This window comes from Odocoileus virginianus, chromosome 1, assembly GCF_023699985.2.
Source record: "Odocoileus virginianus isolate 20LAN1187 ecotype Illinois chromosome 1, Ovbor_1.2, whole genome shotgun sequence".
In the NCBI taxonomy this organism is placed as follows: domain Eukaryota; kingdom Metazoa; phylum Chordata; class Mammalia; order Artiodactyla; family Cervidae; genus Odocoileus; species Odocoileus virginianus.
Window position 1 is genome coordinate 42225462 of NC_069674.1, and position 121896 is coordinate 42347357.

General features: G+C 40.0%; 2 protein-coding genes across 15 annotated transcripts; both read right to left on the reverse strand.

The window, feature by feature from the left end:
* Positions 1 to 59260: 59260 nt before the first annotated feature.
* Positions 59261 to 75879, reverse strand: HUS1 (HUS1 checkpoint clamp component). Of its 5 annotated transcripts, none has more exons than XR_002318115.2 (9): positions 75628 to 75879; positions 74921 to 75048; positions 74638 to 74814; positions 72857 to 72964; positions 71634 to 71708; positions 67647 to 67746; positions 65822 to 65941; positions 60158 to 60246; positions 59261 to 59512 (listed from the first exon to the last, which is right to left on the reverse strand). XR_002318115.2 is itself a non-coding variant. In XM_020914998.2 (9 exons), exons 3-9 carry the CDS (start codon positions 75035 to 75037, stop codon positions 63724 to 63726), a joined length of 780 nt encoding a protein of 259 aa, XP_020770657.1. In that variant the 5' UTR covers positions 75038 to 75048; positions 75185 to 75230; positions 75628 to 75866; the 3' UTR covers positions 62986 to 63723. The 5 variants fall into 5 exon arrangements, 4 of the variants coding, with proteins under 4 accessions (XP_020770656.1, XP_020770657.1, XP_020770655.1 ...); XM_020914998.2 differs by lacking the exons at positions 59261 to 59512; positions 60158 to 60246 and adding exons at positions 62986 to 63806; positions 75185 to 75230 and having other exon boundaries at positions 75628 to 75866; XM_020914997.2 differs by having other exon boundaries at positions 59261 to 60246.
* Positions 75880 to 77426: 1547 nt separating this feature from the next.
* Positions 77427 to 114600, reverse strand: GTPBP10 (GTP binding protein 10). 10 transcript variants are annotated; one of them, XR_011487641.1, is made up of 11 exons: positions 114496 to 114600; positions 111157 to 111350; positions 107205 to 107296; positions 106405 to 106549; positions 98544 to 98617; positions 96492 to 96544; positions 94109 to 94216; positions 93504 to 93581; positions 91216 to 91339; positions 86006 to 86191; positions 77427 to 82630 (listed from the first exon to the last, which is right to left on the reverse strand). XR_011487641.1 is itself a non-coding variant. In XM_070467318.1 (11 exons), the coding sequence occupies exons 1-10, from the start codon at positions 114526 to 114528 to the stop codon at positions 89439 to 89441; spliced, it is 972 nt and encodes a 323-aa protein (XP_070323419.1). In that variant the 5' UTR covers positions 114529 to 114600; the 3' UTR covers positions 88017 to 88100; positions 89422 to 89438. The 10 variants fall into 10 exon arrangements, 9 of the variants coding, with proteins under 9 accessions (XP_020770654.2, XP_020770648.1, XP_070323419.1 ...); XM_070467318.1 differs by lacking the exons at positions 77427 to 82630; positions 86006 to 86191 and adding exons at positions 88017 to 88100; positions 89422 to 89509; XM_020914995.2 differs by having other exon boundaries at positions 77427 to 86191.
* Positions 114601 to 121896: the final 7296 nt, after the last annotated feature.

Below are 121896 nucleotides of genomic sequence, written 5' to 3' on the forward strand. Positions count from 1 at the left end.
GTGTGTGTGTGTGTGTGTGTACACTACATCTTCTTTATCCATTCATCTGTCAATGGACATTTATGCTGTTTCCATGTCTTGGCTACTGTAAATAGTGATGTTATGAACATTGGGGGGCATGTATGTTTTCAAATTATAGTTTTGTCTGGGTATATGCCCAGGAGTGAGATTTCTGAATCATAGAGCAACTCTATTTTTAGTGTTTGATGAATCTCTATATTGTTTTCATTATGACTCTACTAACTTACATTCGCACCGACAGTGTAAGAGGGTTCCCTTTTTCCCACAGCTTCTCCAGCATTTGCTATTTATAGATTTTTTAATGATAGCTATTCTGACTAGTACAAGGTGATAAATCTCATTGTAGCTTTGATTTGAATTGCTCTAATAATTAGTGATGTCAAGCATCTTTTCATGTGCCTATTTGCCATCTGTATGTCTTCTTTGGAGAAATATCTATTTAGGTCTTCTGACCATTTTCTGATTGAGTTGTTTGGGGTTTTTTTTTAATTGAGTTTTAAGAGCTGTTTGTGTATTTTGGAAATTAAGCCCATGCCAGCTGCTTAATTTGCAAATATTTTCTCTGAGTCCAGAGACTGCCTTTCCATTTTGTTTATGGTTTCCTTGCTGTGCAAAAGCTTGTAAGTTTGATTTGATCCCCCCTTTTTGGTTTTTGCTTATATTTGTATTGCTTTGAGAGACTGACCTAAGAAAGCATTGGTATGATTTATGTCAGAGAATGTTTTGTCTCTGTTCTCTTTTAGGAGTCTGTGTCAAGTCTTATATTCATCTCTAAGTCACTTTTGGTTTGTGTTTGTATACGGCGTAAAGGTGTGTTCTCACTTCATTGATTCACATGTAGCTGTCCAGCTTTTCCAACACCACTTGCTGAAGAGACTGTCTTTTTCCCCATTGTATATTCTTGCCTCCTTTGTGGAAGATTAATTGTCCATTGGTGTGTGGGTTTATCTCTGGGCTCTCTATTTTGTTCCATTGATTCATAGGTCTGTTTTTGTGCCAGTACTATTGTATTTTGGTAACTGTAGCTTGTAGTGTTGTCTGAAGTCTTGGAGGATTATTCCTCCTGTTTTGTCTTCTTTTCCTAAGGATTGCTTTGGCAATTAACATATATTTCTTGTTTTGTTGTTGTTCAGTCACTAAGTTGTGTCCGACTCTTTGCGACTCCATGGACTGCAGCATGCCAGGCTTCCCTGTCCTTCACCATCTCCCGGGATTTGCTCAGACTAACGTCCATCAAATCGGTTATTCTATCCAACTATCTCATCCTCTGTTGCCCTCTTTTCCTCCTGCCCTTAATCTTTTCCAGTATCAAGGCCTTTTCCAATAAGTCAGTTCTTCACATCAGGTGGCCAAAGTAATGGAGCTTCAGCCTTAACATCAGTCCTTTCAATGAATATTCAGGGTTGATTTCCTTTAGGATTGACTGATTTGATCTCCTTGCTGTCCAAAGGACTCCCAAGAGTCTTCTCCAGCGGCACAATTTGAAAGCATCAATTCTTCAGTGCTCAGTCTTCTTTATGATCCAACTCTCACATCCATACTTGACTACTGGAAAAACCATAGCTTTGACTATACGGACCTTTCTCAGCAAAGTGATATCTCTGCTTTTTAATATGCTGTCTAGGTTTTTCATAGCTTTCCTTCCAAGGAGTAAGCATCTTTTAATTTCATGGCTACAGACACTGTCCACAGTGATTTTGCAGCCCAAGAAAATAAAATCTGTCTCTGTTTCCACTTTCCCCCTTCTATTTGCTATGAAGTTATGGGATCAGATGCCATGCTCTTAGTTTTTTGAATATTGGGTTGTAAGCCAGCTTTTACACTCTCCTCTTTCTTCCTCATCAAGAGGCTCAGAAAATAGCAAAGAGAGACAAGAAAGCCTTTTTAAGTGACTAATGCAAAGAAATAGAGGAAAACAACTGAATGGGAAAGACTAGAGATCTCTTCAAGAAAACTGGAGATATCAAGGGAACATTTCAATCAGGATGGGCACAATAAAGGACAGAAACAGTAAGAACCTAACAGAAGCAGAAGAGATTAAGAAGAGGTGGCAAGAATACACACAAGCACTAAACAAGAAAGGTCTTAATGATCTGGATAACCACGATGGTGTGGTCACTCACCTAGAGCCAGACATCCTGGAGTGGGAAATCAAGTCAGCCTTAGGAAGCATTACTATAAACAAAGCTAGTTTCTAGCTTTGAATTCTAGCTGAGCTATTTCAAATCTTAAAAGATGATGCTGTTAAAGTGCTGCATTCAATGTGTGAGCAAATTTGGAAAACTCAGCAGTGGCCATAGGACTGGAAAAGCTCAGTTTTCACTCCAATCCCAAAGAAGGGCAACGAGAAGAATGTTCAAACTGTTGCACAGTTGCACTCAGTTCACATAGTAGTAAGGTAATGCTCAAAATCCTTCAAGCCAGGCTTTAGCAGTACGTGAACCGAGAACTTCCAGATGTACAAGCTGGATTTAGACAAGGTAGAGGAAGCAGAGAAATTGGTTCCAACATTGGTTCCAAATTGCCAACATTCATTGGATCCTAGAGAAAGCAGGGGAATTCCAGAAAAACTTCTGCTTTGTTGACTATGCTAACACCTTTGGCCACCTGATGTGAAGAATTGACTCATTGGAAAAGACCCTGATGCTGGGAAAGATTGAAAACGGGAGAAGAAGGGGACAACAGAGGATGAGATGGTTGGATGGCAGCACTGACTCAATGGACATAAGTTTGAGCAAGCTCTGGGAGTTGGTGATGGACAGGGATGCCTGACGTGCTGCAGTCCGTGGGGTCACAAAGAGTCAGACACCACTGAGTGATTGAATGGAACACCTTTGACTGTGTGGGTCACAACCAACTGTGGAAATTCTTAAAAAGTGATGGGAATACCAGACCACCTTACCTGTCTCCTGAGAAACCTGTATGTGGGTCAAGAAGCAACATATACCTATAACTGTATATAGTTAACACATATTTGTAGAAGTATAATCAATAAGCAGTTTAAGTTTTGATATAATCTATAAAGTTCTGACCTCACCCTTGGTCTTGTACACCATGACTTCTGCCTGGATTCACTTTTGTTCTCACTGATCTGCAACTTTTCATGATTCTTTTAGTGTGTTTCTGTGGGTAGGAAACTGGACTAGTTCTCATATGTCCTAAATGTCTTCCTCTTTACTGCATCCTAGATGCTAGCTTATGTGGCATAGGATCCTAGGTAATCAAAATTTTCCCTTGGCACTTTGAAAATATCACTCCAGTGCCTCTGGCCTCTATTTTTCCCGATGAGAAGTCCTCTGTTGTCTGGTTGACATCTGTTGTACATTGTCTTTTCTCATCTCTCCAGTAGCTTTCAGCGTTTCTCTTTACCCGTGACACGTGAAGCTTCTGTACCAGGTTTCACCATGTGGACTTCCAGTCATGCAGCCTGCTTGATGCTTACAACACTTTTGATCTGAGGGCCTGTGAGCTTCTTCAGTGCTTAAAATTTCTCAGTTGTTTTATTTTCAAGGTAGATTTACTTCCATTTTCTCCCTTCCTTTTTTTGGCAGGTGGGAAATCTACAATCTGTCCCTGGGACCTCTTGTTGATATGTTTTAATTTTTTTTGCTAAATCTGCTAGACCCTGGAGAAATGATAGCATTCAATTTACCATTTTGTCTTCAACTGAATCTAATCTAGAGTTTAACTTTCTTGTTTTTATTTTACTGTCAGTGCTATACTTTTAATTTCTTAAATTTCTAAGCTTTTAATCATTTGTATTTTATATATGACAGTTCTATTTCATAATTCCTTATTTTTCAAACATGTTTTATATTTACATATATAAGTTCCTGTATTGAGTGTTGATTTTATTCCCTTTCTTTAGCTGCAGATGGCTTCAGGCGTTTTGAATTTTTAATACCATCTGATTATGAGTGGAAGTTTTTTTGTTGATATTTTGTTTCGTTTATTCTTCCTTTCTCTTAGCTACTTCTCTCTTTCTGGTGATTTTGGGGATCCCAGGCAAGGCAGAACCAGTTCTTTTCTCGCTGCTTTGGGGGTGCTGCACTCAGGGGCACTGCAGGGATCTCAGACTCAGCCTCTTCGTTAACCATGGATCTTGGTGGTGCAGCCCCTGTTCTCTGTAGGCCCACAGGAATGTACTGCTACATTCTGCCTCCTTCCTGGAGGGGGCTGGAGCTGTGGGGCTCCAGGCTCCATCTCTCGGGTTGCACTATGTCTAGTGTCCTATGGGAGCTGGCCTGCTCCAGGACTAGATGCCCAGCAAGTCTGCTCTTCTTCTGCCCTTCAGATTCCCAGCTGGTCCTGCCCATTCGGTTTACTCAGCTTGCACTTATCTTCTGTCAGTGCCCTGTGTCCGGAACAGAGGTGGATGCACCCAAGGACCCACATGCCCCGTGTCCTTCTGAATAAAAGAGCAAGAACACCTACCAAAAATGTTTGGCACATGAGGCCCTGTCCTTCACTGGGGGTGGGGGGGCATCTCAGGAAGCCATGCAGGCACTGAAGCCAAGAAAGTATGCACTGTCCATTGTCAACTACAGTTGACAGGACAAGTCGAGTGATGGTCCATGTGTCCTCAGAGCTGCTTCCACAAGGTTCCACCCAGGGAACTTCAAATCAGTGCTGGAGGAGTGTTTCCTGCTGAAAGATATTTCAATAGAGTTTCCTCTTCATCATGGCCAAAAGCAGCTGGATTTCAGTGATTTATTTTCCTCCTGGATGTCATTTGCTTTCTCCTCTATGACTTTTCACTTCCAAATCTAGTTTCTTAATTACCTTATAGTGCTTACAGTTTTCTTTATACACCATCTCAACATTTCTTTTTATGGAGAGAAGCAAGTATTAATAGAAAAGAAAAAATAGAACTCACTCCCTTTAGCAGTATTAAGTGTTGACATTTTTTTCTATAATTGAAGTTAATTTGTTGAGAAATAATGGACATGATACATTATATTAGTTTCAAGTGTATGACATATGATTTGATATTTGTATATACTGCAAAATGGTCACCACAATAAGTCTATTTAACATCCATCACCTCACATAGACATAATTTTTTTCTATAATGAGAATTTTTAAGATGACTTAGCAACTTTCAAATTTACAGTAAGTATTGTTAATGTCATTATGCTGAACATTATATTCCCATGACTGACATATTTAATATTTAATAACTGGTAATTTGTAGTTTTTGACCATCTTCACCCATTTTGACTACCCCCTCCCCTATTCCCTGTCTCTGGCAACCACCAGTCTGTTCGCTATAATTTCTTTCTTAAAGACTCCACATAGAAGTATAATCATAGAGTATTTGTCTTTGTCTGACCCACTTCACTTAAAAGCGTTTCAATAAAAACAAAAAGTAAACCTGTAAGCTGTTTTTCCAGTTTTCTCACATGTGACTACACTGTCAGATTCACAGAAAATGCCGTTTCCCTATTCCCTTCTGGCCAACTGCTGACACTGCTGTCAGAGTCCCAGCCTGTGACATGGAAAAGGATCCCAGGTTAAGGGACAATGGCTGTCAGGGTGCATATTAAGCCTGGAGGTGAGAGTAACCAATTAGCCTTGCCAAGCAATACCCTGGCAGGGACCCCATAGCTGGGAGTTCAGTGAGAAAATAATTAGATATTCAGGATGGGAAGAAATGAAAGGCTCTTTTGAGGAAAAGAACACTGTTTCTCAGAGAAGTAGGGAAACGCCTGTGGGAATAGCACTTTCAGAGGGGCCGGGGGACAGAGAGAACTTCAGAGGGTCTGTGCATCTGGCCCTGAGGCCACTCCCCTGCCCTCCCAGCTGGCTCTGAACTGCAAGGAACCTTGGGACCACAACAGCTTTGTGGAAAAACACAACAGTTGCATATGCAGCATTTCATCAGCATCAAATCACTATTCTACCAACAAGGTCACAAATCCTTCTCCAGCACCCTGTGAGAACATTTTCACTGTGTTTGTCCTACAGAGAAGTTGCAGACCAGCTCACACTTCTCTAGGGCCAACTGTGAACCAGAAATTCAACAAAAACAATGGATTCAGCTTCCTCTGCCAGCAGGGGAGGGAGGAGAGGTGTCCACATTTTATGAACGAGGAAATCACATCTCCTAGAAACTTGGAGTTATTCAAAACTGACACAATGGGGAGGAAAGGCTCTGAACTTGGCCTCTGACCCCACAGCCTCTGCACCTTCCACCCCTATGCAATGCTACCTGCCAAAAACGTGCCCTATTCCAAAGTTCTAAAACTGCCAGCTGAACCAATTATTTACAACCATCACTAAAAACTACTGGGACCAGTAGGGGTAGATGTAGCTCGTTGGTGTAATAACATGGATGCTTCTCAAGATTGTGTTGGGAAGCTCCTTTTACATCTCCCCCAGTGATTGGTTCCTGGTAAATTTTCCCAAACAGATCTTTCTCCCATATGCACTTGCCCAGGGGCTCTGACAACACTTTGAATTTCTGCCTAGTGAGACCCCTTTCAGACTTCTGGCCTTCAGAACTGTGAGATAATAAATTTGTCTTTTTAAGCCACTTAGTTTGCAGTGATTTGTTACAGCAGCAATAAGAGATTAATGTACTCACACAAAGTGCCTAGCAGGGGCCTTGTTGAGAAAAAGCTTCCATGCATGGCACTGTCATCTTTTCTATTATCACACCTTTGTGGGCTTAGGTAACCAGAAGTCAAAGTGGAGCATTCTTAATTTTAAGACCACCTCGATCCCCACACATATATCACCCTCCTCTTCCATGCTATGCAGAGCATCAAGGAAGAGCCAGCAGTGAACCTCCAGCACACGCTTATCTGCACTCACCTGGGCCACACATTGCGGCCAAGGTGACAGTCTGTCTATCTTTCCTGTTCTGGGGCTGGGCCTGCCCTGCCTCATCCTGAAGGTGTCTGTTGGTTTCTTGTTTCCCCTGCTAGAATAGGTATCTTTGAAAAGTGGTCATGTGTCTTACCATGCTTGTTTCTTTCACAGATGTTTGCACACAGTGGGGCTCAACAAATAGTTTTGGAACAAATAAATCAGTGAAGAAAGTCTATCAACTCCTACCCATGGAATGAAACAAAGCATCATTCGGTGAAGATATGTTTCACAGAATCTTGAGACTCCACCGGGGGAGGGAGGACTGTTCTCCAGTGACGGGCAGACTTCTTACCTGCCACACTCCAGGCAACACAGCTTATGCAGGGGTCTCCCACGTCTGGATACCCTTTCATAGTTCATACGTGTAAAAGTGGGATGACTTGGTGACTGAACAACAACAATCATGAATTTTATTGTTGGAGGAGACCTCTGATTCTCAAACATGTAAATGCACACAGAGAATAACAAATGAGCTTCAATCAGCAGCACTGCCATTTGCCATCGGGCACTGTGCTGTATGCTTTACATGCATTATCAAGGATTCTCATAAAATTCTTTGAGGCAGGTTTCACTTTCCTCCCATTTTGCACATAAGGTAATTGTACTGTAATGTGCTCATGCGCCTTGCCCAGGGTTCTGGGCAATAAGTGACGACGCTGAAAATCTCCCAGCTCTGCCTGAATCCAGCCTCTCCCAGTCTGCAGCCCTGTCTCCTTGGACCCACAGCATGGAATGCGTTTCCCTGGATGCCAGGGGCATGTTCCACACAATCCATCTGCTCCCTCCCAAACCCATTTTGAATTAAAAAATAGGAGCACACACTCTAAATTCCATAATCTTAGTAAATTCTTCTCTGAGCATATAAGTTTTTTAATGGATTTAAAACAGCAGCCCAGCTGACTTCAAAGGTTTAGTTTGAATAACCATTTTTCATGGAATTATTAACTTGGGAAGATGAGTTATTAATTTTGCAAGATCCAATTTTTAACTTTACAAAATGAGGGCTTTATTTTCTTAAAAAAACTCTTTAAATATCAGAACTCTACCCTGGTCCACTGAATTGCATTTATTCTATTTAAGTGATCTCTTACAGAAATAGAATGGATAGACTAGAAATTCCACAAAATAAAATTTGGTCTTTTGATACTCAGGCCAATTCAGTAAAACTAATAAACAAATATAACAATACATAGCTCAAGGACAACTGGCAAATGAAGCATTTGGAAAAACTGTAGAGTTGGAATCCTATCTCCACTGTCAGAATGGTGATTTTGAGTAATGAAATGGTGACTCTGAGTAACAGTCTGATGACTGATAAATCTTGATTTTAACCCGTTTCCCATTGATTTATTATGTGAACTGGAACAATTAACAACTTCCTGGAAACTTATGTTTTCTCATGTGTATGACCAGGAGGTCTGCTAAAATTGGTTATTGTATGGCTTAAGTAAATTAGTGTTTGTAAGTACCCTAGCACAACACCAAGCCACCGTAAGTCCTCAATGACTGATGGCTAATAAGAAAAAAAAAAAAATTCTTGGACCTAAACAAATTCCAAATCAATGTGATATAAATAGAAGAAGGAAAAATAAATCAGTGTCATGCTACTGGGATGAAAAGGCTCCGTAAAGTACAACCCCCAAAGGGAAGCAAGTTTGAGACCTCTGGATGTCTAAGGTTCTCCCCTGGGAGGCGGGATTGCATATTGGTTAAACACTGCCCAGGTAAACATATTAGCTTCACCACCTCCTAGTTGTGTGACCCAGGACAAGTTAATAATAAAACATACTTCACATGGCTGTGTGATGATTAACTACTTAATATTTGTAAATAACTTAGTGCCTGGCATGTGGCAAGCAATAAAAAAATAGGTTCTTAGTATTAGCTATCAACAGAAATAAATTTAGAAGGCAAAAAATGGACTAGATAGAATACTTAAAATTCTGACAAACATGGGCTCAGGATTTATATGTTGGGGATTAAGGTAAAATGAGGTCATCTGGGTGGGACCCTAATTCAGTCTGACTGGTGTTCTTACATGAAGAGATCAGGACTCAGACACACACAGAGGGAAGATGACATGAGGATGCAGGGAGAAGACAACTGTCTACAAACCAAGGAGAGAGGCCTCAGGAGAAACTAACCCTAATGACACCTTGATCTCTGACTTCTAGCCTCCAGCATTGTGAGAAAATAAACTTCTGTCAGTTAAGGCACCTTATCTGTTGTACTTAGTAATAGCACCCATAGCAGGCTGTGAGTGCTCAGCTGCTTCAGGGGTGTCCGACTCTTTGCAACCCTATGGACTGAGTGTGACAGGCTCCTCTGTCCATAGGATTCTCTAGGCAAGAATACTGGAGGGGTTGCCATGCCCTCCCCCGGGGACCTTCTGGATCCAGGGATTGAACCTGCATTTCCTGTATCTCCTGCATTGCAGGTGGATTCTTTACCTGCTGAGCCATGGGGGAAGCTCCTTAGCAGCTTAATACACCAATTAAAGATCTCTTAAAATCAGACCAAAAGGCAAATATTGCAAATACATGAACAATCAATATACTAAAGGGAAAAAAAAGGTCAACAAAACAAAAATAAAAAAAATGTTAAATGTCACTAATAATCAAGGCAATGTGAATTCCAGCAATGAGCTACTAGTTATCACATAAAACTGAACAAGATATAGAGGATAATCCCCAATACAGATCACCATTGAAAAGAAGGGTAAACTCTCTCATTGCTGGTGGGAAAATAAATTGGAAAAATCTTTATGGAGGGCAATTCAGCAGTAAGTTATCCAACTTTTATCTACAAAATGCATTCTATCTGATCTTGCAAGTTTTTATTTAGGGGGAAAAAAAAAGGCCACAAATAACCAGCACAGAACATTGTTTTTTCTAATCATCCCATCCTGGACCCTTTTTTACATTCTAGGAGACACAAGGAATACAAACAGGAGAATCAAAAATGGTCACACCAAGCAGGTGAAGCAACTCAAAGAAAAGTCAAATGAGGATATTGAGAAGGGGCATGTATGGGATGGGGGGGCAACATCCTGTAAGGATGATGGGGGTGGGGACACTGTCATGTGGGGACCATGGAGGATGACATAATACAGGGATGGTGGAGGCAGAGGCATGGTTATATGGGCTGTCATAGATGACTGTTGTCCTTGACATGGCATGTTATGGAGGCTGGGACCTAGACCTCCTACTAACTTCAGTGGCAACTCTGCTCTTAAATCAGATCTGCTTGGAATGCAAAGCTAGATTGTTTATTTTGGAAGGGATTTTGCCCATGGAATAAACAGGTGTGATGATATCTTTTTCAAAAATGAGACTGAGTTATGTTGTTGTTGTTGTTTAGTCATTAAGTTGTGTCCAACTCTTGTGACCCTATGGACTGTAGCCTACCAGGCTCCTCTGTCCATGGGATTTCCCAGGCAAGAATACTGGAGTGGGTTGCCATTTCCTTCTTGAGGGGATCTTCCTGACCCAGGGATCAGACTTGAATCTCCTGCATTGATAGTCTGATTCTTTACCAATGAGACACCAGGGAAGTGATCGACTGAGGTAACAGGTTGTTATATTTATAACTAACTTAAGACATTTTGTCCTGTAGAGAGAGAATCTCGATAGTCCTGGAAGTATATTCTTTCATAGCCTTACCTCAATTCAATAAGTTGTCTGGTCTCAAAAATGCCAGAATTAGCCCTGCTCAGCACACAAAATTTTCCTTTTGTTTTTCAGGCTAGGGCAGCAAACCTGGATCCAGAGGGAGAAGAAATTAGACACTGCTGACTGCAGATGTCCTGCCAGTAAGTCAGGGAACTACACATTCCATCAGCCAACCCTGTCAAGAGGTCAAATTATAAGTGGTGCACATGGACAGCATGATTCCTTGGTCCTTGGCAGACTCCATTTCCTTGGTCAATTTCAGTCTGGGATATGCTGCTGTTCAAATGCTGGTGAGCCTTTCGTAGCTAAAATATGCCTAACTGTGATGATGTTTAAAGGAGCAAGTTGCCAGATAGCTGGGATATAATGTCAAGAGGGTGGTCCTTGCCTCTGGCAGAGCTTCTGAATCTCTCCCACTTGGCTTGATTTTCTGATCTTTCTTCCACCCCCATTTCCTGCTGGTGTTCTCTCTGGAGATGTTTGGTTATTGACACAAACATATTACCTTGATCCCAGATAAATACAGAATTTTTAAGCTTCCAAGAATTACTCTACAGAATCTACTATGGTACAGAATCTCCCCTCTCTGGTACACAAGAAAGTAGAAACAGATGGTGTGGGGCCCAAGACAGGGCTGGATCTCATTAGGGAGAAAATCAGAACAACTCAGGGTGTCCACCTGCTAGAGGATCTTAGATGCTTTCATGCTCTGGAACTTTTACCCTTAAAAGATAATTGGGGAAAAGGATATCATGGGCCTGGTTAGAGAAAGGAGGTGTGAGGAAGTAGCTCATATTTTTAATTTTGCATGTTACAACACCTTATGTGCGTGCTACGTGCTAAGTCACTTCAGTCTAGCCTGACTCTTAGCAACCCCATGGACTGTAGCCTGCCAGGATCTTCTGTCTATGGGATTTCTCAGGCAAGAATACTAGAGTGGGTTTCTACGCCCTCCTTCAGGGGACCTTCCCAACCCAGGGATCGAACTGTGTCTCCTGCATTGGCAGGTGGGTACTTAACCACTAACCCCATGTGTGAAGCCCCAAAACAACCTTAAATTATTTTTAGATTAAAATTTTTACTTTAAGATAACTGGAGTTTTTAAAAAGTATATACCACATACGCTTTACCCAGATTTCCTCAGTGGTAACATATTGCACAACAACAATAAGACAATATCTCAACCTTTGATATGGCCAAGATCCAGAGTGCTCCATCACAAAGATCCCTCCTGCTGCCCTATTGTAGCTGCACCCTAATCTCCTAATTAGCTCCTCCACTAATCTCTCCATCTCTATAATTTTGTCATTTCAAGAATGTTACATAAACACCATCATATGGTATGTAATAACCTTTTGAGCTAGACTTTTGCCCTCAGCATCTCTCTCTAGAGACTCACCCAGGTTGTTCCCTGTATCAGTAGTCCTGCATAGTGTTCCATGGTGTGAAGGTTCTGCAGTTTGTTTAACTGTTCAATCAGTAAAAGATACTGGGGAGGTTTCCAGCTTAGGAGTATCACAGATAAAGCTGCTAGGAACATTCATGCACAGGTTTTTGTATGAACATGTCTCCATTTCTTTGGGATAAGTGATCAAAGGTATTTTTGAGACCTATATTTTCCTGTTTTACTTTATAAAAAATTGCCAAAGCATTTCCCAGAGTGGCCGTACCATTTTACATCCTCACCAGCGGGGGATGAGTGATCCAGTCTCAGGATCCTTGCTGGCATTCGGTGACACTATTTTATCTCAGCTAGTTCTATGAGTATGTAGTGATATACCATTGTGGTCTTACCTTGCGTTTCCTTAGATTGCTAGCGATGTTCACATCCATTCATGTGTTTATTTGTTCTTCACATTCTCTTCAGTGAAATGTCTATTTTCATTTTGAGGTTCAGTTTCTAACTGGATTATTTGCATTTTTACTGTTGAATTCTGAGAGTTCTTTATACATGTTAAACACTAGTTCTTTGTTGAATATATGGTTGGCACATGTTTCTTTTCAGACTGTAGACTGTACTCTCAACCTCTTAATAAGGTCATTTGCAGCACAAAGTTTTAAATTTTTATGAGATTCAATTTAACCATTCTTTCTTTTATGTGAAAGTGAAGTCACTCAGTCATGTCCGATTCTTTGCTACCCCATGGACTGTAGCCCACCAGGCTCCTCCGTCCATGGGATTTTCCAGGCAAGAGTACTGGAGTGTGTTGCCATTTCCTTTTCCAACTATGGATCATGCTAATTTTTTCCTTTTGTTTTTCTTTTTTTCAAAAATGTTATCATTTTACATTTTTTCTTTTAAGTCTGTGATCCATTCAATTAATTTTTATATAAGGTGTGAAGTGTAGGCTGAAGTTCTTTCTTTCTTTTTGTTCTGGATGTCCAACTGTGCCAGTATCATTGTTGAAAAGGCTATTCTTTCTCCACTGAGTTACTACTGCACCTTTGTTAAAAATCAGCTTGGCCTATTTGAGCTGGGTCTATTTCTGGTGTCTCTCCCTCTGCCCCTACCATACTGTCCTAACCACTGTCACTACTGCTGCCTTCTCCACTAGTATCAAGTCTCTCCCCTTTGCACAAGAAACCAGCTACCTGTGAGAATTACGAATCTTTGTCCACAGCATTTGAAGAAAAATGCTCACCCTCTGCAGGGCACTGGTGTTATTGAGGTCTTTCAAAGGTCAGCTCACATTCCTGAACTTTGACAATCAAGTTTCCTTGCTGCTTGCCTGACAACAGTGGCCAAGGAGATGGTTAAAAAAAAAATGCAGTAACTTACGAAAGTAGAGACTCCAAGAAAGAGGCCATGGCAAGCACAAATCTCTGGAAAATGATTCAACTCAAGCCAACTGCAGAGAAAGCTTTTCTAAGGTCTTTAGTTGTTTGAGGCCAAGGGCTAGTATTTTAGTGCTATTTGAACTATGGCATTGGAGAAGACTCTTCAGAGTCCCTTGGACTGCATGGAGATCAAAACAGTCAACCCTAAAGGAAATCAGTCCTGAATATTCATTGGAAGGACTGATGCTGAAGCTGAAGCTCCATACTTTGGCCACCTGATGTGAAGAACTGACTCATTAGAAAAGACCCTGATGCTGGGAAAGACTGAAGGCAGGAGGAAAAGGACAGAGGACAAGATGGTTGGATGGTATCACAGACTCGATGGACATGATTTTGAGCAAGCTCCAGGAGTTGGGGTGATGGACAGGGAAGTCTGGCGTGCTGTAGTCTATGGGATCACAAAGAGTCGGACACGACTGAGCAACTGAACTGAACTGAACCAATTCCACTCTACAGAAACTTAATAGTGAGAGAACCCAAGAGAAGAAGGTCCACCCTGGAATGGGTTCCCCTAGTCCTGAAGATTTTCATAACTTATTCTACATTGACTTGAATTCTGACAATCTGATCAAATAAATCTCCACACAGAGCAGCGGATGGTAACCTTCCTGGCTGTGGCAAACACATGGGTGCTAGCTGTGATTTGGACTCTTTGTCTTCCACCCAGAAAGAGCAAGTGGGGTACCAGGAAAGGGCACGTGGGTTCTGACCAAGAGCCAGCCTCCTGCATCTGCTCCTCTCTTCCCCTTGGTCTCACTTAAAACTATTGAATGGCCAAACCCACCAATTCCATGATTTCTGATGAGTTACTGGGGACAACACAAGTGGCAGCACCCATTTATGAACTGTTGCTTTAGAATTTACCCAAGACAGACACTCATGTCCAAGCCGCCAGGAAAAAGGATTCAATTTTTACTCAATTCAATTTTACATTTTCAAAATATTGTCTGGTGACATGGATCCAGAGTGTCCCTATGGGATTCTAACATGATCTTACTCCTCAGGGATGAGTTGCTCACCTGAGGAGGACGTAGTGAGGAGTTCTGACCTCAGAGGCCTCCTGTATCACTATGTTCTGTCTCTTAGGAGCACATAGTGGTTTTAGGGGAGGTCCAATTATGCACCTATTTAAAAATTCTGTTTAAAATAGCTTGCATATACATGGAATCTAGAAAAATGGTACTGATGAACTTATTTGCAGAGTAGGAATAGATGCAGATGTAGAGAACAGACTTGAGGACAAAGAAAGGGAAGGAGAGGGTTGAATGAATAGAAAGAGTAGCATTGACATATATACACTACCATGTGTAAAACAGATAGTTAGTGGGAAACTGCTGTATAGCATAGGGAACTCAGTTTGGTGCTCTGTGATGACCTCGAGGGGTGGGATGGGAAGGAGGCTCAAGAGGGAGGGATACATGTATACAGATAGCTGATTCACACTGTTGTATGGCAGAAACCAACACAACAATATAAAGTAATTATCCTCCAATTAAAAATGAACAAACAAACAAAATAATTCATTTCTGGTTTTTAACTGACCTTTCTCAAAGAACTCAGATGATCTATTGGTTTTATAAATTTTATGATAAGCAACTTGTGCCTGCATGATCAGTCACTAACTTGTGCCTGACTGTTCGCAACCCCATAGACTGTAGCCCACCAAGCTCCCCTGTCCATGGGATTTTCCAGTCAAGAATACTGGAGGGGGTTGCCATTTCCTCCTCCAGGGATCTTCCCAACCTAGGGATCAAACTGGCTTCTCCAGCATCTCCTGCATTGGCAGGTGGATTCTTTACTATTATTGCCACCTGAGAAGCCCAAGCAACATGTACTAAGATGCTAATAAAGCCTCCTTAAATGAAGATCTACACAGGGTAAAATACAAAATTTGTATAAAATACAATATAAAGTTTGAAATTATTTGAGCATTTTCTTTTACTTTGATCAGATCTGTGGAATTAAATTTCTCAAAAAGTTAGAGTTAATTAAAAACTATATAGCCTATATCTTCAACTATCTACAGTAGCATAAATGTCTTTGTTGTGGGTTGAATTATGTCTCTCCCCAAGATACTGATGTACTAATCCCAGTACCTGTGTGTGTGTGACATATTTTATAGATGATCAAATTAAGGTGAGGTCACGAGAGTGAGCTCTAACCCAAGGCAAGAGCATCCCTACAAAAAAAGGGCAATTTGGACACAGGTGTGCACACAAGGACATCATGTAAAAATTGGAGTTATGCTGCCACAAGCCAAGAAGATGTGGGAAGTGAGGAGAGAGGCCAGGAACTGACCATTCCTGAGTGCCTCAGGGGCCCTGGCCCTGCCTTACCACCATCTTGTACTTGGAAACTCCACAACAGGAAGACAGCACAAGTCTGTGGGATGTTGTTACAATAGACCTAGCAAATTAATATTGTATTTCATCTGGGGAAATAATTATAGTTGGTAAGACTCCAAGCTGAAACAGAAATTTCTTCAAAAAGAAGTCAGCTGAGAATGCAGCTTAGACTTTGAGAATTGAACTTTTTTGGCCCTCACTATAAGGTAATTTGGTTCTAGTAAATAAATTATGCCTTCGTAGTAACACAGAAGTGCTGGTTTATATCCATAGGGCCTCAAGTGCTCTTCTAGCACACATCTAAATAAAAAGAGATTAACAGTAATATTTCAACTTTGTTGGTGCTCTGTCTGCCAAGAAGAAATGAATCAGCAGCCACAAAAATGTTCCTTCTTGTGAAATTATCACAGGCAGACTTAATACAATCCATGAAAGCAGAGAAAATTTATCTCAGAAGGCTGTCTGTTTCAACATTTCTGTCTGGTGCTATTTCCAATTCTAATTTATTAAATATTTATAAATCATATATAATTAATTCTATTAAATTTAATTAGCATTTCTTGTAACATCCATCATGGGAACAAGTCCAAGATATACTTAGATGTATAGAGTAGCTCAGAAAAACAACAAGAACCATTAAAATTAATCATATCCTACAACTCTGATTCTATTAGTCATCTTTCTACTTGAATAACATAATAGCTTCTTTTATAAAACTTCTCATTGGAAATAATTTCACATGATTTCAAAGATCACTCAGAATCACCTGTTAATATTCTGCTGTTTTCACTTTATTATTTGATTTCTTTCTATCCATATGCATAGTCCAGTGGTTTCTTCCTGCTCAGTACTCAATTTATACTCCATATTTACTGAGTACCAAGCTCTGTGGAAAGCACTATGGTGAAGAGATGAGACAGAACTCAGGTAGCAAGGGCAGACCAGGATCAGACCCACCTGATCATTTTTAGTAAAATCCAGGACTAATCTGGTTCTTACATATTGAGAAAATCTTGGGAATTATGGTGTACGTTCTTCCTAGGTACCCTCACTTTAATTCAATGTTTTCATCATTAATGGCTCCACTCAGTTTCCCATGAAGATTCACACTGTCCTGCAAATCCAAATGGGCAAAAAAAGATGCCCACAACTTTGCCCATGACCCAGAAATCAATATTTCCCAACTTCCAGGAAAATGGTGTCTTCTTGGTGGACATATTTTCAAACCCTTGAGTCCCTGCCCCTCGGATTGTGTCTGGCACAAAAATACTTGGAGTGACTGAATCTTGAAATTCAGTTTGGATAATCATGTGTTAAACCCATAGAGAACACTTACTGCATGCAGGTGCTGACATTTACTTCTCTCAGAGGCCCTTGGGAGAGTCTGCACTAGTACCCTCCTTTCACAGAGGAGGGCATTAAGATGTGGAGAGGTCAATCACTTGTCACAGTCTACCTAGACAGTGTTGAAAACTGAATCTCACTGAGCAGGTGTTTGACCAGCAGACCTGCCAGCCTCTTAGGGAATCCATCATTTCTGCATGTTTAGGCTAAATTGATATCTCCTTGAATAAATCCTAATGAGCGTGTTTTCTCCTCAAAGATTTAAGTTTAGTGTATTCAGATATCTTGCATCATCAATTAGAAAATACTGTGAGGCACTGCAGATTCAGTAAGTTGGGTAGACAGAACCCAGCTATAATTACAGAAACTCCTGGATATGAGGGGAAATGTGCCAAATTTCCCTGACGGGCAGTTTCTCTGACCTAGGCTGTTTTATTGCATTAGAAAGCCAAGTCTGGGCTTCCCTGGTGGCTCAGTGGTAAAGAATCCACCTGCCAATTCAGGGGACACAGGTTTGATCCCTGGTCTGGGAAGATCCCACATGCTGAGAAGCAAGTAAGCCCATGTGCCACAACTACTGAGCCTGTATTCTAAAGCCCAGGAGCCGCAACTACTGAGCCCATGCACCTAAAGCCCGTGCTCTGCAACAAGAGAAGACACCTCCATGAGAAACCCACACACCACAACTAGACAGTAGCCCCTACTTGCTGCAACTAGAGAAAAGCCCTCGTAGCAATGAAAACCCAGCACAGTCATAAATAAATAAATAAAATTATGTATAAAAAAGCTAAGTCTTCTAAAATCTTCTTCAAGATATCCCTCAAGCTGGAGAAGTTAAGAGAAGAGATGGAAAGGAAACCCACCTTCCTGATGACTTCCTTTATCATGAATATCACTGGCCCACAGGGCTCACAACACAAGCCTTTCTGAAGTTAGGAATTATGGACATTGAATGAGCCAGCCCTCTCTGTAAACCCACACTGGTTGTCACAAGGACCCCAGATGTGGAAAGTGAACATAGATCTTCCAAAGCTAGACAAAAGTTCCCAACTTCCCTCCCTGCCCACCTCGGCAGGAGGGTGCTAAGAAATTACATTTAAAAAAAAAAAAGGACCAAAAATCACTCAGGCAGACTGTAGAACTTGAGGTCAGAATGTTCTTGACCTTCTGGATCTTCCTGCCTTACTCAATCATACAACTGAGTCATAAAAGTAAATCAAGAGGGAAAGAGGTGGGGGAAAACCTCTGGCATCTCTAACATACTGCCATTCTCAGGGGCCTAGCCAGTTCCTACAAAGCAGTAAGTCCCAGAGAGCCTGGAGAGTGATTTTGAGACGTGAGCATCAAGGATTTGGGAAGCAGTTGCCCAGGCAACAAAGTTCTTCTGCTTAGTAAGAAATGCGGACTGGTGTGGAACTTCTTTCCTGAGCTAGACTGTCACAGCTAGAAAGAGCCGGGGACCCTTTCAGGGAGCCAGGCTAGTGAGGAGCAGGCCAGTGGATCCTGGTGGAGGCTGATAGCCCCACAGCATTTCACTGCAATGAGTCACTCAGACAACACAAAGAACAATGTGATCTGTAGGCGGTTATCGATAGCTCCAGGCATCCAATCCTTCTAGTCTATAAAGATACAAATCTTAATTATTAATGGTTAAGATGAAAAAATTACTGCCCTCAAGTTAGGAAATTCAAACAGATTGTTTCCTCAGATCGCACCATACAAAAGAGGGTCTGTTCTGTGAAGTCCAGCCTGTTTGGCTTGTTCCAATGCCAAGTACATTCCCAGTTTTATCCCATTCAAGGCCAGTTAAACTCATGTTGCACAAACTTGAGTTCCCAAGACATAGATACACCTGGGAGCCAGGTGAGAGATGCCTGGCCCTGGAAATACTGCCTTTTGTGAAAATACTTTGATGTCTCTCGTAGCAATAGGTCCAGAAATAATTGTGTTTTTTTGATGGTACAAAATGTAGATTAGTAATTGCATTGCTGCTGAAAATATCCCACGTCAAGAACAGTATGTTGAAAGGGCAAAGACACAACCACTGCAAACCTCCATCATCATTTGAGTGAAACTACTTTCCAAGCTTTAGAAAATTAGTCTAAAAGACTATAGGTTATGATTATAGTAGGACTCACAACAGTCTGTACTGTGTACATAAAAGACTACAACCAATTTATACATTTAAATTGAAGTTCCCTCCAGTTGAAAGGGTTATTAAGTCTATAAACAAGTTAAGTATGTTTACAGTAATGAGATAATGAATCCCTTTTAAGGAATGCATGCTTATGTGCTTAGTCATGTACAGACTCTTTGCGACCCCACAGACTGTAGCCCATCACGCTCCTCTGTCCATGGAATTTTCCAGGCAAGAAAAGTGGAGCAGGTTGCTATTTCCTACTTCAGGGGATCTTCCTGACCCAGGGACCAAACCTATATCTCCTGTGTCTCCTGCATTGGCAGGCATATTCTTTATCACCGTGCCACCTTTGCCAAGCCCTTTTAAGGAATGAGCACTTTAAAAGTACTATTATGGGACTTTTGAACTGACAATCTCTCCTGGTCCTTAACTTGGTGGCAATGGACATGAGTTTGAGCAAACTCTGGGAGATGGTAAAGAACAGGGAAGGCTGGCATGCTGCAGTCCATTGCATGTAAAGAGTCAGATATGATGGAGTGATTGAACAACAACAAAACTGTAAGACAGAGCACTGACTTTTAACTTATTTTTAAAAATTATATCAATTCCTTTTATATTAAGAGTATGTTTTAAAAGTTGTGAATGAATATTAAATTTTATCAAATATAGTCATGAAGAAAATCAAATGACAGCTTTGTCCATTTTTGATGAAGGGGCTTAATATATGTTCTGATATTATAACATTTCTGTTGCCGGTTTAAAACTTATATGATCGTATGACAAAAACCACTACAATATTGTGAAGTAAATAGCCTCCAACTAATAAAAAAAATTAATAAAGATTATGAGAAAAAAATAAAAATAAAAAAATAAAACTTATATGATCATGACAATGATGCTGGACTCCATTTGCCTATATTTTATTTAGAATTTTTGTTATCAAAATGAGTAATATTGTTATGCAGTTATTTTCTGTTTTTAAATTTGGGATACTTTTGTCCTTTTTTTTTTAATAATATATTGCTCTACCTCATAAAAACACACATGGAAGATTTTTCTGACTCTACTGTGGAACAGTTTATAGAGTATTTTTAAATTTTATGTTTATAGAGTATTTTTAAATTCTATGTTTATAAATAATTTCAGATATTTCACCTGTGAAATCATCTGGGCAGAGGTGCATTTGGAGGGACAGAACTTTGAATACTGTTTAAAATTTCTATCTCTAACTAAAAGCAGTTTGGTATATAGGAGTATTGACACTGTTCTCTTTCCAAATTTTTTATGATTCATTTACTTTCCTTAAAGGTTTTTCTCTTTCTCATTTTTATTTTGTATATTACTATATTTGCTTTTCCATGTGTCTATGCTTAGTCACTTAGTCATGTCCAACTCTTTGAGACCTCATGGACTGTAGCCTGCCAGGCTTCTTGGTCCATGGGATTTTCCAGGCAAGAATATTGGGGTGAGTTGCCATTACCTTCTCATATATATAGAGAGAGCTAACCTATACATTCAGTTCAGTTTAGTCACTCAGCTGTGTCTGACTCTATGATCCCATAGACTGCAGCACAACAGGCTTCCCTGTCCATCATCAGCTCCTGGAGCCTACTCAAACTCATGTCCATCACACAGGTGATGCCATCAAACCATCTCATCCTCTGTCATCCCTGTCTCTTCCCACCTTCAGTTTTTCCTAGAATCAATGGGATTTCAAATGAGTCGGTTCTTTGCATCAGGTGGCCAAAGTACTGGAGTTTCAGCTTCAGCATCAGTCCTTCCAATGAATATTCAGGACTGATTTCCTTCAGGATGGACAGGTTGGGTCTCCGTGTAGTCCAAGGGACTCTCAAGAGTCTTCCCCAACACCATAGTTCAAAAGTATCAATCCTTCAGTGCTCAGCTTTCTTTATAGTCCAACTCTCACATCCATACATGACTACCGGAAAAACCATAGCTTTGACTAGATGGACCTTTGTTGGCAAAGTAATGTCCCTGCTTTTTAATATGCTATCTTGGTTTGTCATAGCTTTTCTTCTAAGGAGCAAGCTAATATAGGTTAGCTAATAGTGCCAAAGACTTGATGCGTTTGAACTGTGGTGCTGGAGGAGACTCTTGAGAGTTGCTTGGACTGCAAGGAGATCAAACTACTCAACCCTAAAGGAAATCAACCCTGAATATTCCCTGGAAGGACTGATGCTGACGTTGAAGCTCCAATACTTTGGCCATCTGATGCAAACAGCCAACTCATTGGAAAAGACCCCGATGGTGGGAAAGTTTGAAGGCAGTAGAAGAAGGGGATGACAGAGGACAAGATAGTTGGATGGTATCACTGACTCGATGGACATGAGTTTGGGCAAACTCCAGTAAACAGTGAAGGACAGGGAAGCCTGGCATGCTCCAGTTCATGGAATCAAAAAGAGTAGGACAAGACTGAGCAACTGAACAACTATCTATTTAATTGTTAAAAGAATCATCTCTTGGATTAATTCATTTATGCTGTTTATATAATTAAATTATGTTTTCAATTTTAAAAAGTTTTTATTTTACATTGGAGTATAGTTGATTAACAGTGTTGTGCTAGTTTCAGGTGAAAAGTAAAGTGATTCAGTTATATATGTATGTGTGTGTGTGTGTGTGTGTATCCTTTTTCAAATTCTTTTCTTATATAAGTTACTACAGAATATTGAGCAGAGGTCCCTGTGCTGTGCAGTAGGCCCTTATTGGTTATCTGTTTTAAACATAGTATGTACATGTCAATCCCAAACTCCCAATCTATCCCTCTCCCCTGCCCTTACCCCCTGGTAACCATAAGTTCATTCTCTAAGTCTGTGAGTCTATTTATTTTTTGTAAATAAGTTCATTTGTATAATTTTTTAAATATTCTGCTATAAGTGATATTTTATGATATTTGTCTTTCTCTGACTTAACTTCACTTAGTATGATAATCTTCGGGTCCATACATGTTGCTGTAAATGGCATTATTTCATTCTTTTTAAAGGCTAAGTAATATTCCATTGTATATATGTATCATATCATCTTTATTCATCTGTGGATGCGCATTTAGGTTGCTTCCATGTCTTGGCTATTGTAAACAGTGCTGCAATGAACACTGGGGTGCATGTATATTTTTGAACCAAGTTTTTCTACAGATATATGCCCAGGAGTGGGATTGCAGGGTCATATGTTGGCTCTGGTTTCCGTGGCTTAGTGGTAAAGAATCTGACTGCCAATGTAGGAGATGCAGTTTCAATCCCTGGGTTGGAAAGGTCCCCTGGAGTAGGAAATGGCAACCCATTCCAGGATTGCCTGGGAAATCCCATGGACAGAGGAGGCTGGCAGGCTACAGTCCATGAGGCTGCAAAGAGTAGGACACGACTGAGTCACTGGGCATGCACACAGGCATGGTAGCTTTATTTTTAGTTTTTTAAGAAATCTCCAAACTGTTCTCTTTAGCAGCTGCACCAATTTATTGATGCCTTCCCACCAACAGTGTAGGAGGGTTCCCATTTCTCCTCACCCTCTCCAGCATTTAGAGTTTGTAGGTTTTTTGATGATGGCCATACTGACCAGTATGAAGTAATATTTCATTGCAGTTTTGATTTGCCATTCTCTAATAATTAGCAATGTTTAACATCTTTTCATGTGCCTCTTGGCCTTGAGGCCAAGTATGTCTTCTTTGGCAGAATATCTATTTAGGCCTTCTGCCCAGTTTTTGATTGGGTTGCTTCATTTTTTTTTTTTTTTTTTGAGTTGTATGAGCTGTTTGTAACTGGAAATTAATCCTTGTCCCTCACATCATTTGCAAATATTTTCTCTTATTTCAAAGGTTGTCTGTTCATTTTGTTTATGGTTTCCTTTGCAATTCAAAGCTTTTCAGTTTAATTAGGTTCTATTTGTTTATTTTGTTTTTATTTTCATTATTCTGGGAGATGGCAACTATATGCCAATAAAGTGGACAATCTGGATGAAATGGCCAAATTCTTACAAAGGTACAATCTCTCAAGACTGAACCAGGAAGAAACAGAAAATATGAACAGACCAGTCACAAATACTGAAACTGAAAGCATGATCAAAACTCTCCAAACAAATGATAATCCAAGACCAGATGGCTTTACCAGCAAATTCTATCAAACATTTATTTTTTTATTGTTGCTTATGAGCATATATATATGTGTATATATATATATATATTTACCATTTATTTTTATTAGTTGGAGGCTAATTACAATATTGTAGTGGTTTTTGCCATACATTGACATGAATCAGCCATGGATTTACATGTATTCCCCATCCCGATCCCCCCCTCCCACCTCCCTCCCCACCCCATCCCTCTGGGTCTTCCCAATACAGTGCTGCGATGAACATTGGGGTGCACGTGTCTCTTTCAGATCTGGTTTCCTTGGTGTGTATGCCCAGAAGTGGTATTGCTGGGTCATATGGCAGTTCTATTTCCAGTTTTTTAAGAAATCTCCACACTGTTCTCCATAGTGGCTGTACTAGTTTGCATTCCCACCAACAGTGTAAGAGGGTTCCCTTTTCTCCACACCCTCTCCAGCATGTATTGCTTGTAGACTTTTGGATAGCAGCCATCCTGACTGGTGTGTAATGGTATTTCATTGTGGTTTTGATTTGCATTTCTCTGATAATGAGTGATGTTGAGCATCTTTTCATGTGTTTGTTAGCCATGTGTATGTCTTCTTTGGAGAAATGTCTGTTTAGATCTTTGGCCCATTTTTTTGATTGGGTCATTTATTTTTCTGGAATTGAGCTGCAGGAGTTGCTTGTATATTTCTGAGATTAACCCTTTGTTGCTTCGTTTGCTATTATTTTCTCCCATTCTGGAGGCTGTCTTTTCACCTTGCTTATAGTTTCCTTTGTGGTGCAAAAGCTTCTAAGTTTCATTAGGTCCCATTTGTTTATTTTTGCTTTTATTTCCTATATTCTGGGAGGTGGGTCATAGAGGATCCTGCTGTGATTTATGTTGGAGAGTGTTTTGCCTATGTTCTCCTCTAGGAGTTTCATAGTTTCTGGTCTTACATTGAGATCTTTAATCCATTTTTGGTTTATTTTTGTGTATGGTGTTAGAAAGTCTTTTAGTTTCATTCTTTTACAAGTGGTTGACCAGTTTTCCCAGCACCACTTGTTAAAGAGGTTGTCTTTTTTTCCATTGTATATCCTTATCTTTTGTCAAAGATAAGGTGTCCATAGGTACATGGATTTATCTCTGGGCTTTCTATTGTGTTCCACTGATATATATTTCTGTCTTTGTGCCAGTACCATACTGTCTTGATGACTGTGTCTTTGTAATAGAGCCTGAAGTCAGGCAGGTTGATTCCTCCAGGTCCATTCTTCTTTCTCAAGATTGTTTTGGCTATTTGAGGTTTTTTGTATTTCCATACAAATTGTGAAATTATTTGTTCTAGTTCTGTGAAGAATACCATTGGTAGCTTGATAGGGATTGCATTGAATCTATAGATTGCTTTGGGTAGTATACTCATTTTGACAATATTGATTCTTCCAATCCATGAACATGGTATATTTCTCCATCTGTTTGTGTCTTCTTTGATTTCTTTCATCAGTGTTTTATAGTTTTCTATGTATAGGTCTTTTGTTTCTTTAGGTAGATATACTCCTAAGTATTTTATTCTTTTTGTTGCAATGGTGAATGGTATTGTTTACTTAATTTCTCTTTCTGTTTTCTCACTGTTAGTGTATAGGAATGCAAGGGATTTCTGTGTGTTAATTTTATATCCTACAACTTTACTATATTCATTGATTATCTATCAAACATTTAGATAAGAATTAATATCTATTCTTCTGAAACTATTACAAGGAAGGAATATTACAGAGGAAGGAATACTCCCAAACTCATTCTATAAAGCCACCATCACCCAGAAAGTAAAACCAGACATATCACAAAAAAAGAAAAAAATTATAGGCCAATATCACTGATGAACGCAAAAATTCTCAACAATAAACTAGCAATCTGACTCCAACAACACATTAAAAGGACCATATACTATGATCCAGCGGCTTCATCCTGGGATGCAAGGATTTTGCAATATCTGCAAACCAACCAGTATGATACACCACATCAACAAATTGAAGAATAAAAGCCATGTGATCATCTCAATAGATGCAGAAAAGTTTTTGACAAAATTCAGCACCCATATATGATAAAAACCCTCCAGAAAGTAGGCACAGAAGGAACATATCTCAATATAATAAAGGTCATATATGACAAACCTATAGCTAACATCCAGATGTTCCACTGAGAACTTCCAGATGTTCAAGCTGGATTTAGAAAAGGCGAGGAACCAGAGATCAAATTGGCAACATCTGTTGGATCATAGGAAATGCAAGAGAATTCCAGAAAAACATCTACTTCTGCTTCATTGAACATGCTAAAGCCTTTGACTGTGGTTCACAATAAACTCTGGAAAGTTTTTCAAGAGATGGGAATACCAGACCACCCTACCTGCCTTCTGGGAAATCTGTACGTAGGTCAAGAAACAACAGTTAGAACTGGACGTGGAACAACAGACTGGTTCCAAATTGGGAAAGGAGTACGTCAAGGCTATATAATGTCACCCTGCTTATTTAACTTATATGCAGAGTACTTCATGCAAAATGCCAGCTGGATGAATCACAAGCTGAAATCAAGCCTTCTGGGAGAAATAACAATAATTTCAAATATGCAGATGACACCACCCTTATGGCAGAAAGTGAAGAGGAATTAAACAGCCTCTTAATGAAGGTGAAAGAGGAGAGTAAAAAAGCTGGCTTAAAATTCAACATTCAAAAAACTAAGATCATGGCATGATTACATGAAACTAAGATCATGGCAAGATCACTTCATGGCAAATAGATGGGGAAACTATGGAAACAGTGACAGACTTTATTTTCTTGGGCTCCAAAATCACTGCAGATGGTGACCATAGCCATGAAATTAAAAGACACTTGCTCCTTCAAAGAAATCTATGACAAACATAGACAACATGTTAAAAAGTAGAGATATTACTTTGTAGACAATGGTCCATTTAGTCAAAGCTATGGTTCTTCCAGTAGTCATGTATGGATGTGAGGGTTGGACCATAAAGAAAGCTGAGCACCAAAGAATTGATGCTTTTGAACCATGGTGCTGGAGAAGACTCTTGAGAGTCCCTTGGACTGCAAGGAGATCAAACTAGTCAATCCTAAAAGAAATCAACCCTGAATATTCATTGGAAGGACTGATGTTGACGCTAAAGCGCCAATATTTTAACCACCTGATGCGAAGAACTGACTCACTGGAAGTGACCCTGATGCTGGGAAAGACTGAAGGCGGAAGGAGAAGAGGACAACAGAGGATGAGATGGTTGGATGGCATCACCAACTCAATGGACATGGGTTTGAGCAAGCTCTGGGAGTTGGTGATGGACAGGGAAGCCTGGTGTGCTGCAGTCCATGGGGTTGCAAAGAGTCAGACACAACTGAGTGACTGAACTGAACTGATAGGTAACATCATACTCAACAGATAGGTAACATCATACTATACAGTGAAAAGCTGAGATCATTTTCCCTAACATCAGGAACAATTCAAGGATGTCCACTCACCACTTTTAGTCAACATAGTTGTGGAAGTCCTAGTCACAGCAATCAGGGAAGAATAAAGAAATAAAAGGAATCCAGATTGGAAAAGAAGAAGTAAAACTGTCATTGTTTGTAGATGAAATGATACTATACATAGAAAACCCTAAAGATGCTACCAGAAAACTTATAGAGCTCATCAATGAATTTGGTAATATGGCAGGATACAGAATTAATACACAAAATCTGTGCATTTCTATACATTAACAATGAAAGATCAGAAAGAGAAATTAAAGAAATAATCCCATTTACCATTACCTCAAAGAGTAAAGGACCTAGAAATAAATCTACCTAAGGAGGCAAAAGACCCACACTCTGAAAACTATAAGATGATGATGAAAGAAATTGAAGATGACACACACAGATGGAATGATGTACCATGTTTTTGGAAAGGCAGAATTAATATTGTCAAAAGGCAATCTACAGATTGAATGTAATCCCTATCAAATTACCAATGGCATTTCCCACAGAACTAGAGCAAAAAAAATCTCAAAATTTGTATGAGACACAAAAGACACCCCAATAGCCAAAGCAATCTTGAGAAAGAAAAATGGAGCTGGAGAAATCAGGCTTCGTGAGTTCAGACTATACTACAAAGCTACATTCATCCAAACAGTATGGTAATAGTATAAAGACAGAAATATAAATATAAATATAAATCAATGGAATAGGATCGAACAGCAAGAGATGAATCCATGAACATTGGTTCAATTAATCTATGACACAGGAGGCAAAATCATACGATGGAGGGAGAACAGTCTCTTCAATAAATGATGCTAGGAAAACTAGACAGCTACATGTAAAAAATAAAGTTAGAACATCCTTTAACACCATACATGAAAATATACTTTCAGTTTTACACAGCCCTTCCCACTGTTTTACCCAGTTTGAGTGTGTGCATGTGCATGTGTATATTTTTTCCTGCCTATTTCAGTTGAGTACATACTTAGTTTACTTTCATTAGTTGCTGTTCCATAACAGAGCCATAGATTTTCCTCTAAACACCATTTTGCAGTATACATGTTGTCCTTTGTTTTAATCCTATAATCCAGAAATAATAATATCAACCTCATACTGTGAAGATAAATGCATAATAATCATCCTTCTAAATTAAAAAAGGTTTTTATTATTTTACAAAGTACTGGTTATTTTTTGGGCTCCAAACTCACTGTAGATGGTGATTGCAGCCATGAAATTAAAATCCACTTACTCCTTGGAAGGAAAGCTATGACCAACCTAGATAGCATATTAAAAAGCAGACAGACTACTTTGCCAACAAAGGTCCATCTGGTCAAGGCTATGGTTTTTCTAGTGGTCATGTATGGATGTGAGAATTGGACTGTGAAGAAAGTTGAGCACTGAAAAATTGATGCTTTTCAATTGTGGTGTTGGAGAAGACTCTTGAGAGTCCCTTGGACTGCAAGGAGATCCAACCAGTCCATCCTAGAGGAGATCAGTCCTGGGTGTTCATTAGAAGGAATGATGCTGAAGCTGAAACTCCAATACTTTGGCCACCTCATGTGAAGAGTTGACTCATTGGAAAAGTCCTTGATGTTGGGAGAGATTGGGGGCAGGAGGAGAAGGGGATGACAGAGGATGAGATGGCTGGATGGCATCACCGACTCAATGGACATGAGTTTGAGTAAGCTCTGGGAGCTGGTGGTGGACAGGGAGGCCTGGTGTGCTGTGATTCATGGGGTTGCAAAGAGTCACACATGACTGAGCAACTGAACTGAACTGAAGTGATACTTACCTTGTATTTTTTTCTTCTAATTTCTTTTAAACAATTATACATTAGGTTTTTCATTCTATGAAACTTATGTTTCTCCTATGATTTACCCAATTTTCTATGGATTGCACATTTAAACAGTTTATAATTATTTAACTAATAATTAATTAAAAACTCATAAATAACTTAATTTTTAATCACTTTGAAGTAACTTGAGTTTTGGGGAAAGGGGAGGAATCTAGATGTCAACAGAACTTTTTTTAAGTCCAGTAATTTATTAGGATTTGTTCTGTTTCCCTCCCCTGCCCCCCTTGCAGGAAAGCAAGGATTTATTATTTCTTACAATAAGTAAGGAGAACCCTAGGGATCTTTCCAAAAGCAGTGTATCCCCAACAGCAAAAGTGGGGAATTTTTACGCCAAGGATATATGCATGTTCACAAAGGGGCTTGAGCAGAGGTGAATTCAGAATAGAATTGGGGTATATATCAACAGAGTCCAAGCTTTAATTGATTGAAGTCAGGAGAGTCAACCTCATTCCATCCTCCACCTGGTGGGGGGGTCTTAGTTCCTGCAGATTTTAATCATTTGACCAACAAGACAAATTCAGGATTCAGTTCAGACTATAGTTATCATGCTGTCTGGGTAAAGCACTGCTGCTGTTTTGCCCCTGGCCCACTGCCGTGAGCTCATCAGCAGTCAACTTGTCAGTACTGCTGGAGGGCCTGCAGGCAGCCCAATGCCCACCTGGCAATACTACTGTGAGGCAGTGGCTGACCATGAGGGTTACCTCAACTTCTTCAAGATGGTGGAGGGTCTCTTTGGCCTCAGTGCTAACATCATGGAGGACAAGCTGATAGAGGATCTCAAGACCTAGGAGAGTGAGGAGCAGAAGCAAAACTTTGGGTGTGTGATATCTCGCAGATCATCAAGCCCTGCAACTATGTGCTGAGACTGTCCTTCTCCATATGGTAGAACAACAGCTCCTGGGAGATCATTGAGAGCTACCGTGTCCAGCACAATCCATATTTTTTCTGTTTTTTATAGGTTTGAATCCATTTCTTCCCTTGGATAAAATACCTTTTAAAATATATAGATCTATAGCTTTATTTCAGGAAAGTCTTCTTAAATTATATCTTTAAATATTTTTTTCTTTAAAGATTCTGGACTTTTTCTTGGGGGTAGAGCAAAATATTACCCTTTCTTTTCCTTTGTATTAATCATATTCTTTTTTGTCTGATTTCCATGTGTATTATTTTCCCTAAAATCAATTTGAACACTTTCAAAAAATCTAATTTTGCTGATCAGTCTCAAGCTTGTCATTCATATTCTTAACTCTCTTTACAGTGAATCTCTCTCTCCTATTTTTCTAGCATTTTTTAGTCTTTCTTTTCTTCCCTTTCTCCATTTCTTTTCTCAACTCTGTTAACTTATTCTTTGTCTTTTCTTTCATTTTTTAGCTCTTTCATCTAGGCTTTGCAGTCTTATTTCAAAGAACTCTTTTTTTTTTCTCATGAATTCATGTGTGTGAACATCTTAATTATAACTTGACCATGTGACAACAATTTTCAAAGGTCTGATCGTCATCTACTTCTCTTTGTGTCATTTTTAATTACTGCTTTTCCCTATAGTATGTTTGCACAGATCCAACAGTGATTGGTGTTGAATGTGACAGAAATCCTACATGAAGGAATTCATCTTTTCATGAGGGAGCCCTTCCCCAGTGATTATTCATTAGGGCTAGGCAGGGGATGGGGATGAGCCTGAGAAGCAGACTACCCTGGTTCCCACCTTTGCCACGGAACACTTTCAGTGCCACTTGGCCATGTGACAATGACTGCTCTGAGCTGCAGAATCTCTCTCCTGATCTCTGGGAATCCCATGCACTTTTCACTGGAGCACCAAATTCATCTTCCCTTTTCACTGTGCACTTAGCTCCATTGTGAATCTGTGTGGCTCCAAGTCTGTAAGCCACCAACATTCAGGCAACGGTGAAACAAACATAGTAAGATATGATCCACAGTCCATACAGGAAGATATGCATATAAATAAAGAATTATATCAACTTCTATGTTTTTGGCACATTCCCTTTATTGGATATGTGATTTGTAAATATTTTTTCCCATTCTGTCTTTGTCCTTTCCTCCTCTTAATTCATTGAGCTATAAAAAGCAGTCACCACAGAGGAGGACGTGGAAAATTCTCAGTGCCTGTTGACTCTCTCCCCTCCCTTTGTACGCACAGAAGAGGCTACAGGTTAACAACTCTTTCCATACACAATTTTTTTAACTTAATCGTCATAAAACCAGAAGCACTCCTAATTAAATTGTATCCATGGAGTCTGTGGCTCAGATAAACGAGACAATCAAACAGAACCTGCCTTGCAGGAGAAATAGCAGATGCAGTCCGCCCACAGCCTCTTGTCTTCACATCCATTCCTACCATGCTCAGCCACCTCATCAGGGATTTCTACAAGACTGCTCACCTTTCTACAAGTAAGTCCATTATAAAAGCACTTTTGGGTGTATACTCTCATCTTTTCTCACCAAGATTATAAGTCAAAGAGAAAGAAAATGAAATCTGGATGTTTTAAAATCTACATGGGCAAAGGATCAAGGTTTTGTCTATGTTTTGTTTCCTAATTAATTAGTGCAGGGTCAACAATGGCCTCTGACAACTAAACCCAGAGGAGCTATCTCTGTTGGTCAACACTGGTTCCCTGCAGAGTGTATGGCACAGATTAGCCTGGGGAAAACAGTGGGACAGGTTCTAGCTAGACAGACCAAGATAAATACCATTCACGCTTCACATCATCCAAACCCTGGAGTGTGAACATCATACAGCTGCCCATCAGGTCTCCTGACCTTCATGCCAGCCCCTCCCAGTGTTTTCTGAAGATGCTCAATAGAATGTTTTCATACATTTGTGAAATATATGAAATATAAGATATATATTATGTTTCCTTAGCCAAGTAAAAACCTTTAAAATCTCCTATATGAGGAATTTCTTCCAAGTTCTATTTATGGTTATCTTGCCATTGATGAGCTACTCGTTCATCCATGCCTTTATGTATTAATGCATTCATTCATTCAGAAGAAAAAGAGGAGGAGGAGGATGCTCACTAACATTGGGAAATAACTTCTTTGAGACAAAATCAGCCTCGCAGAACTCCTGTGGATCCTCTGAGTTGACACTTTCAAGCTAAAAAATCCTCTTTTGGGGGTTCTTCCTTTCCTCCCCCTGGGGAGTATTGCTGGCATATACTAATATTCATTTCAAAACAAAGAAAGAGTGTGCATGCAGTGAGTGCCAACAGGTATCAGGTACCATGTCCCTGTGACTGGAACCAGACAGTAGTCACTGCTCCACAGAAGACGGACTGAAAGGAGACAGCATGTGTGAAAGCATTCTGTGGACCACAGCCAGAAGGTGAACACTAATCTTAGATTACTGCAGACAACCTTCCTGCCTGCCTGCACCTCACCTTCCTGTCTCTGTACCCTCAGCTCATTACAAAGTGCTTTGTGGCTCTCAGAGAGTTACACACCCAAACTCAGATTAGGTCATGAACTTTTTTGGAGATGAAGCACATAGGAGGTGCTGTACGCATTCTTTCCTGTCTTCTTTTGGAGTCATATGCACTGTGCCCTGTGGGCCCACTATCAGAAGCTGCAAATGTAATCAGACAAAAGTTCACCTGGGGTGGTAAATGTGAAGGTATTAGAAGCAGTGCTGTGCTAAGCCACAATGTAGTCTGACACAAAAGGAAAAATCAGTAGCACTGATCCTGTCTTGGTTTAAAATTTTGATGTTTTGTCCATTGTGAAGTTTTTGCATGAATTTTGAATTTTTAATATAGCACTAGAATATCCCTTATCTTGATGAACAGTTTTGGTGCCCGAGGTGAGTGTATCACCTAGGAAGAGGCCCTTCTCCTGTTTTTCCCCTCCCTTGTGTTCATGCACATGCACAGCTCTGAGGCTCCATTCACGACCCCAACATGGATTGTATTATTCAACTATCTCTAGAGCCTGAAAAACCTAAAGGAAATCAACCCTGAATATTCACTGGACTGATGCTGAAGCTGAAGAACCAATACTTTGGCCCCCTGATGTGAAGAGCCAACTCATTGGAAAAGACCCTGATGGTGGGAAAGATTGAGGTCAGGAGAAGGGGGCAACAGATGATGAGATGGTTGGATGGCATCACCGATTCAATGGACATGAACTTGAGCAAACTGGCAGATGGTAAGGGACAGAGAGGCCTGGCATGCTGCAGTCCATGGGGTTGCAAAGAATCAGACAGAACTTAATGACTGAACAACAACAAAGCCTGAAACCTCCCAGCATTTCTCCTCTTCACTTTCAAGGCAAAACACACTTGACCTGTAGTGTCAGCTGGTCTTAGATCTTCATAGCAGAAAATTGAAATATAGACCAAAGGTAGTCCATCTTACCAAGACTCACTGTGTTAAAGGTGTGTATCCCCACCCCCCTCAACTCATATAGTCCCCAGAATGGCTGTTTCTGGAGATAGGCCCTCGCAGGAAGTTACCAAGGTCAAATGGGTTCATAAGAGTGAGGTCCAAGTGATTCCATTAGTGTTCTTCTAAGAGGAAGAGACACCAAAGACCCCTGTCTCCACCACATGAGGACACAAGAAGGTGGCCATCTGTAAGCCAGGAGGGGAGCTCTCATGAGCACCGTGATCTCAGACCTCCAGAACTGTGGGAAATCAGTGTTTGCCGCTTAAGTCCCCCAGATCATGGCATTTCATTATGGAAGCCTGAGCTAGGACCCAGCTGCAGGTAGTCACAAAGCCTGTCTGGGGGAGGGTGCCTAGCCCCGGGTGAAGCCCCTGTGTCCCATGAGAGGCCCAAGTGTCCAGTGAACTCATCTCTGGAAGCAGGAACTGAGTCACAGAAGATAGCGACTGCCTCCACCGGGGGTGAGGCTCCCAGTGGGGAGCATCTCAGCACTCAGGGACACACTTGAGAAGAGCTGGGTTGGACAGCTGCAGAGGTTAAAGGACGTGGACACAGCCCTGGTGCTCTGGTCTATACAACCACTGGCTCAGGGGCCAGTGAGGGCCGCACGTGCTATGGGCATGAAAGTGCTACAAAGTGGTGCAAGTCAGAGAGGCCCTAGCAGCATCCAGCCCCAGGCCCCAGGCCCCACACACATACCCTGGATGCAACTCCTGAGCTCACAAGGCTGGACAGACGGCCCTTCTGTGTCTTCCCACCCCTCCAACAGTTCAGTCCCTCTCTGCCTGCCCGGACCCCATACAGAGGGAATCTTGGAGAAAGGAGGCCTTCCATGTGCCACAGGTACAACTTGGGGAGAGATACCCCATCTCTAGACACAAGGACTCTAAAATGTTCGTTTTGTTTTTGGCAAGGGACTCCAGTGTTAGAAAGCTACCTTCTATCCATCCGTACTTGAGTGAGTGAGTGAGTGAAGTCACTCAGTCATGTCTGACTCTTTGCGACCCCACGGACTGTAGCCATGGGATGGCTCCTCCATCCATGGGATTCTCCAGGCAAGAATATTGGAGTGGGTTGCCATTTCCTTCTCCAGGGGATCTTCCCGACTCAGGGGTTGAACCTGGGTCTCCCGCATTGCAGGCAGATGCTTTAACCTCTGAGCCACCGGAAAAGCATTAGTGCCACTCAGAGGCAGGCATTACTGTAACTGCCACAGAGCTCCCTGTCAGTCTCGCACAATCGTTACCACTGGTGTTAGCATAATATCAGGGAGGTGGTGACAGGGACAGTGAGCCAGGTGGGATGGGCCAGGTTGGCCAATCGCAGTCTGAGACTGCACCGTGGGTGGTAATTCATGCTTGAGCCTCTGTTCCTCATCTGCACAATGGATGACAGAGGTGGGGTTAGCCCTACTTCATAGAGGCACTTGAGGACAAAATGTGGCTGTGCAAACAACCCTGCTTGGCACAGAACAAGTGTCCTTTAGGTTCTGTTAACTTCCAGACTTTCCAGCTATCTGGAAGGAACTTCTGGCATGTGCTTTCTCATACACTTAGAGATGGCAGGTCTGAGTTCTCATTCTATTTTCGTCATGGCCTAACCGCATGGCCCTGGGGAAGTGACTGTCATTTCATGTCATTTCACCTTGTTCTGGCCCTGGGAAGCTGCTTTCCAGGCAAACCTGCTACATTCAGGCAGCCATGCTCAAGTGGACAAGTGTGGACAAAACTGACCCTCTGAATCACACTGACCTCATGTTGCCCAGGCTGAGCTCTGCACCTGGGAGTCCCTGGGGCCACTGGAGGTCACTCTTTGGATCTCTGGATCCATCACAGGGAGGATTTCAGGGTCTTCATCTTTAGGGCTACATATAGAGAAAGTCTTCAACAAGCGCTGAAAATGGGCTGGGAAGGTGAGGAAAAACCACTAATTAAAAAGAAGAATTAGGGAGAGAACAAGATGGTGGAAGAGTAGGTGGATGTGGAGCACATCTCTCTCCACGGATACATCAGGAATACACCTTCAGACACAGAAGTGCATGCAGAACACCAGCTGAGAGCGGACAGGAGTACATGACCAGCAGAAAAGAATTTATAGAACCACGCAAAACTGGGTAAGAGGAAGGAACTAGGGGGAAAAACAGGAGTCTTAGTAGGACTGGACGTGCCCTCGGCGGGTCGGGGAACTGAAGCAGGGGTCTGATCCCCACATCGGGGCAACTGTCTGAGTCAGAGGAGAAACATTTAAGGCTGAGAGTGAAACAGCTGATCTGTGGCAGCCTAAATGGAATGAGAATCAGACAGTCCTTGCCGCAGCCATACATACCCAGGACAGGCACGCAGGTCCCCTGAAGGGGCAGCGACTAGAAGCTGGAGTTTAGGGATTGTGGAGCAATCCCAAGGCGAGGGCTACTGTTGACTGTAGAGAGACGGATCGAGGGGATGTGAGGGAGGAGCCTATGATGGGAAATGCTCGTGGAGGAAAGCTGGGCAGCCATGGAAGCAAGGCAATACTGCTGAGTCACTCGTGGTGGGTGGAGCCATCATCATAGTCTCTCTCTCCCCACATGCCAGCATCAGCAGCTGAACAATAGAGAGGCTGGCCCATTGAACACCTGATGCACTGAACTACATAGTAGGACCCCACCCAGGGTGCTCCTTTAAGTGACTGATCCATCGACCTACCCAGTAGGACCCCAGTCAGGGGGGTCCCTTTATGTGCCTGATGCCCCAATAACAGAGGACCCCAGGCAACAGAGCCCTCTAAGTGCCTGAATGGGTGGAGGTATGGAGAAAGGCTGGCCAAAGCGGCCTTCTGATCACCAGCTACAAGAGACTCAAAAAAAGACTCTGCTAGGGCCACAATTCCTGTGGTGGTGGCAGTCTGTGTCCCTGCACACTTGGCACCGCAAGCCAAGCAGCTGCGCCACCTTCATGCTCAATTCTCACTGGGGCAGAGCTGCCACAGGCAAAAAAAGTCTTGTGTCTGTGTGCACAGGGGGGCTCCGGTAGTGTCCAGCTCTTTGCAATCCTGTAGACTGTGGCCTGCCAGGCTTCTCTGTCAGAGAAGGGGGTTCTCCAGGCAAGAATATTGGAGCGTATTGGCCAATACTGGTTGCCATACCTTTCTAGAGCACTATATTTCCTGCTGCCCTAGCCTCCAACTCCCCTGAGTATCTGATGCAGCCAGAACCCCTGTGACCCAAGCAGCTGCACCACCTCCCCCCATGGCCCTCACAGGGGCAAACCCAAGTCCTCCAGGGCAGCCTCAGGAGCAAACCCCAGTGGACGACCACATGCAGAGGTGGAAGTAAAACCACAATTGAAACCCAGGGGCAGTGTGGCTAAGGAAGAAGACCCAAAACCTTCCCACCAGCTGTACAAGCTGCAGACTAAATCCACATGATCAACTGGGCAGACTCTGTGCCTATGGAATATATAAAAGGCCACTGAGAGCTCCCACAAAAGAAAACTCACTAGTTCTGACAGCTTTGGACACTGGAGGCAAGAACACACGGGAGTAGGACCAGACTAGAATCTGAGCTGCCCCCACAGCAGGCCCAGAGATCAGCACAGTGCTGGAGGGCATCCTAGGGAGGTGAGGTGGACGGTGACTCCCAGCGAGGAAAAGGACTCTGACAGCAGTGACTCAGGAAAAACATCTATTATTATGTTTTGGCTTGTTCTGCAGATTCTTTTGGATTTTTTTTCTTTTTTTCCCCCTTTACCCCCACTCTGTCGTAGTTGTCGATTTTATTGGCACTATGAAATCTAATTAAGTTTTCGAGCTTTTTTTTCCCTCTGTCACATTTGTTTATTGTTATAAACCTCTGCCTCTACGTTGGGCTTTTGCAGTTCTGTGAGGTTTTCTTTTTTTTTTTTTCTTTTCTCTTTTTTTTTAACTCTAATTTTTAATTTTTTAAACCTATTACTTTTCTACATTTATTCCTTTGTTTGCTTTTTCTACTGTTCTCTTCCCCTTGTAGTTACTCTTTAATGTATATCAATCTTCATCTACCTCTATTTAACTTTGCATATCTGTTCTTTCTTTCTTTTCTTTCCTTCCTTTCCTCTCAACATATGTGTTAGCTTTGCTTTCATTGCTTTATTCCCCACTTGACACCTTGCTTTAGCTTTGTTGTCCAGTTTGTGCTTTAGTTAATTTTGTTCTTAACTGGTAAATATAATTTTTTATTTCCTTTGCTTGCCAGGTCAATCCAGTGTACTTTATTTTTGTTGGACTGTTTTGACTTTGCTCATAGGTGTATATGTATATGTGTATATTCCATTATTTTAATTCTTATTTGCCTGATTTTGTAACTTCCATTTGTCTGGGGTTCATCTTTGATTTCTCATTTTTGCATATTTGTTTTAATCCCACTTAATGCCATAACAAAACACTTGTGGAATCTTTGTTCTTGACCAGAGGTCAAGCCCTGAGCCTTTGGAGTGGGAGCACTGACTCCAAGACCCTAGACACCAGAGAACTAACCCTAGGGGGTATCAGATAGTGCGAACTCACACAGAGGAAACCGTCTGATACAAGACCCAACCACCAGTAGCACCCTGTGCAGGACGCCTCATCTGAGCAACAAATAAAACAAAAGTAAAAACCCAATCATCATCAGACAGAATTACCACCTCACTCAGACTTGCCCTTAGAGGAAAAACAAACAAACAAAAACTCAGCACAAATCTCACCCTATACACAAACTTACAAAAACCACTGGACCAACCTCAGGAGGGCAGAAACCAAAAGGAAGAAAGAATTCAACCTTGAAGTCTGGGAAGAGGAGACCTCAAACACAGTAAGTTTTTTAAAAAGTAATGAAAAGTTAGAGAAATACTACACAAATGAAGGAACAAACTAGAAATACAGAAGTCCAAATAAATGAAGAGGAAATAGGCAAACTACCTGAAAAAGAATTCCAAATATTGATCGTAAAGATGATCAAAAACCTTGAAAACAAAATGGGGAAAATGCAAGAATCAATTAACAGAAACCTAGAAGAATTAAAGATAAACATACAGAGACAAACAATACAATTACTGAAATTAAAAAATATTCTAGAAGGAATCAATAGCAGAATATCTGAAACAGAAGAATGAATCAGTGAGCTGGAAAATAAAATGGTGGAAATAACTTCTGAAGAGCAGAATAAAGTAAAAAGAATGAGAAGAACTGAGGATCATCTTAGAGACCTCTGGGACAATATCAAATGCACCAACATTCGTATTGTAGGGGTCCCAGAAGAAAAAGAGAAAAAGAAAGGGTAGAGAAAATTTTTGAAGAGATTATGGTTGAAAATTTCTCCAACATGAAAAAGGAAATAGTCAATCAAGTCCAAGAGGCACGAAGAATCCCATACAGGATAAACCTAAGGAGAAAAACACCAAGACACATACTAATCAAACTAACAAAGACTAAATGCAAAGAAAGAATATTAAAAGCAGCGAAGGAGAAGCAACAGGTAACATACAAGGGAAACCCCATACGCTTAACAGCTAATCTTTCAGCAGAAACTCTGCAGGCTGGAAGTGAATGGCAGGATATATTTAAAGTACTAAAAGGGAAAATCTACAACCAAGACTACTGTACCTGGCAAGGATCTCATTCAAAATTGATGGGGAAATTTAAAACTTTTCAGACAAGCAAAAGTTAAGAGAATTCATTACCACCAAACCAGCTTTACAACAAATATTAAAGGGACTTACATAGTCAAGAAATATAAGAGAAGAAAAAAACTACAAAATCAACCCCCCAAAATTAAGAAAATGGCAATAGGAACATATATATCAATAATTACTTTAAATCTAAATTGATTAAATGCTCCAACAAAAGGTACAGACTGGCTGAATGGATACAAAAACAAGACCCATATATATGTTGTCTATAAGAAACCCACTTCAGACCTCAAGACACCTATCAACTAAAAGTGAGAGGATGGTAAAATATATTCCATGCAAATGGGAAGCAAAAGAAAGCTGGAGTAGCAATGCTCATATCAGAAAAAACAGACCTTAAAATAAAGAAGATTACAAGAGATAAGGAAGGACACTACATAATGATCAAGGGATCAGTCAAAGAGGAAGACATAACAACTGTAAATATCTATGTAACCAAAATAGGAGCTCCTCAATACATAAGGCAAACACTAACAGACATAAAAGGAGAAACTGACAGTAACACAATAATAGTATAAGACTTTAACACCCTACTCACACCAATGGACAGATCATCAAAACAGAAAATTAGTAAGGAAATACAAGTCTTGAATGATACATTAGATGAGATGGATCTCATTTATATCATCAGGACATTCCATCCAAATGCAGAAGAATACACCTTATTCTCAAGTGCACATGGAACATTTTCCAGGATAGACCATCACTTGGGTCACAGATCAAACCTCAGTAAATTTAAGAAAACTGAAACCATATCAAGCATCTTCTCCAGCTACAATGCTACGAGACTAGATATCAATTACAAGAAAAAAACTAAGAAACACAGACACATGGAGATTAAAAAACATGTTTCTAAATAACCAACGGGTTACTGAAGAAATCAAAAAGTTTTTAGAAACAAATGACAATGAAAATATGACAGCTCAAAACCTACGGGATGCAGCAAAAGTAGTTCTAAGAGGGAAGTTTATAGCAATACAATCCTACCTCAAGAAACAAGAAAAACATTGAATAGACAACCTAACTTTACACCTAAACCAACTTATAAAAAAAGAACAAAAACCCCCCAAAATTAGTAGAAAGAAAGAAATCATAAAGATCTGAGCAGAAATAAATGAAAAAGAAATCAAAGAAACAATAGTAAAGATTAATAAAACTGAAAGCTATTTCTCTGAGAAGATAAACAAAATTGCTAAACCTTTAGTCAGACTCATCAAGGAAAAAAGAAAGAAGAATCAACAAAATTAGAAATGAAAAAGGAGAGGTTACAACAGACAATGAAGAAATACAAAGAATTATAAGAGACTTTTATGAACAACTATATGGCAATAAAATGAATAACCTGGAAGAAATGGACAGATTTTTAGAAAAGTTCAATCTTCCAAGCCTGAACCAGGAAGAAATGGAAATTATGAACAGCACAATTACAAGCACTGAAATTGAAGCTGTGATCAAAACTCTCCCAAAAAAACAAAGCCTGGGACCAGATGGCTTCACAGGAGAATTCTATCAAATATTTAGAGAAGAGCTAGTGCATATCCTTCTAAAACTCTTTCAAAAAACTGCAGGGGAAGGAACACTTCCAAACTCATTTGATAAGGCCACCATCATCCTGAAACCAAAACCAGACAAAGACAACACAGAAAAGACCAGTATCACAACTACAGGACAGTATCACAACTACAGGCTAGTATCACCTATGAACATAGATGCAAAAATCATTAACAAAATTTTAGCAAACAGAATTCAGCAACACATTAAAAAGCTCATATACCATGATCAAGTTGGGTTTATTCTAGGGATGTAAGAATTCTTCAATATATGCAAGTCAATCACTGTGATACACCATATCAACAAATTGAAAGATAAAAACCATATGATAATCTCAAGAGATGCAGAAAAAACCTTTGACAAAATTCAGCACCCATTTATGATTAAAACTCTTCAAAAAAGTGGGCACAGAAAGAGCCTACCTCAACATAGTAAAGACCATGTGTGATAAGCCTACAGCAAACATTATTCTCAGTGGTGAGAAACTGAAAGCATTCCCCCTAAGATCAGGAAAAAGACAAGGGTGTCCACTTTCACCACTATTACTCAACATAGTTCTGGAAGTCCTAGCTACAGCAATCAGAGAAGAAAAAGAAATAAAGGGAATCCAGATTGGAAAAGAAGAAGTAAAGTTTGCAGATGACGTGATACTGTACATAGAAAATCCTAAAGATACTATAGAAAATTACTAGAGCTAATCAGTGAATTTAGCAAAGTTGCAGAATACAAAATCAACACACAGAAATCACTTGCATTTCTATATACTAACAATGAAAAATCAGAAAGCGAAATTAAGGAATCAATCCCATTCACCATTGCAACAGAGAGAATTAATATCTAGGGATAAACTTACCTAAGGAGACAAAAGAACTGTACACAGAAAATTATAAGACATTGATGAAAGAAATCAAAGATGACATAAACAGATGAGAGAAATTCCACGTTCCTGAGTAGGAAGAATGATTATTGTGAAAATGACTATACTACCAAATTCAATCTACAGATTCAATGTGATCCCTATCAAATTACCAATGGCATTTTTCACAGAACTAGAACAAAAAATTTCACACTTCACAAAGAGCCAAAGCAGTCTTGAGAGAGAAGAATGGAGCTGGAGGAATCAACCTTCCTGACTTCAGACTATACTACAAAGCTACAGTCATCAAGACAGCATGGTACTGGCATAAAAACAGAAATCCGACCAATGGAACAAGATAGAAAGCCTAGAAATAAACCCATGCACCTATGGGTACCTTAGTTTTGACAAAGGAGGCAGAATATACAATGGGGCAAAGACAGCCTCTTCAATAAATGGTGCTGGGAAAACTGGACAGCTCCATGTAAAAAATGAAATTAGAACACTTCCTAACACCATACACAAAGATAAACTCAAAATGGATTAAAGACCTAAATATAAGACCAGAAGCTATAAACCTTTTAGAGGAAAACATAGGCAGAACACTCGACATAAATCAAAGCAAGATCTTCTATGACCCACTTCCTAGAGTAATGGAAATAAAACAAAAGTAAACAAGTCGAACCTTATTAAACTTAAAAGCTTGTGCACAGCAAAGGAAACTATAAGTAAGGTGAAAAGACAAACCTCAGAATAAGAGAAAATAATAGCAAATGAAACAACTAACAAAGGATTAATTTCCAAAATATACAAGCAGTTCATACAACTCAATACCAGAAAACAAACAATCCAGTCAAAGAGTGGGGTAAAGACCCAGACAGACATTTCTCCAAAGAAGACATACAGATGGCTAACAAACACATGAATAGATGCTCAACATCGCTCATCTTAGAGCAATGCAAATCAAAACTACAATGAGATATCACCTCATGCTGGTCAAAATGCCCATCATCAAAAAGTCTACAAACAAATGCTGGAGACGGTGTGGAGAAAAGGGAAGCTCTTGCACTGTTGGTGGGAATGTAAACTGAGACAGCCACTATGGAAGACAGTATGGAGATTCCTTAAAACACTAGGAATATGGCGCAAGATTTATACGGTCTGAAGAGAAACCTCTAACAAACACATGAAAAGATGCTCAACATCACTCATTATCAGAGAAATGCTAATCAAAACCACAATGAGGTACCACTACACACCAGTCAGGATGGCTGCTATCCAAAAGTCTACAAGCAATAAATGCTGGAGAGAGTGTGGAGAAAAGGGAACCCTCTTACACTGTTGGTGGGAATGCAAACTAGTACAGCCGCTATGGAGAACAGTGTGGAGATTTCTTAAAAAACTGGAAATAGAACTGCCATATGACCCAGCAATCCCACTTCTGGGCATACCCACTGAGGAAACCAGATCTGAAAGAGACATGTGCACCCCAATGTTCATCGCAGCACTGTTTATAATAGCCAGGACAAGGAAGCAACCTAGATGCCCATCAGCAGACAAATGGATAAGAAAGCTGTGGTACATATACACAATGGAATATTGCTCAGCCATTAAAAAGAATTCATTTGAATCAGTTCTAATGAGATGGATGAAACTGGAGTCCATTATACAGAGTGAAGTAAGCCAGAACGATAAAGACCAATACAGTATACTAACGCATATATATGGAATTTAGAAAGATGGTAATGATAACCCTATATGCAAAACAGAAAAAGAGACACAGATGTACAGAATAGACTTTTGGACTCTGTGGGAGAAGGCAAGGGTAGGATGTTTTGAGAGAACACCATCGAAACATGTATATTATCTAGGGTGAAACAGATCACCAGCCCAGGTTGGATGCATGAGACAAGTGCTCGGGCCTGGTGCACTGGGAAGACCCAGAGGGATCGGGTAGAGAGGGAGGTGGGAGGGGGGATCGGGATGGGGAATACATGTAAATCCATGGCTAATTCATTTCAATGTATGACAAAAACCACTGCAATGTTGTAAAGTAATTAGCCTCCAACTAATAAAAATAAATGGGAAAAAATAAAAAAAAACTAGGAATAAAACCACCATATGACCCAGCAATCCCACTCCTAGGCATATACTCTGAGGAAACCAAATTGAAAAAGGCACATGTATCCCATTGTTCACTGCAGCACTATTTACAATAGCTAGAACATGGAAGCAACCTAATGTCTATTGAAAGATGAATGGATAAAGACATTGTGGTACATATACACAATGGAGTATCACTCAGCCACAGAAAGGAATGCATTTGAGTTAGTTCTGATGAGGTGAATGAACCTAGAACCATTATACAGAGTGACGTGAGAAAGAGAAAAATAAAAATAGTATTCTAACACATATATACAGAATCTAGAAAAATGCTACTGAAGAATTTATTTACAGGGCAGCAGTGGAGAAATGGACATAGAGAATGGACTTATGGACATCGGGAGAGAGGAGGAGAGGGTGAGATGTATGGAAAGAGTAACATGGAAACGTACATTACCATATGTAAAATAGATAGCCAACGGGAATTTGCTGTATGGTTCAGGAAATTCAAACAGGGGCTCTGTATCGACCTAGAGAGGTGGGATGGGGAGGGAGACGGGAGGGAGGTTCAAAAGGGAGGGATATATGTTTACCTATAGCTCACTCATGTTGAGGTTTGACAGAAAACAACAAAATTCTGTAGAGCAATTATCCTTCAATAAAAAAATAAATTAATAAAAAAGAAGAATTAGATGCACATATCAGAATCTCCCTTGCATCTGGGGCTTTCCAAGCCTGGCCATATGTGGGCATATCCACGTTCTGACACAGGGCCCTCTGCTACCCCAACTAAACAGCCTCTTGATGAAAGTGAAAGAAGAGAGTGAAAAAGCTGGTTTAAAACTCAACATTCAAAAAACTAAGATCATGCATCCAGTCCCATCACTTCATAGCAAATAGATGGGGAAAAAATATAAACAGTGTCAGACTTTATTTTCTTGGGCTCCAAAATTACTGTGGATGGTGACTGCAGCTATGAAATTAAAAGACGCTTGCTCCTTGGAAGAAAAGCTATGACAAACCTAGACAGCGTACTAAAAAGCAGAGACATCACTTTGCCAACAAAGAGGTCTGTCTCATCAAAGCTATGGTTTTTCCAGTAGTCATGTATGAATTCGAGAGTTGGACCATAAAGAAGGCTGAGTGTCAAAGAATTGGTGCTTTTGAACTGAGGTGCTGGAGGAGACTCTTGAGAGTCCCTTGAACTGCAAGAAGATCAAACCAGTCAATCCTAAAGAAAATCAATCCTGACTATTCATTGGAAGGACTGATGCTGAAGTTGAAGTTCCAATACTTTGGCCATCTGATGCAAAGATCTGACTCATTGAAAAAGACCCTGATGATGGGAAAGATTGACAGCAGGAAGAGAAGGGGGCAATAGAGGATGAGATGATTGGATGGCATCATAGACTCAATGGATATGAATTTGAGCAAACTCTGGGAGATAGTGAAGGACAAGGAAGCCTGGTGTGCTGCAGTCCATGGGATCGCAAAGAGCTGGACACAACTGAGTGACTGAACAGCAACAATATTTAGATCGAAATATCCTGGTTTTGCACAGAATGTCAGGTTTCCAAAAGGCCAAGAGTGGACTGAGTGAAATTGCAGCAGAATGTCAGGACAGGAAAAGAGTCCGGGAAAGAGCTGGCAGAAAAGGAAATGAGGGCAGAGGCTCACACTCTCCAAGCATTGGGGGTTGACATTTTCAAACCAAAGCTAGGCTTTCAGAGATGATTAAAATAAACTTATGGTTTCCTGTCAAAGTATTTCCTAGACTTTTAAACTTAATGTATTTTTAGAAATAAAAAGAAAGGGAGCATCTTACCTAACATAGACTATCAAGAGGAACTTTTAGCTGTTTAATGACCAGATTGCCTATGAGCTAGCTCATTCCTCCAAGAGCACTGGGCTGCGAGAAGAGAAAAAAAAAAATGAAGATGCCTGGACACATTTAAACCTGAAGCACCATAATCAGCCATGAATGGGCTCTGGATCGCTTCAGGTACCAAATCAGAGGTCAGAACTTTATTTTCTTTGTGAAAACATTCTAAAGGTTTAGCCAGTATTCTAAGAAAGATAGCAGCTACCTCCTCAGTCTTTGTACCAAATCAGAATGATCTCTTTTTATCTTTTTCTAAAGTTTCTCCAATGTCATCTCATGTAATTGCACAGAATACAACAAATGTAGAACTAGAAACACAGTGTTTGAGGAATGCAGGGCAAAGAACTTAATTGTTTTAAAGAGGTAGAATATAAAAAGTTAGCAAAGAATGTAGTTATGACTCAAAATGCACATTCACTGATAACCTTGTTTCAGAAGACAGGACAAGCCTTGCCTGGCAGCTTCTCTATGGTTCATCTTAGCTGTCTGCTTCTCCTCCCTCCAGAGGTGTCCCTGAGTTCCTGTATCACAATACTTTGCTTAGTGAATCAGTCTTCGATCCCCATTGGCCTAAGCTCCTATGGAGCAACCAAGCCCCTGTGTCCAGCTGTGGCCTGGCAAACAAGGGGCTTGGAGAAGCTTGTGCAGCTAAAGGAGGTGGAAGGGGACGGGGCAGAGGCATGTGGAGCAGAGGAAAGAATGGGTTGCTCTGGCGCCATGTATGTACACACACAGGGGACAGCTGCTGGCCTTACAACCTACTGCTTATTCAAGAACCTGGGCGGTATTGCAGGTCAGATATCTGTGGCTATTTCACCCCACTGTGTCACTCCCACTGTGAAGAGCAGATGGATGCCCACTTGAGTACCCGGCATGCTGGCTATGCAGGGGCCTTCCTGGTCGGGGTCTTCCAACATCGTAGTCAGGCTCCAGTCCCACATACCCAGGCTTCTCAGGCCACCAGAGGAGGTCCCAACACTTCTTAGAGTGAGATCAGAAACAAAGAATTCTATAGTGAAACAGATCACCGCCCAGGTTGGATGCATGAGACGAGTGCTCGGGCCTGGTGCACCCAGAGGAATCGGGTGGAGAGGGAGGTGGGAGGGGGGATAGGGATGGGGAATACATGTAACTCCATGGCTGATTCACGTCAATGTATGACAAAACCCACTACAATATTGTAAAGTAATTAGCCTCCTACTAATAAAAATAAATGAAAAAAAAAAAAGAAACAAATAATTATTTTTCTAACATAAAGTTATGGGCATCCCCTGCTTTTCAAAAATTTACTTAATGCCACATCTCTTTGAAGAAAGACCTAGGGTGGGAGGGATATTCAGGAGGGAGTGGAGATATATATATATATATATATATATGGACATATATATATGATTATAACAACGATTCTCATTGTTGTATGGCAGAAACCAACATAATATTGTAAAACAATTATCCTCCAATTAAAAATAAAGACCTATATTAGTACCTGTGTTTGCTAACCAAAAGAAATTCTGAGGTTTTACTTCTACAAAAAAGGAGAGAGGCAAAAACAGCATTCAGACTTCGTATGTAGCAGCCACTGGGGGGCAGCACCCCTTCCAAGCAGGGCTAGGGGCACCTCTGAGCTGCCTCCTGGCACCATGCTCAGCATCTCAGCATCAAGCTGCCATACTTTGAACTGTGCCTGTGAGCATCTATGCTTCATCTCCATTTATTTCGTGCATCTCTTAGCAAGATCTGTCCTAAGGTAACCACTTCTTCACTTTACACTATTTCAGCTTACAGTTTTCATAAGGATGATCTGCTTTCAGGATGGCAGGGGATACCTGTACTCTGCAGGAATGAAACCAAAGTTACCTGTAGTGGGATGTGCAAAACCCTAGAACATGCTTTGCTCCCTAGCAGCAGGTGAGGAGGCAGAATCGTGGAGAAAGCACTCGTTCATGTGTTCACTCATTCACGCCACAAACGTTATCGTACAACTATGTGCCGGGCACTCTCCTGGGCACAGGGAAACACTAACAGATAAAATAAATAGCAAAACAGATATTGTGCTAGTGGTAAAAGTTAAGGAGGGAAAACTAAGCAAGATAGGCAGGAAGTGGGGGTGGGCATGGAACACTTCAATACGAGGTGCCGTTTCAGCAAAGCTCTAAGGGCAATGAAGGGTCAGCCACATGAACAGCTGTGCAAGGGTATTCCAGGCAGAGGAGAAAGGAAGGAAACGGCCTGGATGGCTGTGTGCCTGGGAGTTTAAGGAACAGTGTGGAGGCCAGGCTGGCTGGTACAGAGTGAGCAGTAACAGAGGAGTGGAAGAGGGAGGCTGGGACCACAGGCAGTGATGCCATCCTTTCTCTGTATTACTGCCTCCTTGGGTCTGGCACTTAAACTTTCCTCAGACAAAAAAATCAGAACAGCAAACCCTTGCTTCCCAGGATGGCTGTGAACATTAGATGAGAAGGTACAGACCAAGAGCTGTACTGGCACATAGTAAGGAGCCAACAAATGTTAGTATGTTTTCTTTTCATTAATTTATTATGCTTGTTAGGTATCTATTTCACTTTCCAAAAAGGAACTGATTTAGGGGAGCAAGGAAATCATTTCAAATTGTCTAAATCGATCATCGCTAGCTTGGTCAGACAACGCAATAAAGCTATAAGGATGGGCCATGTACTATAAATATTTCGGAGAACATCTACAGCGTGGAAATAAAAGTCTGGTGAGCTAACTTATCTCACTGGTTCTATTTCCTTTTCCTTACAGTGGGGCTGTGTCCTGTCTACTCCTGGCCTTGACCTTTCAGTTGTTTGTACATTTTCAGAGTCTAATCTCTGCAGACACTTCACTGGGTATCACTTCTCTATACTGATTGGAACCCTGGCCAAACCATGTCAAATGCAGGACACGCTGGGGACCTGCAGGAGCATTAGTGGGTGGGGTCAAGAAAGTGAGGCCCTTGGGGAGGAGACAGGGGCAGGGGATGGAGTGGAGGTGGTGAAGAGTGTTTGGCCGACCAACTGTACATTTATAGATTATATGTTCCATATTCTGCATTAAAAAGTAGAGAGATACAGATCTTTAAAGCCATGTTAGGTTTGCACAATTTGGGAGAAATATCATCACACTTGTTCCCTTTTGGGATGACATTAAAGAAAAATAAAGACATGAATGTGGCCCAGACATAAACATCCCACATCCAGACAGCACACATCTCATGCCTTCTTTTTGAGGCACTCAGAGAGCAAGAAGAGAATCAAAAACCCAAGAAAGTTCCCACTCTGTATTAATGGGAGCAATTATGTAGGACAGGCCTCCAAAGCTAGCTAAACAATGCAAAAGATAAAAATCAGCAGTTATTTTCCTCTTACTGCATGCGGATAGAGCGACTATTTTATATATCAGTGGTTTATCTGGTGATTTTTGTTTTACTTGGAATTCCATTAAAACTTCATTCAGTTTAGGAAGATTTTATATAAAACTCAAATATGATAGAATCCAGTAATACAATAATTTTTTAAGACACAAGAAATGAAGCAGGCCAACTGCCTCACATTATACAGCAAGACACGAAGGTCCAGAGTCAAAGGACTTGCCCAAAGTTACCTGGTGACTGAAAGAGAGCTAGAAACCCAGCTCCTGAATGCGACTTCATCTATTTCCATACTGTGCTTTAGCTCTTCTCTGTGGGATGCTAGCAAAAGCTAAGCTTTGGTAAGGAGTTGTGGGTATGTCAGCTGACAATGGAATATCCTGTTACAAACCAGGATTCATAGATATCCCTGTTTGGGGCATAGAGTGTCCAGAGATAGTGCGTTTTTGCATGTTTGTAGGAAACACTGATATATGCAAACCAACAGGGCCAGCCTGTGAGCCATTAATCCAAGCACATCAACTGCTCCGCATATGAGACATCACACAAACATTATCTCAGTTGTAATATTTCTGATTTGAGTATCAAGAGACAAAAATTCATATAAGAGACATGGCAAGTAATGCTGACTTATGAAATGTGAGGTAAAAAATAAACTAGTAAAGTTAGAAATTTCTCACGGTCGAGTTCCATGTTGAGAGAGAATCGCCCCTGTGGTCACTTTGTTTTGTACACAGCGCCACCTGCCGGCACAAACCGTGAGCTGGCACAGGTAGAGGAGCTGAAAAGCAGGTCATGAATGGAAATAATCACTGTTTTTGCAAATAGAGAGACGGAGAATACCACTTAATTTCACCGTTAGAATATTTGCCAGTAAAAAAGTTGTATTACTGAATTATTAAGAGTTCAAACTCATCAACTGAGACATCCAGGTCCTACTTTCCAGTGGGACCTAAATTTACCTTCACTTTCCATTCATTACCTGAGTAGGCATCAATTGCTCTCTCCTGTGGAAGATAAAAATAATACATCCTTAAATAATGTATGTCCTTAGATACTTCAGTAGTGTTTGACTCTGCGACCCCATGGACTGTAGCCTGCCAGGCTCCTCTGTCCATGGGACTATCCCAGCAAGAATATTGGAGTGGGTTGTCATTTCCTTTTCCAGGGGACCTTCCCAACTTAGGGATTGAACCTGCATCTCCTGTGGCTCCTGCATTGGCAGGAAGATTCTTTACTCACAAAGTCACCTGGGAAGCTCCCCCTTTTAAATAATAGAAAATATTAAATAGGTTTGCCGGCCACCAACTTGTCCTAAAAATAATTTACTTCAAATTAAATTAGTCAGAACTTTCATGGTGGTACAGTAGATAAGAACCTGCCTGCCTATGCAGGGAACATGGGTTTGATCCCTGGTCTGGAAGATTCCACATGCTGTGGAGCAACTAAATCCATGGGTCCCAACTACTGAAGCCCACACACTCGAGGGCCCGCGAACCACACTACTGAGCCTGCGCGGGGCAACCTTAGCATACAAGACCTGTGCTCCACAAGGAGAGAAGCCACTGAGATGAAAAGCCGGAACACCACAATGAGGAAAAGCCCCCACTCACTGTAACTAGAGAAAGCCCATACAGCAAAGAAGGCCCAGAGCAACCAAAAATAAATAAATAAAATACATTTTAAAAAAACTACCTTGCTTTTAAAAGACTAAAAAGAAATTTAATTAGTCAAAGGCAATGTATTCTTAGAAAAGTTGCAGGAAAGTGGTTTCAAATATTCTCCAGAGAAAGTAAAACTTGGAACACATCATTTTATTAAACCATAGTAAGAATCAATATGAATTCGTATCATGCACTTCGGAACTCAAAGCCAAATTATTTGAAATAACTTTAAAACAAATATTTTTGGCAGGTAAAAATAAAGTTTGAGCACTGATTTAACAACAACTTTCAAGAAAAAGGAATACCAAATTAAATGTACACATTGATTATAACTTGCATCCCAATTTCAGAAACTTCAAAACATGAAGATAAAAGACACAAAATGTAGTTGCCTTGGGTGGTAATATTGTGGAAAGTTTTCTGCTTTGTATTTTTCAGTTCTTCCATGTTAACGACTTCTAAAGGTAGTAAGAAACAAATGAACACTATAGAGAAATGGTGGAGAACTGGAGAGGGTATTACAACTGCTGGAAATTGGATGCCATTGACTGTGGATTGCAACAAAGTCCTTTCATTGAATTTAGGTACCTTTAGCAAATATAGACTGCAATATCCTATATTTTGGTGTAGCATCTCAGCTCCAAAACTATTAAGTGCCTTGAAATACCATTGTTTCCCTATTTATTAAAACAAGGTGCTATGGACACAACCAAGGACTGCAAATGCAGGCCTCCCTGTTAAAAGTAGTGGAAACTATGCTCCAAGTCAATTTCACAGTCTTCTCTGTATTTCATTATGTGAAAAGAGTTTTCTCAGGCCTCAACCTTGTAAAAAGCCCCCTCCCTCACCTGGGCTTTAAAAATACTTCAATAAAAACCTTCAAGGAGTTCTGGGTTTGTGGGGCTTTAGCCAACTGTTCTCCTTACTCAGCACAGCCATAAACCTTTCTCTGTTCTAAACTCCCACGTTTTGGTTTGTTTAGCCTCACTGTCAAGCACACTAAACTTGCATTCAGTGACATCATCTGCCAACGAATTGTATATCTTTTCCTTCCAAATATCTAGGCTTTTAATTTCTTTCTTGCCTATTGCACGGACTGGGACTGCCAATATGATGTTTAATTTAGTAGGAGTGGTGAAAGAGGAGCTCCTTGCCTTGTTTCTGATCTTAAAAAGCACTTTGTCTCACAGTAAGTGTGAGGTTAGGTGTGGAGTTTTCATAAATAACCAACAGTTTAGGGAAACTCACTTCTATTACTAGTTTGCTGAGAGGTGGTTTTTGGTTGTTTTTTTTTTTTTTCCATGAATAAATGTTGAATTTTGTCAAATAATTCTTTAAAATCTATTGAGATGATCATATGGTTTTTTGGTGAATATGTAAATTACATTAACTATTTTCTTCTCATGTCTCTTACCTTCATAGGTAGCATCTACATCTCTATTAGGTTTCTTTGCAATTTATTTGTTCAGAAAATAGGTTCTTTGTGCTGTAAATTTTTTCCCGTGGGAACCTATTGAGTGTACTCTCACTGTAAACTGAAAGTTGGCACAAAATCTGGATCAGAGCAAGACCAGATGTTTTGGGGTAGGTTACCTCTTGGGTGACAAGTCTTCTCCATCAGGAGATACATGATGACTGGTTGCTTCTCTCTTTTTAAATTTTATTGGCGCATAGTTGATTTACAGTGCTGTGTTAGTTTCAGGTGTAGAGCAAAGTGAATCAGTCATACATACATACATACATATATATCTAGTCTTTTTAGAGATTATATTCCCATATAATCCATTACAGAGTATTGGGTAGTGTTCCCTGTACAGTAGGTTCTTATTAGTCATCTATTTTTTATATAGTAGTGTGTATATGTCCATTCCAATCTCCCAATTTATTCCTCCCCCCCTTATGCCCTGGCAACAATAAATTTGTTTTTTATATATGTGACTCTACTTCTGTTTTGTAAGTAAGTTCATCTGTACCCTTTTTTCGGTTCCATATATAAGTGATACCATCTTCTCTTTCTGAGTCTGACTTCACTTAGTATGACAATCTCTGGGTCCACCCAAGTTGCTGCAAATAGCATTGCTTTGCTTTTTTATGACTGTGTAATATTCCATCAGGGTGGTGGTGGTTTAGTTGCTAAATCGTGTCTGACTCTTGTGACCCCATGGATTGTAACCTGCCAGACTTCTCTGTCCATAGGATTCTCCAGGCAAAAATACTAGAGTGAGTTTGCCATTTCCTTCTCCAGGGCATCTTTCCAACCCAGGAATTAAACCTGGATCTCCTGCGTTGCAGGCAGATTCTTCTCCGACTGAGCTATGAGGGAAGCCCCATTCCATTGTATATATATGTACATATTTTTAAATTTATTATTTAATTGAAGGATAATTGCTTACAGAATTTTGTTGTTTTCTGTCAAATCTCAACATGAATCAGCCATAGGTATACATATATCCCCTCCCTTTTGAACCTCCCTCCCAATCCCACCCTTCTAGGTTGATACAGAGCCCCTGTTTGAATTTCCTGAGACACACAGCAAATTCCCGTTGACCATCTATTTTACATATGGTAATGTAAGTTTCCATGTTACTCTTTCCATACATCTCACCCACTCCTCCCCTCTCCCCATGTCCATAAGTTTATTCTCTATGTCTGTTTCTCCATTGCTGCCCTGTAAACAAATTCCTCAGTACCATTTTTCTAGATTCTGTATATATGTGTTAGTATACAATATTTATCTTTCTCTTTCTGACTTACTTCACTCAGTATAATAGGCTTTAGGTTCATCCACCTCATCAGAACTGACTCAAGTGCATTCCTTTTTATGGCTGAGTAATATTCCATTGTGTATGTGTACCACAACTTCTTTATCCATTCATCTATCGATGGACTACTATCAATACTTGCGTCCATGTTCTAGCTATTGTAAATAGTGCTGCAGTAAACAATGGGATACACGTGCCTTTTTCAATTTGGTTTCCTCAGGGTATATGCTTAGGAGTGGGATTTCTGGGTTGTATGGTGGTTTTATTCCTAGTTTTTAAAGGAATCTCCATACTGTCTTCCATAGTGGCTTTTATCAATAGACATTCCCAGCAACGGTGCAAGAGAGTTCCCTTTTCTCCACATCCTCTCCAGCATTTGTTTGTAGACTTTTTGAGGATGGGCATTTTGACCAGCGTGAGGTGATATCTTATTGTAGTTTTCATTTGCATTGCTGTAATAATGAGCAATGTTGAGCATCTTTTCATGTTTGTTAGCCATCTGTATGTCTTCTTTGGAGAAATGTCTGTTTAGGTCTTTTTCCCACTTATTGATTGGATTGTTTGTTTTCTGGTATTGAGTTGTATGAGCTGCTTGTATATTTTGGAAATTAATCCTTTGTTAGTTGTTTCATTTGCTATTATTTTCTCTCATTCTGAGGGTTGTCTTTTCACCTTGCTTATAGTTTCCTTTGCTGTGCAAAAGCTTATGAGTTTAATCAGGTCTCACATATTTACTTTTGTTTTTATTTCCATTACTCTAGGAGGTGGGTCATAGAGGATCTTGCTTTGATTTATGTCATCGAGTGTTATGCCTATGTTTTCCTCTAAGAGTTTTGTGATGCTGGGAAAGATTGAAGGCAGGAGGAGACAGGGACAACAGAGGATGAGATGGTTGGATGGCATCACTAACTCGATGGACATGAGTTTGAGCAAGCTCCGGGAGTTGGTGATGGACAGGGAAGCCTGGCATGTCACAGTCCATGGGGTCACAAAGAGTTGGACATGACCGAGCAACTTAACTGAAGAGTTTTACAGTTTCTGATCTTATATTTAGGTCTTTAATCCATTTTGAGTTTATCTTTGTGTATGGTGTTAGGAAGTGTTTTAATTTCATTCTTTTACATGGAGCTGTCCAATTTTCCCAGCACCATTTAATGAAGAGGCTGTCTTTGCCCCCATTGTATATTCTTGCCTCCTTTGTCAAAACTAAGGTACCCATAGGTGCATGGGTTTATTTCTGGGCTTTCTATCTTGTTCCATTGGTCTATATTTCTGTTTTTATGCCAGTGCCATACTGTCTTGATGACTGTAGCTTTGTAGTATAGTCTGAAGTCAGGAAGGTTGATTCCTCCAGCTCCATTCTTCTTTCTCAAGACTGGCTATTCAGGGTCTTTTGTGTTTCCATATGAATTGTGAAATTTTTTGTTCTAGTTCTGTGAAAAATGCCATTAGTAATTTGGCAGGGAGCACAATGAATCTGTAGATTGTTTGGTAGTATAGTCATTTTTACAACATTGATTCTTCTTACTCACAAACATGGAATATCTCTCATCTGTTTATGTCATCTTTGATTTCTTTCATCAGTCTTATAATATTCTGTGTACAGTTCTTTTGTCTCCTTAGGTAAGTTTATTCCTAGATATTTTATTTTTTGTTGCAATGGTGAATGGGATTGATTCCTTCTTTTTCTATTTTTCATTGTTAGCATATAGAAATGCAAGTGATTTCTGTGTATTGATTTTGTATCCTGCAGCTTTACTAAATTCACTGATTAGCTCTAGTAATTTTCTATAGTATCTTTAGGGTTTCCTATGTACAGTATCATGTCATCTGCCAACAGTGAGAGCTTTACTTCTTCTTTTCCAATCTGGATTCCCTTTCTTTCTTTTCTTCTCTGATTGCTGTAGCTAGGACTTCCAGAACTATGTTGAATAATAGTGGTGAAAGTGGACACCCTTGTCTTGTTCCTGATCTTAGGGGGAATATTTCAGTTTTTCACCACTGAGAATAATGTTTGCTATAGGCTTATCACACATGGCCTTTACTATGTTGAGGTAGGCTCCTTCTATGTCCATTTTTTTGAAGAGTTTTAATCATAAATGGGTGCTGAATTTTGTCAAAGGTTTTTTCTGCATCTCTTGAGAGTATCATATGTTTTTTATCTTTCAATTTGTTAATATGGTGCATCACAGTGATTGACTTGCATATATTGAAGAATCCTTACATCCCAAGGATAAACCCAACTTGATCATGGTGTATGAGCTTTTTAACGTGCTGCTAAATTCTGTTTGCTAAAATATTGTTGAAGATTTTTGCATCTATGTTCATCAGTGATATTGGCCTGAAGTTTTCCTTTCCTGTGTTGTCTTTGTCTGGTTTTGGTTTCAGGGTGATGGTGGCCTCGTCAAATGAATTTGGAAGTGTTCCTTCCTCTGCAATTTTTTTGAGAGTTTTAGAAGGATATGCATTAGCTCTTCTCTAATTAATTGATAGAATTCTCCTGTGAAGCCATCTGGTCCTGGGCTTTTGTTTTTTCGGAGCTTTTTCATCACAGCTTCAATTTCAGTGCTTGTAATTGTGCTGCTCATAACTTCTATTTCTTCCTGGATCAGGCTTGGAAGATTGAACTTTTCTAAGACTCTGTCCCTTTCTCTGTTGATGAACATTTAGGTTGCTCCCCTGTGATGGCTATTGTAAATAGTACTGCAACAAATACTGGGGTGCATCTATCTTTGAATTATGATTTTCTCTGGGTATATACCTAGGAGTGGGATTGCTGGGTCATTATGGTAGCTCTGTTTTTAGTCTTTTAAGGAACCTCCACACTGTTCTCCATAGTGGGTAAACTAATTTACAATGCCACCAACAGTATAGTAGAGTTCCCTTCTCTCCACACCTCTCCAGCAATTACTGTTTGTAGATTTTTTGATGATGGCCATTCTGACTTGTGTGAGGTTGTAGTTTTGATTTGCAATTCTCATTAGTGATGTTGAGCATCTTTTCATGTGTTTTTGGCCATCTGTATGTCTTCTTTGGAGAAATATCTATTTAGATCTTCTGCCCATTTTTTGATTTGGTTGCTTTTTGATACTGAGCTACTTGAGCTGTCTGTATATTTTGGAGATTATTCCCTTGTCAGTTGCTTCATTCACAATTTTTTTTTTTCCATTCTGAGGGTTGTCTTTTTGTTTTGTTTATGGTTTCCTTTGAAGTACAAAAGCTTTTAAGTTTAATTAGATCCCATTTATTTTTGTTTTTATTTGCATTGCTCTAGGATATTTTGGTCCTCTGGTGTGAACAGCCAATTCATTGGGAAAGTCCCTGATGCTGGAGAAGATTGAGGGCAGAAGAAGGGTCAGAGGATAAGATGGCTGGATGGCATCACTGATGCAATGGACATAAACTTGAGCAAACTCTGGGAGATGGTGAGGGACAGGGAGGGCTGGCTGGGCAGTCCATGGGGTCACAAAGAGTCAGACACAACTGGGCAACTGAGCAACAGAAGGTGGGTCAAAAAAGATACGGCTGTCATTTGTGTCAGTGTTCTGCCTATGTTTTCTTCTAAGAATTTTAGTGTCCAGCCTTACATTTAGGTTTTTAATTCATTTTGAGTTTGTTTTGGTGTACTCATTAGGGAATATTCTAGTTTCAATCTTTTACATGTAGCTGTTCAGTTTTCCCAGTACCATTTTTTGAAGAGACTTTTCTCTATTGTCTTCCTGCCGCTGTTAGATTAACTGACCACAGGTGTGTGGGTTTATTTCTGAGCTTTCTATCACATTCCATTGATCTATATTTCTGTTTTTGTTCCAGTACCACACCGTCTTCATGACTGTTGTTTTGTAGTAAAAGTTTCAAGTCAGAGAGTCTGGTTCTTCCAGTCCTGTTTTTCTTTCTCAAGACTGCTTTGACTATGTGGGGTCTTTTGCATTTCCATACAAACTGCAAAATTTTTGTTCTAACACAACCTAGTGAATAAACAACAACTGTGAAAAATGCCATTGATAATTTGATAGGGATTGCTTTGAAACTGTAGATTGTGTTGGGTAGTATAGTCATTTTCACAATATTGATTCTTTTAATCCAAGAACATGGTATTATCTCTCCATCTGTTTGTCATCTCTAATTTCTATCATCAGCATCTTCAGTTTTCTGAGTACAGATCTTTTGCCTCCTTAGGTAAGCTTATTCCTAGGTACTTTATTCTTTTTATTGCAATGGTAAACGGGATTGTTTCCTTGATTTCAATTTTTGATCTTTTGTTGCTAATGTATAGGAATACAAAAGATTTGTGTATTAACTTCCTAGCCTACAACTTTACCAAAATTAATGAGCTCCAGTAGCTTTCTGGTAATATCTTTAGCATGTAAGTATCTATGTATGTATCATGTCATCTGCAAACAGTGACACTTTTACTTCTTTTCCAATTTGGATTCCTTTCTTTTTTCTTGTCTGACTGCCATGGCTAGGACTTCCAAAACTATACTGAATAAAGGTATTGAGAGGACATCCTTGGCTTGCTCCTGATCTTAAAGGAAATTCTTTCAGTTTTTCACTACTGCAAATGATGTTTGCTGTGGGTTTGCTATATACGGCCTTTATTATTAATATGTTGAGGTAAATTCACTCTATCTCCACTTTCTGAAGAGTTTTATCATAAATGGGTTTTGAATTTCTTCAAAAACTTTGCTGTATCTATTGGATGATCATATGGTTTTTACTATTCAATTTGTTAATATGGTATATCATTTCTGATGTTCTTGAGAGGCCTGCCCTGCTCTCAACAGACACCTCAACAGCAGAGGTGCTCAGCTTCTCAGAGCCCCTTGCTGTGTGTATGGACACCATCAGACTCAACTTCTCAGTGGAGCTTGGGTGGGGATGGAGGTCTCTCTGCATTGCCTTGGTGTCAACTGCTATTGGTGCTATGGGTGTGGCATCGAGACAAGAGCCACCACCACCAGGGTCTTTTTTCTGCTAGGGGTGTGTGCTGCCTGTGCAGGCTGATGTCCACCATGTGCTGTGAGGTGCGGCTTGCTGGCTGGCTCATGCTCTGAGCTGTCTAGCTTGGTTGATGCCCAAGATAGCTGACTTACTTCAGAAGTAGGGCTTCGCTGATAGCTCAGTTGATAAAGAATCCACCTGCAATGCAGGAGACCCTGGTTCAATTCCTGGGTCAGGAAGATCCACTGGAGAAGGAAATAGGCTACCCACTCCAGTATTCTTGGGATTCCCTTGTGGCTCAGCTGGTAAAGAATCTGCCTGCAATGTGGGAAACCTGGGTTTGATCTCTGGGTTGGGAAGATCCCCTGGAGAAGGGAAAGGCTACCCACTCCAGTATTTTGGCCTGGAGAATTCCATGGACTGTATAGTCCATGGGGTCGCAAAGAGTTGGACACGACTGAGTGACTTTCACTTTTCACTTTCACTTCAGTTCAGAAGTAAGAGACTCTCTGCCTTCTGCGCATGGGAGAGTGTTTTCCTCCTATGGCAGCACATCCTTCTAATTCAGAGGTTTTTGAGTTAAGCATAATCATGAGGCAGAAATGGGCTGGGGATACTTTTATAAGGAGAGGAAGTCCAGGCCCTGACAGGGAACAGCCTTGAACTTCCGTCTATGCCTGCTCCTGTGATCAGCCTTGTGTTTGATCGCCCTGATCACCCTCTGTAGAGTCTGAGATCTCCTAGGGGGACCCTGATTGCTACTCTCAGCCCATATATCCCTCCCTGTAAGGTTTGTGTCATGCATTAGGACTGCAGTGTCTTAGGCACAGTTGTACATGCCTGCATTCCTGGCCTTGACACCGCATAGCTGTGACAGCACTTGCTTCTTGGTCGTCCCTGAAGACGTTGTTGCAGGACTGGAGGTTGGGCTGTGTTGAGTGTGCCCTAGTTCAGGCACAATGAGCCCTCTAGCCCCTTCCCTGAGTGAAAGAACAGCTACCACAGGGAATACTGTTATGAAACTGGGAATTTGTACTTGGCTTCTCTAAGGAGACCACCTCTCCCTCAAGCCACTGAAAAACATGGTCCTCAGTCCAGATACCTGGGAAGAGGGAACAACCCTAAGTCACAGACACATGGCCTCATCTCATCACCCCATTTCTGAGAGAAAACTCTGATTCTCTGCAAGTGGGTTAAGATATGCAGTGAAGTCAGACTTCTCATCCTGAAGGGACTGAGGCCTCTGGATTCTGAGGGGCAATTAGTGCAAGTCCATAGTGCTATGCATATATAATTGGGCCTTAAACAGTGGTTCATGCTCAGAAAAGCACTTTAATGTAAGACCTTATGAAAAAAACAAGAGTCCATTGTCAGTTGCCGGCACCATAGGAAATAGTTTATTTTCCAGTAAAACAAAAATAGGCCCAGAGAGAAGATGGAAGATCGAGAAGCACGCAAAAGCTGTATGTGGATGCACAATTAAATGGTGAGTAGAGGGAAAACATGGTACATTGACTTGTACAGGGTACAAATAACAAGAATGGAACTAACAGTCAAAAGGTCAAACGGAGTTCATCTGAGAGAGCAGAACTGTGGGCACTTACAGTGAAACCCCATGACTGCAGAGAACAAAGGGGAAAGGAAAACATCATTAGATTTCTATGGTCAATTATTCTCCTATGCTCTGTGAAAACCCTAATGTAGAACTGAAAGAGTGTATAACGCTCACACTATCACAGGGTAAAGAAAATTAGCCAATGTGTTAAGTCCACTGGGGATGAGCAGGCCCAGTTAGGATGGGGAGGAATACGAACAGCAGGAAGAAGGCAAGGAGTAAATGTCCTGCCTTGGAAGTTCATCTCTGATAACATTCAGTTTAATTGGTGGAAAGCGTTAGTCGCTTAGTTGTAACTGACTCATTGCGACCCCATGGACTGTTACACTTCCAGTAACTGGAAGACCACCACCCCCCTCCTCCAGCAGAAGTGCTGCATGCTAAGTCACTTCAGTCATGTCCAACTCTTTGCAACACCCCCATGGACTGTAGCCCACCAGGCCACTCTGTCCATGGAATTCTCCAGGCAAGAAAACTGGAGTGGGTAGCCAATCCCTTCTCCAGGGGATCTTCCCAACCCAAGGGTGGAACTATGTACAAAAGTGGTTAGAAATATCTGAAATATGCGTTCTCTCACATTGGGCACCAAGAGACAAGCCCCTTGTGTCTTCATCTGAGAGGGAATCAGCACTTGCATGAAAGAACCTACCACAGCCTGGGGAAGAACTGCAGAAAAGGATTAGAGGGAATACTCCCTGGGACTCTCCCAAGGTCAGGAGCAGTGTCTCTTCTCATCCGCTGGGGCAAGGAAAATAAAAACAGGTAATTAAAAGAGCATCAGATGGTTGACTCTGAAGGGTTTTACAGACACTGGGGAAACATTAATCCTACTCTAAATTCTGACCCAGTAAGCCATCAGTTCCATGGTAGCATTTATGGACACAGCCTTCTCACTCTCATACCTCACCCCTGGCTGAGTTCACATCCAGACCCTGCGACTGTTACCTAATCCCATTAGGAGACCAACCCAGGGATCTCTTTTTCTCTGTCACTCTCTCCTTAGTAGGAAGGAGCCATAGCAGATGGTATAGACCTGACTACTCTGAGATCCTTCTCACTGGCAGATGTCCCCGAGCAGGGCCCCAAGGCTGGTAGATGGCCAGGTCACCCTAGGGGCAGCCTGCGTGCTGCTTGAATCCTGGGCAGTCAGTGCTGGCTCCAGTCGAGTGTTCTCAAGGCTGACCCTCATGATGCCACATCTCTTCAGAGATGGTGACAGCCAGGAAGGAGCTGCACGGAGGCAAGGGCATTCAAGTACCAGGCTGTTTCTCCTATAACCTGTCCATTATCCACTGCAGCCTAAGACAGTGCAGTGGATAATGCAGAATGGAACAATTACTGAAGGAATCTGTCAACACAGGGAACTTGTACAAAATGCAGGTGGTTCTTCTTATGCACAAGCCATCTCATGTCAACATCAAACATCATATCCACATTATCCACTGCAGCCTAAGAGAGTCTTTTGGTCCAGACATCTGCTGATGACAACTCAGGATGAACAAGAGGGCTTGCAGATGGACTGTTATTACCTTGGCTACCTGGATGAGACTCCTCTTTCCATGGTCACCATGGACACAAGTTAAGGGGGTCTCCAAGGTATTAAGAATCGGGATGACCTTACCTATGAAATCAAACCCCTCAAGGATTCTAAGAGGTTTGAACAAATCAAACCCCTCAAGGATTCTAAGAGGTTTGAACATAGGTGGTTTCTCAAGACGGTGGCAGATGGATCTGCATATGAACAGAACAAGGTGGATAGGGAGCCACTGTTCCCCAAAGCAGATGCCAAGTTAGCCCCCAAGACTGGTCCTAGGATATAGTCATCACACAGGGAAAATTTGAGAGCATACGGTCAATTTTCCAACTCAGTGTATAGTGTGTACAACAATATAACTCAGTGTGCACAATACCTGATACAAATGGTTAGTATAATGGAAACAACATATTTAGGTCTTCATATAAAGTACCTTCTCTCTTGTGTCCTCATATTTTAAGTAAGAGATCCAACTTCCATGAGTGATTATAGAATACCAAGGGATGAACATGCTATTTAGTGTGCAAGGGCCATGAGACCACCCACAAATTTCAGTTCGACCTTCACAGTAATTAGGAATGTATCAGAAGATGGCCAGTTTTATTGCTCCTATCACTCCATCTACACTTCAAAAGACCTGATCTTTGTGGGTGAACATGGCAGACATTATAAACTATCTTTCACGCCAGCAGGCTGGGTGGAATCTGGGTACACGCTTTGATGTTGACGTGAGATGCTTGTGCATAAGAACCCCCTGCATTTTGTACAAGTTCCCTGTGTTGACAGATTCCTTCAGTAATTGTTCTATTCTGCATTTTCAACATACTGTATATAAACTGAGGCATTGCCTATAAAAGGAGAACACCTATGCTTTTAATGCAAGCATGGTAAGAACGTGTTGTGGAAACTCTAGTGGAGATTGGCAGCAATGTGACTGTGGCTTCCTTAAGCAGTGTTACAGCGACACTTGCTGTAATGTTAACTGTACATGTGCGGCAGATCTGTGATCACCATTCATGCTATACAAACTGCACCCACTCTCCATGTGGGATGCTCTGCAGACCAATCCACAATATATGTGACCTCCCAGGATACTGCCAAGGGGAAGCTCTGTAGGCCCTGAAAACACATATATGCAAGATGCAAGCCTGTGTTTTGAAAAAGGCTACTGTTATCATGGAAAATGCACTGACCACAACATGCACTGCTGAAAAACCTGGCTCCTGGGAGAGAGCCAGAATGCCAGCCTAGGACTAAGTCAAAGTCACATTTCCGACTGCCTCCACCAGGCCCTGGGGATCACAGTGGACAAGCGGTCCCTGTACAGAGGATGACAAGGTGCCTGGATTCTTAGACATCACTGACCCAGCACAGGATGGCCCCCAAACTTAGCTCTAGACATGTTTCCCAAAGCAACATGGACCTGAGCACAACTACCCAGGACAGCTCTCCACACACCCAGTCAGGCAAAGTGTGTCTCTAACACCCAGAAAGCTGTTTAAGTTAATTTCTCAAACTATACTCTTTCCTTTAAACAGACTAAGCCACTATTTCCTGACTTAGTGAAATTCTGCCCTGGGTGAAAAGCAGGACCATGTTTCCCTAAATCACCACGTCTACTAGTTCCTGCAGTGTAGGAAGAAGGACTGTCCTCAGTCAACAGCTCTGTGGGAGGCAGAGGCCAAGGCAAACATGAAGCAGCATGTCTGTCTGAGAATCAGAAAGAGTCCCCATTTCTCAACTCCAAGGAAGACCCCTTTGGCCATACCCACACCTCCTTAACACTATTCAAATCAAGTTTACTTAAATAAACACTATACAAGCTGAGGGAGATTATATCTGGCTTTCTAACATTTTAAAAACTGCATGTAAACCTACTTTACCACATTAGATTTAAAACTAAGATGTTCTTTTCAGATTCCTCAAATGGTTGGAGACTTAACTTTAAATGTATCATTCTTTATTCCTGTCTTGTAGCAGAAGTGAGGGAAAGGGAAACCAGAATTTCTGTGTTCAGATCCTATCCCTGCCACTAGACGTGTGGCCCAGGGCTGACTGCTGAACCTACTCTGCCAGATACAGAAGCCCCGCTGTGAAGCCTCAAGATGTCTGTGCTGCTCTGACCTGGCCAGGCCCTGCCCACACATCCTCCTGATGGCAACAGGAGAGCCGACTAAAGTCTTCATGGGCATCATGATGAGACCATACGTGCAGTACCCAGACCCCCCGGGACCCTCAGGATGGAGGTGGCAAGAGGGTCAACCTCGCCTTCTTGGGCTCCAAGTACACAGAAACCTAACTGCTTCAAGTCTCTTCCCATTCAGTATGCTGAGCTGGAAACAATGCCTTGAGGAAAAGTGCTAGGCTTGGCAAACATTATTTTTTTGCCAATTTTGACTACTACACCAATTCAAACTACAAGAGGATTTTCACGACTTCAATTAGAAAAGTTTAAAGTCTGAATAAATAAATTTTAACTTTTCTTTCAACATCTTCAAAGCAAAACAAAGCAGACAGAACAAAGAAGTAATATGAAGAAATGTTTATCCAACTGTGTTTCATTAACTCATTAATTCAATTTCTACTGTAAATATTATAAAAGGAAAAAAAAGTAAAAAAAAAAAGGATTCCACTGCTGTGGGTCTAACCAAGGTCCCTGAGCTCCTGAGCACAAGGCAGGGCTATGACAACGCTGGGATGAAATACTGCAGGGAAACATCTTCATGGAGCAGGTCAAAGTGAACAATCTTGTTCTTCACAATATCTAAGGAGAGAGGAAATCCTTTACTGTACAGACCCATTCTGCACACACACTCTCACCCCTAAGCACTGCAGCAGCTTCTCCCCCAAGCCTCTCCTGGAGCACCCAGGCCCTCCCGAGGTGACCAGTCTCCACCATCCCAGCTGACGCCAAACAAGGGGCCTGGCTCAGGCCAGCTCATTTTCCACCAAGGAAGAGGCCAAGGTCTCTGGGGCAACAAGCTACAGGGCAAACTTCCCAGAAACCACATGTACCCAAGTCAACGTCCTTCCAAGAAAAAGCAGCTTCTCACCAGTGAGTCCCTGGCATGTGCTGAGAAGAGGCAAGCACATAGGGTCTTACTAGAGAGCAGGAGGCAGTTTGCAAGGGCAGCCATCATGCAGCCTAGGATGAGCAATGAGGCACTGGGTCTAAGACCCAAAGCAGAAGCCAGCCAAGAAGAAGAGGTGTTGCCACAGCATGAAAGCTGCCCAGCTGCAAGGGCCGTATCACTGAGGGCAGAAGTTACAGGGGCAGTAGGGCATGCCACACCCAAGGAAAGCTAGCTGAAGCCAGATCAAGCCATGTGGCAGGAGAAAGGCAGACAAAGAGCACACAGCAGGTTGCTGAGACCAATCCCAAGAGAATGGCAAGTCGGGAAGGGACACAAGGGACCAGCAGAAGGACACTCATCAGGAAAGGTGCTGGACACACAGGTGGCAGCAGAGACTGAGAATGCTGGGGAAAGTGCCCCCACCCCACCAGAGGTGGGAACTGAGCAAGTGTCTGGAGGATGCTGCCACAAGGCCAGAACCACTAGCAGAAAAGGTTTGGGGTGAGAAAGAAACAGTGTGAGAAACTCGACTCTGGCTGTCATAACCTTCTGTTCCCCCTCCCTGTATGGCAGCTAAGCCACAACCCCCACTCCCTACACTTCCCCTACGAAGACAGGAGGAGTGGCTTCCAAGGATCCACAGTGGGGCATCACCCAGCCTCGATGGCCCAAGCCAGAGCTCTGAAGAGGCATCTGCACTTGGCCAGGTCCCCAAAGGGCCCTGTGCATGCAGGCAGTTTGAGAAGCACTGTCTTAAACTGGGAGGACCTCATGCTGAAGCAGTGCATCCCCATTCTCAGCCTTAGGGGCGTCCACACCATAACTTCTTTAGATGCAGTGCAGGCAGACCCTGGCCCCTACCCCACGACTCAGCAGCTCTCACTGCTCCTTCCCTATCATGGTTTTCTGCACCCCCCTTCTGTACCCTCACCACCAGTGCAGGCCTCATGCACTAACGCCACTCCCTTCCAGTGGTCAATCCTCCTTCACTGGAAAACCTTCGGGAACCTCCTACTCGTTCTCTACAGTGCTGACTATCTGACAATTATTAGGTATCCTATATTCCTGGGTCACCCTTCTCAGATCTGTTCACTGGTGGTGGAGTGCTCAGACTGGGAATTCACAGATAAAGAGGTGTCACCTCCAAGCAAGGCCACAGTTTTCTTTCAATTGCTGTGATCTCAATAGCAAGGAAACAGACATAGCCTTGAAAAATTCTCAGTAAGTGAGTCTTTCCTCATCTGTAATCAAGGACTAAAGGGTGAAAAAACATGTGAAAATGAGAAAGACAAGGCCAACCAGAATCAAGAGCGCCATTAAAAGCCACTATTAAAAGTCAGTAGACAGCACAGATGACAAAACACAGGACAACTGGAACAGGTCAGGCTGACACAGGAAAGAAAAGAAATGCTTTGAGATGGAAACTTAAATCCAAGCCCAAAGGACACAGAGATCCTGTACACATAAGGTTAACACAGCAAGATGGGGCCAGGTGTCTCTGCCCATATGCATCTTCTCTGTGGATGCAGACTCATTTATGACACCAGGTGAGGCAGTCCAGACCCATCTGCCCGGGACTACTCAGGAAACTGGAGTCCACCAGTGACCGAGCTGTCTCTGCATTTATGAGACTGTACACAATGTGTAAGACTACAGTTGATTACAGTGCTTGAAATATGAAAAACAAATCAAAATGCAAACTTACTGCAAGTGGCCTTTGTAGGATTTACTTGTTGTCCAGCAAGGAACTGTAGGAGCTTCCTAATGTCTATGTGCACTTCAGCCATTTGTTCTGAGTTTCTATCTTGAGAAGCATTTTCGGAAGCTAAAACGACAGGAACATTTTAAGACACAATTATCTTCCAGTGAAACAGGGAAGTGAGAGACTGCAGGATGACTGTTTACATAAATAAATGGTTTACTTGACCACTGACTTGAGAACCTACAGAAACACTGCATAATATAAATGTGATCGCTCACCAAGCAAGCATTTACTAAGTATTGACCCACACTGTACTATGGGAATTCCCTGGCAGTCCCGTGGTTAGGGCTCAATGCTTTCACTGTTGATAGTCAGGGAACTAAGATCCCAAATGGCTTGCAGTAGGGCCAAAAAACCATTCCTAAAACAAGACCATATACAGCTAAATCAAGCCCTCTCACTATAAAGTGGAATGAAAGGGAAGAAAACGTCCTTTCAACTCTGGGAAGGTATCAAAGACCCTCTTTGTAATTTACTAAAATAAACAAAATGAGCAACACAAAAATAAGTCACTTCATATAACTACTGTCAAAGCTTTATTAACATGGATTTCACTTTGCTCCAAGGCATGCCCTTCACTATAAAGTAAAATTCTCAAGTTACAAAGTGTCTCTAATAAGCAAACTGGTACTAAGTAATTTTAACTCTAAAAGTGGAAGGAGTCTTATCAGACCTACTTCAGAACACATGGGTGACTAAATGGTTTTCACAGAGTGAGTACCTTCCCAGAGTCTGCATCGTTCCCTGTTGGACCTCCCTCCCACAGCCTGCCCACCACTGTGAGCTCTGCAGCAGACTCTAATCTCTGAGCCAAGCTACTCAACCAACCCAGTGTCCATTCCAGCACTGTTTACGACAGCCAAGACATGGAAGCAACCTAATGTCTAACAACAGAGGAGTGGATAAAGATGTGGTATGTTATTCAGCATAAAAAAAATGAAATAATGTCATCTGTAGTAACATGGATGGACCTAGAGATCATCAAACTAAGTCAGAGTAAGACAAATACCCTTGCATGTGGAGTCTAAAACATTGATACAAATGAGCTTATTTAACAAAACAGAAACAGACTCACAGATTTAGAAAACAAACTTATGGTTATTGAAGAGGACAGGTAAAGGGGAAGGATAAATTAGAAGTTTAGGATCATCGTACAGAGATATATATATACACACACACACCCCCCACTATATATAAAATAAACAATAAGGACCTATTATACAAAACAGGGAACTATACTCAAAGAGTCTGTAATAACTGTTATGGGAAAAGAATTTGAAAAAGAATAGATACATATTATAACTGAATCACTGGGCCATACACTTGAAACCAACACAACATTGTAAGTCAACTATACTCCAATAATTAAAAAAAAAAAAACTTTTTTAATACACACACACAAAAACAGGAGAAAATTAAAAGTGTCATCTATATTTCTGACTCCACCCAGGTGAGAAACTGTAGTTTTTGGTAAAAGGCACAGCAAATGAAGAGCTAGAAGGGCTCTTGGACGTTGTTGAGCCCAAGCCTAGGTTTTGCAGATGAGGAACAAGGAAGCCCTCAGGCCCACACTTCAGCTTCTCAAGTCCAGGAGGTTCACCTTCCCACCACACTGCAGTAACAAGTTACCCAACCCCATCATGTGTTCCCTTCCTGAGCCTGAAACACAGTCACCCGAAGTTCAATTCTTTTCCAACTAGAGACTTCAGTATGATATGTCATCTGAACAATTTATCACAGGCAAAATATAACCCACCAGGAAACTTACCTAATGGAGGATTTCCAAGATCTTTAAAGTGAGTTGTAACACACACTAGCTCAGTTTCTATTTTCAAGTTCAATTCTCCATTTAGGTTTGCTTCAATAATCTGCAAATTGAGTATTTTACAGTCTTAAAAAAGCAAAAGGGGAAAAAAGGTGGATATCAGCTTCCAACGAACCAGGTGACAAACTAATCCCACAAATCCCAGGACACTTCAGACAGCGCCAAACCCCACATGGCATCAGCAACAGAGAGAAGACACGGCTGAGCACAGGGCCTTAAAATCTGCTAGCAGCGCTGACAATGCAGACGTTGTGCAACTCCTGTAAAACAGAGCAAGAACCAGAAGAGAATGTGAAGCGATAAGCACGCTAACTGCCTTATTTCGACAAAGGGACCAACCTATCTATTACAACTCAGCATAACCAGAAAGGCTTCAGAATATAGCAGAATATAACCATTTATATAAAGAATAATCCCAGACATTGGGAAGTGAGATTTCCAAATTCAGAAAGACCCAGAGATGCTGTCAGGAGTCTGGACTCCACCAGGCTGTGGCGCCCTGTGGCTGCCGTGTTTTCTGCACTCAGAGGACAGCTGGGCTTGGTGACTGATCGCTGTGGCCCTCCCCGCCCCAACAGTGCCTATGACTTCCCTCAGGATCAGAGGGGCCCTTTCATTTTACGCTCTGCCCTGCACCAACCAACAGGGTCTCTAAACTACACAAAATCTAGAAATGAAGTTCAGAGAAAGAAACAGGTACCATGATATGGCTTAAGATTTTGGCCATTTGCCCAGGCACACTACATTTCGCCTTCTGACATTAATATCTGGCCATTTGTAAAGTCTGGCAGGTCTTTGGAAAGCCCAGGCAGCAGTGTGCAAGTCAACATTTTGTTCAACCAACAATACAAAACTGCCCCCAAGCCACTGCAGATAAAGGTGGTCGCTTCATTAGGGAGCCACTGCAGAGGTACAGCAAGAGGCAAGAAGCCCCAGGATGAGCGGAGGACACCCTGTTCCACAGGGCTTGGCCACAACTAAACCTCAGGTTTACTTAGGAGTACCACTTAGTATTTTTCATTCTTGCTCCTTAAAACTAGTGAACTCTATTTCTCATTGGAGCAACGAAACAAAAAAGATGTTTTCAACTTACTAAGGCTTTGACTTTACATAGGAAACAGCCTCTAAACATCCTTGTTGTATCATCTAGTATGCGTACCTCTGAATGGGAAGAATTCATCATCAATCTTATCCTTTCACTTCCCAGAAGTACATGATGTTCCTAAGCCCACTCTATTCTCTGGAAAAAATACCTGCCTTAAAAAAAAAAACATGTAAAACAATCCTTGTGCACATTCTGGACTTGTGAATATACAGTGCACAGGGACTCTGTGAGGTTAACACATAACACAGATCCATCTGTTTCAAATAAGCACACACTCAGTATCTACCTGTAAAGGTTCACTGCTCTTGAAAAACAAGTTTTATAAAGGTTTATTCAGGAAAGCAGCTTGCAGTGTCCAAGATTCACTCCAGATTTAAACACCTTTTTATGCTTTCTTCAAATTCCTAAAATCTGAGTAATCAAATGCTGGATCCATCTCTCCAAGCACAGTGCCTGGTGCAGGGCAGCACTCAAACAAAATTTACTGAAGGAATTCACCAAGGACCCTCCAAACACCGCTCACCGTGCTTATTTTGTTGAGTGTTATCTATAGTATTATCCAAGTCAACACACTCTTCTGTTAAGGATGTGGATGGGATCTGACTTCTTTCAGAGATTTCCTTAATGATAACTACTGACCATTCATGGAACAGGGATGAGACGCACTGGGAATCTAACATAAATTATCTCAACTGAAAAAGTAACAGAGCCCCTGTGACTGTTATGCTGGATAACACTTCCCACCAGGGTGCACCACTTAGTGGGGGTCAGGGGTGGCTCCAAGGACTCAGCTCTGCCAGCGTATCATGATGCCTCCTGCCCCAAGTCTGCTCCTGTGAAGCTGAGACAGGTAAGGGGTAACACAGCACCGCTCTGACCATGGAGCAGCACCACAGAAACAGCATTGCTGCATGCTCGTCAGAAATCAGTCCCAGACCCCACTGCAGATCTCCTGGACCAGAACTTGCATTCTGTCTGAAGGAAATCCCAATGCTTAAAACCTGATGGAGACTCTTGGCAGTCAATGCCTGCTGCTTCTGCTCCTACCTGAGTCACACGCACAACCCACCCCCACTAGCCACGTCTCTCACTAAAGGAAGTAAGGAAGGTGCCTCAACAAGGGCTGCTGGGCCTCTGACTGGAGGAGATGCTTTCAATACGTTGAGTAGTACTCATTTTCCTTGATTCTCTTGCCTGTTATCTTCAGACACAGAGTTCTGGTTACTCAAGTTAATAATGTTATGCCCTTGGCTACTCCAGTTTTCCACACGCTTGATCACTTTCCATTTAGTATTTCACAGTGCAGTAGCCACTCCACAAAATCCTTGTTTTTAAACACTCCAGGGAAGAGAAAAACACCTCTGATGATTTTTTATTTCTGATGATTTAATATAAGCTACTTTTGACGACTCATTTCTACTGGACACAAAGAACAAATAACCGGGTCCTTGAATTAACTGTTCTGCCTTTTCTCTCCTGGGCCTCTCAAGGGCTCCAGGATATCCCCAAAAGAAGCCTCCAGCTTGACAACTGGATCAACATCAGGACAGGCACAGGAGAACACTCACGTCTGCATGGCACACACTGCTTCATGGGAAGTCATTGTAAATTAAAGTGAAATCTACAGAGTAAGTCATGAAAGGAAATTACTCTCAAGTGAGCACAACTTCAGAAATGAAACCGTCCACAAACATTTTCCAGGCTTCAGAAAACTTTGGTAACGCCACAGATCTCCTGAAGCTAATTTCATTCCAGGTCTTGCACTAATACCTGTTATCCGCCTGCTGAGTGGCAACCCCACACCTACAGTGAGTGGCTGTCGCGCAGAGATGGTTAAGACAGTTTCCCTTTTCAGGAAGCAGCCAGTTCAGGAGTGGTTCCCAGATGTTAGCAGGCGACTTATCACATAGCAGTGAACAGAACAGCTTGGCAGAGGAGGGATTTACATCCACGGCAGTGGGAGAGTCTGGAATTTCCATGAACAGTGAAAAGGGCTAAGTGCTTTCCAGGGGACGATGGGAAAGAAACAGCCAAGCGTGAAATGGTAGAGACAGGCTTGGAGAGCACCAGTGCTGTGGGGATGGACAAGGGTCCAGAGCAGTTCTGCAGGCAGGAGACAGCCGTGTGGCAGGTAACCAGTCTGCAGACGCTAAAGAGCAAAAGTTTCATCAGGTGGACAGTCGTGTCTAAAACACCAAGGGACATAATCAAATGAGTTTTGGGGGTGACTGAAGAAGTCAGGAGAACCCCAGGAGTGAAGGACAATTCTTCAAAGCTTCCCATCACTATCACTGGCACATTCAGCATTTCACCGACACTGATTGTAAACGTCACAAAAGTAAACACGCCCTTCTACCTGGCCTAAGAGCTGCTTCTAGGAAGAGGAATGTGTCCTGGGGAATCCTTGTCTTGGACTCATAGAGACATCTGGCAAGTAGATAACACATTCCACTCACTGCCAGCATCAGTGATCATAAGAAAATATCTACACTATCAGATAAAATACATAATATGCTGTCCAAAATATATGCAAATAAAGTTAGAACCATTGAATGTACTGTTAATATACTATAAATGCTATAAATATGAGAGACTAGGCCAAATATCAGAGAGGAGAGTTGAGAAGATCCAGAGTAGGTTTCACCTGTAAAACCATAGGCTATCAACAACAGGCCAAGCCCCCAGAGCCGGGAGGTGAGGGACACCCCACGCAGATACCACATGATGAATGGAGAGTATCAAGCCCCCACCAGACAAGGCTCCACCGAGGACATGCAGCCAAAATTACACACTTGGGAGCTCTTTTCAAAGAAGTCAGAACTTACAAGGTGACTGCTGATGTTTTTCATCTTCTCCACAACGCTCTTCATAGTCTTCAAGACTGGTAAATAAATACTAACCTACAAAGCAAATGAGAAAGATCAGTAGTATTAAAATATTAACACAGTCAAGTATTGACAAGTGCTCATTACCTATGTTTAGAATGTGTGTACTCTTAAAAGCTCTGCAATCTTATTTTTAAATTGCCTGAATAAAGTTCTTTCTTAAAAATATAAAAAACAAAAATAATTCTACAGCTTCACTAACTCACGCCTGCCTCCGGTGACCTCAGCGTCCATGTGGCCATTCTCTCGTCCCAGGTCTGTAGCCCTGCTGCTGAGACACCGTGACACACACCCAAGGGGAGTAAGACAGCACCAGTGGAGGCCATCCTCCAAGGGGTTCATACCCACACTTGGTGCCAGTCTCTGTACCCATGCCCAGACTGGGTTACAAAAGTGCTGGTATAATGCTGGCTTTTTCCCAGCGGAGACATCTACTCAAAGCCAAGTAAATCATCCTTATGCTATTTCATGGTCTCTTCTTCAATAAATTATGAACAAGAGGCAAAGGACCCTTTGTCATCATCCTTCTTTCCAGTGGCTCTGGGATTCCTGTCAGGAGAACTAAAGCAGCCTCTCCTTCTGGCTATTACACACACCTTGGACATCACTCCTAACAAGACAAAGAAAAAAAACCACATTCTGTGAAACCCAAATTGGTGCCAGGGCCATTACTCCTGACAGATGTGAAGGTCATCGAAAATGCTACTTCAGTTTTACTTAAGCGCCATTATAGGGCAAGACTTTCTCTCTCCTAATTGTAAAGACTGTGGCCTTATATATAACACTACTTTAAGATGATTGATACAAACAACTAAATGAAAACATTCCTGGTGCACTGGGAAGACCCAGAGGGATCGGGTGGAGAGGGAGGTGGGAGGGGGGACCGGGATGGGGAATACATGTAAATCCATGGCTAATTCATTTCAATGTATGACAAAAACTACTGTAATGATGTAAAGTAATTAGCCTCCAACTAATAAAAATAAAAAAAATAAAAAAAATAAATGAAAACATTCCAATTTTTTGTTCCTGGGCTATCTTTTAAATATGATTATCTCTTTTCAGGTACTATACAACTTTCAAATAAAACCTACAGCAAGACTTTAAAGTCAGAGAATCCAAATCACACCATTTAAGACGTGGTGACGCCGGGCATCACTCACGTCAGCATCTGGGACCGTCGGCTCTTGTAAGTCCGTCCATAGTTTTCTAGGAATAACCTTCACAGGGATGTCATGTGTCACAACACGACTACTGCTTGACATGGATAACTGCCAAGAGAAGAATTAAAACACATCAATACTTAAAAAATAAAGAACTGAAAGACAAAAAATGTTGATACCAAACCTAAGTCTTCTCAATTCAGTCACCAACATCAATTCAACAAGTATTAACAGAGTTTAGAAAAAGGAAGTTAAAGAAGCAAGTGATTAGGGCGGTGGAGGAGTAGGACGTGGAGTTCACTCCTCCAACAAACACATCAAAACATATCTAGACATGGAATGATTCTCACAGAACATCTACTGAAACATGGCAGAAGACCTCAGGTTTCAGAAAGGACAAGAACATCTTCATGTAACAAAAAAAAGACAAAAAGAACCAGAAAGGAATCAGGATGGGGCCTGCACCCCAGGGAGAGAGAGCTATGAAGGAAGAAAGGTTCCCACACTCTGAATGTCCCCTCACAGGAAGGCAGGGAGACCAGCAGGGACAGAGGGTGAGCTGTGGAGACTTGGAGGAGAGTACAGTTGAGCAGTTTACAGAAGGCAGAATGAAGAGAGCCCTGCAGACTGGTGATGCCACTTTCCCCACACTCCCAGCCTCAGACACATGTCCAACCACATGGGCAGAAACTGTGTGTGATGCTCAAGCTTCGGAGATCAGACCTAAAGAGAGGACTGGAGGAAGCTGCCAGAAACAGCCTTCAGAGGCTAGGAGTTTGAGATCAGCAGATGGAAACCATAACATATAGAATGGATAAACAACAAGGTCCTACTGCATAGCACAGGGAACTATATTCAATATTCTGAGACAAACCAGAATGGAAAAGAATATTAAAATAAGAATGCTTATATATGTATAACTCAATCACTTTGCTGTAAGGCATAAATTAACAACGCAACATTGTAAAACAATAAAAAGTACAGTTGAGAAAGCCTCCTCCATAAAAAGCGTAAAACTGAATATAATACTCACAGAAAAAATAAAGTACACAGAACGGATAAAGGAGAGGTTGCCAGGATAAGGGAAGGCTGGGAAGGAGGCAGCATTAGTGCTGGGCACTAGAGGAAGAAAAGGTTTCAACAAGTGAAAAGAACACAGACTCCAAGTAGAAGACCCATCCTCACCAAAGCCTGGGAGTTGGTAAAGAATGGGACACACGTGGAGAACCACTCAGGGCAGATAAGTGGCTCTACAGTGGGTTGAGCCACACTCGAAGGGCTTTGGACAGCAGATGAGAAATGTCAACCTTATTCTGTAAGCAGTGAGACCCTGTGGGGTACACGTGTTCTGAAGAGACCCAAGCATTAAATTCAGCTGGTAGTAGGATGGAAGATAAATGTATTCCTTGAAAACCAAAGGTCATTTAAAGGTGTTAGCAGCAGAATTGAGGGGATAAGGGAGGGACACACAAACACTTCGAAGGCAAAAATGGTTTTTAGACTAGATGACAATACCACTAAAAGAAATGGACATGCTGGGATATGCAGATCTGAGAAGAAAGATGCAGAAGTGTTATTTCATAGGAAGACCAGCATCCTCACTGAATATTATGAGATCACAATGCTATTTAAATATGAGGAGCACCCAACTCCAATGAAAAAATAGTGATGTACCGATCTCTCATTTTAATAAAACCAATTAGCTTCTCCTGTAGAAAGTCAAGGCTTATATAAATCTAATTCCTTCCAGGAAGTTTCAGAAATGGTAGCTTCCTACTCACCAGCTCTATAGAAATTGTAAGGCACGGAAAGTGTTTATTAGTCAACTTAATTTTCAAAGCTCTGGCATTCTGGGCAGTTTTCAAGGCTCGAGATAAATTTTCCGATGTTAGCTCTAAGTAAATCTCATTGTTTTCTGCGGAGACACCTTCCATTTGAAATTCGCTAAAGAAGTTCTCCTAAAGGAAGGAAAAGGGGGAGGACATCTGTGCCCCTTCCAGTGGAATTCAGCGGGGGTTGGGGGAGAGGGGGCGGGCTGCAGGCCTCTCAGGAGCCTCCACTCACCTGTTCCAGCTCACACCACATGCTCACCCCTCCATTGGCCACTTTGTCAGAGAGGACGAAGTTCAACTTATCCGGGCTGATGCGCAGAGTGCAGGTTTTGGCAAGCTTGGCTATCATGTTACTAACTCCTATAGCGAAAGGTTCCAGTAAAGAATTAACTAAGAAGTATGTTAAGTATCCAAAACACCAATTTAGCGCGCAGAATTACCAGCTGCGCACAGTGAGCTTCCCAGTGGGAAAATCAACGTTTCCACTCCTACCTACCGGGAGGCTTTTAAAGCCGCTGGCGTCAAACCGGCCTCCCAACAACCTGGAATAAGGAAACCGAGACTCGGAGGTTAACTGGCGCCTACTGGCCGCTTTCTTCCCTCCCACGTCCACTCGCGGACGCCGAGGGCTGCAGGGGTCGAGGCAAGCACAGACATGGCTGGGGCGGGGGGACCAGGGAGCCTGGCTGTAAAGGACTGTGTACGCCAGGTAAAGTTGTCCGTGAAGCCACTGGGCGGGTTAAGAAAAGCCACGCAAAAGTAATCAAAGTTCAGAAACAACCCTCTGCACCTGCGCCCGCATCAAGCTCCTGCTCGCCAGCCTGTGCAGCGCGCCAGCCTCTTCGCGGGGCCCGGCCGCGCGCACCGCTCCCGTGCAGGCCTCCCGCCCTGCCCTCTACCGTCCTCCCAGCCGTCAGGACTGACGCGGCCCCTACTCACGCGTGAAGTGGTTTAGACAGGCGGTATCCACGATCTTGGCCCGAAACTTCATGGCTGGACGTGACACGCGCGGGGAGCCCGCCCGCAGCGGACTCGGGAGAGTCCCGCCTTAATCAGCCCGGGGGAAACGCCACCGTGGTACTGGATTCAGCTCCCTTGAGCCTGAGACGCGCGCGCGTAGAGTAGGCGGGCTTTTCGGTCGGGCACGCAGGATGACGCGAACTCTGCCGGAAGTGACGCATTCCTAAGCCGCAGGTACCGGAAGTGCCTCTGAGTTTTCATGGGTCGAGCTTTGTGTTAAGGAGTTTCCAACTCTGTTTTAGAACGTAGGAAATAAAATCAGTCTTGTTAGGTAGTTAGAATAGGAAAAAGGAGTCCAGAATGGTGGTGGCTAAAAGACAATGGTGGCTCAGAGGGTAAAGCATTTGCCTGCAATGTGGGAGACCTGGGTTCAATCCCTGGGTCGGGAAGATCCCCTGGAGAAGGAAATGGCAACCCACTCCAGTATTCTTGCCTGGAGAATCCCATGGACAGAGGAGCCTGGTAGGCTACAGTCCGCGGGGTCACAAAGAGTCGGACACGACTGAGCGACTTCACTTTCAAAAGACAAGGAAGGGAAAAGCCCGCGAAAATAGAACCAAGGAAGGTCTGAGGACTAAAGGTAGAACAAACAGCACTCCTGGCTAGCCCAATTTACATCGGGAACTTCCCAGAGGAACGAAAAAAACATATAAAAAGAGCCAAAAGGCTTGGGGTCTCTCCCAAGCACACGTGCTTGCTCTCTTCGCCTTTTGGGTTGGCATACCCTCACGCCTGGAGGATGTATTTTCATTTTATTTTCTAAATAAAACTGAGCTGTAACACTGATCTGTCTGAGAGCTATAACATGGTCTATATCTGAGAGCTGTGGCACACTTTAACGTCTGTCGCTGCAAATTTTTGTTCTGACGAGACACAACAGAGGAGATTACACTCCCCTGACAAGTCTTATTTTAAGTGTTGTTATCACTTAAATACACACCGCTCTGTGGTAGGGTAGCTTTAGAACCGCCCATGGCTCAGATGTTCGCACTGGTACCTCAGCACTGTAGCACCATGTTGGATTATGCTTTGAAAATTGTTTTAACAAACTGTGTTAAACACAGGATGTTTAAAGAACACTGTCAACTAAAAAAAGATGTACAACTTGAGAGTTGTGAGTTAAGTTTTATTTGGGGCAAAATGAGGACTGCAGCCCAGGAGGCAACATCTCACATGGCTCTGAAAGACTACTCCAAAGCAGCAGTGGGGGAAAGTCAATATATAAGGTTTTGGTGAAGAGGGAGTTCAATACCATGAAGCACTCATTTTACAAAAGGTTTCTTGTTAGTCATGAGGATCTGATATGAAGGGATTTAGTGCTTCTCTAGATATGAGGAGCCACAAGGATTGAGATCATAAAATCTGTTCCTAAAAACATCCAACTATCTAAAGACCTGTCCCACCAGATTCCCTGGAGCATAGTGTGCCTCCCTCTACCCTGAACTTCCTCAGGGGTTCTTGAAGGTCAACAGCTATAGCAGCATGGGGTTCAATTTCCAGAGGCAGATGGCAAACGCCTTTGTTGTTCAACCCTCTTAAGTGCCAATTTGTAGCTGACAACATTGATAGTAATTCTGTAGTTTTGATTCAAAACGAACTTCACCAGAGCCTGTTAAAGTCTCCTAGTATAACTGATACAAATGATGTAGCAGAATTTTGAAAAACAAAATGAGAAACAGAATAATTGTCTCCAAACTGATTTTTCAGAGACAAGATAGTCCATGTTAAGAATGTTTTATTTTTTATGAGCTTTGCAAATAGAAACCTACAACCTTGTTTTTACCTTGACATACAGAATCAAGATATGAAAAATAATATTATTTTAAAAAGCACAAAATATAAAAACCACAAGCAGTTCTGCCTATTTTAAGACTATAACATGAAAGTAGGCTCCAATCTACATTGTTACAAGTATTTCCCAAACCAAATGTGATCAATGTCACATTAAAATTTTTTACTAAAAAAACATACTTTCTTTACTTCATAGGTTAATTTTAAAACAGATAAATCATTAAATGAGACTGTTGCTATGGATGTGCCATGTGCTTAGTAGCTCAGTAGTGTCCATCTCTGTGAAGCCATGGACCTGCCAGACAAGAATACTGGAATGGGTTGCCATGCCCTTCTCCAGGGGATCTTCCCAACCCAGGGATCGAACCCAGGTCTGCCTGCATTGCAGGTGGATTCTCTACCTACTGAGCCACCAGGGAAGCCGTGGAAGTCATGAATTATGATTAAATACTAAGTAAACTTTCTAATAGGCTTCGCAGGTGGTGCTAGTAGTAAAGAATCCGCCAGCCGATGCAGGAGGTGTGAGAGGTACGGGTTGGATCTCTGGGTAGGGAAGATCTCCTGGAGGAGGAAATGGCAACCCACTCCAGTGTTCTTGCCTGGAGAATCACATAGAGAGAGGAGACTGGTGGGCTACAGCCCATAGGGTCGCAAAGAATGGAACACGACTGAAGCAACTTAGCACGCAGACTCACAAACTCTGTAAACAATATTTTATAATATACTGATACTTCAACATACTTAATTTTTTTGCCATTAAAAAGATTTTTTAGGTGTAATAGCATCAATGGTGTTGGATGTTGCAGGGAAAATTGTCTAAGCATGGATGTATGAGTTTTGTTCAAGAGGAAAAAAATTAAAGCTCTTTGGCAATATTAACCCCAGAAACAAAGATTTTTATTTTAAACTTCCCAAGATACATGATTATACATTCTAAACAGGTAAGGGCCCAAATAATATAGGGAATTCTGACCCAACAAATATAAAATTAAGCTGCAATGATCTTTTCCTGAAAGATAATAGGAATTGTGTTTTCTTGCAGTTTCCTTAAATAGGTTTAAGGAATTATTAATTCAATAATTTCAATATTGATAATTATATATAGACACTACATCCCTACATTTCTTTGAAACAATTTGAAGGCAGGAATGAGGTCACTAGAGCTCTCTAGAAGCCTGTGTTCAACTGAGTATTCTTTTTTTTTTTAAATGTATACCATACTTATCTGTTTCAAATAGTTAGAATATAACCACATGCAACAATATTGCTGTACTTTCAGTTATTTTAATTTAAGGGTCCAAAATATACTCACAAAATATTAGTTTGTGAATGTCAACCAGTTTTTAATTTATATTCTATCGGAAACATGCCACTCTGGTCATACATGCTAAGTGTATTCTGAAAATAACTAAAGATGACAATTCACAAGCAGAGTCTCACCCCCATATAGAAATTCTAATTGCCCTGAAAACCTGTAGGTTAAGTTCTCAACCTTTGAAAATGAGCAAAAGTTTCAGAGCAGTCACTGTAGCCATGTATTTGGGCTTTGTATTTACACATTGTTTTGTATATTTATACATATTTATAGCATTAGATTTGAGACCTAAAGGTGGCCACACATTAGTCAGCTAAGTCCCATATCAAAAATAAAATGAAAGAGGAATTGAAGAGATTTTGTGATTTGAATAGCACAGACTTCAGAAACTGAATGCTTAGACATAACTCCAACATGTTTCTTTAACTAAGAGGTCATCACTATGGCTTTATGGCTTTCAAGCAGTAGTCTATATATGGCTTTCAAGCAGTAGTCTATATATCAGTGTGTTATTAATCAAAGAGTGCAGTCCCTACGACGAACTTGGATCAGATACCACAAGCATTAACTTTGCCTTTCCCCCAAAGAATCATTTTCTTTTGAAGAATTAGGCAGTTAAGGCAGATTTTAACAAAAACTTACCATATACTCAGCTTAAAAATGGAAGCTCCACCTAGTTACAATAATATACATACCTAAGTAACGTGTCATTTACCAGTTAGGCAAACATCTCTATCTTGAGGATTAAGTCGCTTTTGAAAAGTGATTCTTTCTCATTCAAAAAGAAACACTGTGTAAAAAATATTAAAGAGTTATATTTATAAGAATAACCTCCAGGTACCATGTTGGCAAAGGTCCAACAGATTATACAGGTCTAGAAATTAGGAAAAAAGACTTCCCTGGAGCTCTGGGTTCATGGCCAGTGGTTCTGAGTAGGAATCAGGAGGAAGGACGGTACAGTACCTTCATGATTTTTAGAAATTTCCTTCCAAGATGCATGGATCCTAGGGAGGAATCAAACCTTAAACCCCACTCAGCTACCATCTTAAACTTGTAGTTTCCAGCCTCAAAGGAATAGGATTTGGGGAAGAATGGAAAAGGAGAATGTACTGAGTATTCTAATGCAATGTACATTTGTTGCAGGAAGGGGGTCCCTTCCAGCAACAAAGAAAGTGAGATGCATAAAAGTTAAATAATTTGCCTAAAGTCAAGAGGAAGTTAAGTGGTAGATCTTCCCAAAAGGTAGTTGTCACTAGTCAACTCTTCAGAATCAAGACAATCTCCAATTTTTGGACTTCTGCCTCTAAGATCTTGAAAATGAAAGTGAATTGGCTCAGTCATGTCCGACTCTTTGCAACCCCATCAACTGTAGTCCGGCCAGGCTCCTCTGTCCATGGGGCTTTTCCAGGCAAGGATACTGGAGTGGGTTGCCATTTCCTTCACTCTAAATGCTCAGTGAAGCTATTCCTGAACTTGCAATGTCCTCGTACTGTCCTCTTGGCCCACTCAGATCTACCTAACTCACCCCTTCTCTGAATATTTGTATCCTCCCTGAACAGCATAGTTCAACCTCCAATTGTAAACTAGTTATAATTAGCACATATTGTTCCATGCATCAGTCATGTTTCCATGACATGCATGTTTCCATGCATCAGTCATATCTCACCATAGTATTTCTCCAAATCTATGACTAAAATTCAGCAAATTTAGATTAATGAACAAAACCATATACTAGTTTTCAGAGGGGACTGTCAAAAAATGACATTATCTATAATTGGGAAGTTGGCAAATATAGTTGGGAAGTATATTTATACTTGTAAAGTATACTTGTAAAGTACATTTATACTTATTGAAAAGTGCAGAAAGAGAAGTAGGGAAACATGGGTTGAATATGTCCCTCAAACATTCATCTGCTTAGGTCCTAACTCCCCCAGCATACATTAGTATGTAATGTTACTTGGAGGTAAGGTCGTTACTCAAGTAATCAAGTTAAAAAGAGCTCATTAGTATTAGTCTTAATCCATACGGCTGTTTTTGTTAGGAAAAGGGAAAATCTGGAGGCAACCTCACACACAGAATGTGCCATGCAAAGATGACAGAAATTGGGGTGATGCTTCTACAGGCCAAGGAGTGCCAAAGGCTGCCAGCTAACCACTACAAACTAGGTGAGTGGCATGGAACCTATCCTCTCTCACAGCTTTCTGAAGGCATCAATCCTGTTGGCACCTTGATCTCCAACTTCTAGCTTCTAGAACTGTGAGACTATAAATTTCTGTTTTTTAAGTCCCCAGTTTGTGATGCTTTGTTATGGTAACTTTAGCAAAGTAATACAAGAAATAAGGGAAGAAGGTTTTGGATAAATCACACAGTGAGATGTCATATTTAAAAACTGTTAGGGGAGGACTTTTCTGGTGGCTCAGTGGTACAGAATCCACAATGCAGAAAACATGGGTTCAATTCCTACTCGGGGAAGAGTTCACATGCCATGGAGCAAATAAGCCTGTGTGCCACACAACAGAAGCCACTGCAATGCGAAGCCCACGCACTGCAACTAGAGAGTAGCCCCACTCGCCACAACTAGAGAAAAACCCACACAACAATGAAGACCCAGCATGGCCAAAAATAAATAAAAATTTATATTAAAAAAACTGTTAGGGGAGTGAACAGGGCCTTTATTAAGGCCCAATAAAGCCTTGCTTCCCTGGTGGCTCAGATGATAAAGAATCTGCCTGCAATGAAGGAGACCCAGCTTTGATCCCAGGATTGGGACGATTCCCTGGAGAGGGGATTGGCTTCCCACTCCAGTATGCTTGCCTGGAAAAGTCCATGGACAGAGGAAGCTGGCAAGCTACATACAGTCCAGAGGAGGCTGGCAAGCTACATATAGTCCATGGGGTCACAAAGAGTCAGACATGACTGAGTGATTAACACTTGGAAAAAACAAACCTGTTAGGAAAAGTGTAGTCTACTATCACATAGGATGACAACACTTGTTCCTGATCTTCCTTAATAAAGTTACTAGTGAAGAGGGGAGGGAGTCAGGAGGGTAGGGGATTTGTACAACACAATGGGCTTAAAATACAATAATTAGTTGAAGGCTTTTTCCCGGAATTGCTTTCAGGTGTTTTAAATCTGTCTTTCACCACGCATATTTTTTTTTCCATTTTCTTTTATTAGTTGGAGGCTAATTACTTTACCATATTGTAGTGGTTTTTGCCATACATTGACATGAATCAGCCATGGATTTACATGTGTTCCCCATCCCGATCCCCCCTCCCACCTCCCGCCCCATCTCACCCCTCTGGGTCTTCCCAGTGCACCAGCCCTGAGCACTTGTCTCAAGCATCCAGCCTAGGCTGGTGATCTGTCTCACCCTTGATAGTATACTTGTTTCAATGCTGTTCTCTCAGAACATCCCACCCTCGCCTTCTCCCACAGAGTCCCAAAGTCTGTTCTGTACATCTGTGTCTCTTTTTCTGTTTTGCATGCAGGGTTATTGTTACCATCTTTTTAAATTCCATATATATTCGTTAGTATATTGTATTGGTCTTTATCTTTCTGGCTTACTTCACTCTGCACCATGTATATTTTTGACCCAGTTTTTAAAGAGAAACCTGTATGTTAAACATTTGATGAATGTGTTACAAATTTGGCATTATGACATTAATGGGTCCCATCACTTCATGGCAAATAGATGGGGAAAAAGTAGAAATGGTGACAGATTTTATTTTCTTGGGCTCCAAAATCACTGCAGACAGTGACTGCAGCCACGAGATTAAAAGACAGTTGCTCCTTGGAAGAAAAGCCATGACAAACCTAGACAGCGTATGAAAAAGCAGAGACATTACTTTGCTGACAAAGGTCCGTACAGTCAAAGCTACGGATTTTCCAGTAGTCATGTGTGAATGTGAGAGTTGGATCACAAAGAAGACTGAGCACAAAAGAACTGATGCTTTCTAACTGTGGTGCTAGAGAAGACTCTTGAGAGTCCCTTGGACAGTAAGGAGATCAGTCAATCCTAAAGGAAATCAATCCTGAATATTCATTGGAAGGACTGATGCTGAAGTTCCAATACTTTGGCCACCTGATGTGAAGAGCCAACTCACTGGAAAAGACCCTGATGCTGGGAAAGACTGAAGGCAAGAGGAGAAGGGACCAACAGAGAATGAGATGGCTGGATGGCATCACTGACTCAATGGACATGAGTCTGAGCAAATTCCCGGAGGTAAGGAAGGTAAGGAGGTTAGGTTAGGTAGGGAAGGTAAGGAAGTAAGGACAGGAAAGTCTGGCTGCAGTCCATGGGGTCACAGTCAGACACAACTGAGTGAATGAACAACAACAAAGCATGTGAGTTTTCTGGGTCATGTTTTTATAGGAAAGGCGATGTGTGTAGTGTTCTTACAATTTCTTTTGACCCTGACAGTAGTACCAGTTCACAGAAAGATTTATTTTTAAAACTGAGGCTCCATTATTACACAGTACTCTTATTTCCCCCCATTAGAACTTGGTAGACCAGGGACTTTTATGTATTCAGGGGGGTTTATTTATTTTGTCATATAATTGTGTTTCAAATCCATCCACAGCCCTAACCTTTTACTCAATGTCTGCTCCTGACAAAATATTTTCAATCTCCCCAATTTGTAGCAAACCATATACAAATAAAACTGAAAGTATGTTTTAGCTTTACAATAGTATCCTTTTTCTTAAGAAAATTATACCATAGCCTTTCTAAAGCCTTTTATATAGAAATAATACCAATAACAATATTTGATAACAAATAAGAAAATGAAGGCACTGGTCAGAAGATACAATTTCACAAAAATATACTGAAATATGTGTCATGAACAAAGGAAGCTCTTGTCCTTTGCTTTCAACTTTCAATGTACTCAGTTTACAAAATAAATAGGAAAAAACTGCCATGCCATATATTGCTCCAGAATTATTTATAAATTGCATACCCTGTTCTTCAAATTCCAAGTATTTCAAAGGAAAGGACATGTTTCAGATAATAGCTATACCTCACATAGCTTGGTATCTGGGTACCCCAAAGGATTTGATTTCTATTATGAACACATTAATAATACACATAAAGGACATTATTTCCTCTGAAGTCTTCAAAGTACCCAACAATTATTAACTAAGCTACTATCATATAACAAGAAACAAAACTTTTAAAATTTGAAGTGCCTAAAATTAGTGGTTAGTTATGGTCTGAAAAGGTAGTTGAAATTGCCACTGACTTTTCATCCAACTGAGGCACTGAGCCCAACTTCTACTCTACAAGAAAATACTCCAACTTTCCAACTACCTATTTTTCTCTTTTTTCTCCTTTTCTCATTCCTATCACTTATTTGATTTGGGTTTTCCTTCAGCTGGCTTGTGACACCCATTCAAAACTAAAGAGATTCCTCTGTTATGTTCCCTCTTTTGCCACTTCCAGTCACAAAACAGAAAACAAATCAAATGTTTCTGAAATAGCTCTTCAAGAAAAAAAATGGATATTTTTCATTATTCAACTCTGCAGTAAAGACTGTACCATGTTGTCTGCAAACATTTATCAACAATGTTTGTATCTTAATTCCCAAGGTATAAACTTTTGCAAGGCAAGCTATGTTTAATTATAAAATACTTTAGACTCATGAAAAGTTACAAAGCCAAAACAAAACACTCATGTACCTACTATCCAACTTAACAATTTGGTCTTCAAAAAAAATGCTGCCATATTTTTAAAATGTAAGTGTCTTTTGTATAACTTTTACTGTTTATATTACTGAATTATTTTCATTGTTTTTGAAGCTATAGCTTGTAAGTATACTTATATGCTGTTGCTTTGAAACATTATTTTTAATGTACCTTAATGGTATATTGTTGTCGCTTAGTCACTCAGTCGCATTCAACTCTTTTATGACCCTATGGCCTGTATCCCACCAGGCTCCTCTGCCCACAGGATTTTCCGGGATTAGTGGAGTGGGTTGCCATTTTCTCCTCAGAGGATCTTCCTGACCCAGGGATCCAACCCGCATCTCCTGCACTGCAAGAGGATTCTTTACCACCGAGCTCTCATGGAAGCCCCAAAGCTACATTACAAATTGTATTACAAATTTCTAGATGGAACTTACCTTTATTAACTGAAATCTTATCATAACTTTGTAAACCTCAAGAAACTGGGAAATACTCCATGTGTCTGTGTATATTTTTAGCAAGAAAAACAAATCTGTAGCTTTTATTAACTTTCTCCAAAGAATCTCTGACTTCTGTCCTCACAAAACAAATGAACACTGAGCTAAAAGAAAACATAACTTTATAAGAAAACTGGATAAAACCTGAAATAAAATACCCCTGACCTAATTTTTCCCATTATGAAAGCAGATTTTTTTCCCCCTGAATAATAAATGTTTATTACTTAAAAGAAAACAGTAATTTAACATAAAGGTCATTTTGCTATAAGAATATTATGGATATATATTATAAAAAGAACATAGTAACTTTCTGAATTTTTTTCTTCCCATAGGTAAAAATCTTTCCAACCTCACAGTACAGTATACTTAATACTTGACAGTGTCTGGTGATATAAATGTGTGATTCATGATGGTAAATCTATCTGGTGTAGCAAGCGCTGCATGAACTACTGGGACTTGGTAAAAATTTGTTATACATAGTGTATTGATACCCTGGCCGTTCAGTACTATAGCAATTAAGGATCCAAAAAGAATTTACTTTGAAAGATGAAAATGAAAAGTCTTGCTTAAGGACAAAATAAATGGCAGTTAAAATATTTATTTCAAAATAAATGTTTAAACTTATTTTTTATAAAATGAAAAAGGAATTCAGATTTTCTTCTTTAATTTAGAGGAAAAATCAACCATCAAAAAAAGGCATAGAGGGTATACTTTTGGTAGGAAAATAAAAATAATGGAACATTTTAGTGAGTTACATAAAATGTTTCAGCTAGTCGTAGAGTAGTAACCTAGGTAATAAAGACATAATAAGCTACAATTCCTCTTAGTCCTCAACACACATCTGCTACCCTTTGTTACAGCAAAAAGCAAGACTATGGTGTCAGAAATTCACCGGATGAAACTGTCCTCACACACTGCTACTTGTTTATACTTAGGAAATAACAGAAGTAGAAAAAGTAGAAATAATAGAAAGAGAGAAAAGTGAGACTCAAGTCATAAATGTAAAACATACCCAGTATGAAATCTGGACACTACGATCAGTAGAGATGTTCAAATTCCAAATGCTTTCCTCACTCTTTTACTTTTCTGTAAAATGCTCTAATCTCCAGTGGCTTCTGCTGTTGAATGTGAGATCCTTGAGGGCAGCTGGTCCTGTCTATTCTCCTCAACACTGTACATGCAGTACCCTGCACAGTGCCTGACACAAAGGAGAAACTCAATAAATACCATGCATGAAAACAAATACAAGAAAAGCCAGTGATCTGGGGACTGGGATGGGAGGTAGGAGTGGAGAATAGAAACCAGAAAACAGAACAAATAAAAGTGAAATAACACTTGTAAGAAGTCATTCACACTGTCATATCAGAAGAAATTTAAGTAGAATGATATGGACATTTTTATTTAATACTTGTTAAGGGTTCCAATTTTCTCATTTGAAAAGACCCTGATGCTGGAAATGATTGAAGGAGGGAGAAGGGGATGACAGAGGATGAGATGGTTGGATGGCATCACCAACTCAATGGACATGAGTTTAAGCTCTAGGAGTTGGTGATGGACAGGGAGGCCTGTCATGCTGCAGTCCATGGGGTCGCAAAGAGTCGGACATAACCAAGCAACTGAACTGAACTGAAGGTTTCCCTGGTGGCTCAGACGGTAAAGAATCTGCCTGCAATGCAGGAGACCCAGGTTCAATCTGTGGGTCAGGAAGATCTCCGAGAGGAGGGCATGGCAACCCACTCCAGTATTTTTGCCTGGAAAACCCCATGGACAGAAGAGTCTGGTGGGCTATAGTCCATTGAGTCACGAAGAGTTGGACAAAACTGCGCAACTAACACTTTTACTTTTCAAGGCTTCACTTAGCCTTAAATTCCAAAACAATTTCTAACAGTATAATAGTAGCACTGAAGAATACTTTTCAGAAGCTCTTTAACTTGCTATTATTTTGTAAAGACAAACAAAAAACTTTGGAAAAATTTATATAATGAACTCATTTAGGCAAAAAGATACATGCATTAAAAATATCCTGTAGGAACATGTGGTTTTCTCTAAGAACTGGAAAGCCTGATGCAAAAAGATTGGAACTTTTCTTTTTTACTATATATGCTTTTGCACTGTTTAAATTTTACTTTTTTATAATATGTACATTTTACAATAAAATACAAGAAAATGTCTAATTTTAAGTATTTTTGAAAGTCAAGAAAAATTTAGAAATTACAATCTCCTAAGAATATATTGATGATTGATAATATTGCTTAATACTGTACTTCCTATTTATTCTCCTTACTAAAATATGGAAGTAGACAGTGAAACAGACAGAAAATGAGATACACATTAGTGTGTTCCAAAGGAGGAAAATAAGTAAGTAAGAAAGTAAGAAAGAAAAAATTCCAAAAGCTAAAACTGCAAAGATCTATCTGCTGATTATCAGTGATCTTTATTATCAGTGAATATGTTCAAATTCAGGAGTTTGAGGTTTTTCAAAAAAAAAAAAAGAGAACTATTACAAATTTAGGAGAACCAGGTAATGACAAACTCAAAAGCAAACAAATAAAACCTAGTTGCTCATAAGGAATCCTTTTTTATAACCTTAAAAATTATCTCACTAGAGACATACATATAGAATACTATAGGATGTTATTACAGGTGGATGACCATAATATTATAAACTGTCATTTTTAACTCAGTTATTTTTTTATCTGTTGATAAACTTAACTACAAAACATCTTTAAAAATATGGTTCTTGAATGATGGTATATACAGCAGGTTAGTAACAACCAACATTCTAAAAGATGTTTGTCAAAGAGCTTTCAAATGAACACAATTTCAGTATCACTTTTAATACATTTAAGTTATATCCATTCTAGGACTCGAAACAGCATTCTTTGATGGTGGCTCACTATAAGATATTGTATTGGAAATATGTAGATTAAGCAACTGCTTCTTATGATATGCATCATTTTCCTGGTTGGCATGTTCATCCAGAGATTTCCTTATACAGTTCTTTAGTTCATCAATTCCTTCTCCAGTAATTGCAGAGATGGGGATGATTTGTTGGAATTCCACAGTCCTCTCTGGAATCATGCTTTTTTCAAATAAATGCAAAAATTCTGCAACAACACAGATATAAGCTGATTTTCATTGTCTTTGAAAATAAGTCAACTATGCTAGAGGTTTCATTTGTGAACCAAAAACTTAGCAGTTTTTCTTTTTTCCTTCTCTAATAAGCTCTTAGCACCTTTGGCTTTTACTAATGACAATGGTAAGGTTCTTGGCACGTGAGTGGTGCTCAGTAAATATTTGTTACATGAATATATTTTAAACTGAATGAAGTATAAGTTCCCAAGTAATGGTAAACAGTGGTAAACAGTGGTAAAAAATTTGCCTGCCAATGCAGGAGAGGCAGGAGACGTGAATTCAATCCCTGAGTTAGGAAGACTCCCTGAAGTAGGAAATGGCAACCTACTCTAGTATTCTTGCCTGGAAAAATTCTATGGACAGAGGAGTCTGGCGGATTATGGTCCATGGGATTACAAAGAACTGGACACGACTGAGCACACAACCCTCCAATCAAAAGATAAATCACACAAGATGATTTACTTCCAGAAGCAATAAATTTTGTTTTGGGGCACTTCAATAACATAAGGCAACACAGACTCTCTGAAAGCTTTTCTATAAAAATAAAATCACTTGTGACTTGGGATATTCTAGTTTGCTTCAGCACACAGGTGGCCTTTAACTGTCCAAATTTAGAGACGTATCATCACTGGTACTAGGAGCCATACTAAAATTGAGAACAATTCAAGGAGAGATCATTTTAGATGACTCCAATATTTCACCCCACTGGGGCTGACAACTGAGCCCCAGTTAGGTAACTTTTGCTTCTTCTCTGCTACCAAGGCAACAGAAGGGAGGATGGCATACTGATGGGATGGATCAACACTGATATCACCTGGAAAGGCTGGCTAAAAGAGATTAACCAAATCAATACAAAGCTTGGTTTCTGGGATTCATTTAGCCCCAAGGAAAAGAGAGGCTAATTTGGAAATTATCACTGAGGTGACTATGTAGTTTTTATTATAGGCCAAAATAGCCACAAACTCCTGAGTTACCCCCATCTCTGGTACCTCTTCTAAAAATTCCCTTTTCTGCAAGATCAACCAGCACACAGATCTAATGACCTCATAAAACAAATGACATAAAGGAATAAACACTTTATTATTTATAAATATTTTGAGGAATATTTATACCCCCAAAGTAACTTATTAACTCAAGGGCAGGCCCAATATATACATAAGGATTTTTAGGAGAAGAGAGAGGATCTTCCGGTGCTGTCTGATAGTCCTGGTACATTTTAATTTATTTTCCTCAATTTTTATCTCAAGGATAAAAACAGGTTAAGTCTATTTAAAAAACATGTTAACCACTTACCTTCCATCCTACTTTTCTCATTTGTGCAAAAGGTCCTCTACTAGACTCAGAAAAATGAAAGCATCATCTCTATATGGTAGAGTGTGTTCTGCAAAGGTCAATATTCAAAACTATGGAGAATCCCTTTAAATTCCTTTATACAAAGTGGTCCATTTAGGGACCAATTTCACACAAATCCTTTAGAAGTAACAGCATCTATTATTCTGTGCCACACATACAAACAACTCAAGTTCCTTTTAGAAGATTAATAGTCTCCAGAGATCTATAGACCTGGCACTGCAAAGATACGTATCTCTTTAGAACTACTAGCCCTGTTTTTAAATTCATGATGTACTAGGGGAATGAAATTTTAGAACTTGTGAAATAAGTTAAAAGATTTCATAGGTATATGCTGACCTTTTCCTCTTCTGAACCAAATCCCATTAACTCTTTAAGAGCCCAGTTTAAGTTTTACTTCTTGATGATGCCTGAACTTTTCAGCTCAAATTAATCTTTCTTCCCTTCTATGTCTTATAACACATTGTGTATATGACATTTAAGTTTCATATGGTATGTGTTCTTCCTTCAAACACACTTTTTTTTTTTTAAGAGGAACAGGTTTCATTTTTTTTCCCCACTGATTATAGTACACCGAAGTCTCTGCAAATAGTAGGTATTCATTAGTTCAGTTCAGTTCAGTTGCTCAGTCATTGTCTGACTCTTTGCGATCCTGTGAATCGCAGCACGCCAGGCCTCCCTGTCCATCATCAACTCCCAGACTTTTCCCAAACTCATAATCCATTGAGTCGGTGATGCCATCCAAACATCTCATTCTCTGTCGTCCCCTTCTCCTCCTGCCCTCAATCTTTCCCAGCATCAGGGTCTTTTCAAATGAGTCAGCTCTTCACATCAGGTGGACAAAGTATTGGAGTTTCAGTTTCAGCATCAGTCTTTCCAATGAACACCCAGGACTGATCTCCTTTAGGATGGACTGGTTGGATGTCCTTGCAGTCCAAGGGACTCTCAAGAGTCTTCTTCAACACCACAGTTCAAAAGCATCAATTCTTCAGTGCTCAGCTTTCTTCATAGTCCAACTATTACATTCATACATGACCACTGGAAAAACCATAGCCTTGACTAGACGGACCTTTGTTGGCAAAGTAATGTCTCTGTTTTTTAATATGCTGTCTAGGTGGGTCATAACTTTCCTTCCAAGGAGTAAGCGTCTTTTAATTTCATGACTGCAATCAGCACCTGCAGTGATTTTGGAGCCCCCAAAAATAAAGTCAGCCACTGTTTCCCCATCTATTTCCCATGAAGTGATGGGACAGGACGCCATGATCTTAATTTTCTGAATGTTGAGCTTTAAGCCAACTTTTTCACTCCCTTCTTTCACTTTCATCAAGAGGCTCTTTAGTTCTTCTTCACTTTCTGCCATAAGGGTGGTGTCATCCACATATCTGAGGTTATTGATATTTCTCCCAGCAATCTTGATTCCAGCTTGTGTTTCCTCCAGCCCAGCATTTCTCATGAGGTACTCTGCATATAAGTTAAATAAGCAGGGTGACAATATATAGACTTGACGTACTCCTTTTCCTATTTGGAACCAGTCTGTTGTTCCATGTCCAGTTCTAACTGTTGCTTCCTGACCTGCATATAGATTTCTCAAGAGGCAGGTCAGGTGGTCTGGTATTCCCATCTCTTTCAGAATTTTCCAGAGTTTATTGTGATCCACATAGTCAAAGGCTTTGGCATAGTCAATAAAGCAGAAACAGATATTCATTAAACTGGCACTAAATGAATGAACAGGTTTACCTTTAGGATTCTGGAGTTGGTTCATCAGTACATGGAATTTATCCTGTGCATCTGGCAAGTCCATTTTATTTACTGCTAGGAGTGCAGGTTTTGTCTGAAGTTCCTCTTTGTACAACTCTAACTCCTTTAAATCAAAAGAGAGAAACCAAATAACTGTATTAAAATATCTATATAAATGACCTATTTGGTAATGTCTTTTTTTTTTCATTTATTTTTATTAGTTGGAGGCTACTTACTTTACAGTATTGTAGTGGTTTTTGCCATACATTGACATGAATCAGCCATGGATTTACATGTGTTCCCCATCCCGATCCCCGCTCCCTGGTAATGTCTTTCTATACTTTATAGGCCTGGGTATTCTAGGGCCCATTCACACCTCTGAAATCAGTAAGTGATTTTGTGCCTAGAGACAAATACAGATATTGGATTTCTATTAAGCACATAGATAAAATCCAGAACTAAATAATGACAATTAATCCTATGCCTGCATTATTCTTGGAAAAAGTAAGTATGCTTAGAAGTAAATCTTTGTGACCATGGATTAGGTAGTGGCTTCTTATATCTGACACTAAAAGTAGGAATAAAAGAAAGAATAGACAAAGGGGACTCCATCAGTTTTAAATTCCATGCTTCAAAAGGCAACTGAAAGAAAGTTAAAAGACAACTGAAAGAATAGGAGAAAATATTTGCAAATCATGTAACCAATAAAGGACTTGTATCTAAATTATAAAAAACTCTTACAACTCAACAATTAAAAGATAGCTCAATTTAAAAATGGGCAAGCAATCTGAATAGACACTTCTCCAAACACATACAAATGGCTAATAAGCACATAAAAAGATGCTCAACACCATTAGCCACAAGAGAAATGCAAATCATAACCACAATGAAATACTACTTCATTCCTACTAGGAAAGTCAAAGTAAAAAAGGTAATAATGAATGTTGACATTAATGTGGAAAAGTTGGAACCTTCATACATTGAAGTAATTCAGTGCTGCAGTCACTTTGGAGAATAGTTTGGCAGTTCCTCAAAATGTTAGATTTACCTTATTATCCAGTAATTTCGCCCCTAGATATACATATATACCCAAGAGAAAGGAAAACATACCCACACAAAAACCTGTACACAAATGTTCACAGCATTATCAACAATAGGCGAAAACATAGCTAGGAAATAGTATATAAAAGTCATTAAGGTAAAGATATCATGTTACATTAGAGAGAAATCATAGGCTGGATAGAGAATGTACAGGGTGTTGCTTGGGGGAAGCGGGAGAGGGCGCAGGAACAATAGAGACACATGCCTGGGAGGAACCCAACTCTGCCTCATCTACCATGTTCAGGTTAGACTTCAACCTAACCCACTGCTATGGGGGGCCATCAGAGCAGGGAACAAACATCTGCTTGGCTCTTTAACAAAGATCACTCTAGCTGCCTACAAAACATGGCCTGAAAAGAAGTGAGACTGAGCAGGGAGACCAGATAGTAAGAGGGGCTGATGATTACAACAGTGCGGGTGAAGACAAATAGCTGCATTTCAGAGAAATTTAGGGCATAAAACTGACAGGGTCTGATACAGGTGGTGAGAAAGTCAGAATCATTACTACCCAGGTTTCTGGCTGACATATTCAATAATGTTCTGAGGGAGGCTGGAAAATTTTTTTAAAAAGTTTAGTTCTGTGTGCGTGCTCAGCCACTTGTCACGTCCGAATCTTTGAGACTCCACAGTTAGTTAGCCACCAGGCTCCTCTGCCCATAGCATTCTCCAGACAAGAATACTGGAGTGTGTAACCATGGCCTCCTCCAGGGGATCTTCCCGACCCAGGGATTGAACCTGGGTCTCCTGCCTTGCAGGCGAATTCTTTACCACTGAGCAACCAGGGAAGCCCAAGTTCAGTTCTACACATATTAAATTTGAGAAGTTAATGGGACATCCAATCAAAGATATATAATAGGCAGCTAATCTAAAGTACAACCAAACTATCTGGGTATCAGAGTGCCTAAAAAGTAGACTGGGAAATAGTCTAAGAAATAGGAATTAAGTTAAGCAAGAGTCAGTCTAAGAATTTATATAATAGGGATTTGGAATCAAGGAAGGTTTTATTGATTACAACAGTTTGAGAAATGGATGAATATCAAGGAACTGGAGACAGCAAGTTTAGATTATTCTTTAACTGCCACCAAACTTTGAAAAAGTAGAGCTAGAAGATGTATTTATTCTAATTATCATATGTTATTTCATACAGTCCTATGTCCCTACATACTAGACCAGATAGAAAAACCTACTTTTGAAAGCAGTATTATGGTTTCAAAAGCAGTTCTGTAATGAGTTTGGGAAGAAAGCTGAAATCCAGAAATATCAACCTGAAAAAAGAAAAGGGAAAAAGATTGCCTTTAATGAAAAGAACGACAGCTATACAATTCTGTTTTGAATAGTTTCATTCTTTCAAGCTATAAATAATTTCTCAATCTATATTCTTTTGGTAATTTAGTAATTTGAAATGAGAGAAATTGATATTTTAAGATCACTGTAATTATTCTTATAATATCACAATCATTAATGAGAAACTAGTACAGATAAAACAACTTATACTAATAAAGATAATCTCATGAAATAGGAAAGTAATGCTGTGTAATTTAGTAGTACATAGAAAATCCTAAGGAATTAAACCTGACAAATATGGCCAAACTTTCATCTGATACAGTAAATGTTGCCATTTCCATTTCCATCCCCATATTATAAATAAATTTGACTCCTATCTAAACAGATTAAGTGGATTAATATATGCTACTACTCTTTCTTTAAATTTTATTATAAAAATGTCTAGGAAAACTAAATTCATTGAGTCTCACATTCTTGTAAGCATTATATTGATAGGCATATGACTTACAACAAAAAGCAGTTGTTTAGTTCTTTCTATATGCTTGAGGAATTTGTGGCCCATTCCTTTGTTCATATGTGCTCCTTCTATTAAACCAGGAAGATCAGCTACAGATATCTAATACAAAATTAAATGGTTTAATATTCAAAAATGAAAACTAATTACATCCAACAATTTTCATATTTCAATTATAAAGTTTCTAATTTGTGATTACCACTGAATTACTGTATCTCTAATAAAGCCAAGATACTTTGATAACAAAATAAGTGTATTAAGAATCAAAATCCTTTGCTATCAGAAATTAGAGTCCCATTTTTACTTTAACAATCTAAGAACTCTAAGGCTTAGCTTAACATTTATTAATATAAATTCTCTTTAGAATTCCATAAATTATACTGTTCAATATGAACTTTTCAAAGAATTTCAAACTTTTAAATTCTTAAAAGTAAACAAGGATATTAATTCAGCAGCCATTGACTTAGGATGTAAGCACTGTAAAGTGTTTTATTCTGTATGTAAATGGCTGTTTGGTACCACTGGTCCTTTACTGTTCATATTCTACCAGGATTTAACTATTCTTAAAAAGTAAAGGAAACAGTGTCCCTATACTCTATTTAGGACTATTAACCATTATTAGAGTCATTAACCATTATTCAACACTTGTGGTTTTCAAACTTCACCGCACATCATAATCATCTAAGGAATTGCTATAAACTACAGATCCTCAAGCCCTATCCCCAGGGATTTGGTTTCAAATCACTGGGGCCCAAGCTGGATTTATCATTGTTGTTCTTAGGCTAGTCAGATGATTCTGATGTACAGTAAGGGATGAAAAACACTGCTCTACACACACTGCTTGTGTGGTTAAAATTTTCAGTTTTAAAGAAAGTTGTAGCTATGTGATAAAGCAAAGTACATATAGAGGTCTCATGTTCTGAAATTTTCTTCAGAGGTTTTTTCATTGATGTCCCTTAAATTACCAATAATGTTTTCTACATTCCTATTATCCTGCACTTATAATTTTACTTATTATTTAATCTTCTATGTAATTGTTAAAGCTTAAAAAATTTTTTTACTGTTATACTACTATTATTAATGAATATACATCTTTGATATCTTTTGAATTATGTCATTGGATTATATGAAACTACACTGATAAACCATCATTTCAAGTCCATATTTTACATTAGGGTTCATCATCTAGGTTTTACACATTCTATGGTTTTGACAAATTTATGACATGTATTTACCATTACAATATCATACAGAATAGTTTCACTGCACTTAAAAACCCTCTGTATGCTGCCTATTCAACCTTTCTACCTATTCAACCTTTCTTTCCTCCTAATCCTTGGTAACCACTGATCTTCTCTATTTCCACAGTTTTGCCTTTTTTCCAGAACATCATATAGTTGAAATCATACAGGATTTAGCTTTTACAGACTGGCTTCTTTCACTTAGTAATAAGCACTGGAAGTTCCTCTGTGTCCTTTCATGGCTTGATTATTTATTTTTTAGTGCTGAATGACATTCAATTTTCAATATGTACACAGCTTATTTATCCATTCATCTACTGAAGGACATCTTGGTTGCCTCCAAGTTTTGGCAATTATGAACAAAGCAACTGTAAACATCTGTGTGTGGGCTTCTGAGTGGGCCTACGTTTTCAATTGTCTGGGTAAACACTAAGGAATGCAACTGCTGATCATACACTACATATTTTAAAATTTTTATTATTTTTCATTTTTTGTTTTTATTCTAATTACTCAAAAAAAACTAGAGTTCTTCCTTAACAAGGAAAAATAAATTTTAATAGCTAGCTAAGACCCAAATCCCATTCAATTAAAAAAAATTTTTTTAAACAGTAAAATGGGATAAAATTACATCCAGGAACTTTAGAATATGTTTTTAGGAAATGAAAATCAATAATCAAGTATGACAATAAAATATGGAATTGCAATGAGAACAAACAGATCAAGGAGACTAAGATACAATCAATGTTATAATTACAAACTGTATCCAAACTTTGGAAGAATTATTCTTATACAATATTTTACTGATAGTGCTCAGCAGAATTGATTTGATCATGACTTCAATTACCAAAACCAAAATCCTGCTACTTTTTCCAATACCACAGAAACTGTCGAATATTATAAGTCTAAGCAATAAGGCAAGTACTTTCATTTCTAATCGAGAGTCTTATTTTAAAAATAGCCACCTACGGGACTTCTCTGGTGGTCCAGTGATTAAGACTCTGCACTCCCAATGCAGGGGGCCCAGGTTCAATCCTTGGTTGGGGAAAAAAATTCCCATATTCTGCAACTAAGGATGCCAGAGCAGCCAAATAAATAAATATTTTTAAAAGAATAAAAGTTAAAAAAAAAATACCCACCTGTTTGAAATCACTATACATAATTTTTCCAAGTTCAGGCTTTATTGTTGTAACTAAAAAAAAAAAAAGTAAATTAAAGCTAGAATAAAGCATTGTACTCTCAAAACTATCCTAGTGTTAGGTATAAAATAAATAATATTTCCCTTCTGTGAACAACCTAATTCAGATTATGTTCTCATTCATTGAAATTAAAGGTATAATTATTTTGGAAATGGACAAATATAGATTTTTATAATCTGCAAAAGGATAGGCCTAATCTAATTAGTGGGCCTCAAAGTCCCTCTCAAACCTTAAGAGCATGGCAAAGGGTTGAGGGCAGGGGACAGAATTTAGGTTTCTGTCATTTGGGTTACATCTGAAATCTACTGGTCCTTTCTCATTCTGTTATCCTCAAACTTCATCAATCCAACAGCAGCCTCCTTCTACGACTTTTTGCTTTTCTTCTCTCCTTCTCAAAGATCCCCTATTTTATAACAATAAATACTGGCCAAGAGATTTATAGCAGTTAGTACAAAATTAGCTCTACTTTATCAGAGTCTAATCCTAGAATTGTTTGATTTTATTTTCCATGATTTTATTTTCAATAGTTTCCCTGATAGCTCAGCTGGTAAAGAATCTGCCTTCAATGCAGGAGACCCCGGTTTGATTCCTGTGTTGGGAAGATCCATTGGAGAAGGGATAGGCTACCCACTCCAGTATTCTTGGGCTTCCCTTGTGGCTCAGCTGTAAAGAATCTTCCTGCGAAGCGGGAACCCTGGGTTAGGAAGATCCCCTGGAGAAGGGAAAGGATACCCACTCCAGTATTCTGGCCTGGAAAATTCCATGGACTGTATACTCCATCAGGTTGCAAAGAGTCGGACACGACTGAGCGACTTTCACTTTCCATGTTAATGTCATTCTGTGCCATTTTGTTTAAAGAAGGTAGAGATCCTCTTATATTCATTCACTTGCTTGCTAAGTCACTTTAGTCGTGTCCAACTCTTTGCGATGCTATGGACTATAGTCCACCAGGCTCCTGTCTGTGGGACTCTCCAGGCAAGAATACTGGAGTGGGTTGCCATGCCTGCGTCCAAGAGATCTTCCGGACACAGGGATCGAACCCGCTTCTCCTAAGGCCTGTGGATTGCAGGCAGATTCTTTACAACTGAGTCACCCAGGAAGCCCATTCATTCACTATTTTTAGTCTAAGTTTCCATTATACCTTATCTGCTATTGCAATAGCTAGTTCTACTAAGTTCTTTCCAGATCCACTTATGTCCCACATTAATCCATTTTGTACATTATATGCAAAGAGATATTTTTGAAAAGCAAATTAATCATTTTTATCCTTTGTTAAAAAGCTATAACCTCTTCTAAAGCTATAAAGATCAAATACAGCCTATATGGCCTATATCATAGATCTCCACCTCCATCTCTAGCCTCAGCTTGATTCCTTCATCCCCTTACAACATGTTCTTTAGACAAACAAATCTACGCCCTGCCACCATGAAGCCTGTGTGTACACTATTTCCTTTAACTAAAAAGACTCTGACCTCCATTGTCTGTCACCAGTTAACTCACATTTACTGTTCATATCTCAGCCCCACCATCACACTTCCCCAAAGAAATCTAAAGCAGTCACCTACACTCTTTCAAAAAACTGTATTATACCCTCTTATATTCATTAGTAACAGTATTCACTTCTGTTTACCAATCTTTATAACTCCAGAACTTGTTGTAGTTCCCGGAAATAAATACTTGCTTAATGAATAAAAGATCTGATCTCTGCCTTCCTAGCATTTATCACAGTGTTTGATAAAGGGTAGGTACTCATAAAATAATAACTAAACCAAACAAATGATTATGCAACAGAGAAATAAATGTGACAAAGTATCTAAGAAGTACTAGGAACTTTGCTGAGAGCTATAGAGGTTTCAAAGATTAATGGGAAATCCATATATTCTGTCTGCCAAGAATTTTCAAACTAGGGCTACCCCAGTTATATTTTATTCATACTCAAAAAAAAATTAGTCTTTAAAACATACCTCCACACACTAAAAAAACTGTACTTACATGCATAATCTGCAATTGCAGGTTTTGCATGAGAAATCTTACTTAGCAAAGAGGATTTTCCAGCATTTGGGAATCTGAAACAAGAAAATAAATTCATATTAATACATCACAACAAATAACAGCATTTTTAATACTTATCTCTGAATTCCTAACATTTAAAAAAACAGACTTCTTGAGTATTGCTAGAATTAAAAGAATATAAATTTATAATCATGAAAAACTTGAGGAACAAAATATAAAAAAGGTAAAGATTAATTTATGGTAAACACTGAAGATGTTTCTCTACTGACAATCAAGTAACGTTAAAAAAAAAAACCTGTAGAAAAACAAAAAGAAATTAATAAAAATACCTTCAACTCACTATCTCTAGCCAACACTGACAAAATATCTCTTATATTGTTTTGTGGATTTTTTTTTTAAAAACCATTTCATATGGACATTTCACTAGCAAAGTAATGAACCTGATTTAGCTATCATCTAGCTTCAACAAATATTAATACATTCTTAATAACTTTTTTAAAGTTGGTTTATTTAAATAAAAACCTAAATAAGGTCTGGGTATTACAACTGGTTGACGTATCTTTTAAATTTCTCTTAGTACAGGCTCCCTTTCAAACTTGTCTCCCCTTTGCAATTTTATTTTTAAAGAAACTGGGTCATTTGTCCTGTAGTTTCTTTTCCAGTCTGTTTTTTTCTGCTGACACACATGATGCCCTTTAACATATTCCTATAAATTGGTAGATATCTGATTAGATTCAGGTTTGATTCCTTTTTTCACTAAAAGGCTACTTATAGTTGGTTGGCCTCCTTTTTAAACTGAATTATATAAGGTGAATGCATTTCAAGGGTACACTGTAATTTACTTACCTAATTTCTTATTATTAGGCATTTAGGTGGTCTCAATTTTTTTTACTGTTATAAATGACATTACAAAAAATGTGCATAGAGCTAGAAAGAAATACAGCAACATTAAGTCACCTTAACATTAAGTGGTACAATTAATAGACATCTCTTTTTTTGTTTCTGCAAATGAGCACTGATTTCTTGTCAAACTTTTTTTAAAAAAGAATTTAAACACTGATGTGAATATCCTTGAACCTTTACATATACTTTTATTCCTTGAGGTAAATTTCTAGAAAAAGAAATATTACATTAAAATATCTGGCTGTTTTAAAGGTTTTCATTTTATTGCTAAATATCCCTCAAGAAAAGCCCCCAATGGATGAAAGAAAGTACTAAGAATGGGGGCCACTTAAAAGGTAATTTCCTAAAATCATTCAGATATTTTCATTAAATTAATTCAACCAATGGGAATGTAAATTGTACAGTCACTACAAAAAACAGTATGGAGGTTCCTTAAAAAATTAAAAACAGAACTACCATATGATCCAGCAATTTCACTTCTGGATATTTATCAAAAAAATCCCAAAACACTAACTTGAAAAGATATACACACCCCTATATTCACTGCAGCACTATTTATAATAACCAATATGTGAATACAATCCAAGGTGTCCATTAACGGATGAAAGCATACAGAAAATGTGTGTAGGGGAAGGAGGGTGTAAGACGGGTAAAGGGTGTGAAAAAGTAAAGAATCCAATTGTAGGGAATTCCCTGGTCATCCCGTGGTTAGAACTCTGTGCTTTTCAATGCCAAGGGCCTGGGTTCAGTCCCTGGTTGGGGAACTATGATCCTGCAAGCTGTGTGGCGCAGCCAAAAAAAAAAATCCAGTTGTAAAATAAGTAAGTCATGGAGATATAATGTACAGCATGGTGATTATAATTAATAATCAGTACTATTTAAAAGTTGCTAAGAGAGTAAATTTTTAAAATTCTCATCACAAGAAAAAAAATTTTTTTAACTACATGTGGTGACAGATGCTAACTAGACTTACGGTGGTGATCAACATATACAAATACCAAATCATTACACTGTACACCTGAAACTAACATTATGTGTCAAGTGTATCTCAATTTAGAAAATCATCCAACAAATACTGAGCACTGACTTCGGTTAGGCAATATACTAGGCATGACAAATACAGTAACCAACAGGAAAAATGTTATCCCTGTCTTCACAGCTTTCATTCAAATCATGATCTTTTCTCAAAACTGCCAAATTTTCATTTGGAGTAATAGTGTAATATTCTACGAATATTAACTTGGAATTCTATAAAAAACTTTAAGCTGTTAATGAAGTTCTTTAAACAATCTTATTAAAATATTTCTATAATAAATTTAGAATAAAATTACATGTGATTGCTTGACTCATTTCCCCTGGAAAAACAGTATTTTCTTATATCTTATTATACCTAGGCTCTTGTAACTTTTTGTAAAGCAAATTGCAATCAGTTTTGCCATGACTGTCACTAGCTGGACTTGCTTAATTCTAATATCCCCATATTTTCATAACAATATTAAGCAGAGAAAAATGCAACTATTTTCAAAGAGATCAAAATATAAGAAGAAAAAGGAAGCTAATGATTGAAAAACCAATAACAGATTTTTCTTGAAAGTTACCTAATGAAGATTTTACAGTCTGAGGTCCAACCCATGCAAAGATCAGATTTAACCACAGCAGTACAAGTATACTAGTTATATGATAACTTGCTTTCCAGGCTCAGTTCATTCCTGAAGCTGGCTTAAAGGTTAAGGGATATCTGCTTATGCTGGTATTCACATTATGTAACTTTTTAAGAATAGTTACCTAATTAAAAGCACTAGCAGACATGTTAAACATTGTGCTCTACAATCATGATGCTTGATATTAACTAATATGAAGTCCACTTCTGAAAAGCTTAGTTATTTCACTATATGTGGTCTCTAATAAGTTGACAATATATGATGATGATAATGATAATGACAGCAGCTACCACTCACTCACTGAGCATTCACAAATCCAAGACATCTGTTATGCTGCAAATGCAATCTTACTCAGTAATAACATTTTTAAGGCAGGACTATTGCCATCCTCTATTAAAGAGAAAACAAAGGCTTAGAGATATTGTATTCAAGACCATCCAGCCGGCCTTCAGAAGATTTGAGATTCTAACACAAACAGTCTCACTTGAGTCTCCCATCACCATCCCACTTTTATTCACTACTCAACCTTGGTATGTTCTTCTTAGGCTGTAAGGGTATCTCTATGGAAACAGAAACATATTTTTCCAGAAAATGAGAAAGTGAATGGCTGGATTCTCAGTCTTATCCACAAAATCCTATCTAGTCCATAAAGTTCCTAAAAATATACACTGGGTTGGCCAAAAAGCTCTTTCACAACAAAACATCTTATGGAAAAACCCAAACAAACTTTTTGTCCAACCCAATAGTATTACAGAACTGATGACTCGTTACCCTCATAACTATGTTTTATTGAAAAAATTAAATGTGAATAGCAAGCTTTAATGCCAAGATGTCATCTTTCTCTGTTACAACTTCAGCAGGTATGAGGCCTCTGTGAACCCTAAGCCCCTGCTGGTAAGATTTAGACAGGCATGGAAAGAGGTGAGGAGTTCAGAGTGAAGAGTGTGACAAAGAAGCAGTGAGATGTGACAAGAGGAAGATGAAAAGAGGTGAGAAACTACGGGAAGGCAGGGAATGGAAGTGGCAGTGGGAGTAGAGCAGCAGTTTCTGCTCCCTTCTCCTTAGGTCTTCCATCTGACTGTTGTGGACTGCTGCAGTGGAGCTTGGGAGGGGAAGACAGAGGGAGAGGAAACACGCAAAGCTGAGCATTTCCCTTCCTTTACCTACCTTCTACCTTGCTACCTATCTCCCTCCAGCTGGTGCCAGCAAAGCTGAGCATTTCCCTTCCTTTATCTGCCTTCTACCTTGCTATCTATCTCCCGCCAGCTGGTGCCAGCACCACAAACCCTACAGCGAAATAGCACTGTTTGATGAAGGTGGAGGCTGATGAAAGAGAAAAACACTGTAAGAGCTGCAGTGCTGAGAATGGACAGTTCCTAAACAGAGTGAAGGACAGGGGATTGGTCATTACAAGATCCAACGTGGTGCTCAACAGTGTGTAAAGCTAATGGCTGAGATCAACTGGACCAGTCTTTAGCCATCTGACTGATGATACTTCAATAACTCTATTAAAACTTGTAAGAATATCTTAGTCATTTTCCCCCTACTCTTTATTTCTACATACTTTTTAAGATGTGGTTTGTTTGGGTTTTTAATTTCATTCCTAATATCTGGTAACATTCTTTTACCCTCTTATACTACTGCATTTGACTGATTTTTCTGCAAAAAGATAGGACACTGAAAGATGAACTCCCCAGGTCAGTAGGTACCCAATATGCTACTGGAGAATAATGCTAGTGCTAAGTCGCTCAGTCATATCTGACTCTTTGTGACCCCTTGGACTGCAGCCAGCCAGGCTCCTCTGTCCATGGGATTCTCCAGGCAAGAGTACTGGAGTTGGTTGCCATTTCCTTCTCCAGGTGATCTTCCCAACGCAGGGATCGAACCCGTGTCTCTTTTATCTCCTGCATTGGCAGGCAGGTTCTTTATCACTAGCGCCACCTGGGAAGCCCCTTGGGCTCCCCTGGTGGCTCAGATGGTAAAGCGTCTGCCTGCCAATGCAGGAGACCCAGGTTCAATCCTTGGGTCAGGAAGATCCCCTGGAGAAGGAAATGGCAACCCACTCCAGTACTCTTGCCTGGAGAATTCCATGGACTGAGGAGCCTGGCAGACTACAGTCCATGGGGTCGCAGAGTCGAACACGACTGAGTGACTTCACTGGAGACCAGTGGAGAAAGAACTCCAGAAAGAATGAAGAGATGGAGCTAAAGCAAAAACAACACCCAGTTGTGGATGTGACTGGTAATGGAAGCAAGGTCTGATGTTGTAAAGAGAAATACTGCAGAGAAACCTGGAATGTTAGGTCCATGAATCAAGGTTAATTGGAAGTGGTCAAACAGGAGATGGCAAGAGTGAATGTCGACATTTTAGGAACCAGCAAACTAAAATGGACTGGAATGGGTGAATTTAACTGAGATGACCATTATATCTACTACTGTGGGCAGGAATCCCTTAGAAGAAATGGAGTAGCCATCATAGTAAACAAAAGGGTCCAGAATGCAGTACCTGGATGGGATCTCAATGATCTCTGTTTGTTTCCAAGGCAAACCATTCAATATCACAGTAATCTAAGTCTACACCCCGACCAGTAACACTGAAGAAGCTGAAGTTGATCGGTTCTTTGAAGACCTGTAAGACCTTCAAGAACCAACACCCAAAAAAGATCTCCTTTTCATTAGAGTGGACTGGAATGCAAATGTAGAAAGCCAAGAAAACACCTGGAGTAACAGGCAAATTTGGCCTTGGAGTACAGAATGAAGCATGGCAAAGGTTGATAAAGTTTTGCCAAGAGAACACAGTGGTCCTAGCAAACACCCTCTTCTAACAACACAAGTGAAGACTCTACACATGGACACCACCAGAGTCAACATTGAAATCAAACTGATTATATTCTTTACAGCCAAAGGTGGAGAAGCTCTATACAGTCAGCAAAAACAAAACCGGGAGCTGACTGTGGCTCAGATCATGAATTCCTTATTGCCAAATTCAGACTTAAATTGAAGAAAGTAAGGGAAACCACTAGAACATTCAGATATGACCTAAATCAGATCCCTTACGATTATACAGTGGAAGTAAGAAACAGATTTAAGGGACTAGATCTGATACAGTGCCTGATGAACTATGGACAGAGATTCATGACACTGTACATGAGACAGTGATCAAGACCATCCCCAAGAAAAAGAAATGCAAAAAAGCAAAATCGTTGTCTGAGGAGGCCTTACAGATGGCTGTGAAAAGAAGAGAAGCAAAAAACAAAGGAGAAAAGGAAAGATATACCCATTTGAATGCAGAGTTCCAAAGAATAGCAAGGATAGAAAGGAAAGCCTTCCTCAGTGATCAGTGTAAAGAAATAGAGGAAAACAATAGAATGGAAAAGACTAGAGATCTTGTCAAGAAGATTAGAGATACCAAGGGAGCATTTCATGCAAAGATGCCCACAATAAAGGACAGAAATGGTAAGGACCTAACAGAAGCAGAAGATATTAAGAAGAGGTGGCAAGAATACACAGAAGAACTGTATAAAAAAGATCCTCAGAACTCAGATAATCACGGTGGTGTGATCACTCACCTAGAGCTAGACATCCTGGAATGTGAAGTCAAGTGGACCTTAGAAAGCATCACTATGAACAAAGCTAGTGGAGGTGATGGAATTCCAGTTGAGCTATTTCAAATCCTGACAGATGATGCTGTGAAAGTGCTGCACTCAATATGCCAGCAAATATGGAAAATGCAGCAGTGGCCACAGGACTGGAAAAGGTCAGTTTTCATTCCAATCCCAAAGAAAGGCAACTCCAAAGAATGCTCAAACTACCACACAATTGCACTCATCTCACACGCTAACAAAGTAATGCTCAAAATTCTCCAAGCCAGGCTTCAGCAATACTTCAGTGAACTGTGAACTTCCAGGTATTCAAGCTGATTTTAGAAAAGGCAGAGGAAGCAGAGGTCAAATTGCCAATATCCGCTGGATCATCGAAAAAGCAAGACAGTTCCAGAAAAACATCTATTTCTGCTTTATTGACTATGCCAAAACCTTTGACTGTGTGGATCACAATAAACTGTGGAAAATTCTGAAAGAGATGGGAATACCAGACCACCTGACCTGCCTCTTGAGAAATCTGTATACACGTCAGGAACCAACAGTTAGAACTGGACATGGAACAATAGACTGGTTCCAAACAGGAAAAGGAGACCGTCAAGGCTGTATATTGTTACCCTGTTTATTTAACTTATATGCAGAGTACCTCATGAGAAATGCTGGGCTGGAGGAAACACAAGCTGGAATCAAGATTGCTGGGAGAAATATCAGTAATTTCAGATATGCAGATGACACCACCCTTATGGCAGAAAGTGAAGAACTAAAGAGCTTCTTGATGAAAGTGAAAGAGTAGAGTGAAAAACTTGGCTTAAAGCTCAACATTCAGAAAACTAAGATCATGGCATTTGGTTCCATCACTTCATGACAAATAGATGGGGAAACAGGGAAAACAGTGAGAGACCTTATTTTGGGGGGCTCCAAAATCACTGCAGATGGTGACTATAGCCATGAAATTAAAAGACGCTTACTTCTTGGAAGAAAAGTTATGACTTGGAAGAAAAGTTATGACCAACCTAGACAGCAAGGCTAGTCAAGGCTATGGTTTTTCCAGTGGTCATGTATGGATGTGAGAGTTGGACTATAAAGAGAGCTGAGTGCTGAAGAATTGATGCTTTTGAACTGTGGTGTTGGAGAAGACTTTTGAGAATCCCTTGGACAGCAAGGAGATTCAACCAGTCCATCCTAAAGGAAATCAGTCCTGAATATTCATTGGAAGGACTGATGTTGAAACTGAAACTCCAATACTTTGTCCACCTGATGTGAAGAACTGACTCATCTGAAAAGACCCCGATGCTGGGAAAGACTGAAGGCAGGAGAAGGGAACGACAGAGGATGAGGTGGTCGGATGGCATCACCGACTCAATGGATATGAGTTTGAGGAAACTCCGGGAGTTGGTGATGGACAAGGACTGGCGTGTGCAGTCCATGGGGTTGCAAAGAGACAGACACAACTGAGCGACTCAACTGAACTGAACTTGACAAATGAATAGTAACTATGATACTCTCTATGTTTTCAATATGAAAACTACTACATTTAGCAGCATATTCTTAAAGTACACAAACACACAAATTCCACAAATAAGAAATAATGCAGCCCCCACATTACCATTTATATTTATTTCCTATTCATGAAGTATCTCTCAGAAAGTATAAAAATAAAAATATGAATGATACTTACCCCACCAGGCCTATATCAGCTATAAGTTTTAGATCAAGGTGAATTACTCGCTTCTGGCCTTTCAATGGTAAGAAATTTGTAAGTAATTTACCACCAAGACCTCCTTCAGCTACCAAAATTCTGTCTTTCTCTTTATTGAGTTCTCCTTAAAAAGAGAGATGAAGATATTTAAAGCAAAGGTTAATAAGTGGAGCTAATCACTAACGGCACTCTTTTTTCAGAAACAGAAGCCAGGAAAGTCTAATTTACAAATTTAAAGCACTTAATAACAGAATCAAGTTTCTATTATTGGAAAAACACCTTTGCTAGTGGATGGAAAAAGGCTAGTTATTTTTTTCAAAACCAAATAAATATTCTTGTCTTTAAAATTATTTTAAATCTAGTGGCTAATTCTGAACAACTTTTATATAATGATTTTAAAAGCTGTTTTACAAACTAGCAACTAAAATACTTAACGTTTAAAAAAAAAAAAAATCCTGAAACTAGAGAGGTGCTATTCCTTACAGCTCTCAATATTTGAAAATGTGCACATTTCTCACAATTTTATGTGCTTCCCAGGTGGTACAATGATATAGAATCAGCTTGCCAGTGCAGGAGATTTAAGAGACTTGGGTTAGATCCTTGGGTGGGGAAGATCCCCTGGAGAAGGAAATGGCAACCCACTCCAGTACTCTTGCCTGGGAAATTCCATGGACAGAGGAGCCTGGCAGGCTACAGTCTAAGGGGCTGCAAAAAGCTGGATACAACAAAGCAGAGCACAGCTTCATCATGCACAACATAAGAAGCTACAGTCCACTTACCTATAACTTTACCATTTTCATCAGTCACTGAAACACCCACAGGTACAGGAATTTCACAGTCTTTTCCTTTGGAGCCTTTCAGTGCACTAACTCTACAAAAAAATAAAAGTTAAATTAACACAAAGAAAACCTGCCAGATTAAATGGCTGATGCTTCAAGCAAATTTAATGGTATACAAAGAAGATTAGCAACCAGTTCTTCTAATGCAGATGTTAAATGGTCAAATCATGAAGAAAAAATATTTATTTGCATTTTAGGCTATTATATCTCAATAAAAATATTAAGTGATGATTTAAGTTACCAAGCTAACTACCAAAAGTCATTTTAACTGATAATAAACTAAACTAATGTATATCTGAAAGAAAGAGACCATTGCAACAACACAAGTAAATGTGAAAAATTCATTGATGAATAACAACGTATTTTTTTAAAATCCCCTCAAATGAGAGTACTTTAATTACAGGAGGCTCATATGGCTATTCTTAAACTGCTCAAGAGAGGATAAAGTGATACAAACTTCTATCTAGTAATTCCACTTCTGGGAATTTATCCTTAAAAAAAAAAAATAAGTGAACAACCATGTGAACTATTATATGCACAAAGACATGGATTGCATTGTGACAGTAACAGGAAAAAAAAATCAATAATTAAATAGATGAATGACAAAGTAATTTATGTTATTTCCAATACTATCGGACTATTCAGGCATTCTTAACAATTTTCTGGGATGGGAAAAAAAGTTAAAAGAAAAGGTTACTAAATTTTGTGTTCCTGTTTTTATATCCCCAAATATTATATACAGAGTTAATTACATTTGCATAAAGACATAGAAAGTCTTAGAAAAGTCATGAAAAGGCTGATAATGGTTATTTCTGGTTAGAAGAACTGTAAGTACTTGACCTTTTAAAAAATCTATTTATTCTTAATTTCCCTGATTAGGTCAGAACTGCCATACCCATATTCATGAGCAGGCTCTCAATCATAACACTTGTCACAGTGATAATTTTCTACTGTTCATTTATTTGATAAATGTTTGCTCTTATACTAGACTACTGTTAGGTTCCAAGGCAGCAGGGAACACAACAGTTTAGATCATCATTTTATCCTAGACATCCAGTATAGTTACCGGCACAAAGCAGACACTCAAGTAACATTAGCTGATTGAACTGGAAAGACAAAAATGAATGAATTTGAAATATATTAAAGAAAGATTTAAATAGAACATCTCTCTTGCTGGGATTATGATGCGATTTTTAAATGTAAAGACAAGACTCACTTTTCATTCCTATTTGTTACTGCTAGTGAATATTCTATTAATATACTTTATTAAATACACTTGCCACTTAAATTTCAAAATAATTTTATAAACAGCTTTTAAAATAACTGAAATGGTATTTGATCATTTTCATAGTTAAGCAAGCATAAGCCAATTTACTGAGATTAGATTTCATGACGAACAAAAGCAGTCTTTCAGTAGACATTATTAGATATCTGCAATTAAAATCTTATTCAGTTACTAACACTTTGGAAGTGGTGCTTGAACCAAGACTTGGAAGGGGAGGAAGATTTTTGTCAGGAAATGAAGGCAGGAAAGTGAAAGAAAAAAATACACACACACACACAATTAGAAGGGAACTAGGCATTTGGTGAAATAAGTTATTTTGAGCATAAGCATAGTAGAAGTAGGGTGAAAGCACTGTAGGCCAGATCACAAAGAGCCTGATAGGCTATGTTAAAGAGTCTGAATATATCTTAGAGGGATGGGGAACATGGAAGGATTTTAAATAGGCAAGTCACATTAGTAAATTTGATGGTATAGAAAAAGCACTGGAGAGACAATTGGATAAAGAATGGATTGGAGGTGATGACTGAGACTGAAGACAGGAGACAACCTGGAGAATACCACAGGATTTTAGAAATGATAAAGCTCTGAATCCTTCTAGTCTCATCTTCCACTACATTCTGTGTTTTCTGCATACCCAGCCACACTGGCCTTCTTTTACTGTCTTCTGTTGGTATTTGTCTTCTATCTCTAGGTCTTTCACATTTTTCATGTTGTTAGTTTTCCTGTAATGCTTTTTCCTCCGCTTCATCCAGCTGGCTCTTATTAATCTTTTAGATTTAAGCCTTTACATTCTAAGAATTGCAACGCACAAGCACAGTAAATGTTCTTTTTAAATCTTTCTTAACATCTAATGTTATACACCATCTTTAGCTCACTACTGATCTAAACAGAATAAGTTGGGAATTACAGCAACCTTACTTTTCAAAAGAAATTATAAAATGGTGAAAAATTTTACTTTAAGATGTAAACTGCAGGTTATTTCCCACCTGTAACATCAAAATCATACACCACCACTCTGATCTTTAAAGTGATTACTAAATTCTAATATTGGGACCTCAAAATTTGCCCTATAAAGACTATTCATAAAACAAAACTGCTCAAAAGAAATTTAAGGGGTTTCTCCAAGGATTTCTTTACAAGTAGAGGATGCTGCTGGATATTTGCGGCAGGAATATTTGCTGTTGTGGTTGTGGCGGGGAGTTCCTCACTCTGTGTTGCAGGGTGTTTAGCCTGTATACCGGCTCTTATCCTTTGCTTATACCCATGCCCCAAGCAAGTGCCACATTCCATCCTCTACAATTGTGACAAATAAATATACCCAAACAGGGGCTTCCCTGGTGGCTCAGTGGTAAAGAATCTGCCTGCCAATGCAGGAGACATGGGTTCAATCCTTGATTCAGGAAGATTCCCCATGCCACGGAGCAGCTGAGCCCATGCTCCACAACTACTGAGCCTGTGCTCTAGAGCCTAGGAACCACAAAGACTGAGTCCGCACATTCCAGAGCCCGTGCTCTGCAACAAGACAAGCAATGGCAATGAGAAGCCCGTGCACCTCAACTAGGCAGTAGCCCCCACTCACTGCAACCAGAGAAAAGCCCAAGCAGCAACCAAGGCCCAGCACAGCCATAGATAAATACATAAAATTATTTTAAAATATATATATACATATATATACACACACCCAAACACGTGCTTGGGAAGGGAAAAGAAAAAAGGAACAGAAAGCCTAAGCTTTATACAAACACCTTCTAAAGAATAACAACAGAATGATACAGACCTGAGGAATCATAGTCTGCGTTTTGATGGAAGGTTTAAGAATTTTTTTCTTCATTTTCTTTACAATGCAAGGAAAAAATCCTCATATTTTAAAAACATAGTATGTCCCACAGAAAATAACAGACAATAACAAAAAACAAAGTATGTCCCACAGAAAATAACAGACAATAACAAAAAACAAAGGAAAGATCTTGCTTTCACAGAGAGAAAATCATAACAGAGACAAAAGGAAAACATTCAAGAGATGTAGCAGCAAACAGTCTCTAAATCTTAAGCATTGTAGTCGGGTGGAGTAGCCACATTTTCCAGAGAGTTTACTAAAAGACTGTCAAAGATAATCTCAGAAGAAAACAGTGGAGATTCAGATCATTTTCTGTTTCTATAATGGAAGTGTGAAAGAATATAAACACTGGAAGAAAAGGACAAAAGTTTAAAAATTTCAGAACCACCTTAATACTATCTTTTATCTTAAATAGAGACAAAAATTGTAGATTTTTGCTCAGCTACAAATTCAGGCTATTATTTACTTCAAATTTCAAATAAATTTTTATCTTTTAACTTTTTCTTCTTCTGGGAAAAATTAATTTCATAAAATCAAAGTGAAAGTGAAGTCGCTCAGTCGTGTCCGACTCTTTGCAACCCCATGGACTGTAGCCTACTAGGCTTCTCTATCCATGGGATTTTCCAGACAAGAGTACTGGAGTGGGTTGCCATTTCCTTCTCCAGGGGATCTTCCCAACCCAGGGATCAAACCCAGGTCTCCTGAACTGTAGACAGACGCTTTACCATCTGAGCCACCAGGAAAGACCAAGTCATTCAGTAAATACTTACCGACTATTTGCTCCTTCTCCAGCCACAAACCGTTTCTGAGGATATTTATCCTTAAGCTGTTTTAAAGTCATTTTGTTATGGGCTACAACCCAGACATCACCACCTTTTCCACCTTCTCCACCTAAGCGAGGGTAGCCCATTCCACCACTTCCTCCCTTGGTGAAGAGTCTCAGGTTATCAATGAAGTTTCCATACTAATAGAGAAAGACAGAAAAAGAACATTTGTATACCAGTCTCTTGAGGGTCCCTTGGACAGCAAGGAGATCCAACCAGTCCATCCTAAAGGAAATCAGTCCTGAATATTCATTGGAAGGACTGATGCTGAAGCTGAAGCTCCAATACTTTGGTCATCTAACGTGAAGAACTGACTCATTTGAAAAGACCCTGATGCTGGGAAAGATTGAAGCCGGAAGAAGGGGACGACAGAGGATGAGATGGTTGGATGGCATCACCAACTCGATGGACATGAATTTGAGTAAACTTCGGGAGTTGATGATGGACAGGGAGGCCTGGTGTGCTTCAGTCCACGGGGTCACAATGGGTTGGACATGACTGAGCGACCGAACTGAGCTGAACTGATACCGTAAGTGCTTACCAATTTTGAACTCCTTTCTAGTTCTTTGATGCCACTAAAACTCCTAAAAATATAAAAGGTTTTTCTATATGCCACATTTACTGTTTTTGCTTAGTCTACCTCCTGTCTGATCTCACTTGCCCATATTAACTCTATGTTTTTCATTATCAATTGTTGTCCTTCCTAACCTGAAGGTCTGACATTGGCCCACTTTTCAACAGACTTTCGCTCCATACTTTCTCAGTCTGTACTAGTAACTATCACCCAGGTGAGATACTCTCTATTCCAATGAGTTGGACATCTCCACCAGATGTAAGCTTAATAGTCTAAAGCAACTGAAACAAGATCTGTATCTTATATTTGAAATCCCTCAAATGTGTATCTTAGGTATTGAAAGGATAACAGTCACCTTTCATGTTGTAAAACAAAATCAAACTTTTCCCTAGGTAAATTCTGTTCCTCCAATGTTTTCTCAAATAATGAAACTAAAGCTTCTCTACTCATTGAGGCTACATATGGGAATCTTTATACCTGTTTCTCTCCCTGAAGCTCTACTATTTTTCCTTTATGGCACAACCACATGCCCTAGTATCTTGACCATTAACATTAGCTCCTAACTGGTCTTTCAGCATCTAGTCATTCCTTCCTCAATACATTTTCTATCTCACTGCCAGAGCTATTTTTCTGAAAATTGACCTGATCCCTAAACATATTTCTCTCTTACTCAAAAACCATTCATGGTTTTCTGTTTACAAAATAAAGTCTAAAATTCTCTGTGCTGCAGTTGAAGCTCTTAACCTACCCTTCCAGTTTCATTTCCATTCACTCAACCCCTCCTACAGCCTCCTCCTTTTTACTCTTTACTACACAATGTACTGTCACTTCTCCGACATTCTGCTCATGCTGTTTCATCTATTTCCAATGTCATTTTTTCTTTCCTATCATAAACCCATCCAAATGTCCTGTTTTCTGATGTATTTCTTAATTTCTCAAATTAATATTTACCATTGGCTTAGCTGGGCACTCAGTAATTTTAATTATATATCTATTATTATATACATTGTGCAGTCATTTCAGGCCTGACTCTTTGTGACCCTCTGAACTATATATAGTCCACCAGGCTCCTCTGTCTATGGGATTCACCAGGCAAGAACACTGGAGTAGGTTGCCATTCAGTTCAGTTCAGTCGCTCAGTCATGTCCCACTCTTTGCGACCCCATGAATCCATTAGGCTTCTAGAAATCCTACACTGCATCTTGGGTTTATTTCTGTTTCCCTCACTAAATCAAAAACTTCCTATTGGTCAGATCCTGTCTTAGCCACCTGGACTATTAAAATTCCTTACAGAGTAATTTCTTAATTTCATAGTCTTCCCATCTTTTAGTCATTTAGTATATAGTTTTAAGTATCAAAAATATCTGGGGACTTTTTTCAAAAATACATACACTTCACTGACCATTCTGATATACTTTGGAGAAGGGGATGAGACTAGGGTAAACCAGCACATTTATCAAAAGCTCCTTTGGTGATACGGGTAAATCTCAGTCTACACTTCAGACTGCAGTGAAAGTTACAGAGCAGCGATTCAAAGAACAGGTTTTCATTTGAGTATGGAAATATAGTCATGAAACAGTAATAGTAAGGGTGGAAGGAATATATAATACTGAATGAACTTAAGAGCAAGCCAGAGCATTTTTCTCTGAGAGCTTAAGAACTTACTCTTTGGTTCAGTAGTGCTAGATCAGAAATGCATCACAGATAAGTGAAGAGGTAGATTTCCCTTGCAAAAAAAAACATGGACTGGCAGTGACTGCTACGGCAGCAGTGACACAAGGAGCCTGTAATAATATAACCAGCAAAAAATGTAGTCGTTCTTTTTTTTTTTTTTTTTTGCTTAAGGATTAGTTACCCTATATGCCCAAGTACTATGCTTCACAAGTCTCTCTTCTTCTGACCACCTATTTTCTGGAAAATAGCTGAATAAAGTAAAACTTCACTAACCACAACTTTTACTAATCATGACTTTCCTCGGACAAAAATAAAACTCTTGTTTTTAAAGCTCCTTTCAACATGTGACATTTTTTACTGCTCTAATCAGATTCAAAGATTTATAACCCAAACTTAAAAGGAATATCCCAATCTCGTTCTTAGTAATAATGATCAAACTATGATGTTTCAAAAAACATTGCTAGTAAGGATCTCAGAGTGGTTTTTAAGTCTGAAAGTATCTGCGAATTGTTTACAAAAACGATTCTAAAACCCACACTGCACAAAACTCTTAGTTTCTCGCAAGAAGGCAAGTCAGTTACCTATTTTGGTTTACCGATAAAAATCGTCCTTAGAAAGTTAGTAATAACAATGCACTCAATGAAAAAATATGTAAAAACAAGTTATGGATATTACTACTTAAAAGAAGGAAAATACATAGTTGAGTCAAAAGTCAAACGTACACTCCACCTACACCACATAGCGTGCCTAAACGGCAAGCAAGTATCCCAGCCCTCCATCTCACGTGCACACTATCCCCTGAAAAATCCCAAACCCTGTTCCAAACAACCTTCCTAACAAAGATCGGTGATCACGCCCTTCTCATTACAGGCCAAGCCCGAGTTCTCCAGAGGCGAAAAGGACTAAGAAAAATAGCAAGAAAGAGGCCCCCAGGAAGAAACACCTGCGGAAGGAGGAAAGCGAAAAACCTGCACCCTCAGGTGGGGTTAGAGGCACCTGGCCTCGCACATCAGGCTGAGGGGGTACCAGTCACGGACCTTTCTGAACAACACGCAACTGCCGCGCACCATGCCTGCGAAGGGGTAGTATTCCCTCCGGCGGAAGTAGTACGCACAGAAGTATGGCGCTGCCTTTTTACGTCACCGCCGACCGCCGCAGCTGTTTTGTGTTCTCACGCTTTCCCCCCGCCCCCTCGCGCCTGACAGCCATTCATGCCGGAAGGCGCGCGCAGCGGGGCGCGCTCGGAAACGTGCATGCGCAGTGCAGTACCCCAACCCACCCCCTTACTCCGCGCGGAGGTGGTAGGTGGCGTTTGGCTGCAGGCTGAATAAAACGCTGAGGAAAGGTCTAGAGGCAGTGTGACAGGGGCCAGTCGGGTGCGAAGTGGGTGCCTCAGGAATATTTTGAATAGGATGGCACTGGAACCTGGGCTGCCTTGGAGGAGTTCTTATGCTGAGGAAACCGCGAGGTACCTCAGGCTTCCCTTTTGGCGAAGCAGAGTGGGGGGGAGAAAAAAACTCCCACGGACGGTAAAAACTAACGCGTGAAAAACTCAGAAACTCAACTGGGGGAAAAAAGAAACGTTAATTCACTGACCAGCTGAGTAATGTCTAGCAAAATCTTCCAGGAGCTGTTTTACAATTTGGGACCCTACGGTCAGGATCTGAGTTCTGTAAGAATTTCATTGCGTTCTGTGGGGGAGGAATCTTGGAACTGTTAGTAACTTCTAGGTGTGTTCTGCGCTTCAGTCTTGTCAGACTGTTTTCGACCCCATGGACTGTAGCCCGCCAGGTTCTTCTGTCTATGGAGTTCTCCAGGCAAGAATACTAGAGTGGGTTGCCATTTCCTCCTTCAAGCTTCTAGGGGTCCAGTAGATGTTATGGGTCATTATCCAACTCGTCTGAAGCGCGCCTTAGTCTGGGCAGGACCCGCGTAGCGGCGGGGTCGCAGTCCGCCCTGCCACCCCCCCTTCTGCCTTCACGCGGAGAACTGACGCACACAGCCCTGCTGGGCGGCTCTCGATTACTCTCCCAGCCTTACCATCTTTCTGAACTTAAAACAATCCTTCTCCCATTTCTGCCCCTAACTTATGACACGATGTAGCAACTATCCTCTGTGTTGATTCTTTTCCTACTGCTGAACCTCTCTCTACTCCCTCATCAATAAAACCATGCTGCTGCTGCTGCCAAGTCGCTTCAGTCTTGTCCGACTCCTAGCGACCCCATGGACTGCAGCCTACCAGGCTCTTCCGTCCATGGGATTCTCCAGGCAAGAGTACTGGAGTGGGTTGCCATTGCCTGCTCCGCAATAAAACTATAATTGTCATTTAATTAATCAGGATATTAGGCTGAGAATTCCCTGGGTCCACTGGTGAGTAACGGCACACTTTGACTGCAGAAAACCCGGCTTCAATCCCAGGAGGGGGAAATAAGATCCCACAAGCCCAGCAGCACGGCCAAAAAATAAAGGAAGCCAGGTTGTTACTACTTGTATGATTAATCTTAATAACGTTTGTGTCCTTTTCGATTTTATCCTCACTAGGTCTTATAATGTCAGAATTATGTTGAGCCCAATCTGTTTATTTTCTAAGGTTTATTTCCTATTTGAACACAAGCCCAAATTGTTTTCTTTTTCATAACATTTACATGGGAACATGATAACAGCAAATAAAAATAAATGAGAAATTGATATAAAAACATCTGGAAATACTGGGGAACATTAGGTACTATAAACAAATGAGAAAACATAATATTTTTCTTGAACAAAACACCACCAGAGCCTGAAATATTTATTACAGCTCTGGTTACTAGATAGTGAAAGAAACATGAAATGTAAATTGCTCCCTTGAAATGTGCTGCTGAAATGAACATGAGTTGAAATGACCCAGGGTGTTATCCAGACCTGATGCAGAAGACATTACTAGCTGAAAGTATTCTGACTTCTGCCATTGAGTGGATAGAATGCTTTCCCCATGGTTGCTCAGGAGATTAAAGTTTCAGTTCAGTTGCTTAGTCGTGTCTGACCCTTTGTGACCCCATGGACTGCAGCACACCAGGCTTCTCTATCACCAACTCCCAGAGCCTACTCAAACTCGTGCCCATTGGGTCAGTGATGCCATCCAACCATCTCATCCTCTGTCCTCCTCTTCCTGCCTTCAGTCTTTCCCAGCATCAGGGTCTTTTCCAGTGAGTCGGTTCTTCTCATCAGGTGGCCAAAGTATTGGAGTTTCAGCTTCAGCATTAGTCCTTCCAATGAGTATTCAGGACTGGTTTCCTTTAAATGTGACTGCTAGAGAATTTTGTGTAATAAGCATGATCTTCTCAAATGACCAATCGGTGTAAGGTACAATTTGACTTTTTTAATGTTGTAAACTAGAGTTCTAATAAGTTAGTAAGTGTTTTGTTTTAGAATAACTTAAATTTACAAGAAAGTTACAAGGATAGCCCAAAGATTTCCTGTATACTGTTTACTCAGCTTGATCTAAAGTTAACATCTTGTATAACCATATATCAAAACTAGGAAACTAATTTTGGTACAATACTATTACCAAACTATACACTTTATTTGATAATGCTAGCTTTTCATTGATAACCTTTTCCTGTTCCAGGATCCAATCCTGAACACCACGTTGTGTTTTATAAACACTTAAGTGGCACTGGTGGTAAAGAATCCTCCTGCCAATCCAGGAGACACAAGATACAGCTTTGATCCCTGGAAATGGCAGTCTACACCAGTATTTTTGCCTGGGAAATCCCATGGACAGGGGAGTCTAGCAGGCTACAGTCCATGAGATTGAAAAGAGTCAGACACGACTGAGCACACAGGCAAGTGTGGTGTATTACTTTAAGCATAAAATGAGCAAATATAATTAAACAGTCTAGTATTTTATAATGCTATTTTATAATCTTTGTCACTTCTCTCTGTTAATATAGTTACTCAAGAGGTAATATACCCCAGCATTTTCTGTGATATTAACTTTCTGATACTTTCATCTATAATTTTTGGTATGAATAGTATAGGTTAGCAACATGTAATGATTAAATTGGATTTGTTGCTATTGTTATTCAGTCACTATGTCATGTCAGCCTCTTTGTGACCCCATGGATTGCAGCACACCAGGCTTCTCTGTCCTTCACTATCTCCCAGAGTTTGCTCAAAATCATGCCCATTGAGACAGTGATAGTATCCATCTCATCCTCTGTAGTCCCCTTGTTTTACTTTCAATTTTTCCCAGCATCAGGGTCTTTTCCAGTAAGTCGGCTCTTTGCAGCAGGTGGCCAAAGCTGTATTGGAGCTTTAGCTTCAGCTTCAGCATCAGTTCTTCCAATGAATATTCAGGGTCGATTTCCTTTAGGATTGACTGGTTTGATCTCTTCAGTGTCCAAGGGACTCTCAAGAGTCTTCTCCAGCACCATAATTCAAAAGCATCAATTCTTTGGTGCTCAGCCTTCTTTCTTTATGGTCCAACTCTCACAACCATACATGACTATTAGAAAAACCATAGCTTTGACTATACAGACCTTTGTTGGCAAAGTGATGTCTTTGCTTTTTGTGCTAAGTTTGTCTTAACGTTCCTTCCAAGGAGCAATCTTCTAATTTCATGGCTGCAGTCACTGTCTGCAGTTTTTTGGACACCAAGAAAGTAAAATCTGACAATGCTTTGACTTTTTCCCCTTCTATTTGCCATGAAATGATGAGACTGTATGCCAAGATCTTGGTTTTTTGAAAGTTGAGTTTTAAGCCAGCTTTTTCACTCTCCTCTTTCACCCTCATCAAAAGGCTCTTTAGTTCTTCATTTTCTGCCATTAGAGTGGTATCATCTGCATGTCTGATGTTGTTGATATTTCTCCTGGCATTCTTAATTCCAGTTTGGGATTCATGGATGGGATTCCTCCATAGCATTTTGCATGACGTAGTCTGCATAGAGGTTGAATAAATAAGGTGACAATATACAGCCCTGTGGTACTCCTTTCCCAATTTTTTTTTTTCCAATTTTGAGTCAGTCAGTTGTTCCATGTAAGGTTCTGTTCCTTCTTGACCCACATACAGGTTTCTCAGGATATAGGAGACAGGTAAGGTGGTCTGGTATTCCTGTCTCGAAGAGAATTTTCCACAGTTTGTTGTCAGCTACACATCAAAGGCTTTTGCCTTTTTAACAAAATGCTTCTTCTCCACAGTTCCTCTTCCAGAGCCACCACAAGGACAAAATGTTGAAATAATTGCTTGTTTTTAGTTCTTAACCCCTCTTTCCTGCATTCCTCAACTTCCCTTCTTTTAATCACCTCTTCTTACTACAGGTACTAAGAACCCTTCTGCTTTCCTATCACAGTACCTATCAAAATTGGCTTTGATGCCTGCATTTTACAAGCTGATGTGATTTTTAAGTCAGTGTATTGTTTTCAGGGCATTTACTTTTAGTTTTCATCTATAATTGCGAGATGAACAAAAAGCCCTAGCTTCTTCTAAAAAATTTCAAACTTTAGTGTGAGAGAGCCTTCCATGGGAGATATATGTGAAAGCAGTGTAGGCTTCTTGGTATCCTTTGTATAAGAGAAGGTAGCAGCTAGCATTGTTTCTATAAGATTCAGTCTAACCTTAATTATTTTCTTGATTCTATAACCCAAGTTAGCAGGTTTCATGAGCTTTCATACCCAAAGAAAATAATGTAACATGAAGGTCTTGTTCACTGTAGTCCTTTATCCATATTATCTCCAGAGAAGTTTTTTTTTTTTCCCTCTTAAACATACAGATTTGATCATATCACTGAATTCAAGATCCCCTCATGAGCTCAGCATGACTGTTGTGTGCATGTTTCAGATGGGAACATTTATAAATTTTCTTTCTTGGTCATCCCATCTCTATATCTTATTGACACCTTGATCTTGAAAAGACTTTTTTAATGGGAATATGTTGCCATCTCCAACTATGTAGCTATCTACATGTTAGGTACAACATATACAGCATCAGTTGTAGATACTACATCTACAGCATCAGTCCTTCCAATGAATATTCAGGACTGATTTCCTTTAGGATGGACTGGTTTGATCTCCTTGCAGTCCAAGGGGCTCTCAAGAGTCTTCTCCAACACCACAGTTCAAAAGCATCAATTCTTCGGTGCTCAGCTTTCTTTATGATCCAACTCTCACATCCATACATGACAACTGGAAAAACCATAGCTTTGACTATATGTACCTTTGCCGGCAAAGTAATGTCTCTGCTTTTTAATATGCTGTCTAGGTTTGTCATAGCTTTTCTTCTAAGGAGCAAGCGTCTTTTAATTTCATATAACAATTTTTAATTACTTATAGCAATTTAATTTCATACAATAATTTTTAATTACATATAACAATTACCAAGTTCATAATTTGCCCCATACACTCAGCTATGTGCTAGAACATTGCCATGGTTACTGGAATAACTAAGCAAGGAATTAAGCATAGTAGCTGTATTAATGAGAGCAAATTTTAGCGTTAGATACCTGAATTCATAGTGAGTGGAGAAAACTTATTTCTATTGAACAGGATTTTGCTTTGCTTTTAATGCACCCTGTTTTTAATTTGGGGCTTCCCTTGTGGCTCAGCTGGTAAAGAATCTGCCTGCAATGCGGGAGACCTGGGTTTGATCCCTGGGTTTTTAATTTGAAGGATATCATTAAAAGTTTATTTTCTTGGAAATATATATAGAGAAAAATCCTAAGAAATAGTTGAGTCATGTTTTTAAGACCCCCATTGTCAACCATTTGTACTGGAGGAGAAAAAGTGTTTTAAAGGACTTCTGCTGTAGTATGAGTCATTGATTGCTCTCTTTTTTTATACTTTCTTTTAATCATCTATAGGTATAAGAATGGCAGTGGCATTATCAGAAGGGCCTTTGATAATGATGCTTAATGCTTGTCCAAAACAAAAGTACTCATGCAGCAGGAAAGTTGGTAGTATACTCAGTGTTCTCATTTACCTAAACCTTTTCTTTGTTATTGATATTTCATAAAACAGTAACCACTTACTAAGAAATAGAATTCTTAGATAATTTGAATAGTAATTCTTTATAACATTCTTTATTTGGAAATTTTAGACTACTAAAAATAAGTGTCCTGCCAGTTGAAGTGTACGTTGTAGTGCTGAACTTTGAGTTACTGTGCAAGATTTTTTTTTTATGCTGTCACTTGTAATATGTTTGTTGAGAATCCTTAGGACTAAAGTTTTGATTACAAATTGTTGTTTAAAAAAATGTAAGAGTTTGTAAATCATTGTCCTAGGCATGTGTTAGACTATCACTCCATACATGGTAAGCTACAACTTTGGAATGGAACAGCATTTGTACACATTGCACTCACTGTGTAGCCTACTTGGGCTTATGACAGAGAATGTACTCTGAGATGGTGCAGAACATATAGCTTATTGGAGGACATATTTGTGTGAGCAGAAATGAAGTTTATTGAGCACTCATTTTGTTCAAGAGCTCTAAAATATATATAATGTTTTCAGTATTTCTTAAGAGTCATAGACACAAGTTTTAAAAAATTAAATCTGTGATAATTCCATTTGGCCTTTCAGTTCATTTATTCATTCAGTCTAGCTCTTGCAAGAACACTAAATCTTTCATTTGATTACTGCAGAGCTCACAGGTATTTTGGTATTAATTTCTTATATCTATTTATTTATCTCCCATTCACTCTTCAACCCACTAGAACTTTATTTCTGTTCCTACTGTTTCATGAAAACACCAAGTGCTTTTCTCAAACCGTATTTTATTTGATTGGAAATATCCATTAGAAAGGATATTAGGTATATTATATATGCCCTGTTTTTGTCAACCAAACTGAGTGCTAATAAAGGAGAAAAAAATGAAGATATCCAAAGGTAACATAATCCATAGAACTTTTTATTCTATATAATGCTTTTACATACTTCTTAGTGAGAAAGATTAAGCTCAAACTCTAGTATGTAACAAAACTTAGGCCAGGGGAAATTGACAGTGTTTTGTAGTTATGCTAAGCATCACCCCTCCTACCCTTGACGTTACAGAATGCTGAAACAGTTTCTGATGAGTTAGAAGAACACGACCGTAGTTGAATAAAGGAGAAAACTGTTTCTAGAGCGAATAAAGGGTAAGTTGTTTATTCTAGAGAGCATTATATGATGGAGTTGGTATAAGGTTTATATGTGAATGATTTAGTTCCTTTTACATTGAACAAGCCCTAGGCATAAGGCCTAATAAAGCATATATATTATATATATTGCTTCCCATTATCTCTCTAAATTTTTCAATAGTGGAAGCTTTCTCCCACCACTGAGTTAGAATTCTAAGATTTCTATTCTTTTTTAGATAATCAGCATTCCTAAAAATATTTTAAGGCCTAAAACACTTGTCTGGTTTTGATGGCTTAGACAGTAAAGAATCTGTCTGCGATGCAGGATCCCTGGGTAGGGAAGATCCCC

What these genes read in the sequence shown, in the direction of transcription:
- HUS1 (XM_020914996.2), bottom strand. Translation starts at nt 75,679, where the DNA reads ATGAAGTTTCGGGCCAAGATCGTGGATACCGCCTGTCTAAACCACTTC. An exon ending in CGACGGTCCCAGATGCTGAC is followed by an intron (nt 71,709 to 72,856) that starts GTGAGTGATGCC and finishes TTTGCTTTGTAG; the next exon opens with GTTAGTATTTATTTACCAGT. An exon ending in TCTTGGAAATCCTCCATTAG is followed by an intron (nt 65,942 to 67,646) that starts GTAAGTTTCCTG and finishes CTGTCGTTTTAG; the next exon opens with CTTCCGAAAATGCTTCTCAA.
- GTPBP10 (XM_070467290.1), bottom strand. Translation starts at nt 114,528, where the DNA reads ATGGTGCGCGGCAGTTGCGTGTTGTTCAGAAAG. An exon ending in GTTGCGTGTTGTTCAGAAAG is followed by an intron (nt 111,351 to 114,495) that starts GTCCGTGACTGG and finishes TTTCTCTATTAG; the next exon opens with TATGGAAACTTCATTGATAA. An exon ending in GGAGAAGGAGCAAATAGTCG is followed by an intron (nt 107,297 to 111,156) that starts GTAAGTATTTAC and finishes ATTTTTTTGTAG; the next exon opens with AGTTAGTGCACTGAAAGGCT.